At 39.4% G+C, this 144,179-nt stretch overlaps 4 protein-coding genes across 16 annotated transcripts; 2 read left to right on the forward strand and 2 right to left on the reverse strand.

Moving 5' to 3' along the window:
- Positions 1 to 4,369: 4,369 nt before the first annotated feature.
- rgs19 (regulator of G protein signaling 19) lies at positions 4,370 to 76,436 on the forward strand. Of its 13 annotated transcripts, none has more exons than XR_013794853.1 (8): positions 4,370 to 4,535; positions 14,652 to 14,762; positions 65,619 to 65,758; positions 67,928 to 67,999; positions 68,167 to 68,401; positions 71,635 to 72,371; positions 72,560 to 72,674; positions 76,074 to 76,436. XR_013794853.1 is itself a non-coding variant. In XM_079588423.1 (8 exons), exons 4-8 carry the CDS (start codon positions 14,748 to 14,750, stop codon positions 71,821 to 71,823), a joined length of 663 nt encoding a protein of 220 aa, XP_079444549.1. In that variant the 5' UTR covers positions 4,451 to 4,535; positions 11,411 to 11,447; positions 11,776 to 11,923; positions 14,652 to 14,747; the 3' UTR covers positions 71,824 to 76,436. The 13 variants fall into 13 exon arrangements, 8 of the variants coding, with proteins under 8 accessions (XP_079444546.1, XP_079444545.1, XP_079444543.1 ...); XR_013794857.1 differs by adding an exon at positions 11,411 to 11,447 and having other exon boundaries at positions 4,434 to 4,535; positions 72,560 to 76,436; XM_079588423.1 differs by adding exons at positions 11,411 to 11,447; positions 11,776 to 11,923 and having other exon boundaries at positions 4,451 to 4,535; positions 67,916 to 67,999; positions 71,635 to 76,436.
- On the reverse strand, positions 28,403 to 39,203 carry LOC306985980 (uncharacterized protein). The gene is made up of 8 exons (XM_079588812.1): positions 39,166 to 39,203; positions 38,742 to 38,791; positions 38,433 to 38,635; positions 38,125 to 38,221; positions 30,152 to 37,676; positions 29,700 to 29,972; positions 29,506 to 29,609; positions 28,403 to 28,878 (listed from the first exon to the last, which is right to left on the reverse strand). The coding sequence occupies exons 4-5, from the start codon at positions 38,218 to 38,220 to the stop codon at positions 30,567 to 30,569; spliced, it is 7,206 nt and encodes a 2,401-aa protein (XP_079444938.1). The 5' UTR covers position 38,221; positions 38,433 to 38,635; positions 38,742 to 38,791; positions 39,166 to 39,203; the 3' UTR covers positions 28,403 to 28,878; positions 29,506 to 29,609; positions 29,700 to 29,972; positions 30,152 to 30,566.
- Positions 76,437 to 79,583: 3,147 nt separating the features above from the next.
- Positions 79,584 to 90,091, reverse strand: tcea2 (transcription elongation factor A (SII), 2). Its single transcript, XM_079587846.1, has 10 exons — positions 89,833 to 90,091; positions 89,301 to 89,363; positions 87,879 to 87,984; positions 87,530 to 87,623; positions 85,199 to 85,335; positions 83,217 to 83,273; positions 82,533 to 82,687; positions 81,969 to 82,115; positions 81,619 to 81,690; positions 79,584 to 80,225 (listed from the first exon to the last, which is right to left on the reverse strand). The coding sequence occupies exons 1-10, from the start codon at positions 89,899 to 89,901 to the stop codon at positions 80,217 to 80,219; spliced, it is 909 nt and encodes a 302-aa protein (XP_079443972.1). The 5' UTR covers positions 89,902 to 90,091; the 3' UTR covers positions 79,584 to 80,216.
- Positions 90,092 to 123,512: 33,421 nt separating this feature from the next.
- sox18 (SRY-box transcription factor 18) lies at positions 123,513 to 127,253 on the forward strand. The gene is made up of 2 exons (XM_079587845.1): positions 123,513 to 124,177; positions 125,408 to 127,253. The coding sequence occupies exons 1-2, from the start codon at positions 123,784 to 123,786 to the stop codon at positions 126,343 to 126,345; spliced, it is 1,332 nt and encodes a 443-aa protein (XP_079443971.1). The 5' UTR covers positions 123,513 to 123,783; the 3' UTR covers positions 126,346 to 127,253.
- The last annotated feature ends 16,926 nt before the right edge of the window (positions 127,254 to 144,179 follow it).

Raw genomic sequence — 144,179 nt, forward strand, 5'->3', positions numbered from 1 at the left:
GGCCAGGGCGGAAGATCATCAACTATTGCTTGAAGATTGCAATTAGGAGTGGATGTTCTCTCAGGACGTTTATAAGGCATATATGAGGTGGCGCTATCCTCAAACTGAGCAGAATGCCTTGGATCGAGGTGTTGAGGCTGAGGCACTGATCTCAGGGAGAGAGAATTGAAGAGGCTTTGCATATCTCGCCTGAGCTGGTTGTTTTCCTCTTTCATCTCCTGCAAAGCTGACATGACTGCTTCAGAGCTGAGGTTCTGCTGTGCAGATCTAACTGTATTTGGAGTGATGACTGGGGCAGGATGTTGGAAAGCTGCTCCCTCGTTGGAGTGGTCATGGAGTGTGAAAGGAGACGTGCGATGTGGCGGGAGATTCACCAAGAAGTCATCGAGGTAGCGAGGCCGACGGACATCACGTCGTGGGCGAGTGTGATCCATTTTGAGCTGAGGAAACTGAAGATCCGGCTCGAAGGACCATATAAAAAAGGTGTCAGGAAGGAGACCCAAACTTGTGACCTTTGTGAAAGACTATAATTAGGGTTGATACTAAATCTTCAATCTCCCCAGGTTGTCCGGTTAGAACAATAATGATGACGGATATCTACACTCTTATGCCACTCTTTTAATGAAACAGTTTGACAATGATGTGAGTTTGTTCATGGTTTCTAAACAGAACAGACAAAAATGGGTTCATGAATAACATTCATACACAATTGTAACAATAAACAATATATCAAAAGTGCAAAAATATTAACTAACTGGTACATATAATACTGCATTGCATTGTACAGACATAATGATTAAACTGCCTGTTTGGCTGAAAATAATCCACCAATATTTAGTTCTATAACATTTGGCTAAGAAGGGGTTAAATCGCGCGCCACGTCTGACATGCAGAGCGCGCTTTGCTGGTGTCGCGCGATCAGAGTTAAAACCTATGAGGCGCACAGCCAAACACAGTGAAATCGCTCTAAACACTACAGAAACACGATGAAATTGCTCTAAACACTTTCAAAGATATAGGAAGGTGTAAAACTATAATTTAACCTAAATATGGTCTATTATTTAGTTCCAGAAATGCACACATCGATAGGCAAAATAAAGTGTAAGGATTCGAGCATATACTGTATTAATCTAAGCAAGAAAATAGACAACAATATCTACATAGACTCACATTCTCATGGACGCATGAAGCAGAAATGAAGAGATAAAGATATTTTCCCTCAGAAATACCAGATCGGGAATAGAGCGAGTGTCTCCGATGACAGTTACATGCATACTAAGTATAGTTCGGGGTTGCGCGATAATGGAGACTGTCTGATTGGTGGAGAAAAAAAGGGAATGCTGATTGGTCTAACTGTTGCTGAGCACTTATAAAGTGGAAAGTGACACCACAGTAAACTAAATAATAACTTATAATAACACAAACACAAGATAAAGTCAGAACCTTATTAACATTCATATTATAATTAAACTTGGAAGGGCATCTTTAGGAATATGAACTTTTCAAATTAAAATTTCAACATTTCTGTTGCTTTTGTTTTTATGCTCTATTCAGAGACGAAGAGTTGAAGAGATCCTGGAGGATGAGAAGGGCCTGACCATCAACCGCAGATAACTGAAGGCCAAAAATAAAATATTTCCTGAATGCTCTGAGACTGAAAATGCAGACTATATTGTGGCCTTGCATGCCAAATCTGTATTGGACTTTCTAAAAAATCTAGTCAACGAACCTTGGTTTCTGAGCATATAAGATATGAACAGTAAATATGTTTCCATCGTCGTTTATGTGCTTGTTTTCTTATCGGATAAAGAATGTATCTGTCTCAATTGAGCGCGTAAGATTTTTATGCACATTTTTAGAATTTATGCGAATCTTTGTGTTTCCATCCAGAGGTATTTTATGCGATATCCAAAATGTGCATAGGTGGAAACATAGCTAATGTTGCAAATTTCATTAAATATATTATCGTACTACCATAAGCTTAGGGATGTAGCAGATTTTTAAATTCCAAATGACCAATTATTTACCGAAAGTTATTTTAATGTTATAGATGGTAATTGAATAAATGACCAATATTACAATTCTATAATTTATGTAGAAATAAAGTACGTTTTTTTTCATTATTAGTGCTTTAAGTTTTAACTTGAAGTGCTATTTTGTATTATTTATATACTATTACTATTATTGTGTTTATTGATGTTTTTATAGTTTTCATTGTAATTTTAGTTTAAGTTTTAGTAATTGTATTCTTATGTCATTATAATTTTTTTTTATATATATTTAAATTGATCTTTAATTAGATTTTTATTTTAGTTTTAGAAATTTTGGGATACTTAAACTTATTTCAGTTTATTGTTTATAATTTTCCTAAATGATAACAACACTGGATATATGACAGCAAAGGTAATCTAAATGTAAAATATATTGAATGTAATTGTACATTGACTGGTAAACAATATGGTACCGATATAGGAATGTATTTAATTCTGTTCATTTTTAGCAACATTCATTTTTGAGCAATATATAGACTAGGACTGAATGTTGTATAAAAGCCACTGAGCAGCTCTTGCAATAACATGTCTGAACCTCTGATCTTATTGTATCATATTTCATAGTTTCTGCTATATCTCCAAACTGGGTTTTGGAAACCAAAGGGGGATGCCAAAGTGGAGACTGGATGTTCAGTAATTCCATCTCAGCAGATTATTATCGAGAACAAAAACCCATATAGACAAAATGAAAATCTTCAGCTAAAGCACAGAGGTTTTCATGGTAAAAAACAAAAAAAAAGAAGAAGCCCAGACTGACATTACTGGCAAATAGAAGTGAGAGTAAAGAATAGGGCAGCTTGCAATGTCAGCAGTCAAACACAGATTTCTGTCAGCAAGACTTTTTTTGTGTGTGTGTGAAAGATCTGTAAAGCATCAGGGGGTGAATCTGGCAGCGGGGGGTCGGACTCTGAGCGGATGATGAGTCTTGTAAGGTGTGCATGAGGATAGTGTCTGAGTAATAAAACTGCCCTCTAATCACCTTTCAGATTGCTGACGTTGTGGCAGAAAGAGAGCTAATGACCAAGCAAAGTGCTTTAAGTGTGATGCTATTTGAGTCTTCACCCTGAGCAAACATGTTGGTTCTCTGCATCAGAGAGAGGTAAACAAAGTCAGAATTCAACCTTATTATGGCTTAAAGTCATTATGTCAGCATTGTAATTAGAGGGGAGGGAAAGATTGGTCAGTTTCATGTCTCTTAAATTAAAGATGGGGGTGATGAAGATGACAGGAAGCAGATAACACAATTAGCTGAGCTGTTAGCAAGGTGGGGAGAGAAAATAGCCTCAACAACATAGACTATCATTAATTATACCTAAAAGGAATAGCTTTTTAAAGACATTCTTATTGTGCCTAACTAAATGCTCAGCAAAATAGGTGCTTTTAGTATAGGATACGCATTTAATCATGATAAATCAAACTACGGACTTCTTAATGGTGTATGGGGGTTCAGCCCTACAATGAGGCAGAGAGCTTTACTGACACCAAGTGGTCGCCGCATAGGTGTCCCCTCGTAACCCTCATCCACTTCCTAAGCTCACACACTTTAACTGTTGAACAGTGGATTTTTATCAAGAGACACACACTACTTCAGATAATTCACAATACTGACTCTATTAGTAAAAGCACATTGAATCTGGCAATAAAACGAATCTAGATAATTCAAAGCAGTAAAACTTGCATGTTAAGCCCTTTGAGGTGCTTCTATTTGATATTTATTATGAATTTTATTTTATTATCTTCAGGAATCTTGCAGAAATGCTGTTGGGGTATTTTTGTGACTCGTTGTTCTTTTAGTGTTTGGCGCCCCCTGCTGGATATTTACAAGGTTTCTGTGAAGACATGATTATAATCTATGAAATAATGATGATTCAATTAATATAAATGCTATATAATTTAAATCCTCATGTCTGCTTTGAGGTCAATAAACTGTTATATAGCCTACATGTAAAGAAAATCACATATTTAAGTTGGGTAGAAGTTATGTGAATGTTTGGGTTATTCACATAAGAGAGAATACATGAAAGGGAAATGATTGTATAGGTAGGCTATATTAAAGTCAGTTAATGCAAGGCCTAATTATTCTATGACTGAAGTCCCAAACGTTTAGTAGCCTATAACAACCTATAAGTTAGGCTATAACACAAAAAGTGCTTATTAACCATACAGTTTTTTTTTGTGTGTTACTTTAATCAACGCAATGTGTAGGCTACTATTATTAATATTATGGGCAGATCCACTTGAAAAGTTCCGCTGGAAATGACAATTACTGAGGAAGTCCTTCGTCAATCGACTGAGTAGAACTGTCTAAATCAGCGCATGCGCAATTCATCCTCAGCCTGCCTCCGTAAGGGTGTCGATTCTCAAGCTGGAACATTGGAGGAAAAAAAGATACTGTATTTTACACACAAAACAGGCAAAAACAAACGGATGTGCTTCAGAAAACGAAACGGCTACCGCCCTCCAGATCATTTTAATGCCAAAATTGTAAGTATTGTCATCGTTAGCGTTTTTCAATAGCATAAACGTTGAGTTTGCCAGTGGATGGTGGGTTCTTTTCCGTTTCCCCCCCCGAAGAATGAGTCGTCCTCTGTAAACCCCAACCTTCTGTCTCTACGTTTGTTTTTTTGCAGTCTTATGGGCAGGAACTTACTTCTATGGCTGTGTAAACGAAGCTTTCCTAGAAATGGAGCGGTTGAATGTATCCGAGATAGACTATACAGCGCTTATTCGCAGTCGAGGAGGGAATGCCGCTTATTTTCGCGTCCCCCGTTTCGCTTCATCAGAATGGGATAGATATCTGGTTGGAAGGCTAAACTGAGTTGTCATCTGTTGTAAGATGTATTTTGTGAGCCCCATGCAGTATGCTAGTCGTGCGCCGGTGTGTGTGTGTGTCACGGGCATTACGGGTTTGAATTTTCCTCACAAAAACAATATTTGCATAACACATTATGGTTTCACCACAGCCGATGCTTTAAATCTCTACCCGTAAAGCAGTGTGAGCTGATACAATGTTGGTTTGGGGCATTTCAGTTCATCGGAGAGTGAAAGCTAATGCACGGATTATAGCGTTGTATGAAGGGGGATATTTTCAATTCAAACATCTAGGAAGTGGGGGAGGATAAAGCACAGGTTATCATTTGTCACTGACATATTTCTACGTCTGCATTTCTTTCAATTAACCGCATGTTTTACGTAACCAATGAGAATAAACCCCGAATGTTTTTTTGTGCGTGTCTTTTTCGTCTCGAAAGATGTTCTTATCTTTTTCCCTTTCGCTGGCTGTATAGTAAAGCGCGCTCGCGATGCACGCGCGAAACCTTCGGGTGAATGAATTCTGTTTGCGCGTTCTCGTCGCGATCGGGGGGCGGGGCCCGCGGTGTCGCGTGGCGGTACAACGCTTTGAACGCGTTCGCGCGTGTCCCTGCAGAAATGGAGGGGAGACACAGAGCTCGCGCAGCTCTGACGTCAGAAAACAGAATTCCCGAGGTTAAGAGATATTTATGTCCAATCAATGACTGTCTAATACGTGACCTTTTGGTTTCCCTGAGGACGTCAAGCCTGGATTTTTATTTGTTGACCACACCACAGGCATGTCTGTTGCTTGACGAAATTAAATGGGTGAATTCAGGTTGATTGCCCAAACAATCTGTGTTGCATTCATTTCCTATTATTACTGTAAAGCTGCTTTGAAACTATCTGTATTGTAAAAGGCGCTTCATAAATGAGGGTGACTTGACTTTGAACAAATGGTTCCAGTCATCTCAATGGCAAAAAAGTGTCCCAATCAACCTGAATTCACCCTAATCATCATAGTGTATGTAGCCTTCTTAGTTTGTGGTGACAACAACAAGGTCTATATTTAGCGAAAAGAATGACATGCTTTGAAACACCAAGTAAGCTTCCACGTGGGCATGCCAGTCAAAGCTCAGCTGCTTTGATATCTTCAGCATCTCTGCTGTACCAGGAATCAGGTTTAGTGAGCTTACTTCATTTGATCCCTTACATTCACAGAGGACACTGTGTTTGCATTGTCTTTATTGTAATGATGCATTTGGCATTAATTAAACCATATATTACCACAGGAGATAAAGTGATCATGGCCAATCTAGTCAGGGAATAAAGACCTTGAAAACTAGCGAAACCTAATTTAAATCAGCAACCAAGAACTAGGCTAGAGATTATTATTAGTGGTGCTTTAAGGACCCCATTCTTTATTGTGCTGATGTTTCCCATTGAAAAAGCGAGTTTGAGCAAAATAATTATCTCTCTTTGTCTCTGTCTCTCTCTCTTTTTAAAATAGTCAATAGACTTTAGTTATGTCACAGCCATGAACCATGATTTGATATATACTCGGCAGTTGCAGGTGGTATTTGATTGGACAAAAATCTGTAGTGCAGGATGAGTCATTTAGAACTTTTTTTTTGTGTTCGTTATAGCCAGAAGATAAAATTAGAAGTTTCCTCTATAGAATTATATTTTTTTCAACAGAGGAGGCCCCTTCCCCCTTTAATATATAAATGTTTTATAAATATTGAACAAAGTTCAATAAAATTTATCTCAATGTAATTTCAGTAAGTTAATTCAAGGAAGGATTCAATTCAAGCCAGCAACCTCTGGGTTCTTAGTTTTTATACAGTACACGCACAGTCGAGCGCACACTCCCCCCGGACAGCGCGATAAATACGCATAATCTTCACTCTGTTTAATTTGATGTAAGTGTGAACTCGTGAATTACTGGGGGGGGGAAAACGCACGTGTAACCGTTTACAAAAGTACGGCGGTGCGCGTACAGTACGCGCATACTCTTCTGATGACGAAATTCATAAAAACTTAAAGTGAAGTAGGCTATACTTTGGCCTTAAGTCTTTTTTTATGATTCATTAAAGTTGGCCTGAAATAAAAATTCACTCTATTTTCTAAATGCATATTATGTATTTTATTTTGAAAGATAGCCTACATGTTTAATTTTTTGACGTATACAGAACAACTGATGCATTGAACTAAGTCCCCACCCTACATTTGTTCTTTTCCGATAATCTGTTACACTCGAATGCATCTGCAATCTGTTCATAAGTGTAACTTGTTGATGAATCGGACTACTCTGGTCGTGTTTTATGTTTATTGTGTGCACTGTGCAGCCCGAAAAACAACTGAATAGAAAATGCATTTTCCTGACATATTTCTTGAACAGACACGACACGTACACAAAAAACTATGTGAAAAATGCCCGTATTGGCTTTTTTCACTTAAACACAGTTGGTAATGTCTTAAGTGAACATAAACAGAGAAAGAAATGTGTTCGATCCGTGCATTAGCTCTTAAAGTTACAGCAGCCTATAAATACCTGCTGATGTTTATGTCATTCATGTTAATCAACAAAAGACAACTTTAACAATAATTACACTATATTTAATTTATACAGCGAACACTATGTAGTGTTATTTGACATTTAATTATTACATTTCTGTGCCTAAATACTACTGTTAAACCTTACTTTATTTGTAACTTTGTTATATTGTATTTATCTATGCTTGTAATTAGTGTATTTGTTCTTATTTCTTTACTGACTGTTCACTTGTCTTTAATAATGTTTGAACTTTTGCTGAGCCGATCCGTGACACAAAAAAATCCGTAATATGATCGGAACCATGAGTTTTGTGATCCGTTGCACTTCCACTCCCTGAAGACAAACTTTTTTCCCCACTCGTGTGCTGCAGATTTAATTCGTGCATGACATGCAAATATAGGCTAGGCCTATTCACGCTGCAAAGTAGCTACTGCTTAAAATGTATTGACATATTAGAGTGATTAAAGAAATATGAGTGAATAAGAAAAAGCACAGAACGCTATAAGCACAATAAGCGTTGAAAAAGAACGTGATACTCACAGACACACTGACTCAAGCTTTGTTTTTATTTTCACCTAGCAACGCCGACTTACACCTCAGATGTGTAGTTGACACGCTCGTCATTTTTCTTTCTGAAACGATAGGGGGATGTTTGGAATTGGAGATAAAAATCCTCTAAACCAACAGAAAGTAGTGGTGAGAAGTAGTTTGGCGGAATAACGTCAGATCAAATTGTCAAACTTCAAATTTAGTTTTGGATTTTATGTCAAGCATGCTCTGGAAGATTGAAAGGTTGTTTTGGAGGGATGTGGATACTTGTATTGAGGCTGTTTGATAAAAATGTGTGTATTTATTTTTTTATTAACAGAGATAGCCTGTACAGATTAACAATAAAGACATTAGGAATAGAGATATATTATGTAAATATATTCAAGTATATTAGTGCAATATATAGCACAGGTAATATTTCTCTTGTTAACATACCATATGCACAAGAAAAATGGGCGCTTTGTTACTCATCATTTTATGAGACTTCTATTCATATTAATTTTATTTAGTTTGGTCCATAATTTCAAAAACAATAGATAAAACAATATAACTAAATACACTGTAAGAATATATATATATATATATAGGCTATATTGGATTGGTCACATTGCCCACCCCTAAACGAATGGTTATTGATGTGTTTTCAGAAAAGGTTTCAGCCGTTTTATGCTATTTGTGTGGCCTGTGTGACAAAACTTTCAACATCTGTAGCACCAGTGCTATGTTCAAAAAAATGTAACGTACGTACAGCCCTGTATTTTACCACATTCAATTCAAACTGCAGCCATTGAAAGTGACGCAGATAAGTTAACACTGCACTAAACCACCACATATATAGATGGCTTCAAAGTTTATAGACATGGAGTAAAAGCCACTATACTTTTTATGAGATTGTTACGCTGTTCTTTTTCAGAGGGGTAGTTCTCCTGTCACTTTTTTATTTGACAAGAGTATGTAAAGTAGACCATAGGAAATGATGGTCTGACAAGTTTTTGCATTGTTTTTGCATATTTTTGTAAAAAATGACGAGTTCCGTCAGTATGGTTTGCAGATAAGAGATCTTAAACCACATCCTATTGCAACCTCATTCTGTCTGCTGTATAGGCATTATTCAACAACAGTTACTGAATGAACAAAACCAGAGAAAATAGAAAAGCAATGTGACCAGTCACTGGAGCAGAATCCTGAATAAATGATTCCCTTATTCAGGGCCTTCAGGGTTGTGCAGGGTTCATAAGGGGCTAGTCGTTCTCTCTGAAGCACTAATTCAACCAAGCAAACACAGCTCCTTTTAAAACAAAAAGTGTTTCGCCATTGCAAAGGTGGCATTTTTACATTATGAATAGTAAGCTAAATTTAAACACTTTTAAAGTCAGTAGCTTTTGTGAGTTGTTGTTGCTATAGGGGATTGATTCATTAATTGATTCATTCATTAATTGATTCATTCATTCACTCACTCATTATTTTGCAGGTGGTATTAGGGGGCAGGACATTCTCATCCTTGAGAACATTTGAATGGATGGAAATCTAGTGCAGTCATGACCTAAACGTTACTTTTTTTCTTTTTGCATTTCTTTGTGTTAATTTTGAATTCAAATACGATTAAATGTGTTGCTACGTGAACTAGATAAACAGGCAGTAAACACGTCTTTCTATATTCAATACATGACTCTTCTGATGTGTTGAACTTTGTGAATGACGGGCATGCCGAAGTGTTGTAGGTTCAAGTTGCACACTAATCCCCATTGAGCTTTTGGCTTCTATAGGAAGACTGTCTATGTAACATGTAGTTTATTTGAATAAAAGTGTCAGTTAAATGATAAATTAGTTAGGTTTAGTAAAAGTGTTTTATTGGCATTATTGACATGCGGTATGTGGAAAACAGTGATTATATTGTCAATAAAGCTAAAATGGTTGAAAGGGGAAGGATTAGGTTGTTAAATTGTCAGAAAGTTGATGAGGGGACAAATGCTGTCCAGGAAAGGCCAACAATGTTTTTCATGATACTGCTTGTTTTATGATGAAAGAAACACAACGCTGGTGTCATTGCTCGGCAAAACCAAGCCCCGACTTGAACGCCTTGCTTGTCCAAATAATTTCGATATGCATTGTTTTCACATCATATGCTGGAGTAAAACTTGATAAATAGTTTTACAGTATTTCAGTGAGGAGTTGAATCATTCAGGACCCATCCCTGACAAAGTACTTTTGTTCATGGTTTTCAAAGATGAGGTCATGGCATCTTTTGACTCTAGCAAAAAAAAAAAAGATGAATATGCGGCAAAATACAATTGAGTTGTGACAACAAGCATTTTGCTGTATCTAATGATGCATGATTATGTTGCACTTTACTATTTGCATTTAGCATTGTTTATATCCCTGCTGTCCGTAACCCTGTCAGACCCTGAACAGAACAAATTTTGGGGTCACGACCCAACAGTTGAAAGCTGAAGAATTCAAGTGTACGCATAAACAACTTGAGTTCATTGCGCCATTGTTGTTTTGTCCGTTTTCATGTTTTGGTCTGAGGAAAAGTTTGGAGTGCAAGTTCCCAGCATTAGCCTGGTGTCGCTGTAAAAAAATGGAGCCATTTGCCATTTTGGAGCCATATCACTCGTTCTTTCTTGCTTTCTTTCTTTCTTGCTTTCTTTCGCTCTTTCTTTCTTTTGGTCTCTCTCTCTTTCTTTCATCACACTCCACTTTCCTCTTGTCTTCTCTCTCTTTCACAATCACACTCTTCTCTGTCACTTGTCTTATACTTCCTGTTTCTATTTCTCTTTTTACACAAATTTTACATGCCTGTGATTATCACATTCTCCATTCCAATCCATCATGTCTCGCAAACAATTTACTCACCCACCTCATGTCTTTCTAAAACTATATGACTTCATACTGGAAGCTATTTTCCATGCAGCTTTCAAGCTTCAGAAAAAAGGTTAAAAACTTCATAAAAGTGCCATAAAGTGGTTCATACAAATATTGCAAGTTTTCTGAAGTCAAATGATTACTTTTTTTGAAGGACCCTTGTGAAGGAAATAGACTTAACATTTTAAGTCATTATTCAATGTAAAGCTTACTCTGTTCTTCTTAGCGCATTCATGTGAATTGTAACATCTAATTCATGAACCAGCCGTTCATTTTAAACAGATCATTTCATTGAAATCAGTTGGTTTGGTTCACAAAATAAGTCTAAATGATTAATTTACAAATTGACTCAAGTTATCAGCCCTCTGTGGGGGAGATTATAATCTTATCATTATATTTATCTCAAATAATGATCATTTTAGTATGTTACTCTCACAAATCTTTTATGTAGACTTAGATTAATATAAACAACTGTTATGATACTTTAATGGTGCTTTTGTGTTGTTTTTGACAATTGAAAGCTTTCTCCATTCTATGTAACTGCATTGAAAAGAGCAACCAGCATTGTCTTCAAAATATCTTCTTTTATATTCCACAGAGGAACGAAAGTCATACAGGTTTGGAACAACATGCGGGTGAGTAAATGATGACAGAATATTCATTTTGGGTCAAACCGTTCTTTTAACTCTTTGCTATGGAAAACCAGTTTAGTTTGGTCCTTTTTCAAGTGTCCAAATGCCATTTCATGACACATACATCACTAAAACATCACATTGTGTCCGTAGAGAGGCTGGCTAACAGCGTCCACTCCCTCCCTCATTCTTTTAGAGCTTATGTTTTTGCCTTCCATCTCTGTTTTTTTCTTACGCATGTCCTCGCCAATGTCCGCTTTTCTTCCCCAGTCTTCTGTTGAACGTTTCCTCTTTTCATGTGTAGCTCCCCTTCCTCCTCTCTCCTTCACAGAGTTAAAAGGGAAGTAGGAGATTGTGGCCATAGCAGACTCAGCAGTGCCTTTAGTTCCCTGCGTAGTCGCAAACCCCTCTCCGGAAAATCTAGTGGAGGTTAGCTGACAGTCCAGAGATATTATCTTACCCCTAAAACCTGGAGCCATGTAAGTATCAGTCGACCTGATCTATAGTTCTATTAAAAGTTCATAGTTTTAATACGTATATTGAGGGTAGTAAGATTACATTTGTCCTTCTTAGAATGGCATTAACAGCAGTGTTTGTGGAAGTAGTAGTATTAGTGGCGTTAATATTAATTAAATATGGTAAAAGTTTTCATATTTGGTCCTATTTGAGATCCCATGCCAGTTTCTCACTGGGTTATGAACTCATTGACCTTCTTAGCTCACATCTGTGTGTGGCACAGGATCTTGGCAGCTGGCTGAACATCTGGGGCTGATTTTTTTCATGATTTGTGGGTGATTCTTGGCAGATTTTTATTTAACGTCAGACGACAGGTCATAAGTGATATGTGGTGATTTAGTAAAGTTTGATTTTGGTTAAGATCGAGTTCTCAAAAGGTATTAGACTTGTATTTTTAGAATAATATATTTAATTTCATGTCATTTGTGTGATTTTCTGTACAGCATGGATTAGAGGAGTATGCGCCACATTTGATTTAATGTGAATAGGCTGATGTAAATAGTTTAGCCTACAAAACATTGAAAACACATTTTACCAGAGCTTTTCAAATGAATTCAGTGGAAGAGAAACTCCAAGAAACAGACCTGACCTGTGACATTAAGATACAACCTATTGAACAGACTACTTCATTCCCAGGGTTCATATTGGTCCTGGAAATACCAGAGAATTTCAAAAGTGTAATATACAGGCCTGGAAAAGTCATGGAAATGAATGAAATCATAAAAAGGTGATTGAAAGGTCACGGAAATGTCTTTAGTTAATATAATTATGGGGAAATAATGGACATTCTCTGGTCAGAAGATGCAAGAACACTCAGAGCCCTTTTATCCAGTCATGTCAAATTAAGATAGATACATAAGCTAAATAACCGAGACGATGAGATGAACTGTCAGAGGCGGTTGAGGGATGAGGCAAGGACTCAGTCGCAGAGTTTAATGGGCTTTTTAGTAAAAAGAAAACAAACAATCAAAAATGACACCGTATGGGAAACACTGTCCATCAGTAAGGCAATGCTCGATGCAACAGCGCAGATATGATGACAATCTGGCACAAGAAAAAGCAAACGGAGAATAAATAGGGAAGGAAATAAGGAGGGTAAAGAGGGAGAGCAGGTGGGGCAAATATACTGATAATCAGATAACAATGAGGGAGGGGTCAAGACATGCTGCCTTCACCTGCTGTCGGAAATGTCTTACTTCCCACTTCTGAAGCCGTGATTACGTCGCGTTCAGGTACTTTGTTGTTGGAAAGAATAGGATGGAGGACGTCAGGTTGTTTATTCTTGCCTATTTATTGGGGAAATCTAATCTTATTAAAGCCAAAATGCATTGAAGACATTTAATTTTGATCTAAATGTAGCATCCCATTTGTTGACAGCTATAAACATTCATTGACAGGGCCTGAAATTCATTGACAGGAAATTCCCCCCTTAGGTGACTCTTTAGAAATGTGTTATTTTATTTTATTATTATTACATTTATCAGCTAAATGTTTGCTCACTCTGTTTTTTTTTTTTTTTTTTTTTTTTTAAACAAACAGCTTACACATAGCACAAGGAAGCTTGGTTTCAGATATTGAACTGAATTTACAAAAAAGTCAAGAAGTCAAATTGCAAATAGTAGCACAAATAAATACAATAGAATATAAATGACAAGATATACGAGAAGATATAAATGACATAAGTAGTGCTTTAAGTTTTTCAGGTAGGTCTAACAGGCTATTCAGGTACAGAAATGCTAGATACATTTATTAAAGTAATCCAATGTAAAATAACATTGATTAGTCTTCTTCATTGTATAAATTAAATACAGACTAATCCTAACAATTAAAGCTACAAAAGTTTGGGGTCTGTAAGATGTTTTTTTTTTAATGCTTTTATTCAATTAAATGAAAAGTGACAGTAAAACCATTTACAATAGTACAAAAGTTTTCTATTCTTGAATCCTGAAAAATTTATTATGGTTTCCACAGAAATATTAAGCATTACGATTGATTTCACCATTGCTACAGTAAAATGGTTTCTTGAGCAGCAAATCATCATAGAATGATTTCTGAAGGATCATGTGACACTGAAGACTGGAGTAATGATGCTGAAATTTTTGCTTTGCCATCACAGGAATACATTATGTTTAACATATTCATATATTTTTAAACAGTTATTTTAATGCTGTTAAAACTGTTTTACTGTATTTGATCAAATAAATGCACCCTTGGTGAGCCTAAGAGACTTCTCCCAAAAACATTAAACAAATCTTGCCGACCCCAATCTTTTGAACAGTAGTGTACATGTGGAGGTGGTGGGAATGGACATAGGACAAGCCGTTTGAAATGGAATGGAGGGATGGATGTGTCATTTTCTCTGTTAAATCTCATACAATGGTGAATTTGTTTGCAGATGTTTTCATTTGAATCTCTCCCTTAACAATATTATGCAACGTAACGTTTCTGCCACCATATGCTCATTTAAGTAGACGATTAAAATGAACATGCCTGACTAAATTAGCTTCATTCGTAAAACACAAAGTCATAGATTTAATTGTGAGCATTTGCTTGATGTGACTAATATAAAGTCTTTCTCTCTTTTTCTCCCTCACCGTTCTCTCTCCCTATTTGTGTGTGTGTGTTTGTGTCTTACTGTTGCCCTGTGTTCCTGTGCATTCCGGCCTGTGCTATATGTGTTTGCGTGTGAAGGAGAGGTCCGCGGCCTGCGGGGGGATGACATGCATGTGTCCAGGCATTTAACATCATTGAGGATTTTAAGACTAGTAGGCTGCCCTCCGCCAAGCCATGATGGACATTCTGGTAACCGGCCTTTTTCTCTCATTGCTGTTTGTGTTTGGGGTGTTTTTGTGGTGGTTTATTTGCGTGTTAATGGAATGAAGAGTGTTCTGATGTGGTTTGTTCATTTTGGTTTCTTCAAGTGATGTCCTGATAGATACTGATGGATATTGTTTGTTGTGTCCAGGACCAGACGGAAATGGAATTAGAAACTCCATAATTCACAAAGTTCCCTTTTTGTTGAAGGGTTCGGTCACCCAAAATTGAACATTCTGTCACCATTTATTGTCAACATTTACCCATGTGTCGTTCCAAACCATCTGTGGAACAGAAAAGGAGATATTCTGAGAACATGCAATAGAAGTCAATGGTCACCAAAACCATTCTTTTGTGTTCAACAGAAGAAAGAAAGCCTTTCAGGTTTGAAACAACATGAGGACGAGTAAATTATGACACACTTTTCATTTTTACTAATTGAATGATGCCACCAATGAGAGTGAAGTACTTCTAGCTCAGTCTACTGCATTTTACCAAGTTTAAATCCCTTCCAGAGATTTTCCCTCTAAAATCAGTGCAGAAAATGTGGACTCCGTCTGGTCCTGGTTATACCCATATATCATGTTGTTGTGTGTTTTCTTTTCTTCACTGACAATGCTTTTTGTGTTTAATACTTGAGAGAAATATTCTGGTCGTTGCTGGATTTTTTTTTACTTTACAGCATGTGAAGTCTCTCCCGGTCTGCTCTCCTCTCCTTGAGTCTCCTCTTTTCTCCTCACATCTCATCTGTTCTCTTCTGTATTTTTTCCACCTCTTGTCTCCTGTCCTTTCCCTGTTCCACATAAACAAACACATAAAATCATAAAAACCTCCCATAATTTTTTTTTTTTTTTTTAAATGTCCCACCAAGCATTCTTTGGCATTTTGGGGCATCACAATTTGAAGATTTTTTACTACATTTCTGGTGTTTTCAGAAAGGTGCCACCCCTCAAAAGCGTGCACACACACACATACACACACACACACACACACACACACTCTCACGCTTCCGCCCTGGCAAGAAAACAAGAGATCCAGAGATGTTCATTAAGAGACAAAGACTGCAGGGAAGCTAGGAAGACAGCAAGAGAGACAGAAAGGAGAAGTCTGAAGAAGAGGGAGGGAGTGATAAGTCACATGATTCATGGCCAGTCCGCTATGGCATCTGGATAAAGTTAGAGGAAAGCAAGATTTAGATCTAAAAACAGACAAGCAGACAGACATTCATTCTATTTGTGTGTGTGTGTGTGTGTGTGTGTGTGTGTAAGGGAGTTTTCCTCGTCTTTAATAGCACAGAGCAAGCTTACTCATATTCATTTATTTACTCATTTATTTAGTTGCATGTCTTTCTGCAGAGAACCTCCCAACTCCATAGACTAAAGTTTGGCTCATATATTTGAATATAAAGCAAACATTCTCTCTCTCTCTCCCTCCCCCTCTCCTGGGTTAAGTTTCTTGCCCTCAGGAGATCTCTGAGTTTCTCACGCTTGGTGCCAGGTTGGGGGTTCTCTGTGCCTAGTGCTCTCAAGCCTGTTGGTTTTGATACTCCTTTTAGAAAACAAGCGGCTACATCTTTTTTTTTATAAGGGATGGAGGTGGTGCAGCCTATAGTGGATCTGGGCTGGTTTCCAGAAAGCTCAAGGTTTCGGTCCAACAAGGATTGCTTCATGCTGTAGTGATCATGCATGAACGTTGCAGAAACATGGGCTGTCTTTGGAACAGGATGCTAGTGTACTACACACTGCGCAGTATACACAGCATCCACCTTATTTTGCAAAACGCAGGAAGTTAGCTAGTTTCGTGTGATGTGTGAGATTTATGATTAATTTGCTGCTATAGGTAAATAAGTTGAAGAAACGGTAAAACTACAAATTTGTGCTACAAATCAGTACCTGCATGTGTTTTTAATTCTGATAAAGAAATTAAAATGATAACAGATAATAAACAAATAATAAAATGGAATCTATATTAGCAGTAATGTGCATATTAGTGGCTAACCGGTAACCGCTGAAGATACTGTTAAACTTCTTAAATTTGGTTGGATTTTGGAAAGTGAATTGATGTCACCCAATTTGCCCAGTTGATTATTGGGTGCGTTTGCAGTGTGAGTGTTTCTGCTCAGGCTCATGCTGTAACCTCCAAACAAACGTGATAGTTTAGTCATGTGACCGAGTGGAAGAGAAGTTACAAGTGCGGCTCTGTGTTGCTTTAAAGGGCTGTTATGTGTGTTTGCAGTGATTTAAGACCGAAGCGTAGCCAGTTCCTGGTGGGCCGCTGCTCTGCTGCGGTTGCTCTTCAGTAAAACCACTTCCTTTTCTCATTGGTTCTTTGAGGCAGCTCCCTCTTATTTGAAACTCTTACTTTCGTAGACCACTAATGCTTCTTTTGTACACCTCAAGTCCTTGTTTTGTTTTGTTTTTACATGTTAAATGTGGAGCGGTTACAACATTGCCACTGGCTAAATTGAATTCAATTCTCTTCACATGTTGATCCTATATATAAGCACAGTTATAAGACACCCTGAAGCTTCAGGACTAGTAGTTAATGATGACTAGAATCACACAGTGTACTGATGATCATGGGATGGCATGTGAGGAGTTCATGCACTATTAATGGGAAAAGAGGCCAACATGGCCACTGTTTCCCAACTCCCAGCAGGAAGTTGAAACACTGTCAGTCTTGTTCAAAATTGGTGGATCCGGGAAAGGCCCCTTTAGTCTTCCTAACCTAATAAAATAATTTTCTTTATTCAATCGCTAGTTTGGACTGTAACAGTTGCAGTTCACATTTGCCCTGTTATCTCCAGAGGTCGTGACCTTTTGCTCCCCCATAAGCTGCAGGATAGGGGCTGTTGTATTGACTCTCAGAGGAAGCTGCTTAGTGATGCTGGCTGTGACCGCGGGCACGGGATGCTTCTGCTTTCTAATGCCAGCTCTTGATGTGGCACATGTTCGCTCAGAAGTCACTCAATGTTATTAGCAAACACTGGGATGACAGAAACCTCAGCTTCTCGTCATGTAAATTGCGGAATTATTTATTTATTTTTTCTCTCTCAGATCAAATAAAACTATTCTGAAATGCTTATGATATAATACACATTTATAATTTTGCAAAAGATTTCTATTTCAAATAAATGTTGTTCTTATGAACTTTCTATTTATCGAAAAATCCTGAAAAAAAATGTATCACGGTTTCCACAAAAATATTAAGCATTGATAATAATAATAATAATAATAATAATAATAATAATAAATGGAGCATCAGATCAGTATATTAGAATGATTTCTGAAGGATTATGTGACACTGAGGACTGAAAATTCAGCTTTTCCATCACGGGAATAAATTACTTTTTAAAATATATTCAAATAGAAAGCAGTTATTTTAAATTGTAATAATATTTCAGAAAATTACTGTATTTTTGATCAAATGAATGCAGCCTTAGAGAATTCTTTAAAAAACAATAACATTGCTTTCTGAATGTTTGAACATATATTGAATATAATATACGCTAATATAATAAAGTAAATTACACTGTAAAAATGATTTTTCAAAGTTGTAAATATAACAGATTAGGCTATTACATTAACATTATTATAGATATGAGTACATTTGACAAGAAATTGCTATTTCAGTCTTTCTACTATTTCACTTTTAATTCATTGTTACTTGTCGTTTCTGTGTTGTATATTAGTGAAATAAAAGTGAAAAGTGAAAGTGGTTTCAAAGTTAATTCTACACCAATTTTGTTTGTGTGTATTTGCTGAAATGACCACATCTGCATCTTCACGCCGCTGTGTAATAAATAGGATGTGTTCGATGAATAAGCTAACTGAACTCGTTGTTGTGCTGAGATGTGTGCTTGTTGCTGAACAGGGTGCTTGGAGTTGTGCACGGATGTTAGCTTTAGTTGTGGTGTTGTGGACTCATTGTTTGTCAGGACATCTGGTTTGATCTGGTGAGAGGTGAGCGTCTAGAAAGAGGAAGAGGTTGCGGGCGGCTGACTCATTAGATTTCAAGCGCCGTGTGCCACTTACAACATCTGAAGAGTTACAACACTTCCTTTCCTCTCCTGTTCCTTTATCTGTACTCTTTACACTTGAAACTGTTAGCACGGTAAACTGTAAACGTACCGCTGGGTTGTACACTATTTCACACTGCAAATGTGTGGAACGCTTAATGTTTTTATTTGCATATTTATGAGGTCAATCACATTGGCCTGGATGGCACAACTGGACAGCAAAACAAACTAGAACGTACATTTCCAGAAGAAAATGTGAATGGTGCTTGCAGTGGCAAAAAACACGACCCGGTTGCTAGAGTGTGGTACATGATTGCATACGAGCAAACAACCATGTCTGTACGATGTTCTGCTGCTGAGATATGGCTTATTCATGTTGTTCAGGTGGTTGCTAGGGTGTTCTGGGTGGTTGCTAGGGTGTTGCTAGGCGGTTGCTAGGGTGTTCTGGGTGGTTACTATGGTGTTCTGGGTGGTTGCTAGGGTGTTATGGATGGTTGCTATGGTGTTGCTAGGGAGTTCTTAGGTATTTTGGGTGGTTGCTATGGTGTTGCTAGGGAGTTCTACGGTATTTTGGGTGGTTGCTAGGGTGTTATGTGTGGTTCCTAGGGTGTTCTAAGGTGTTTTGGGTGGTTGCTAGGGAGTTCTAAGGTATTTTGGGTGGTTGCTAGGGTGTTGCTAGGGAGTTCTAAGGTATTTTGAGTGGTTGCTATGGTGTTGCTAGGGAGTTCTGAGGTATTTTGGGTGGTTGTTAGGGTGTTATGGGTGGTTGCTAGGGTGTTCTAATGTGTTTTGGGTGGTTGCTAGGGAGTTCTAAGGTATTTTGGGTGGTTGCTAGGGTGTTGCTAGGGAGTTCTAAGGTATTTTCGGTGGTTGCTAGGGTGTTCCGGGTGGTTTCTAGGCAATTGCTAAGGTTTTCTGGGTGGTTGTTAGGGTATTTGGGTGATTGCTAGGACATTTCTAGGCGGTTGCTAGGTTGTTCAGGGCGGTTGCTAAGGTATTTTTGGTGGTTGCTATGGTGTTACTAGGTGGTTGGTAGTTTTCACAGATGGTTACTATGGGGTTAGGGCTAAGGTTAGGCACTCGGCCGCAGAGTATTTAAAATCTCTATTAAACGAATGCATTATAATGAGTGCACGAGGCCTGCGGCCTCGTGCCTAGGAGTGAGTTTTTATAGAGTATTTAAAATCTCTATTAAACGAGTGCATTATAATGAGTGCACGAGGCCTGCGGCCTCGTGCCTATAGCCTATGGTTGCTAGGGTGCTGTAACTGGTTGCTATGGTGTGGCTATGAAGATTTTAGGCCATTACTTATTGGCTGCTGTATAATATAAATCCTCTGAGGGAGAGAGAGGGGGAGACATGCAGGGGTGTCAGGCCCTTTGTGTCTGTGTGTGTGAAAAATGACAGTTGGGATTTGAATTTTTGAAAATTCCGCAATGTTAAGTCAATGGGACTTTTTTGGCCGCTTTTTCGTCCGCTGTGCGAACATCGTACACCCGATCGCTTAGAAAAGATATAGCACACCTCTCCTCAATGAGCCGGTCGATTTGACACCTCACTCAGGGGTCTGTGACAAACGGTGCGGGGCGAGTTTCGCGCCAAACTTTTGTGTGGAATAATAATAAGAAGAACTAGAACGTACATTTCCAGAAGAAAATGTGAATGGTGCTTGCAGTGGCAAAAAACACGACCCGGTTGCTATAGTGTGGTACATGATTGCATACGAGCAAACAACCATGTCTGTACGATGTTCTGCTGCTGAGATATGGCTTATTCATGTTGTTCAGGTGGTGTTCTAGGGTGCTAGGGTGTTCTGGGTGGTTGCTAGGGTGTTGCTAGGCGGTTGCTAGGGTGTTCTGGGTGGTTGCTACGGTGTTCTGGGTGGTTACTAGGGTATTTGGGTGGTTGCTAGGGTGTTATGGGTGGTTGCTATGGTGTTGCTAGGGAGTTCTTAGGTATTTTGGGTGGTTGCTAGGGTGTTGCTAGGGAGTTCTAATGTATTTTGAGTGGTTGCTATGGTGTTGCTAGGGAGTTCTGAGGTATTTTTTGTGGTTGCTAAGGTGTTATGTGTGGTTCCTAGGGTGTTCGAAGGTGTTTTGGGTGGTTGCTATGGTGTTGCTAGGGAGTTCTAAGGTATTTCGGGTGGTTACTATGGTGTTATGGGTGGTTGCTAGGGTGTTCTAAGGTGTTTTGGGTGGTTGCTATGGTGTTGCTAGGGAATTCTAATGTATTTTGGTTGGTTGCTAGGGTGTTGCTAGGGAGTTCTAAGGTATTTTGGGTGGTTGCTAGGGTGTTCCGGGTGGTTTCTAGGCAATTGCTAAGGTTTTCTGGGTGGTTGTTAGGGTATTTGGGTGATTGCTAGGACATTTCTAGGCGGTTGCTAGGGTGTTCAGGGCGGTTGCTAAGGTATTTTTGGTGGTTGCTATGGTGTTACTAGGTGGTTGGTAGTTTTCACAGATGGTTACTATGAGGGCTAAGGTTAGGCACTCGGCCGCAGAGTATTTAAAATCTCTATTAAACGAGTGCATTATAATGACTGTAGCCTATGGTTGCTAGGGTGCTGTAACTGGTTGCTATGGTGTGGCTATGAAAATTTTAGGCCATTCTAGGTGGTTGCTAGGTGGTGGCTAGGCAGTTGCTAGGGTGTTCTGGGTGGTTGCTAGGCGGTTGCTAGGCAGTTGCTAGGGACTTCAGGGTGGTTGCTAGGGCTCCACAGATGGTTACTATGGGGTTAGGGCTAAGGTTAGGCACTCGGCCGCAGAGTATTTAAAATCTCTATTAAACGAGTGCATTATAATGAGTGCACGAGGCCTGCGGCCTCGTGCCTATAGCCTATGGTTGCTAGGGTGCTGTAACTGGTTGCTATGGTGTGGCTATGAAGATTTTAGGCCATTACTTATTGGCTGCTGGATAATATAAATCCTCTGAGGGAGAGAGAGGGGGAGACATGCAGGGGTGTCAGGCCCTTTGTGTCTGTGTGTGTGAAAAATGACAGTTGGGATTTGAATTTCTGAAAATTCCGCAATGTTAAGTCAATGGGACTTTTTTGGCCGCTTTTTCGTCCGCTGTGCGAACATCGTACACCCGATCGCTTAGAAAAGATATAGCACACCTCTCCTTAATTTGCCGGTCGATTTGACACCTCACCCAGGGGTCTGTGACAAACGGTGCGGGGCGAGTTTCGCGCCAAACTTTTGTCCAGAATTATAAAAAGAAGAATAATAAGTATGAGCAATAACACTAATGTTGCTTTGCCTATAGGCAAGCACCATTAACTAGAACGTACATTTCCAGAAGAAAATGTGAATGGTGCTTGCAGTGGCAAAACTCGCCACTCACGACTTGCTAGAGTGTGGTACATAATTGCATATGAGCCAAAAACCATGTCTGTACGATGTTCTGGTGGTGAAATATGGCTTATTCATGTTGTTCAGGTGGTTGCTAGGTCGTTCTGGGTGGTTGCTAGGGTGTTTTGGGTGGTTGCTAGGGTGTTCTGGATGGTTGCTATGGTGTTGCTAGGGAGTTATAAGGTATTTTGGGTGGTTGCTAGGGTGTTGCTAGGGAGTTCTGAGGTATTTTGGGTGGTTGCTATGGTGTTGCTAGGGAGTTCTAAGGTATTTTGGGTTGTTGCTAGGGTGTTATGGGTGGTTCCTAGGGTGTTTTGAGGTGTTTTGGGTGGTTGCTATGGTGTTGCTAGGGTGTTTTAAGGTGTTTTGGGTGGTTGCTAGGGAGTTCTAAGGTATTTTGGGTGGTTGCTATGGTGTTACTAGGTGGTTGGTAGTTTTCACAGATGGTTACTATGGGGTTAGGGCTAAGGTTAGACACTCGGCCGCAGAGTATTTAAAATCTCTATTAAACGAGTGCATTATAATGAGTGCACGAGGCCTGCGGCCTCGTGCCTATGAGTGAGTTTTTATAGAGTATTTAAAATCTCTATTAAACGAGTGTATTATAATGAGTGCACGAGGCCTGCGGCCTCGTGCCTATAGCCTATGGTTGCTAGGGTGCTGTAACTGGTTGCTATGGTGTGGCTATGAAGATTTTAGGCCATTACTTATTGGCTGCTTGATAATATAAATCCTCTGAGGGAGAGAGAGGGGGAGACATGCAGGGGTGTCAGGCCCTTTGTGTCTGTGTGTGTGAAAAATGACAGTTGGGATTTGAATTTCTGAAAATTCCGCAATGTTAAGTCAATGGGACTTTTTTGGCCGCTTTTTCGTCCGCTGTGTGAACATCGTACACCCGATCGCTTAGAAAAGATATAGCACACCTCTCCTCAATGAGCCGGTCGATTTGACACCTCACCCAGGGGTCTGTGACAAACGGTGCGGGGCGAGTTTCGCGCCAAACTTTGTCCAGAATAAAAAGAATAATCAGAAGAATAATAATAAGTATGAGCAATAACACTAATGTTGCTTTGCCTATAGGCAAGCACCATTAACTAGAACGTACATTTCCAGAAGAAAATGTGAATGGTGCTTGCAGTGGCAAAACTCACCACTCGGTTGCTAGAGTGTGGTACATGATTGCATACGAGCCAACAACCATGTCTGTACGATGTTCTGCTGCTGAGATATGGCTTATTCATGTTGTTCGGTTGGTTGCTAGGGTCTTCTGGGTGGTTACTAGGGTGTTCTGGGTGGTTGCTAGGCAGTTGCTAGGGTGTTCTGGGTGGTTGCTAGGCAGTTGCTAGGGTGTTCTGGGTGGTTGCTAGGCGGTTGCTAGGGTGTTCTGGGTGGTTGCTAGGCGGTTGCTAGGGTGTTCTGGGTGGTTGCTATGGTGTTCTGGGTGGTTGCTAGGGTATTTTGGGTGGTTGCTATGGTGTTGCTAGGGAGTTCTTAGGTATTTTGGGTGGTTGCTAGGGAGTTCTAAGGTATTTTGAGTGGTTGCTATGGTGTTGCTAGGGAATTCTGAGGTATTTTGGGTGGTTGTTAGGGATTTCTAGGGTATTTTGGGTGGTTGCTAGGGTGTTATGGGTGGTTGCTATGGTGTTGCTAGGGTGTTATAAGGTATTTTGTGTGGTTGCTAGGGTGTCATGGGTGGTTGCTATGGTGTTGCTAGGGAGTTCTAAGGTATTTTAGGCAGTTTCTAGGGTGTTATGGGTGGTTGCTATGGTGTTGCTAGGGTGTTCTAACACACACAAACTTGCTCACACACACACACACACACAATATGAAGTTATTAAAACCTTTAGTATGGGGTTAGGGTTAAGGTTAGGCATGAGGCCGGTATTTAAAATCTCTATTAAACGAGTGCCTTATAATGAGTGCACGAGGCCTGCGGCCTCGTGCCTATGAGTGAGTTTTTATAGAGTATTTAAAATCTCTATTAAACGAGTGCATTATAATGAGTGCACGAGGCCTGCGGCCTCGTGCCTATAGCTTATGGTTGCTAGGGTGCTGTAACTGGTTGCTATGGTGTGGCTATGAGGATTTTAGGCCATTATTTATTGGCTGCATGATAATATAAATCCTCTGAGGGAGAGAGAGGGGGAGACATGCAGGGGTGTCAGGCCCTTTGTGTCTGTGTGTGTGAAAAATGACAGTTGGGATTTGAATTTCTGAAAATTCCGCAATGTTAAGTCAATGGGACTTTTTTGGCCGCTTTTTCGTCCGCTGTGCGAACATCGTACACCCGATCGCTTAGAAAAGATATAGCACACCTCTCCTCAATGAGCCGGTCGATTTGACACCTCACTCAGGGGTCTGTGACAAACGGTGCGGGGCGAGTTTCGCGCCAAACTTTTGTGTGGAATAATAATAAGAAGAAAAATAAGTATGCAAGAGAACACTAATGTTGCTTTGCCTATAGGCAAGCACCATTAACTAGAACGTACATTTCCAGAAGAAAATGTGAATGGTGCTTGCAGTGGCAAAAAACACGACCCGGTTGCTATAGTGTGGTACATGATTGCATACGAGCAAACAACCATGTCTGTACGATGTTCTGCTGCTGAGATATGGCTTATTCATGTTGTTCAGGTGGTGTTCTAGGGTGCTAGGGTGTTCTGGGTGGTTGCTAGGGTGTTGCTAGGCGGTTGCTAGGGTGTTCTGGGTGGTTGCTACGGTGTTCTGGGTGGTTACTAGGGTATTTGGGTGGTTGCTAGGGTGTTATGGGTGGTTGCTATGGTGTTGCTAGGGAGTTCTTAGGTATTTTGGGTGGTTGCTAGGGTGTTGCTAGGGAGTTCTAATGTATTTTGAGTGGTTGCTATGGTGTTGCTAGGGAGTTCTGAGGTATTTTTTGTGGTTGCTAAGGTGTTATGTGTGGTTCCTAGGGTGTTCGAAGGTGTTTTGGGTGGTTGCTATGGTGTTGCTAGGGAGTTCTAAGGTATTTCGGGTGGTTACTATGGTGTTATGGGTGGTTGCTAGGGTGTTCTAAGGTGTTTTGGGTGGTTGCTATGGTGTTGCTAGGGAATTCTAATGTATTTTGGTTGGTTGCTAGGGTGTTGCTAGGGAGTTCTAAGGTATTTTGGGTGGTTGCTAGGGTGTTCCGGGTGGTTTCTAGGCAATTGCTAAGGTTTTCTGGGTGGTTGTTAGGGTATTTGGGTGATTGCTAGGACATTTCTAGGCGGTTGCTAGGGTGTTCAGGGCGGTTGCTAAGGTATTTTTGGTGGTTGCTATGGTGTTACTAGGTGGTTGGTAGTTTTCACAGATGGTTACTATGAGGGCTAAGGTTAGGCACTCGGCCGCAGAGTATTTAAAATCTCTATTAAACGAGTGCATTATAATGACTGTAGCCTATGGTTGCTAGGGTGCTGTAACTGGTTGCTATGGTGTGGCTATGAAAATTTTAGGCCATTCTAGGTGGTTGCTAGGTGGTGGCTAGGCAGTTGCTAGGGTGTTCTGGGTGGTTGCTAGGCGGTTGCTAGGCAGTTGCTAGGGACTTCAGGGTGGTTGCTAGGGCTCCACAGATGGTTACTATGGGGTTAGGGCTAAGGTTAGGCACTCGGCCGCAGAGTATTTAAAATCTCTATTAAACGAGTGCATTATAATGAGTGCACGAGGCCTGCGGCCTCGTGCCTATAGCCTATGGTTGCTAGGGTGCTGTAACTGGTTGCTATGGTGTGGCTATGAAGATTTTAGGCCATTACTTATTGGCTGCTGGATAATATAAATCCTCTGAGGGAGAGAGAGGGGGAGACATGCAGGGGTGTCAGGCCCTTTGTGTCTGTGTGTGTGAAAAATGACAGTTGGGATTTGAATTTCTGAAAATTCCGCAATGTTAAGTCAATGGGACTTTTTTGGCCGCTTTTTCGTCCGCTGTGCGAACATCGTACACCCGATCGCTTAGAAAAGATATAGCACACCTCTCCTTAATTTGCCGGTCGATTTGACACCTCACCCAGGGGTCTGTGACAAACGGTGCGGGGCGAGTTTCGCGCCAAACTTTTGTCCAGAATTATAAAAAGAAGAATAATAAGTATGAGCAATAACACTAATGTTGCTTTGCCTATAGGCAAGCACCATTAACTAGAACGTACATTTCCAGAAGAAAATGTGAATGGTGCTTGCAGTGGCAAAACTCGCCACTCACGACTTGCTAGAGTGTGGTACATAATTGCATATGAGCCAAAAACCATGTCTGTACGATGTTCTGGTGGTGAAATATGGCTTATTCATGTTGTTCAGGTGGTTGCTAGGTCGTTCTGGGTGGTTGCTAGGGTGTTTTGGGTGGTTGCTAGGGTGTTCTGGATGGTTGCTATGGTGTTGCTAGGGAGTTATAAGGTATTTTGGGTGGTTGCTAGGGTGTTGCTAGGGAGTTCTGAGGTATTTTGGGTGGTTGCTATGGTGTTGCTAGGGAGTTCTAAGGTATTTTGGGTTGTTGCTAGGGTGTTATGGGTGGTTCCTAGGGTGTTTTGAGGTGTTTTGGGTGGTTGCTATGGTGTTGCTAGGGTGTTTTAAGGTGTTTTGGGTGGTTGCTAGGGAGTTCTAAGGTATTTTGGGTGGTTGCTATGGTGTTACTAGGTGGTTGGTAGTTTTCACAGATGGTTACTATGGGGTTAGGGCTAAGGTTAGACACTCGGCCGCAGAGTATTTAAAATCTCTATTAAACGAGTGCATTATAATGAGTGCACGAGGCCTGCGGCCTCGTGCCTATGAGTGAGTTTTTATAGAGTATTTAAAATCTCTATTAAACGAGTGTATTATAATGAGTGCACGAGGCCTGCGGCCTCGTGCCTATAGCCTATGGTTGCTAGGGTGCTGTAACTGGTTGCTATGGTGTGGCTATGAAGATTTTAGGCCATTACTTATTGGCTGCTTGATAATATAAATCCTCTGAGGGAGAGAGAGGGGGAGACATGCAGGGGTGTCAGGCCCTTTGTGTCTGTGTGTGTGAAAAATGACAGTTGGGATTTGAATTTCTGAAAATTCCGCAATGTTAAGTCAATGGGACTTTTTTGGCCGCTTTTTCGTCCGCTGTGTGAACATCGTACACCCGATCGCTTAGAAAAGATATAGCACACCTCTCCTCAATGAGCCGGTCGATTTGACACCTCACCCAGGGGTCTGTGACAAACGGTGCGGGGCGAGTTTCGCGCCAAACTTTGTCCAGAATAAAAAGAATAATCAGAAGAATAATAATAAGTATGAGCAATAACACTAATGTTGCTTTGCCTATAGGCAAGCACCATTAACTAGAATGTACATTTCCAGAAGAAAATGTGAATGGTGCTTGCCGTGGCAAAAAACACCACCCGGTTGCACATGAGTATATTATATTCTTTTTATTGTTTTAAATGGCACAACTCACTCGTTTCTGTGGAGGACCCAGTAGAGTATACATGAGCAGTTACTTTACACTCAGGCACTTAACTCTGACACACGAGATCTGATGGATCGCGGTGCACATTAATACTTCAATGAAAATTAAATATAATTTAACAGTTGTTTTCAATTTCATTTGTAGTTAAAATAAATAAAAAAATAAGTGTATTTTAAAGTTTAGAATTAAGAAATGAGAAAATGTTAGAATACAATACTACACCATCTGGTCATAATTGTCATGAACTTGTTCAGCGATCGCTGGACTCCATTAATGGTCATCAGGTCGCAAAATTTATTTGAATACGAATTGATGATTGTCTAAATATATCAATATTCCTCCAATTATGCACACTTCTGAATTAAAATGCCAATTGGATGCTGTTCAGTGAAGCTGTGTGAAGACACGTCAACAGTTGTGTCTGAATATGAATGCGTGTTATTCTGTTCAAAGCATCAAACATTAATTGACCGTTGATACCCTGTACATGTAGCGGTCTTGATTTTATAAATGTTGAGTATATAAAGCTAATTTAAATGTAAGCTTTTAAATGACCCGACCACTTACCATCTTAAAGAACCATCTGTGAATATACCTGGATCTTCTCTGAAGTTCACAAGAAAATATTCATAATGTGACAATGATGACTAACTTTCAATAACATTCAATAAAGACAAAAACACAGTGTGTGTCAATTAACCAAATGTTTATTTAAAAGATTTTTTTAAATGCCTGTTGTGTCAAATTCCACCCAGCAAATGGATTAGATCAGGGATGGGCCACTTGGGTCCTGGAGGGCCACTGTCCTGCAGAGTTTATCTCCAACCCTAATTAAACACACCTGAAAAAGGCAATCGATGTTTTCAGGATTACTAGATAGATACAGGCAGGTGAGTTATCATCAGGGCTGAAGCTAAACTCTGCAGGACAGTGGCCCTCCAGGACCGGAGTTGCCCATCCCTGGATTAGATCCTAGTGTTGTACTAGTTATTAGATATACTTTGTATTAAAATTATCTTTAAAACATTACCCCTAAGATTATAAAAATATATATTTGTTATTTATTATGTACTAGTTTAGCCTATAGTGCTGAGAATTTTGTTGTGAATACATTTGTAAAAATGCTCTTTATTTGAAGGAGTGGGTAGCTCTGAAAAGAGCCGTTGTTGTCTTTAAAAAGACATTTGGTTTCAACTTTGGAGTTCCACCCGCAGACCGTCTCTCAGGTTTGCTCAGGAGAAGCTGGTTTCAATCTGCGCTCAGGTGAACTCAGTCTCTGGTGTTTCTATGCTGAATGGCACGCATCTGTCTCCCTGGATATCCTGAGGGCAGAGGAGATAAAACATATATGATAATGTTAGTGAATTTATTTGAATTGTTTACTTATTGAGCAGCATAGTTGATGGGTCAGATGTAAGCCTTTAGTTTTTACATCAAATCATACATCTTTGAACAAAACCCATGGTTTTTCCTGCATTTAACTTTTTTAGCATTTATTAATCTTTGTTAGTGATTTTTACATTTACTAATACGGTACATTGTTCAAATCAAAAGTTGTAAGTGTTAACATTAGTAAATGCAGTGAACTAACATGAATAAACATTGAACAGCAGTTTTTAAAATAAATAACTGTCAAAAAGTTCATACTGGAGTGATTAATATCATAAAGCACATAGCAAGTTGTTGTTAGCTAGCTGTTCATTTTATTCAATTGTTAGCTATATGTTAGAAAATTAAGACTATTAGTTAAAACAAACCTTTTGATTCTATTATTTTTATATGCAATATGATCATATAACAAAATTATGAAATCCAGTGGTAAAATCTGCTCTTTTTTTTAAATAAGAGAGCAAGATAGGACAACAGTGTCTGTTGGCCACCAACGAAGACATTTGACGCGGGAAAAACCCTGAAACCATTGTATAATAAAATGCACTGAAATACTACACCTTATCAGTAGTATTGACCTCAGTGTGCTTCTTCCTCTGCTTCTTCCTCTGCTTCTTCATTCTTCAGAGTTGTCCTCAATGCCATAGTTATTTGGACCTGTTCTCTGGGCAATGAAATTAACAAATGAACAATGGGATCACGAATACACCCATACTAATGAAAATTAAAAAACAAACTCAGAAATAAAACTTACGGAAAGAAATTGACACATAATCTGGTATCCAGCTCGTCGTCGTCATTGATGTAGCACACGTGATCTTCTCAGACAATCTCACTTCATTTGGCTGGTTCATGAAAAACATAAAAATCAAAATTAGAGATTCAAATATAACATTTCCATTCAAACGCGGTTATGCAAAGCAGTAGTACACAGCTAAAGCAAAAAAATTTAACACTTAGCTTTAGAAGGTAAATTGCACACTCATATACAGACAGGACTGCTATGGTCTCCCAATTCTTCCTGCAACTTTACAGAAGGGCACATATCAATCATAGAATAGCAGGGGACTGCATATCCCGCACAGATTGTCACAAATTTTGTAGATTGAACATCAATTCAAGTTAAAATGTATGTTATAAGGTCAAAATCAAACATTACAATGGTGTCTTGCTACTTCTCTCTTTCCCTTGTCTTTTATAACTTACTGCCACTGTTGCACTGACTGTCTGTGTCCTCCCTGGAGCTGTCACGCTAGTCCTCTGTCCCTCCTGCTGCTGCTGCTGCTGACGTTGCTCCTTCCTCGTAGCTCAGTGGTATAAACCCTTAAAATGACCTAACCACAATCTCCTAACCACAATCTCTAACGCCACAATCTAACCGCAACACGACCATACGCGCCAACCCGTTTGATGAAGGCTGTCGAAGTCCCGTTGATGTCATGAATCCAGGTCCATTGGCAACGGTTCCGTATGGCATAACAACCCAACCATACGCGCCCAACCGTTTGTATAAGGCCGCGGAAGCCCCACTGTAGTCATTAGTAGCGGATGCAGTGGCAAACGGTTCCGTATGGCATACTAGCTACCGCAACATACAACAATACCGGTCCATCACAAAAACTCATTTACGCAAAATACAGTACACGGGATTGTGATAACTATGATAACTATGCAAGACACCTGACTGAAGGCACAAATCCGGATGAGAGATGTATATATGATCCAGTAGAGTGTTCTTTTTGGTTGTTGCTGTGGTGATCAGTTGCGTGTATCCTTTAGACTGGAACAATTCCAGAACAGTTTTATTCCCTGCGCTGAGGTGATCCTCATTAAAATCTCCACAGATTAGTACTGGATGTTCGTCCACGATGTCCAAATAATCCAGCAGACTCTTCAAGTTTTTCGAGAACTCTTCAAATCCGTAGTGTGGCGGCCTGTACACAGCAGCGATCGTTGCTTTGATCGGGCTATCCACTTTGATGACGACATACTCCAGATCGGTCACATCTTGTATAAACTGCCTAGGCTGAGCAGAAATATGCTCTTTGCAATATATTGCGACTCCACCACCAGCTTTCTGTGCAATTTCTTGGTGTGTCGAGTAGGAGACATGTCTGTTGCGCATAAATGCGTTGTACCCTTCCAGTTGGACGTGGGGTGTCATGAGTGACCCGGTCAGGTGAGTTTCCGTCATGCAAAGAATATCCGACAGAAGCAGTTCGTGATGGCATCGGATATCTTCGATGTGTGATGACAGTCCTTCTGTGTTGTGATGGATTATTTTCAGCGTTTGATCCAAGTTGGTTTCCCTCACCTGCTGTAAAAGCGGCATGATTCCTTCGAATGATGCTCTCGTCATGTTTTCCAACGATGCTGTGACTGTAGCATCGGCATAGATCTTCTTTTCGCTGAAGTCCGTGATGTGTAGTCCACGAAGCGAGGTCGTTCTGCTGAGGGCAACGTAGGCCATTCCCGGCTCGAATATCTTCTTCAGTGAAACCACGGCATTCTCCAACGTCATGCCTTGGACTTTGTGAGCTGTGCAGGCGTAGGCCAACTTGATGGGGAATTGTCGACGAACGGCTCCTTTCCTCAGACTTTCTTCGGATCTCTCGATGTACACACAGTCGTCGTCTTCACCTTGCACCCTTTTGCGGTTTTTCTTCCCTGCATGTGGATTGTCGAGCTGAAGCCCTAGCATGTGTACGGTGTCGATTCCATCTTTTGTCTTATTGACAATACGAGAAATCTTCCCAAAGCACCCATTGCATAGACCGTCCTCGACATCCAAATTCCTAGTCACCATTATGCGTACTCCCAACGCAATTTGTATGGTGTCAGGCAAGTCGTCCTTTTTACCGGTGACGGGCCTCGCTTGTCTCTTCATCCCTCCCGTTCTTGGGTCTTTCCTGTAGTCTTCGGCATCGATGGTAATGATGTCAGTGTGAAGAGCATGGATTGTTTCAGTGTTGTGTCTGTGGACTTCCTTGTTGGTGGCAAATACGTGCAGTGCATCACACGGGCAGTCTTTGGGGTCCTTCACAGCCTGGAGCAACAAAGCTCGATCTTCTTCGGCAAGGTCGTCGGTCTTCTGCTTCACCCGTATGCGGTTTAAAAGTTGGGCAAAAGCCAAGTCTTCTTTCTGACGCATGATCTCGGAGAGAGTAACCATTTGGAAATGGTCTTTCCAGAAATCCAGGACATCCTCTTCGTACACACAGAGGGGTTTGGCTTTACCCAGAGGTGGCAGTTGATAAAAGTCGCCCACGGCGAGGACAGAGATTCCCCCGAAAGGTTTCTTGCTGCCTTTGATCTGCTGACATCTCCAGTTGATGTAGGCAAAAAGATCCTTCGAAATCATGGACACTTCATCGATGATAAGAATCTCCACGTCGCGTAGTTTTGCTCGTAGTTCGTCTAGGGCATTTCCAAGTCCTTGATACGGTGGCTTCAGATTCCTTGGAAGTTTCAAAATGGAATGGAGTGTTTTACCGGAAATGTTGAATGCGGCCGTTCCAGTAAACGCACTCAAGAGCACCGTAGGCACGGAGAGATCCCCTTCCTCCCGTAGTCGAGGCAGTTGTCGCAGAATCTTGGTGGCTTCCGTGTGTATGCACTTGATGACGTGCGATTTGCCACAACCAGCACCACCTGACACGAAGTAGAAAAACTGTTCTGGATTATGACCCCACACACGCTTCTGACACCACTGGCAGACCGTGTAGAATATGGCTGCCTGCGTCTCATTGAGACTTCTGAACAACTTCCTGACAAATTCAACACTCATCTGCGGTGCCTCTATTCGTGGCACGACCCCGTCTCCATGTTCAAGAACCTGGAATTCTGGGATATCATCTTGTACGTCCTCATCATCCGGAATGATGTCTAGTCGTTCGGCGACGCACTCCAAGCGATCCACTTCTACTTCAGGTGCAAAAGCGTTCCATGCGTTCTCAGGCGGTCCTTGCCGTTCCAGCTGATCGAATGCCTTGTCCAACTCGTCACTGTGTTTTTCAAACTTCTCCTTGTTCGCTTGAACTATGGCACAGACAGGAAACAGCAAACCAGGGTGAGAAGGTAGTTCCACAGATGCACCTTTGTAAAACGTCTCGTAGGTTGGAAATCTTGGAGGTTTTAGCTGTTCGTTGGTCCGATGCGGCATATAAAGCTTTAGTAATCTACAGTAAAACTTTTCGGGTTGTTTTTTCTCCGAATAACGTGCAAACCTAATGACTGCAGCCTTCCCAGACGTTCTTTTCTGAAAAAAACCCATGCCGTTGAGCAGCCGGTGAACATTTTTGCCTTCCGTTTGCTGACCATACACGATGCGGCACTCCGAAGCAAAATCTGCCAGGCACATCTTTTCAAAATCACGCGTTTGAGGCCTTGCCCTGTATTTATCGATCATCCCCGACATCCAGACGTCCTCTGAATCTGGATTTTTATTTTGTAGGACACTAAGGGGAAGACTCATCTTTAGCGCGTCATCATCCGTCGGTAGAAACACAACACTTCGTGAACACTTCTTCAACGGTAAGCTGCATGTTCGTGCCACAGACTCCTGAGCGCTAACTTGCCTGTGTTTGGAGTAGGCTTGCATTATCTGCTTCATCTCATCTTCCTCGCTAACGTTCGTCTCGCGCACACTCTTGATTACGTTTTTAAGTAAATCGCCCATTTCATTCTCCGGCTTGGAAATGTACGAAAGCATGTACATAACGCAGCTAAAAGCGTCAAGAACGAACTGAATGTCCATATTGGCGTTCCATGCCCTTAATAAATCAGGATTGTATCCATTCACCCAAGACTCCTTTGGATCACGCTTCAGCAGAATCACGTTGGCATTGGACAATGCTTTGACGTTCTCATTGTAATCCTCGATGGACATCTTACTCTCTGTCAGTAGCTCTGACAAGCTGTCAAAGGAGGCTTGGGGGTCATTCAACAGATCCCACACCGGCTTGAGTTTGGTCCTGGCTTCGCTCATTGCCTTTCGAGCAGCTTCCTGTCTCAACTTCCTTCTGTCCGCTTGCTTTTTCTCGTGCTCTTCTTCAGGACGCTGTGGTTGTGTGGTTTTAGACGCAAACATGCAGCTTCCGGATGGAGAAGTGTCCGTGTCATCCTCTTCTTCAGGACGCTGTGGTCGCGGACGAGTGATCTTGGTGCTAGACACCGGTAGTTTGGGGAACCCAAATCGACACAATACATTTCCCTTCTTACAGGACTTTGAATGGTTCCTGCTGTGAAGCTGGACCTCTGTGACGATCCGGTGAAGCTCAGGATCAGCCGAGGAATCGGGCAACCGGCAGGTTATGTTGCGGTCGATAAAGTTACAAACATCCTCATCAGAGTCCTGTTCAAACTCGGGTGCGTCCTTTATCCAAACAAGAAGATGGATATGTGGGCTTCCTCTAGCTTGGAACTCCACTCGGTAAAAGTAGTCCTCAACTTCACCAATGGGTTGGGCTGGCGACAAAAGCAGATGAGTCATTAGCGCATCCACCCGTTTCTCAAACATACGCATGACAGTGACTGGGTTGCTTCGGAGGATTTCACACTTCGTCGTCCAGTCAAGCTCGGAAAAGTCGACGTGTTCACCTTGTTGGGCCTTGATTGCGGTTATTACTTCAGGCCATCTCATTTCGGCTGCGCTGAACGTGCAAAAAAACGTAGGGGCTCCTAACTGTCTTATCATAGCCTGTAGATCTCGCAAAGTTTTCTCCCAATACGATGGAGTGCCTCTCAGTGGTTGCATGAACCGTGTGGCGTCTCTGTTGTGTAGCAATCTTTCAACCTCCCGGTTGTCTTGAAGCAGTCTGTTGGAAATTCTCCGGCCATCTCTTGTAATAGGTTTGCCTTTTCGCAACTGGATAGACATGCTGTTTCTAGCCAGGTGCGTTTCCGTTACAAACTGTGCAAAGAAAAGATAACTCTGATCTTTTGCAAAACGCGTGTCCACGCTGAACAATCTCGCGTTGAAATACATACTGGGAGATATTGAAATTTGTCTTTCCTCGTCAATGGAATTCTGTCCAGTGGGGAATTGAACAGGGAACGCCATGGCTTCCAGCTTTGGGATTTTGAAAAATCCAACAGGCTTATGTCCTTGTGCAGGTGCGATACTAAATATTCCCTCACCGTACGACAAGATCTCCTGTCCGATGTCGGGCGGCTGCATGCACGTGTCTAATGTGAGGCCGGGTCGAAGCTCATCCTTTTCCTCAACGCTAACTTGTTGCTCATCCTGCTCAGCAACATCGACTTGTTGCTTCCCAGAGACATCAACTTCTTCGTCTAGGTGACTTTCAGTGACATCAGCTTCCTCGTCTAGGTGACTTTCAGAGACATCAGCTTCCTCGTCTAGGGGACTTTCAAATACAGCAGTTTCTCTTATGGAGATATCCCTGTATTCTGAATGCATTACTTTCAGCTTTGATAAAGCTGCAAGCACGTTATGCATATTCACAGTCTGGAACTGCTGGTATCCTTTAAACTTAACGTGTCTCTTCAGCTTCACCTGCAGCAGCTGGGCCTCACTTCTTGGTCTTGGCAGAGAGTTGACAGTCTTCTCCATCTCAGAGGGCACACACACGACGGCACCACGTACTGCTCTCTGCTGTCCTTTGGGTAATGAAACTATTTTTGCAAATGGTAAAATTTTTGCAATGAGTTGACGCTCAAGGACATTTAATTCATCCAATTCCGCAGGGATTGGTGGCAACTCCAGTTTGTTAGCTGCTGCAATTGAAGACATCTGTCCTCTCTTAAGATGGTTGTCACAAGTGTGGCAAATCCATTCCTGTCTTCTCTCTTCCGGTACTACGCAGGAACCTGAGCAGGCACTATCACAAGCGTGAACATACTTCCCGGTTAGGCAAGACGCTGCAACATGAACGTTTTTGTCATATCTCGTTCTATTACAGACCTTGACTTGATTAGGAAACAGGGCTCTGTGGCAGACTGTGCAGACATGTGTAGGGCCATGCTGAATCTTACACCGGAATGCATGTATGGCACTTTCCATCACTTTGTTAACCAAAGGCTGGGGTGTTTCCTGGCTGGAACGGATGTAAGGTCTATATTTCCTTTTTATCCTGAGTGCGCATTGCAATCGATGAAAAACACGATATGTAGCATCGGCAGCACATTTCTGGGTCTTGTGCAGGGTACATCGCAGGATGTGATGTGCTCTGAACTCTGGGTCGCCTGCATATCTCTTTACCATGTAGGCTTTCATTTTCCTCTGGAATAGAGTATCGGTGCTGTACCTCCTAACCATATTGTCTTTCATCTTCTTCTGGAAGAGAGCATCTGTGCTGTATCTCTTCTTATTATACTCTTTCATCTTCTTCTGGAAGAGAGCATCTGTGCTGTATCTCTTCTTATTATACTCTTTCATCTTCTTCTGGAAGAAAGCATCTGTGCTGTATCTCTTCTTCATGTAGTCTTTCATCTTTTTCTGGAAGAGAGCGTCTGTGCTGTATTTCTTCTTCATGTAGTCTTTCATCTTCTTCTGGAAGAGAGAGTCTGTGCTGTATTTCTTCTTCATGTAGTCTTTCATCTTCTTCTGGAAGAGAGCATCTGTGCTGTATCTCTTCTTCATGTAATCTTTCATCTTCTTCTGGAAGAGAGTATCTGTCCGGTATCTCCTCTGTATATAGTCTTTCTTTTTGTTTCTGAAAAGAGGATCCTGATGATACTTTTGCTTAATGACTTCTTTTTTCTTTGTTTGGAATTGCAAACAGCTGACATACTTCTCTTTGTCATAATCCCTTTTTGCATTTCTAGATGCAGTTGTGCCCTCAAGTTTTCCACGTTGTTTTGAAAATGTTAATGTTTTACGCATTTCTTTTCTTCTCCTGTGCTTATTTGCTTTATATATCACATCTGGGTTTTTAGCTCCTGAGCCAACCAGATTTACATTGGCTCCAACATTTGTTATTGGTTCTGGTAGAGCTGAAATAATTTGTGATACCTGTTCACAGACAGATGTTGAAGGCATCTGGACAGACTGTTGCTCTGTTTCAAAAGATACAGGCATGAATTCATAGCTGGTCTCATCACCACGATCCTGGAAGATCTGTAGAAGTATGTCTGTCATGTCACTCAGGTGGGTGAAAGTCAACATGACAGCAGTTCCATGGCCAGTAGGATGGGGCAAGCCTGCAGCAGTCCTCGAGTGAGAATCAAAGTATCCGTACCGTCCAGATCCGTCTCTGAACACAGCAATACACTCAGGAGCAACAATGAGCAAAGCATGCCTGACATCTGTGGAGAGACACTGCAGTCTTTCAGTGAGTGGAATGCACCACTCTTCAGTGCCAGGGATCCCTGTGGCTCTGAGGTATCCGATCATCACTCCTGACTTCAGCACATTGTGTGTCCGGTTAAATGATGCAACACTCAACGGTATTTCCTCCATCGTCAGAAGGTTGCGATTAAACTGTCTTTCAGCAATAAGCTGCAATTTAATGCTGACATATAACGCATCTCCCTCCTCTAGAATTCTATCAAGGTCAGGCATCTTGAACGCAATCCCTTCACTCTGGTTGGCCAAAAATGTCAACGCTACACAGGTGCACTGATGATTTCTTGAGAAACTGTCATACCTATAATCACCCTGACAATGAGATGCCTGCACAGACACAACCCTGGGTGCAATATCACCACCTTCTGCATGCATTCTACCCGAAAACTGAGCTACAGCTGCACTGGTGCTTGCCTGTTCAACCTGTAAATAATCATTCATGAAATTAGGCTGCTGGTCAAAATTAGTGCTCTATGTTAAATTTTAAATCACAATTCATAGTGTTTGACATAAAGACATTTTTGAAAAGTTATAAAGAAACTAAAAAAAGGCAAAAAATGTGTTTGTAAATTATGATACACTTATTAGCTCAATGTTTTTTGAGCATCAAATCCGCATATATTCATATTAGAATGATTTCTAATGAGCTGAGAGACAGCTGATGCGAGCTTGACTAAAGTGACCAGCTAGAACTAACGCTAGGCTGGATTTAATCATAAGGTGTAAATTGCAATCAAGGTTGTTCTTTTTTTTTTTTTTTTACAAATCAAGCACTCAAATTTAATCGACGAATCATAACAGTCCTAGTCCCAAACATTAAGGTGCCCTGAAATTAGCATGTTGAAATCCAAGACACAGATATCAATAGTACCCGGTTATTCCTGGAGGCTCTGGTCTGTTCATCCTCAAGGTCCTCCTTTCGCCGACGCACTTGTTGAGCCTGAGATCTCTTTCCTTTCCGCGGCATCCTTTAAAATATGAAGAGATAAAAAGAATAATTGTTGACAAATTTATCTAACTAGGTAACTTCTAAAAGTAGAGATTTTACTTTCAATACTCAAAACATCAAAATTAACCATGAATTTATTTTTAATCCTCAAAAGTAATGCATAATAAAATACACTTATTTGTTAGTCAAATTCATTTTGACAGGACATTCTCCCTTTGATAGGCACATACTTTGAAACGTCTCCCGATGTAACTGCTGTTGAGCCTGAAAAGATAACAACTGTAGTACTCTCAGGAAGAAAAAACAAAACAGTTAAACAACAATGAAAGAGACACTGTGTAAACTTGTAAAATAATTTATTTTTTTTTTTTTTGTGGGGAGCGGGGGTGAGAAATTAAATGCTCTCTGCAGAAAACGCCAAAATACAAGGAACCTGTAAAGACACAGAACAGAAAGACGTATTAGAGCACAGGGACTACAATTATGGTGATGTGATGAAAATGTCATAGTACAGCTTAAGAAACCATATTAATACTAACCAAGGAGAAAAGTGCAGCAGAAGATGCAGGTTGTGCTCTGATCAGTCAGTCTGAAAAAAATAACAATAACAACAATGAAAAATGACTAAACTCGAGTTAACTATCCATAACTTATTCAATATTAATTATATATTTATCTCAAGAATCTTTTTTTATCTCAAGAAGAGTCTTTTTCTTGAAGTACATTCTTTTCAAGAAGCAAAGTTATGTCAAATATGCGTCCTAAAACCTCTGATGGACTGGCCATCCAAAGTGGTTTGGAGAATGGATGGGTAATTAATAGTTTCTTGCATAAACAAAACAGTTTTTATTTTAATAGCTTTTTTTTTATCCTGATAATTTTTTAACTATAACTATTTTCTAATCAAGAAGCCAAATCTGAAGCATTTTGTATTTGTGGCCATGTCTGTAATTAAACCTTTACCTTTAAAATGCAGTAAGGATTCGTGAAAACAGTATTCTGAAACAGAGAAACAAGAGTGTCATAAAATTCAACACCACACTAACAACCCATGTAACTTGAACTTTCATTGCAAATAATGCTAACACTGGGGGAAAAAGCTGAAAATTTTCACCTCACTCCACTGTAATTTTCTACAAAAATCTACACATTGTCATAAATAACCTGAAAATACTTTAGTTTATTAAGGTTAAATCTTGCTAACCACTCTTAAAATAAATGGGGAAAGTACTTACTTTAGGAGGTGTTCTGAGTAATTTATTTGTATGTAACACTTTATAATATGGTTTGATTTGTTAACATTAGTTAATGTATAACAAACCATGAGCAACACATGTGTTACTGTATTTATTCACCTTTCTTAACATTAGTTAATAAATATACAGCTGTTCATTGTTTGTTCATGTTATTTCACAGTGCATAACTAATGTTAACAAATACAACTTTTGATTTCAATAATGTAGCTATATAAATGGTGAAATTAATATTAACAAAGATTTATAAATGCTGTAGAAGTGCAGTTTATTAATAGTTAATGTTAACTAATGAAGTTAGAAGTTAAACTAGTGTTTAATAAATATAACCTTATTGTAAAGTGTTATCGATTGGTTTCAGACGTCTCGTGAATTTAGTTCAAAGTGAATCGGTTCAAAGGAGTCATAGTTCGCGAATCGGACGTGTAACGTTACTATCCCAGTAGTTAGGACATCGCATAAGATTGTGTCAACACAGAAAACATTTCATCACTGGGTAAGTTAGTTTTTTCTCGTTTATTTAAAGTGTAGTTTATGTCAGCTGAATGTGCGGAACGCTTTTCAGAGAAGATAAGGCTAATTGTTTTTCAGCACAATTCACACCCAGCGATAATTCAGGAAAAAAATCGTGAAACTTTGTTGTTCCGAACTTTTACCATCGTGTCATTTGAATTTGATTAATTGAGCGAGGGAGAGACAGATTTGCAGTGCTTTAAAGACGGTGAGGGCGCGCGCGCGCGGTTCGAGCTGGGGCGCGCTCTCTCTCTCTGCTCGTTCTTTCAGTGCGCGCCTTGTCAAAAGCGCAGCAGTAATCTATCACTCACCGATCAAATCAAGCTTTGGTTGATTTGCTTTGGAGGCAGCCAAAACATTTTTCAATGCAGGATAAACCCTGAAAAAAAGCAGTCTACTCTGTGCAAAATTGTTTTCTTAAACATTATATTTGCACTTTGTGGTTTATGATTAGAAAATTGTGTCAGTGAGCGTGCACTGAAATCTGCTATCAACGGATTTCTTCACCGGTGACTAATCTAACCGCCTTCGATTGGATGTTGCATTTTTAAACTCAGCAGAAACGCGTCTGATTGGCTGTACTGCTCAACGCTGCCTTTGATTGACGTGAAGCGACCTGCATCAACGACACTTTATTCTAACATCCATCCATATGCATGAATGTAAAATAAATCAAACACACAAAATATAATTTTACGTTTTCACACAAAGATATAAGTGTGGCTAGCCTGTAAGCCTTACTTTTCATACATTACCATCTTTACAGAGAAAAGGGTAGCTTCAGTGTAAACACAACTGATATAAACTAACGTTACACCTCATACTAATACCAATAACATTGCCTACATTATATTAGCACTTTATTGTTTATGATAACTGTCAGTGTGCGCGCACTGGAATCCGTTCTCACCGGAGACTATAACTTTGATTGGGCGTTAAATGTTTTACCTCAGCAGAAACGTTAAAATAAGCGCCAAAATGAATACACTCCTCACACAGCGAGTAACGTTAACGTTAAGCTATAGCTACACAAACATCAAAAACCAAAGGACGCAATACAGCCATCAAACACACATATCATTTTACGTTTTTACACAAAGACGCTGTAACGTCAGACATTATCATACATTACAATTTTGACAGAGAAAAAAAAAAGTTCTAGTGTTAGCAAAAACGATAAAAACCACATCTCATATTGTAATACAGATAATATTGCCTATATTTAATTAAAAAAAAAAGAGCTGCGTTTGACATTACAAGGCTTTATAAAACAGCATATTTGACAACAACCATCTGAACTCACCTCAAGAGAATAATGCGGGAAGTTTGCAGTTCTCCTCCGGTGAAGTCGATCTCTCAGCCAATCAGCAGCGAGCTTTGATTGTACGACCAATAGAATCACACCTTCTAGTGATGAGTCGGTCATGAACGATTCGTTCATCGTGAACAAATCTTTAATATGACTCGGAAGCGAATTGTCTCGAAGCTGTGTCCGAAACCGCTTACTCCTTCACTCATTCACTAACCCCCATAGCACTATATGTAATGAAGTGAGTGAATTCGGACGCTGACGTGCGTCGGAGAGATTAAGCTGTTGCAGGCTTCATCACACATAGTGATTTAACTACTTTATATCCACTTCTCTGCTGGCCCTGTCAAAATCAAAAATATTTGTTTTCATAATTAAATTAAAGTGTGTCTAAATTCAATTACTGTCTATTTCAGCATATTACGATTATATTTCCATAAATAATGGTTATTTTGTTTTGAGGCTGAGCATTTTCACGTGAATAAATGCATAGATCCGAGAAGTTTTGACTGTGTACTACAATGGTCTAGAGTCAGAACTTTTGACAAGCCTGTCTGAGGTTCTAGGTTCTAATCTTTTTTTTTTTTTTTTACTCATCCAAACCGAATATGCTCATCAGTGGTTGTGTATCAAGCAGGGACATACCGTGTGCATTTCGTTTTGTGATTTCACCGGAAGCTCAGCACAGATGCACAAGAGGTTGATGTGATGTTCGTTACCACGACAACCGCCTGCGCGTCCATGCACGTGCTTCTTGTGTATCCTTCTGTTAGCAAATTAAAATATCATGCATCTCAAGCTATAATTTAATACTGAGCAACAGTGGGTAGTATGTATGTAATGCTCTTGTCAATCATCAGTAATGGAGCAAACATATATGAGAAGCTGTGTTTTATCCCTGCTAATAAACTATTTTATACCCTTGCACAAAAATATATTTGGGAAGGAAGCTCCGCCCAACCTGGCAAAACGAATGCTGGTTACCCTAGTTACTGTTTCATTCCTATGGATAAAATAAGATATCTAAATAATTTTAATTAAAAAAAAAATTGTTTTTATGTGCCACAGATAAAGTTTTTTTAAGGAATAAAAGAAAAATCACTGAAACTACAAGTAATTTTGTAATTAAAGTAATTCATGTTGTTACACGTTTATACCGAACAGCATGTTTGGACTATCAACTAGTCTTTGAATATCATCTCATAAACTGTATGAGTCAAAAAAAGCCGAACTCCATGTTTCTACAATTTTCTACAATTTTCTGGAGCTGATATATGGCTTGTATATGTTTTATGGTTGCTAGGGGGCCCTAAGTGGTTGCCAGGGCGTGGCTATGAAATTATTAAAATATTTAGTAACGAGTGCCTTTAGTATGGCACGAGGCCTGCAGCCTCGTGCCTATGACCTATCACAGCCGTGCTGATATCATTTAACATTTAGTTAGTCATTGTGGGTGGTTGCTAGGGTGCTCTTAGTGTATATCTGCATCTCCTGGGGTTAGGGTTAAGGTTAGGCACGAGGCCGTAGGTGCCTACAAGTGAGTTTTGCTAGGCGGTTGCTAGGCGGTTGCTAGAGTGTTCTGGGTGGTTGCTAGGCGGTTGCTAGGTGGTTGCTAGGGTGTTCTGGGTGGTTGCTAGGCGTTTGCTAGGCAGTTGCTAGGGTGTTCTGGGTGGTTGCTAGGGTGTTCTGGGTGGTTGCTAGGCAGTTGCTAGGGTGTTCTGGGTGGTTGCTACAGATGGTTACTATGGGGTTAGGGCTAAGGTTAGGCACGAGGCCGCCTACGAGTGAGTTTTTATAGAGTATTTAAAATCTCTATTAAACGAGTGCATTATAATGAGTGCACGAGGCCTGCGGCCTCGTGCCTATAGCTTATGGTTGCTAGGGTGTTCTGGGTGGTTGCTAGGGCACCACAGATGGTTACAATGGGGTTAGGGCTAAGGTTAGGCACGAGTGAGTTTTTATAGAGTATTTAAAATCTCTATTAAACGAGTGCATTATAATGAGTGCACGAGGCCTGCGGCCTCGTGCCTATAGCTTATGGTTGCTAGGGTGTTCTGGGTGGTTGCTAGGGCACCACAGATGGTTACTATGGGGTTAGGGCTAAGGTTAGGCACGAGGCCGCCTACGAGTGAGTTTTTATAGAGTATTTAAAATCTCTATTAAACGAGTGCATTATAATGAATGCACGAGGCCTGCGGCCTCGTGCCTATAGCCTATGGTTGCTAGGGTGCTGTACTGGTTGCTATGGTGTGGCTATGAAGATTTTAGGCCATTACTTATTGGCTGCTGGATAATATAAATCCTCTGAGGGAGAGAGAGGGGGAGACATGCAGGGGTGTCAGGCCCTTTGTGTCTGTGTGTGTGAAAAATGACAGTTGGGATTTGAATTTCTGAAAATTCCGCAATGTTAAGTCAATGGGACTTTTTTGGCCGCTTTTTCGTCCGCTGTGCAAACATCGTACACCCGATCGCTTAGAAAAGATATAGCACACCTCTCCTCAATGAGCCGGTCGTTTTGACACCTCACTCAGGGGTCTGTGACAAACGGTGCGGGGCGAGTTACGCGCCGAACTTTGTGTGGAAGAATAATAATAATAAACTAGAACGTACATTTCCAGAAGAAAATGTGAATGGTGCTTGCAGTGGCAAAACTCGCCACTCGCGACTTGCTAGAGTGTGGTACATAATTGCATACGAGCCAACAACCATGTCTGTACGATGTTCTGCTGCTGAGATATGGCTTATTCATGTTGTTCGGGTGGTTGCTAGGGTGTTTTGGGTGGTTGCTAGGCGGTTGCTAGGGTCTTATGGGTGGTTGCTAGGGTGTTGCTAGGCAGTTGCTAGGGTGTTCTGGATGGTTGCTAGGCGGTTGCTAGGGTGTTCAGGTGGTTGCTAGGGTGTTCTGGGTGGTTGCTAGGGTGTTGCTAGGCGGTTGCTAGGGTGTTCTGGGTGGTTGCTATGGTGTTGCTAGGGAGTTCTAAGGTATTTTGGGTGGTTGCTAGGGTGTTATGGGTGGTTCCTATGGAGTTCTAAGGTATTTTGGGTGGTTGCTATGGTGTTGGTAGGGTGTTCTGGGTGGTTCCTAGGGTGTTTTAAGGTGTTTTGGGTATTTGCTATGGTGTTGCTAGGGAGTTCTAAGGTATTTTGGGTGGTTGCTAGGGTGTTGCTAGGGAGTTCTAAGGTATTTTGAGTGGTTGTGTTATTAAACGAGTGCATTATAATGAGTGCACGAGGCCGCCTATGGTTGCTAGGGTGCTGTAACTGGTTGCTATGGTGTTACTAGGTGGTTGGTAGTTTTCACAGATGGTTACTATGGGGTTAGGGCTAAGGTTAGGCACTCGGCCGATTTAAAATCTCTATTAAACGAGTGCATTATAATGAGTGCACGAGGCCTATGGCCTCGTGCCTATAGCCTATGGTTGCTAGGGTGCTGTAACTGGTTGCTATGGTGTGGCTATGAAGATTTTAGGCCATTACTTATTGGCTGCTTGATAATATAAATCCTCTGAGGGAGAGAGAGGGGTGCTAGGGTGTTCTGGGTGGTTGCTAGGATGTTGCTAGGCAGTTGCTAGGGTGTTCTGGGTGGTTGCTAGGGCACCACAGATGGTTACTATGGGGTTAGGGCTAAGGTTAGGCACGAGGCCGTACGAGTGAGTTTTTATAGAGTATTTAAAATCTCTATTAAACGAGTGCATTATAATGAGTGCACGAGGCCTGCGGCCTCGTGCCTATAGCTTATGGTTGCTAGGGTGTTCTGGGTGGTTGCTAGGGCACCACAGATGGTTACTATGGGGTTAGGGCTAAGGTTAGGCACGAGGCCTGCGGCCTCATGCCTACGAGTGAGTTTTTATAGAGTATTTAAAATCTCTATTAAACGAGTGCATTATAATGAGTGCACGAGGCCTGCGGCCTCGTGCCTATAGCTTATGGTTGCTAGGGTGCTGTAACTGGTTGCTATGGTGTGGCTATAAAGATTTTAGGCCATTACTTATTGGCTGCTGGATAATATAAATCCTCTGAGGGAGAGAGAGGGGGAGACATGCAGGGGTGTCAGGCCCTTTGTGTCTGTGTGTGTGAAAAATGACAGTTGGGATTTGAATTTCTGAAAATTCCGCAATGTTAAGTCAATGGGACTTTTTTGGCCGCTTTTTCGTCCGCTGTGCGAACATCGTACACCCGATCGCTTAGAAAAGATATAGCACACCTCTCCTCAATGAGCCGGTCGATTTGACACCTCACCCAGGGGTCTGTGACAAACCGTGCGGGGCGAGTTTCGCGCCGAACTTTTGTGTGGAAGAATAATAATTATTATAAGTATGGAGGAGAACACTAATGTTGCTTTGCCTATAGGCAAGCACCATTAACTAGAACGTACATTTCCAGAAGAAAATGTGAATGGTGCTTGCAGTGGCAAAACTCGACACTCGGTTGCTAGAGTGTGGTACATGATTGCATACGAGCCAACAACCATGTCTGTACGATGTTCTGCTGCTGAGATATGGCTTATTCGTGTTGTTCGGTTGGTTGCTAGGGTGTTCTGGGTGGTTGCTAGGCGGTTGCTAGGGTGTTCTGTGTGGTTACTAGGTGGTTGCTAGGGTGTTCTGGGTGGTTGCTAGGCGGTTACTAGGCAGTTGCTAGGGTGTTCTGGGTGGTTGCTAGGCGGTTGCTAGGGTGTTATGGGCGTTCCTAGGCGGTTGCTAGGGTATTCTGGGTGGTTGCTAGGGCGTTGCTAGGCAGTTGCTAGGGTATTCTGGGTCGTTGCTATGGTGTTACTAGGTGTTTGGTAGTTGTCACAGACGGTTACTATGGAGTTTGTAGCATTTTATTGGCATGATTTAGCACTTAGCTAATCAATATTAGCATGTAGCTATTCACTGCTAGCATGTGTAGCATGTAGCAAGTCCTGTTTGCTAGCATGAGTCAAAAGAGCCAACCCCCATCTCTATACGATGTTCTGATGCAGAGATATACGCCTTGCAAAACGGTTGCTAGGGTAATCTGTTTGGTTGCTAGGGAGTGGCTTGGCAGCTGCCAATCATGAAGCTCCAAAGTCAGTGTGAATGTATAAACCAACCCCCATCTCTATACGATGTTTTGATGCAGAGATATAGGTCTTGCAAAATGGTTGCTAGGGTACTCTATTTTGTTGCTAGGGAGTGGCTTGGCAGCTGTCAATAATGAAACTCCAAAGGCTGCTTGTCAGTATGAATGATATAAACCAACTGCCACGTCTCTGTGACATTCAGAATGGAAGATATCCCTCTTTGGATTTTGGTTGCTAAGGTGCTCGACAATGGTTGCTAGGGAGGGGCTAGGATGTGTTGAGGTGATTGAGGATTGGCTGTTTGCTGCCCCGAGTCAAACGAGCCCACCCTCATGTTTCTATGACACTTATCTCCTGAGATATCCCTTTGATGTCTTTCAATAGAAGTCTATGGAGCTTGTTGCTAAGTTGCTCTAAATGGTTGCTAGGGCGTGGCTTGAAAGCTTCACAATGATCCTGAGAGACGGATTGGTCGTCTGAGTAAAATGAGCCCGCCCCCTTGTCTCTATGACACTGTGATCCAGAGTTATATTCAATACAAATGCGGTTTCTATGGTGTAGGACAGCCCATTTCATGGGCTGTCCTACACCATAGTATGTGAATGGGGCAACTTTGGGCCAGGCCTGCCAACCAGGGGTGCAACTTTTACCCCATTGTGTGGTATTTTGTTACAGAGCCTACCAGCCTCTTCAAATGTGATCCAGAGTTATATTCAATACAAATGCGGTTTCTATGGTGTAGGACAGCCCATTTCATGGGCTGTCCTACACCATAGTACTTCATTGGGGCAACTTTGGGCCCCTCCTGCCCCCCAGGGGTGCAACTTTTACCCCATTGTGTGGTATGTTCTTACAGAGCCTGCCAGTCTCTTTAAATGTGCCAAATTACACGTTTCTGCGACATCCTTGCTCTGAGCTATGAGTCTGTGAATTTTGGTTGCTAAGGGGCTCAACAATGGTTGCTAGGGAGGGGCTAGGAAGTGTTGAGGCTATTCAGGATTGGCTGTTTTCTGCCCCGAGTCAAACGAGCCCACCCTCGTGTTTCTATGACACTTCTATCCAGAGATTGCTAGGCAGTTGCTAGGGTGTTCTGGGTGGTTGCTAGGGCACCACAGATGGTTACTATGGGCTTAGGGCTAAGGTTAGGCACTCGGCCTGCGGCCTCGTGCCTATGAGTGAGTTTTTATAGAGTATTTAAAATCTCTATTAAACGAGTGCATTATAATGAGTGCACGAGGCCTGCGGCCTCGTGCCTATAGCCTATGGTTGCTAGGGTGCTGTAACTGGTTGCTATGGTGTGGCTATGAAGATTTTAGGCCATTACTTATTGGCTGCTGGATAATATAAATCCTCTGAGGGAGAGAGAGGGGGAGACATGCAGGGGTGTCAGGCCCTTTGTGTCTGTGTGTGTGAAAAATGACAGTTGGGATTTGAATTTCTGAAAATTCCGCAATGTTAAGTCAATGGGACTTTTTGGGCCGCTTTTTCGTCCGCTGTGCGAACATCGTACACCCGATCGCTTAGAAAAGATATAGCACACCTCTCCTCAATGAGCCGGTCGTTTTGACACCTCACTCAGGGGTCTGTGACAAACGGTGCGGGGCGAGTTACGCGCCGAACTTTTGTGTGGAAGAATAATAAGTATGCAAGATAACACTAATGTTGCTTTGCCTATAGGCAAGCACCATTAACTAGAACGTACATTTCCAGAAGAAAATGTGAATGGTGCTTGCAGTGGCAAAAAACACGACCCGGTTGCTAGGGTGTTCTTGGAGTTTGCTATGAAGATGCTAGGGTGTATTGGGTGGTTGCTAGGCGGTTGCTAGGTGGTTGCTAGGGTGTTCTGGGTGGTTGCAAGGCGGTTGCTAGGTGGTTGCTAGGGTGTTCTGGCTGGTTGCTAGGCGGTTGCTATGGTGTTCTGGGTGGTTGCTAGGCGGTTGCTAGGGTGTTCTTGGTAGTTGCTAGGTGGTTGCTAGGGTGTTCTGGGTGGTTGCTAGGCGGTTGCTAGGGTGTTCTGGGTGGTTGTTAGGCGGTTGCTAGGGTGTTCTGGGTGGTTGCTAGGCGGTTGCTAGGGTGTTCTGGGTGGTTGCTAGGCGGTTGCTAGGGTGTTCTGGGTGGTTGCTAGGCGGTTGCTAGGGTATTCTGGGTAGTTGCTATGGTGTTACTAGGTGGTTGGTAGTTGTCACAGATGGTTACTATGGAGTTTGTAGCATTTTATTGGCATGATTTAGCACTTAGCTAATCAAAATTAGCATGTAGCTATTCACTGCTAGCATGTGTAGCATGTAGCAAGTCCTGTTTGCTAGCATGAGTCAAAAGAGCCAACCCCCATCTCTATCCGATGTTCTGATGCAGAGATATACGTCTTGCAAAACGGTTGCTAGGGTAATCTGTTTGGTTGCTAGGGAGTGGCTTGGCAGCTGCCAATCATGAAGCTCCAAAGTCAGTGTGAATGTATAAACCAACCCCCATCTCTATACGATGTTTTGATGCAGAGATATAGGTCTTGCAAAATGGTTGCTAGGGTACTCTCTTTTGTTGCTAGGGAGTGGCTTGGCAGCTGCCAATCATGAAACTCCAAAGGCTGCTTGTCAGTATGAATGATATAAACCAACTCCAACGTCTCTGTGACATTCAGAATGGAAGATATCCCTCTTTGGATTTTGGTTGCTAAGGTGCTCGACAATGGTTGCTAGGGAGGGGCTAGGATGTGTTGAGGTGATTGGGGATTGGCTGTTTGCTTCCCCGAGTCAAACGAGCCCACCCTCATGTTTCTATGACACCTATATCCTGAGATATCCCTTTGATGTCTTTCAATGGAAGTCTATGGAGCTTGTTGCTAAGGAGCTCTAAATGGTTGCTAGGGCGTGGCTTGAAAGCTTCACAATGATCCTGAGAGACTGATTGGTCGTCTGAGTAAAATGCGCCCGCCCCCTTGTCTCTATGACACTGTGATCCAGAGTTATGTTCAATAAAAATGCGGTTTCTATGGTGTAGGACAGCCCATTTCATGGGCTGTCCTACACCATAGTACGTGAATGGGGCAACTTTGGGCCGGTCCTGCCCCCCAGGGGTGCAACTTTTACCCCATTGTGTGGTATGTTGTTACAGAGCCTACCAGCCTCTTCAAATGTGATCCAGAGTTATGTTCAATAGAATATCGCTTACTATGGTGTAGGATCACCATAGTACGTGAATGGGGCAACTTTGGGCCGGTCCTGCCCCCCAGGGGTGCAACTTTTACCCCATTGTGTGGTATGTTGTTACAGAGCCTACCAGCCTCTTCAAATGTGATCCAGAGTTATGTTCAATAGAATATCGCTTACTATGGTGTAGGACAGCCCATTTCATGGGCTGTCCTACACCATAGTACTTCATAGGGGCAACTTTGGGCCCCTCCTGCCCCCCAGGGGTGCAACTTTTACGCCATTGTTTGGTATGTTCTTACAGAGCCTATCAGCCTCTTCAAATGTGCCAAATTACACGTTTCTGCGACATCCTTGCTCTGAGCTATGAGTCTGTGAATTTTGGTTGCTAAGGTGCTCGACAATGGTTGCTAGGGAGGGGCTAGGAAGTGTTGATGTGATTCATGATTGGCTGTTTGCTGCCCCGAGTCAAACGAGACCACCCTCATGTTTCTATGACTCTTCTATCCAGAGATATCCATTTGATCTCTTTCAATGGAAGTCTATGGAACTTGTTGCTAAGGTGCTCTAAATGGTTGCTAGGGGCGTGGCCTGATAGCTTCACAATGATCCGGAGAGACTGATTGGTCGTCTGAGTAAAATGAGCCCGTCCCCTTGTCTCTATGACACTGTGATCCAGAGTTATGTTCAATACAAAATCGCTTACTCTCTCTCTCTCTCCATTTCATGGGACGTCCTACACCATGTTAAGTCAATAGGAAAAGTTTGGGCCGCTCCTGCCCCCCAGGGGTGCAACTTTTACCCCATTGTGAGGTATGTTCTTACAGAGCCTGCCAACCTCTCCAAATGTGGTAAATTTCATATTTCTACGAAATCCCAACTCTGAGCTATGACTCGTCAAAGTTTGACGTAATGTTAAGTCTATGCGTTTTTTCGTCGACTTTTTCGCCCCTGGGGCAAACACCGCACCCCCGATCGCTTATAAAAGTCATAGCACACCATTCCCGAATAGGCCGCACGATTTGACACCTCATTCAGGGGTCTGTGACAAAAGCTGCGGGAGGAGTAGCGCGTCAAAAAAGCGGCGGAATAAAAAGAATAAAAAGAACTAGAACGTACATTTCCAGAAGAAAATGTGAATGGTGCTTGCAGTGGCAAAAAACACGACCCGGTTGCTAGGGTGTTCTGGGTGGTTGCTAGGCGGTTGCTAGGGTGTTTTGGGTGGTTGCTAGGTGGTTGCTAGGGTGTTCTGGGTGGTTGCTAGGCGGTTGCTAGGTGGTTGCTAGGCGGTTGCTAGGGTGTTCTGGGTGGTTGCTAGGCGGTTGCTAGGGTGTTCTGGGTGGTTGCTAGGCGGTTGCTAGGGTGTTCTGGGTGGTTGCTAGGTGGTTGCTAGGGTGTTCTGGGTGGTTGCTAGGCGGTTGCTAGGTGGTTGCTAGGCGGTTGCTAGGGTGTTCTGTGTGGTTGTTAGGCGGTTGCTAGGGTGTTCTGGGTGGTTGCTAGGCGGTTGCTAGGGTGTTCTGGGTGGTTGCTAGGCGGTTGCTAGGGTGTTCTGGGTGGTTGCTAGGCGGTTGCTAGGGTGTTCTGGGTGGTTGCTAGGCGGTTGCTAGGCGGTTGCTAGGGTGTTCTGGGTGGTTGCTAGGCGGTTGCTAGGCGGTTGCCAGGGTGTTCTGGATGGTTGCTAGGCGGTTGCTAGGTGGTTGCTAGGCGGTTGCTAGGGTGTTCTGGGTGGTTGCTAGGCAGTTGCTATGGTATTCTGGGTAGTTGCTATGGTGTTACTAGGTGGTTGGAAGTTGTCACAGATGGTTACTATGGTGTTTGTAGCATTTTATTGGCATGATTTAGCACTTAGCTAATCAATATTAGCATGTAGCTATTCACTGCTAGCATGTGTAGCATGTAGCAAGTCCTGTTTGCTAGCATGAGTCAAAAGAGCCAACCCCCATCTCTATACGATGTTCAGATGCAGAGATATACGTCTTGCAAAACGGTTGCTAGGGTAATCTGTTTGGTTGCTAGGGAGTGGCTTGGCAGCTGCCAATCATGAAGCTCTGAAGTCAGAGTGAATGTATACACCAACCCCCATCTCTATACGATGTTTTGATGCAGAGATATAGGTCTTGCAAAATGGTTGCTAGGGTACTCTGTTTTGTTGCTAGGGAGTGGCTTGGCAGCTGCCAATCATGAAACTCCAAAGGCTGCTTGTCAGTATGAATGATATAAACCAACTCCCATGCCTCTGTGACATTCAGAATGGAAGATATCCCTGTCTGGATTTTGGTTGCTAAGGTACTCGACAATGGTTGCTAGGGAGGGGCTAGGAAGTGTTGATGTGATTCATGATTGGCTGTTTGCTGCCCTGAGTCAAACGAGCCCACCCTCATGTTTCTATGACTCTTCTATCCAGAGAAATCCATTTGATCTCTTTCAATGGAAGTCTATGGAGCTTGTTGCTAAGGAGCTCTAAATGGTTGCTAGGGCGTGGCTTGAAAGCTTCACAATGATCCTGAGAGACTGATTGGTCGTCTGAGTAAAATGAGCCCGCCCCCTTGTCTCTATGACACTGTGATCCAGAGTTATGTTCAATACAAATGCGGTTTCTATGGTGTAGGACAGCCCATTTCATGGGCTGTCCTACACCATAGTACGTGAATGGGGCAACTTTGGGCCGGTCCTGCCCCCCAGGGGTGCAACTTTTACCCCATTGTGTGGTATGTTGTTACAGAGCCTACCAGCCTCTTCATATGTGATCCAGTGTTATGTTCAATACAAATGCGGTTTCTATGGTGTAGGACAGCCCATTTCATGGGCTGTCCTACACCATAGTACTTCATTGGGGCAACTTTGGGCCCCTCCTGCCCCCCAGGGGTGCAACTTTTACCCCATTGTGTGGTATGTTCTTACAGAGCCTATCAGCCTCTTCAAATGTGCCAAATTACACGTTTCTGCGACATCCTTGCTCTGAGCTATGAGTCTGTGAATTTTGGTTGCTAAGCTGCTCGACAATGGTTGCTAGGGAGGGGCTAGGACGTGTTGAGGTGATTCATGATTGGCTGTTTGCTGCCCCGAGTCAAACGAGCCCACCCTCATGTTTCTATGACTCTTCTATCCAAAGATATCCCTTTGATCTCTTTCAATGGAAGTCTATGGAACTTGTTGCTAAGGTGCTCTAAATGGTTGCTAGGGGCGTGGCCTGATAGCTTCACAATGATCATGAGAGACTGATTGGTCGTCTGAGTAAAATGAGCCCGCCCCCTTGTCTCTATGACACAGTGAACCAGAGTTATGTTCAATACAAAATCGCTTACTCTCTCTCTCTCTCTCCATTTCATGGGACGTCCTACACCATGTTAAGTCAATAGGAAAAGTTTGGGCCGCTCCTGCCCCCCAGGGGTGCAACTTTTACCCCATTGTGAGGTATGTTCTTACAGAGCCTGCCAGCCTCTCCAAATGTGGTAAATTTCACATTTCTACGAAATCCCAACTCTGAGCTATGACTCGTCAAAGTTTGACGTAATGTTAAGTCTATGCGTTTTTTCGTCGACTTTTTCGCCCCTGGTGCGACCACCGCACCCCCGATCGCTTATAAACGTCATAGCACACCATTCCCGAATAGGCCGCACGATTTGACACCTCATTCATGGGTCTGTGACAAAAACTGCGGGAGGAGTAGCGCGTCAAAAAAGCGGCGGAATAAAAAGAAGTAAAAGAAGAATAATAAGTATGAGCAATAACAATAATGATGCCTTGCTAAAGCAAGCACCATTAATAATAAGTATGAGCAATAACACTAATGTTGCTTTGCCTATAGGCAAGCACCATTAAAAAAAAAATAATAAGTATGAGCAATAACACTAATGTTGCTTTGCCTATAGGCAAGCACCATTAAAAATAAGTATGCAAGATAACACTAATGTTGCTTTGCCTATAGGCAAGCACCATTAATTACAAAGAGCCCAAAATATTTATTATAATAATATGTATTAATTTATTCATATTGAAATAAGTATTTAATAGTTTAATCCATGGTCAAGTGCAATGTACAAAGCCTTAGGGTGCTCATGATCGTTTTCATACTTGAGGTCTTCGTTTCCCGTGTGACTGTACGAAATGAGCCGAAATTTACAGTGGGATCTCCTTACATGGACATCAAACTACAACTCCTGACAGTATTAAAAATATCTATGGCCAAATAAACTATTAGTGTTATAATACTATGAGGCTGTTATTTCACACAAGGTTTTCGGCTTTTCCAGGGTGAGTTGATGATTTAAGAGAGAATGTTAATGCACTCTTAGCTCACAAATCTTTATGCTGGCGTAGGTTAGTGTGTGTGAAGATCTGAAAACTCGTTCTCTTTGTTTCACTGGGAGCTTGAGTTTCAGAGCCTGTTAGAACAAGACTAGAGTTAGCAAATGCTCTTCTCTTCTGTGACATTTTCTGCAGTGTGTTTTGTGGTGTGTAGAAGTCTGTGACCAATTTGACTTTGTCAGAACCTAGTTTGGCTCTCAGGTCTCCACAGGGTGGTGTCGGGACACTGAGCTGCTCTGTCTCGCTTCTTTTGTGGGCATTAAACATTGTACAACTGCTGGACAGAACGTATAGGCTTTAGGCTCTTACCAATCATAGACTGATATTGGCTTGATTAATTACAAGGCACATATTTTGCTTTATTTTTACATTTAGTTTGTTTTGACAATTTTTGTCTTGTTCTGTCTTGTGGTGTGTTTTGTCTTGTCTTGTGTGTTTTTTATTTTGTCTTGTCTTCTGGGGTTTTTTGTGTGTGTGTGTGTGTGGTGTTTTGTGTTTTATTTCTTGTCTTGTGTGGTTTTGTGTCTTATCTTGTGGTGTTTTTTTATTTTGTCTTGTGTTCTGTTGTTTTTTGTTTTGTCTTGTGTTTTGTGTTTTTTTGTCTTGTCTTGTTTTTTTTGTCATATGTTTTGTTGTGTTGTTTTTTTGTCTTGTTTTCTTTGTCTTGTCTTGTGTTGTTTTTTGTCTTATGTTTTTTTTTCTTTCTTATTTTGTTGTTGGTTTTTGTCTTGTCTTGCCTTGTGTTGTTTTTTGTCTTGTGTTGTTGTGTTTTGTCTTGTCTTGTCTTTCGTTTAGTTTTTTTGTCTTGTGTTTTGGTTTGTCTTGTGTTGTTTTTTGTTTTCTGTTTTGTCTTGTTTTGTGTTGTTGTGTTTTTGTCTTGTCTTTTCTTGTCTTGTTTTGTCTCGTCTTATCTTGTTTTGTTTTGTTTTGTCTTGTGCTGTGTTCTTTTGTTGTCTTTTGTCTTGTTTTGTTTGGTTGGAGCTTTGAGTACTCATTCTGCCTGACATTGGTTTCATGAGCATTAAACATTGCTGGACAGAAGTTATTTTTAAACTTATTCATACTATTAATATGTTTGTTCTAATATGTTTGTGGGCAATTTTTATTTTATTTTTGGTGAATTTCCTCTCCATTAAAGAACATAGACTAAGAGGAAATTCCTCGTGACATTGATTTCAATTAATTCCGAAGTTAGGGCTTAGCATTTTGCACCAGTGGAATAGCTGTCCGACGTTTGCCCTCGTGCCTTTAACCTTTGTCCTCCTTTGTACTGGACACCAAATTCCCCCCTAAGGTGCGGCAGGGATGACTCACACCATAAGGGCAGGCACCGCTTTTAAGAGTACCACTTTTATGTCAAAGTGAAATTCCATTCTTAAATATCGGAGTGTGTTTGTTTTCACTTGTTTTGTATGTAAACTACACGTCTCTGCCTGTCTGTGAAATCACACCAGCATTGCGCATTTTAGTGCAAACTGCTGAGCATCATTCATTCAAAAACTCATCAAGCAATAGTGCACACTTTTTAAGCAGCCTTGGTCCAGGACGTCCTGTATATTTCCCATTAATTTTCTACATATGCATTTGAAAAAGTTGTAAGCCTTAAACCATAGATGCCGTACCAATTGAGATGAACTGGAATTCTAACAGAATATTCTCTCAAGATAGATGTATAAGAACTCCTTGTGACTCAATTGCTTAATTTGCAATCCTAGGGCTTTAAAATGTTGAATATGTGACTAAATATAAATACGTGCAACAATAACTTAAGTCATTATAAAATCAAGAATGACAATTCTTATTTAAAAATATATATATTTCAGTGTTTATTATAAATGATTTATCATTATTATTATTTTTAAATGTATTTGTCCTCATTATCTTTAATCAACACATTTAACTTCCCCTCCACCTTACAACGAGACACAATGCAAACAAATTAGTTTTATGAACTGGTTCCTCTTAATGAATCTGTCCAAAAGACTAAAAAGAGCAACATCATTAAATCAGACTCAACGCCAGCGGTTCAGTCAAAGCCATTACAGACATTCTTAATTATGGCTCATGTCTGGTTGTTCATATGACAATATGTAATTAACGAAAAAACATTTGAAACATTGAATCGACTGCATAAAAAAAAAAAAAAAACGTTCCGTTCAGTTATGGGAGCGTGATCCCAACTTTCTGTTTTGCTGTTGTGTAATCATGTGCACCTACTGTATGTGTTTTAGAGCCTGTTTTTAGGCTTGAATTTCCTGCAGTGCCTGGCGTTATTTGAACAAGCCTCTCTCTCTCTGACTCGATCCTCTAGCGGTGATCTGTGTTTGATATTATGAGGGAATAATCACACAGATTAATTCTCAAATGAACTCTTAATTGCTTTAAGCCGCCGGGCATGAACAGCAGAGCTTTATTCAGCCCTTCAGCACCAGAGCAACGCCACCCAGAGAGACACGTCCCAGCATGCCTCCATTTCGGTTCTCACTCTCAGAGTTTCACCCTCTGCCATGTGCTTCACAAGGGCCCTGGTGGCACTGGAGCTCCCAGGGGCCTCTCTCACTTTTACACCGTATCCTGTCTCTCGCTCACACATTTAGCCTCTTCTCTAGCTCTCATCTGCAGAAATACATTTTTACTGGGCTGCAATGTCAAGTATTGGCCTTGGGATCGTAGTTGATCCGTATGGACCATGCACCACGGGTCGGAACGCTAGTGATTCACCAATTCATTACAAAGTTTTATCATAGAGTGAAAGTTTTTTTTATTTACACGTGTTTGCTGTCAGTTTAAACATTTAAATGATTTTAAACCATTAGAGTTTAAGAAGAGGCGAAAGAGAACTCAATTCGTAACTTGCACGCAAACACTGAATCTGCTCTCTTCCGCGCACACACACACACACACACACACACACACACATAATTAAGTCAAAAATATTCATCTCGGCGAGAATGCTTGTAAACACAGTCACTTGTGACACATTCACATATGCCTGCTGCCGTCTGTCTCATTAATGTTAATCAAACAACAAAATACAAAGAGAAAATCACTTTTGTTGCTGTAAGAAAGATTCATTATATTTCATTAATACTGTGAAGACAATGCAGTGCTATTTTACATTTGATTATTCAGTTTCTGTACCTGAATATTGTTAGACTTACCTGAGAAACATAAAGGCCTATTTATTTAATTTGTATGTTTGTTCTATTGTATTTATCTATGCTTGTAATTTGTTAATTATTTTCTATGTGATTCACTCCCCTACAAAATTACCCCAATTATCCTAGAATTATTAATTCTTTACAAATAGAGCTATTCAATTCATCTGGTGAATTTTTTTTTATACACCACAGAAAAACAAATTATCGCAACGTCAGCTTTTTTCAATATCGTGCAGCCCTAGTTACTAGTGTCCATGATGAAGAAAAAAGAAACATCTTTAAAATTGAATGTTTTTATAAGGTTTTGAAAAACTGTTTGATTAAAAAAGTTTCAATCTAATGACTCTAGAAATGTAATGTGGTGTGACCATCAAGTAAATTTAACTTACACCTTGAATACACACATTTTGATAATTATTTCCAAAAATGTCAAATATATTTCAAGCTTTTTTTAATGAATATCATGAAAATTATTTCAAATATATAATTAGGTTTTTGGCGAGTTTCACCACATTTTATAACAAACTTATGTTGTTTTTGATTTTCTATTGTTCAAACTAATACTAATACATATAACACTTTAAGAGACTTGTTGACCTCAACACACAGTCCTAAGGCTCTGCAGGGCTCCTCTCGATGGCATGTTTTATGATTTTGTTATACATGTTTTACTGAATTTTGGTTGGATCACATGACTGAATACATTTGTCCCCATGTGCTTGTTCATTTATTAAAATGCTTTAGCACAACCACAGACAAGATTTGGCATCCAGTAACCCAGGAGGAATATTTTTTGCTAAATTTTTGTCATGTCTGCATTGGGATTTGTATCTCAAGAGACACCCAGAAGAACGTGGCTTACGTTCTTCTCTCACATCTACTCGCTGTCTTTCTTGCGTTGTATATTGCTCCCTCTCACTGTGGGTCAAATGGGATGGTATGTGGGGTTGCCAAGACTTGACCAAATCCCTCCTAACAGGATTGGAGGGAGGGTTAACAAGATTAGAACGGACTGAGCTTCCACTTTGTCTCAGCTCTGGACGCACACACACATTTGCCTCTTCACATTTTGCAGAATCATATAGTAGACCCTAAAGCATGTTATGGTTAACATGCCGTTCATTCTGCGGTGCTTAACACTGTTGTGTATATGTGTTATATCTCTGTGTAATCTTTCAAGCCTTTAAAAAAAAAAAAAGAAGAAGAAAAGAAAAAAGACGCAGACTAAACAAAAACACAAATGTTCACAGGACCTCATTTGAGACTGTCATTGTGCAATGCTAAAAAAAGCAAACATGAGAGGCGTTTAATACAGACAGAATCTCCGGAGGGAAGTACAACACCGCGTGCTGTGAGAATGTAGGGACGGGGGAGGATTTATACGTTGTTTGCTTTCGACAGTATTTGTGAAGTGTGGAGTGTGTTGTCAAAATTTCTGGCCACCATTGACCCCAGTGCAGAAAATAGCTCGCCAGAAAAGAAAAACAAAGCTTGAGAGGGGAGGGTGAATGGGGGTGTGCCAATAGCTAAAAATACCTCAAGCGGCTGCAACCATCTTTACAGTGGAGAGAATTTCACGCACGAGGGGGAATGAGGAGAGAAGTTGTGAAAACTTTGTGGAAAATAAAATGAAAGTCAGGAAAGTAAAACCGTGAGGGAGTAGGTGTTGAGGGGACGTCTCCTCCTGCCTCTTTTACAGCCTGTCAAAGGCTGAGGGAACAGAAAACACAAGATCTAGTTCATTGTAGCCGCCTGGTAACTTGTTTTGCTTGGTGGACTAATACAGATAACATATTTAACTAATATCTTAAATGGGCATTACATATTTTTTTTTGTTTATGTTTCTTTTGAGGATACATGGAATACTGGTACCAAATTAGTCGATATTAGTCAGAATTTCTATTCACGGGTGCATTTGTGATTGATTTATTAAATGAAAGTCTCTCATATTGGACAGTTGCATCTCAACATGGTGGATATCATGAGGGGACAACCTGCCTCAAAAGGCTCCTTACTCAAGGTAGACATTTGCTGCCATTTTGGGTATGAAGTTCTACTTCGCTGTCACCCTCATGCACACTTCCTCTTGCTGCTTTAACTTGGGTTTCCTCATTACTGTGAACAGTTTTTCCTCACTCCCAGGCTGGCACTCAATCTTGTAGAGACACTCAGGGGTTTGTTGTTGGTTTTGCCAGAGGCTGTGGAAGTTTCTGAAACTGTGGAGCGGTTGTGTGTATGGAAGTTTTGATTTTAAAACGCTCTCCATGCATGTGAATATGACCGTGCTCTCTGAAGTTGTCATTAAACAACACAAAAGCCTTTTGTTTTAATGCTGTGTGGTTCTCTTTCTCAACACACACATGTACAGTATGTTTGTGTGTCTCGTCTTTTGTGATGGCATTAGAGATGTTCGGTATGCAGCGGGATAGGGCCTCTCTATTTAGGACAGCTGGCCCAAATGTAATTGGGAAAGAATTATGGCTTAGGCCTTTTAGTGAATTAAAAATAACCTCTGAATTGAGAAGGTCATATGGGGGAGGAGAGGAGAGTTTAAACACACCACCCCACTCTCTGATCCACTTTAAAGGAATGTTCCAGGTTCAATACTGGTTCATGCTGTCGATTACCACAGAAAATCATTGACTTGTCTCTCAATTAGTAAAAACTGAGAAATCACATTTATTGTAATGCACTCTTGTGCCATTTCCAGTCAAACTTTGCCAAGTACTGAAACATGTGAGAATATATATATATATATATATATATATATATTATTTTTATTTTTTTTCATACATTTAGGATGCAAACAGGTAGCTATGAAATTATTCTGACAAAGAAGTCATCCGTTTTAATGGGATATAAAGTATTAGAAAACAACAAAAATAATCACATTAAAACTTTGTACATGATCATCAACAGTTCCATGGTTTGTATTGCTTTCAATATTTTAATTTTTGATTTCCAAATATGTTTTAATATCAAATATGTTTAAAGTTTAAATTGTTCAAATATGAAAATGTTTTTTTTTTTTTTTTTTATTCCAATTGACTTAATGAATTTAATAAAATAATTTATATAATTACATATAATTAAAAATCAAATCCAATATAAAGACTGGATTCATCAAGAAACATCTAAAAATGACAATTCTACAATTCTGTTTTTTTTTTATCTCAAAACAAATGTATAGGAAATTTCCAAAATAAAGGACTAATGGTCTCTCGGGCATTTTTTTACAAAAAAAAATATTCTTGCTTGCTTGCGTGAAGGCCAAGTATGGTAACCCATACTCAGAATTTGTCCTCTGCATTTAACACATCCAAGTCACACACACTTTAGGACTAGTGAGTAATGAACACACACATTGCAAACCGTGGCCACAACTGCCCCCATTTTTTTCTTCTTGCAATCAAACCATACATTTTCCCCGCAGACTTCTGGTAAACTCAATACATCAGTTGAGATATGGTGCTCATTTTCATGACTTTCAAAAAAAAAAAGTTACCTGATGTGCAGTATATGTACATCCACCTTGTTAGTCGACAGATTAAACTAATGAGTGTAAAAAGTGTGTTTTTATGAGTTTATAAGTTCAGAGTATACAGTTCATAGTCACAGTACACAGTTCTTATACAGTAATGGAAGAAGCACCGTTAGGCTATAACAGGCACAATACCGGTATATACAATATGCGTCACATGACTAAACGTGTCATCGTTATCAAATACCTCCATTTTCACAGTCCACACTAGTTTTACTTTTATCCACTTTGGAGAGTTTTTTTTTTTTTTAAGCTTTGTTTTCGTTAATAAAAAATGCTGTCTCAGTGTGGACGGAAGGCCAAAACAGAGAGAAAAAGATAAGTTTTCAAACGAAAACGCATTAGTGTGGACAAGGCCTTAAACTGCGGTTGGTTTATACCTTTGTTTATTTGGGTTTTTCTAATCTGGTCTCTGTGTGTGCTTGTGGTGGCAGGAATCGAACTAATTCCATATCGTGTGATGTATCACAATGGCCTAACACTCTTCTTCTCTCCCCTGTGTCTTAGCCTCTTTTAAAGGTGGATTGAGAGGGGAACATAGGTGGGTAGAGTAGTAGCCACAAATTTTACTTAAGTACAAGTAAAACTACTTCTGAAAAATAACTACTCAAGTAACAGTAAAACATATAGGCTAATGTTAATAATTGCTTGAATAAGCGTAACAAAGTATCCAATGATAAAACTACTCAAATAGCAAGTTGCTAGTTACTTTGGATCTGAATAAAATTAAGGACATTTCTTGTAAATTAATAATAATGTAATAATGTAAATTATGTAAAATCTTGGTTCACATGAAGCAGAATATCCCAGTCCTCTCATGACTGTTGGGTACAATAACACAGAAGCTGTCATTTTCCATGCAAAATCACACACCTAAAAATTTTTCCCAACAGTTGACTGTCTTTATTCTCACAAAATGTTCTCAATACAAACTTGTCAGCATCTGCATTTAAACAGGGCAACAAAAGAACAGACTTTGGAACAGAAAAGAACAGAAGATAAAGTATGTGGAGAGAGAGAAAAAATATACACTTCAGTCTTGATTTTTTAGCTGTGAGCAGGAGTCCTGCATGACTAAAAAGATCATGCCCGGGTGTGTGTCCCCATCATCTTGGGGGCCAACTGGGGTCTTCTTTACGCCTGATCCAAAAGCCACTGACTGCAGCATTCTGCAGTATTTGCTGTTTCTTTGATGGTCTGGTGCAGGGCTTGGCCGTGGATTGCCAGCTCTTTGCGCAGCCTGATGGTCGATGTTGCCACAAAGCCCCTGCAGCGGACCAATGCTTTCCATCCTTTTTTCTGAGCATCCGCTGCCCTCTCCGCATACCGAAACCTCTTCCTCTCATTTGCTTCCTCAGTAGTCTCCTCCCAGGGTACTGTCAATTCAATTAAATGTACTGTGTGCAGAGTCCTGAACCACAATACCAGGTCTGGTCTTTACTGACAATTTACTGAGTTGTTTGCCCACATCAGCCAACATTTTCCAGTCTCGTGCTCCTTCGAGATGTACAGACCTGGTCATTAAAGGAAGCCTTCCCAGTACCTTCTGCTCTTCCCGAATGAGTGGCACTGCCTGGATTGTGCTTAGTGTTCTGAAAGAAAACAACAACAACAACAAAACCGTTTGAATTGACAACATTAGAAGTTTTACCAGCTCGCGAGATGCTGTGTTATCCAAGAGGTTCTGAATTTTTGTAAGCAGTGTATCTGCAGCAATCAGCTCTAGTTCCTCCATGACATTTCCAAAACGTTTCAGGATTCCTTCTTTTAGGGTCTTAAGGAGGGGTTGACAGACTTTTTACAGGTTGACTCCAGCCTCTTCAGCTTGTCCAGCAGTTAGTAAAGAGTTGGCAGCAGGGACAGATGATTCCCCTTGGAGTATTTGAGGGCCATTGCAACAGGCTTCATTACAGCAGTGTGTGTACTCAGCCACAAATCCCATTTCAGCTGGATTCAGCCTGCACAAAAAAACACAAATAGCTAATAATAATATTGTAGTTTAGCTGTGTATTAATAGAGTTCACACACACACAGACACTATAAACATATCTTTAAAATGCTAACATGTCTTGCGACTTACATTTTTGTATCTTTAATGCTGTGCATACATTTCAGATTGCTTGTTCTCCTTGTGAGTTCCAGTGGGTCTGAGATTGGGATGCAGGAACTGAAATTTGCACTCAGGGTTCAAATGCCAAGGCTGACTGTCACGATTGTGGTCTTCTATTTTGATATTCTGTTCTGCTTCCTTAGTTCCTGTTGTCTTGCTCCGTTTAGTTCCCGGTTTCCTTGGTTACTGATTATCTCCTCGTTTGTTTCTGTGGTTATGAATAATTATCACCTGGTAGTCAATATGCTCGTCTTGTATTTAAACCTCCTGTTATGTTCAGTCCCTTGTCGGATCTCGTATGTATTTATTGCTTTGCAATTTCTCCTGCGTTTCCCTGTGTGTTCCCAATGTCCTTTTAGGCAAGTCGTGCCACTCTGCCGCCATCTTGGCAACGCCTCTGGGCAGTTATTTTGAACTAACAAGACCAGGCTCCTATCTAAATGAATGGGCAGAGAGTCAGAACTGCACTTTCACTGGTCACCGGGACATAAAAACTGCATGTAAAGAAACAGCAGTAAAATATGATAAAAGTTTGATGACTTTGCCCCAAAATAAGGTTTAAAACGCCTCTTTCCCCACAGGTTATACTTTACTACGCATGCGCAAGGGTTCACGACACCAACTTCATTTACGTCTCTATCCAGAATGCCGGTGTTGTGTCGGAAAGGGAAAGCTATGTAGGAAAGCTGGCTAACTAGCTACGCCGTACCTTGATAACACAACATATTTTGTGTCTTTTACTTAGAATGTAAGGTAACATATTTGTGGTCGATATAAAATGCTTTAACTACCTTGGTAGTCCGGTGACTTCGCGTTGTTATCACCCTCTTCCATGTGGATTCCATCTGATCTTGCACACCACAACTCGCTGTCGCCAAATCGTCTCCGCTGTCGCAAAACCTCAACTGTGCGCATGCGTCAGTGGAACCAGACGATAGGCTTAAATGTTTCCCGGCTTGACTGTTAAAAGCAGATGATTGGCTTTCCAGCGGGAGGGGCGGGACATGTTTATACAACCGCCATCTTTGCCGTTATATAGTTGTATTGAGGATTGAGGAAGTTGCATGTCTTTTATATAAATTGTCTCTGGTGTTCCTGAGTGTTATAAAGTTTAAATAAAGAGAATATTCGCAGTTCCTACTCCGTCTCGTTGTGCGTGCTGCAGACCAGACCGTTACTCTGACCTGCTGGTTTTTACTACACAGTGCACTGCATTTTGCAAATGCTGACCGTGTCAGTCTCTAGTACGTATCGTTTCCATCCTCTGCTGCTGTGGCTTCAACAGTACTAATACGATTGAGAAGATGGCATGCACACTTCTGATGTTCTGATGGGAAGTTGGTATCCCAGGACTATGTCCTCATTCAAAATAGTGAACACATCTTGGTACTCCACCTCCAATTCACTTTCATCTGTATCTTTATCTTCAAGCATGGAGTCTTCCTCCACACGATCTCTCTTTAGATGTTTTGTCCTCCAAGTAACTGCACTGCCTGGCTGACCAGCATTCTGCTGTAGTAAAGACATAATCAACATAATTTAATTTCTTGACGAGTGCACTTTTCATATTTTCGAATGCCTCCTGTATTTTGTGGCGTAATGTTTTCCTTGTCATGACTGTGCACTGAGGTTGCAAGGTTTCCATAACCTTTTTAAAATAAAGATAATTCCATGACATAAAATGGCTGGTTGCCTTCGGAAACAAAATTGACCAACAGCTTGTCAACTTCTGCCTGCGGAAAAGGCACGCATTATGGTTGTTGTTTTCTTTGAGAAATTCATCAAACGGTTCATCAAACGCAGCTGATCCTCGCTTTCCGGACTCTATAAGATCTGTATACACCTTTAACTTCTTTGAGTGAATTCTATGATGAAATAATAAGTTGCAATTGATTACAAATACAGTTTTTCTCCATCACTTTGGCACATTTTTCGAAACAGTCTTAACATTTTCTAAACTGTAAGTGCAATTGTCACAACTGTTTACTGGAACATCAAAACTCCATAGCATGTCTGCAAAATGTCGTAACTCAAAACATTTAATTCATGCTTCATAACAAAGTTATTGTGTTAGTAAATTGACACTGAAATAAAAGGTTTTTGTCATCGTGTGAGTCACAAAATGTTTCAAAATGTTTTCACCATGGAAATATTTGTTACAAATTTCATGTTTTTTTTTCTACTGTTTTTGTTGACATTAAAAGGTCAGTTGTGTCTGTGAATCACACTGAGCATTTTAAATACAGATCCAGACAGTTAATTAAAAGTTAGCTGTAGTACACAAAAAGAACATTTGTACTTATACAGTAGGTTTATTTTTGCATGCTAATCATACATGGTAATCGTATTGAGTCGTGAGACCAGTGACGATTCACACCCCTACTATAATAGGCATCGCCATGACTCATGACACTTACCGCCATGGGTTTTCTTAAGTTGGAGCTGTAATTCTTTCTTGTACGCAGAGATAAGTTGTTTTGGTGCACACAGCTGGCATTGCATTATATACCTGCTTGGCTTGAAAAGATCGATTGATTGAATGTGCCTCCATCGATTCTCTTCTTTCCCCTCCTCGGCCATATCCTCCAGAACTGAGCCCGCTCAAAAGTGAGCAGTTGATACGTACGCATTCAGAACATGCAGCGCAGCCTGTACATAATATAAACTATTAAAACTATACATTCATTATTATTTAACATTAATGGGAGGGAAATCAGTGAATGTAGCAAAGTAAAAGTACATTTCTGTAATTAAAAATTAACTGAGAAGTATGGCCAGTAAAACCAACTCTTACAAATACATTAAGAGATTTTTTTTTTTTAAGTAAATGTAACAAAGTAAATATAGTGTTTTATACTCACCTCTGTTTGTTAGAGGATTATGATTATGTGGGGTTGTTTAGATGGACCGATTATGACCTTTATGACCACATGCATGATCATTTCCAAACTCAAGTCATCCAATGTAGAGGGTTTCCTTCCTGTGTGTGTGTTTCTGCACAGGGTTTGGTATTTACTCTAATATGTCTCAGTACACAGGCCCTGTCCCGGCAGACCGCGAGTCTCCGATGACGCGGAGCGAGACGTCCCCCAGCCGTGCCCAGCATCCCTCCCCCACACAGAAACCCAACACCTGCTGCTTCTGCTGGTGCTGCTGCTGTAGCTGCTCATGGTACGACCCACTCTCCACATGGTACATTCCACTCATCAGCGCTGCTAGTCTTACATTCCACGTCCATTCCTTCACGGAGATTATATCCACCTTCATATGGAGTGCTGCAGTCAGGATGTAATAGTGTAGGCCAACTGGAAGTTAGCATCACCCTGCTTCCCTCAACATAAACCCAATCGGATTTTTTCATTGGCTTTTGGATTATTGCAGAAAACAAGCTACATTTTTTTACATATTTTGTTCACCGTCTTCAGAAATGAACACAGTGTCTATTAATTTTTGAATCGCCAGAAGGAAAAAAAGCTAAACATAGGCTATAAACAAACTACACCTAGTAGCCTTAGTAACACCTTAACCACATTACTTTGGTGTTACCACCATTAAGCTTACTAGTATAATAATATCATAGTCTACTTCTCACAATACAATCAAATCCCTGTGAAAAATCAATCCTGTGTTATTTCCGGCCTAATATTCAGTTACACAATAATGCCACATTAAGTTGAATTTGTTATGAAGCTCTTCCTCCTACTGTCATATCAAGAAGACCTCTCATCACCACATTCAGTTATTTTTATATATGTGTGTGAATGAGATGTGATATATATTTCAGCATGATAAATTATTTGTGTTTGTGAGTGCAGGTGAATACATGCTGATCATATACCGGTAGTCTCTCTCTCTCTCTCTCTCTCTCTCTCTCTCTCTCTCTCTCTCTGTGTGTGTGTGTGTGTGTGTGTGTGTGTGTGTGTGTGTGTGTGTGTGTGTGTGTGTGTGTGTGTGTGTGTGTGTGTGTGTGTGTGTGTGTGTGTGTGTGTGTGTGTGTGTGTGTGTGTGTGTGTGTGTGTGTGTGTGTGTGTACGCACCTCTGGATGAGTGAAATTCAAGTGCAATAATGTCAGTCGGAAGAATAAATGTGGTTAAGAACACTCTCGTTACACCAGAAGCCCTGGAGGAAATGGAAGCCACATTCACTCCCACACATCTCTCACACACTTATTCACTCGCACTCATTCTTCAAGCACACCAGCTGCACATAGCCGTTAGTAGAGATAGTTAAGGTCCTAACTCTGGTGTCCTCTTAATGACAGAGCTTCTTTAGAGCTGCTTCTGGAGATACTTCAGAAACAGATTATTTTTAGTGATTCAAAAGTTGATTCAAGAGTGGTCTAACCGATTGCCAAATGAATGACTCGTATGAACTGGTTCTATTTAGTGTTTCAAAGCCATACAGTGCAGTCTGACGATTGCCGAACAAATGACTTTTATGTTCCAGTCCAGTTCCAGGTGATTCAGTGATTCAAAACCATAGTGGAACCAGTGTGGTCCAATCGATTCATTAACCAATGACTCTAATGAACCAGTTATTTTTAGAGATTCAAAAGAATACAGTCTGACTAGTGTAGTCCAACTGATTCTCGAATCTGAATTACTCAAATGAACCAGTGATTTTTAGTGACTCAAAATACAGCATAACCGGTGAAGTCCAAACAATTACAAAATGAATGACTCTTATGAACTGGTTCTTTTTAGTGATTTAAAGCCATACAACCAGTGTAGTCCAACCGATTACCAAATGAATGACTCTTATGAACCTTTTTTTTTTTTTTTGTGATCCAAAACCGGATCCGAGTCCAGTGTATTCAAACTGATTCCCAAACTAGTGACATTAATTAACCTGCTTTTTTTTTCAGTGTTTCATATCTGCAATTCAAAACCATAAACCATGACCAGTGTTGTCCTAAACAAATGACTCTCGTGAACAGGTTATTTTTAGTGATTTGTACTCCAACTCATTTCTGAAATGACTTTTACTAAGCAGTTATATTTAGTGATTCAAAACAATCGTAGTCTTACTTGTTCCTGAACAATTTACTCTTATGAACCAGTTCTTTTTAGTCATTTAAATCAGACAATGTAATTACCGGTAGTGTAATCCGAACGATTCTCCAAACAAATAACTTTTTAGTGATTCAAAGCCATATGGTGTGACTAGAGAAGCATGAGACAAAGTTCATAATCCTCAAGGCTCACATGAATTTACCTGAACATGAAGTTGAAGAGCCTTGCATGTTGAATGTGAGTGTGTTGTATGCGTGTAGGTTGTGTTGTTTAGGCACTGCTGTTATTTCTCAATGCCGTTTTACCACCTTCTAGTCTCACTGTTAGGAGTGAAGATGACAGGCGCGGGCGGAGGAAAGCCCAGGAGACAAAGCTGGAGCCCTTTCCATGTGAAACTTGGTAAGAACACATACTCACACAGTTATACATTGCCATACACACATACAATCCCATATACTTTTTTTTATCATGAGGGTTGAGCTCTTTCTCTTAAACAAGTCAATATGGATTAGTATGTTTATTAGGGATGTGAATGTACCCAATGTCTGTCTCTGTCTGTCTCTCAGCCCCAAACCGACGATAGAGGAGATTAAACTGTGGGCACAGTCTTTCGATAAGCTGATGAAGAACCCGGCGGGGCGGAACAAGTTCCGTGAGTTCCTGCGGACGGAGTACAGCGAGGAGAACATGCTCTTCTGGCTGGCCTGCGAAGACCTGAAGAAGGAGATCAACAAGAGTGACATCGAGGAGAAGACGCGTTTGATCTACGAAGACTACATCTCGATCCTCTCGCCCAAAGAGGTACACACACACACACACACACACACACACACACACACACACACACACACACACACACACACACACACACACACACACTCTAGTTTAAAGGTTCAGAGTAAACTTCTCTGCTGTCTTTATAGCAGAAATGTTATCCTGTAAGCAGATCTGTGAGAGGGTGCATAATCTGAAATCATTGTGTTCTTTTAAGCCTCTTATTTGTGTACTTTTGATAAACATGTAAAAAAAGATCCACATACAATCAAAATCATTGTCGCACAAACAGCCCCTGAAACACACAACGCCATTTTGAAGATGAGTGAAGTCTGCTCATCACACATGATAATGAAAAGGACAAAACTCTCACATCCATTAGATATGCTGTCGATGTACATGTGTTATCAGGACAGGCTGTAAAGGTAAAACCTAAATGTGAAAAGTAAATGTGTGTGGACTGGAGTTTGTGGAAAAATGTTAATCTTACAGGACTAAAATATATAAAAATATTTGAAGTTCTATAAATCTGATAAACCCCTTTAAGGAAATCCAGGAATGTACTTATTTAGAGAAAATCATAAATAAAGCAAGTTTAAATTTTAAGTTTTTGTATTATTATTCTAAAAATGTATGAAGTTTTCTGTTGGTTTGGTTTAAGGTTTGTCTAAAGTAATTCCAATTAAAATATATTTATATCAGAATCGACAACAGAGGACTTAAATGCTGTTGTCTTTGGTGAGGTGAGTCTAAGGAATATATATAGAGCAGTGGTTATTTAGGGCCCACTTCAAAAGAGGCCGCAGGATGAACTCATTTAAAGGTGCTGTATGTCATTTTTTTTGACTGTCCTAAAGCACAACAATAGGTTTGCAGAGATTTAGGAAACATGTCAAGTTCACATACTTGTTTCTCCAAAAACCAACGTACAGCCAGTTATTCCACTTTGAAATGTTCCGTGTCGAAATGTCAGTTTTTGTTTTGGTCTGTGCGATCCCGCCCACTTCCAATTTACCCAGAAGTATTTCGGCACACGGAAAACACAGCGTATTGTAGCCACGGAAGCCAGCAAATTAACTGGGTCAGAGATCGAAGATTCTACCAAAGCCTCAGCATCCATCAGCAAAGCTGTATGACCAGAGGCATATTAAAACGCGGATAAATCAACTCATAAACTTACAGTGTGAGGCTCGTCGCCTTCCATTGTAGAATTAAGCTTGTTCCTGTTTGGAAACCAACGTGAGCGTCGAGTCTGAGCAGGAGGGGGCGGGGGAAACAACTTTAGAATTTGGACTGAAGTACCATTTCAACCACTAGCTGTCAATATTACACACTGCACCTTTAAATTAAATAAAACATAAATATTGTATATATATATATATGCATCCTTTCTAATCAGCCACCGAAGACTATGTCCATAAAAAGTCCAGTTTGCAGTAACTGCAATGGAAAGATTGGTGGCTGTTCTTTATCACCTCTGTCTTGTCTCTTTGTGGAATGCAGATTTCAGCCTCTGTGCAGGTCTGTGATTGGCTGCGTTCTGACCAATGAGAAGCAACTAGCGACTTATCTTAAAGTAAACTTATTTGGAAGCTTGACTTGAACTTCACACCGCTAAATGTTGAAAAAGTAAACGTTTAAGAGATCATGTGTGACAAAGAAACGAGGCGTGAAGGAATTCTGCCAGATGCATGATTGAAGCCTAATGTTTTATAAGGCTCATTTCCTGAGATACAGGCGTCTAGCACCATAGCGGCGGTCAATCCTGCTTTCTATTATGAGCTGTTTATGTTTTGCCTCCTGTCGGTGTGAGGCGGCGGGGTGTGCATGAATTGCGTTCTCGGTGCGCACGTGTGCTGCTGGTTTGCGTTATAGTTAACTGTGTTGACATGTTAAATGTGACTTTTTGTCTTTTTCATCATCGGAGTCAGAACTCACACACTCAAACTCCGCCACTTTCTAGAGGCAGCTGAGTAAGTAAATTAAGGAGCAAAGGTTGAGCAAAGGAAGCTATAAATTGATCCCTGCTGGACGCTCTACTGTAAAGTGGTTATATAAATAGGCCGTAGAGTGCAAGAGTGAGTGAGGGAGTTCGGATGGATGAGCTTTGTTTTGCCCTGAACTCCTAGTTCCAGTAGAGTGTACGAGGTCTTGAGTGTCTAGGATGAGAATGAAAGGAATCATTAAATAGAGTCGTGGAAGAAAGTAAACTAGAGCGGTCGGTGTAGTAATAGACTAACGATTGTTGGATTAATGGACTAACGGTGATGATTTAAAATATATTCAAGACATTTTGAGGTAGACTAATGTTTAAAAGTTTAGGGCCGGTAAGACTTTTTAATGTATTTGAAAGAAGTCTCTTATGATTTATTAATTTGATGTGAAATATTATTACAATTTAAAAGAACTGTTTTCTGTTTTAATATATTTTAAAATGTAATTTATCTCTGTGATGCAAAGCTGAATTTTCAGCATCATTCCTCCAGTCTTCAGTGTCACATGATCTTTCAGAAATCATTCTAATATTATGTTTTGATGCTCAAGAAACATTTCTTAATATTGATGTTGAAAACAGTTGAGCTGCTTCATATTTTTGTGGAAACCGCGATACGTTTGTTTCAGGAATCTTTGATGAATAAAAATTTCAAAAGAACAACATTTATTTAAAATATAAATCGTTTGTAAAATTATAAAAGTATTTACTGTCAATCAATTTAATTAATTCAATTGACCCCAAACTTTTGAATGGGTTGTTTTTTGACATTTTGTGAAGACTGATGTGTTATTATTTCAGTGAGAAACCATTATACTACTTTTATGGGTTATCTTGGTTAACATTATTATTTGCATATTTATGGAGTTAATAAGACAAGTAGAACGCAACCTGTATTTCTATTAAATGATTTTACAAATACGTATGCAGTGATCATGAATGACAGGAAAAGTAATCAAAATTTACTGGTCAAAAAAGGGTGGTTTGATGTCACCTTTCAGCATTTTTTTTATTTATTTTTTATTCAACTAAACATGTAAATGTTTCTTGTGACTGTACAAAGTGCATTACTATTTAATGAGGTAGTTTAGTTTCTGATTGGTTTACTGTATTCTTGCATACGAAATTTCATAACTCAGGTTAAAAAGCCCCTTTCAAAAGTCTGAAACGTTGTTTAACACGGGCTTAAAAAGACATTTACCATTTTTTTAATTTTTTTTAAAGCATTGTATTTTAATATTCACAACACTGTCTTTCTGTCTTGAAGGTGAGTCTGGACTCTCGCGTGAGGGAAGTGATCAACAGGAGGTTACAGGATCCCACCCCTCACATATTTGAGGACGCACAGCTGCAGATCTACACCCTCATGCACAGAGACTCCTACCCACGATTCCTCAACTCCTCCGTCTACAGATCACTGGTGCAGGGGGGGTCGCGCTCCTCATCTGAGTCATAGACCCCCGACCCCCACCTCTTTCTCATTCTCTCCATCCCATTTCTCTCCATCTCGCTCATTGCACAACCACTCGAGGAGAAAGTACTCCTTCTTTCGTGTCATCGCGGTTGGATTATCGTTTTTCTTTTTTTTTTTTGCTCAGTCCATGTTCCTCTCTCATTTTTGAGGGAATCCCACATTTCTTCTGAACCTGCACAGACTGAAACTGGAAGACACAGGGTTGAAAATGCAGTTTTCATTTTTCCAATCCTCTTTCTCCTCCCCTCGTTCCAGCATCAACTACTGATTTTCATAGCAATCTTATTTTTTTTCAAGCAAACATGCTTCACTACTTGTATCTCCTGACGTTTCTAGTTGAAGAGAGCTGAGAGGGCCTCTGCAATAACATACACTGGAGTGGCCTGACCAATCTGCTCCTCTCTCTCTTCACCCTGACCTGTCCACTGTCTCTGTGCTCTGATTGGCTCTTTGAGGCGAGGGGGTCTAGAGGTGATTGGTGGCATCGTAAAAGAGAGGGACAGCACTTTTTCCAGGTGCTAAACAAATAGGTACAAAAATATCCACACACACTGTTTCGAAAGCAAATCAATTTCCAGGCCCAGGCGGAATCTCTGGAACTTTCCAGAGGGAAAATCTGTGGAATTAATTGAAATATGATTTTTTTTAAAGTGTACTAAACTCATACTGTACTAAACATTATCAACTTAAATTGTTTAATTTTTCTGTTTTATTACAGATTTCGTTTGGGCCTGTTTATTTCAAACAACAGATAACAACAACTTAACAACAACATAGGAGAGAGAGGAGGAACACCATTTTTAGAGATATTAAATAAAACAAACATGACAGAGGTGAGAGAATGCCATGGTCTTAATTAGACTGGTCACTCACATTTTAAAAAGAGTTTTTTAATGTTATTTATTTTGTTAAACTGTGACCTGATTTGATTTTCTTGTACAAAAATGAAAGAAAACCTGGAACATATACGCCATACCGAGCAAACTGTTAGTGGCGAGTGCTCAATCGCGCTGTTTCTCTGTGTTCAAGAGAGTGTTTGTATGGTGTGAAAATCACAAGTCTCTTTGGCGCCTCCTGAAGAGCAGTTTCGGGTACTGCAGCTCTGCAAGCTGATTCGCTTCAGTTCTGCGGAGCCGTTTCTCAATGTTCCTGCCTTTTCTTCAGTCGGAAAGGCAAAAGCAGATACTCTTAGTCAACATAAAATATAAAATAACTTTTAGTAGTCAGCGCACATTATTCCACAGAAAATTGTTTGTCTTGGTAAATGCAAAAACTTGTTCTGCCTCTAAAACTACTTTCTAAAATCCCCAATTCCCCAATTATTTAATCCCCAATTCATGTCATTGTAATAAAAGTTAATAAATAATATAATTAGTTAATAAAATAATAGCGAATAACTGAAATTATTTTAATATCTTGCTTTTTGCATTATCAAGTCATCACAGTGTTTTTTCTGTCCGTTTTTCACACAATGTACATTTTAAGGAGAATATCTCTTATGTGTCAGAACAAGAAAAAGTATTTTATAGTATTGTACAGAAACCTTTAAAAAAAGAAGCCATTAGCTGCTGTAAAATCCTCTGGATCCCTCATTGATTTCACCGGTCCAGTACACTTCATTTATTCACGTTTAATGCTCAGTGTTGCATCTGCACTTGTGCTTAAACTCATTTCTTTTACAGATGCCTTCAACAGCCTCTGAACCCACTTGATATTAAAGGATAGATCACCCAAAAATTAAAGTTCTGTCATCATTTACTCACCCTCATGTCGTCCCAAACCCGTAATGCTTTTTATTACCTTTTGAAGCGTCAACGTGTCAGTTGCGTAGCTGTCAATGGAGAGACAGAACGCTCTCAGATTTCATCAACAAGATCTTCATTTGTGTTCCGAAGATGAACGAGACTCTTAAGGGTTTGGGACGACATGAGGCTGAGTAATCAAGGACAGAATTACATTTTTTGGGTGATCTATCTCTTTAAGAAAATAGTAGGAATATCGGAGAGTAACCGGTTTGATTAATGTTAACACTGTGAGCTGTGATACCACTCCAAACGTATGCATCACTAAATATTTCATAATGTGAATATGAAACCAACCAGTACTGTGCGAGTGGGTCCACAATAATAGAGTTTTGTTATAGAGTTGGTCTTTTTATATCAGCACTGATCTGAAAATCTGGTGTTTCGTATTTCCCCTGAACGTTCTCCTTCCTTAAGTAGTTCTTTTTGGTTTGAGCAAATAAGTCTTAATATCAGATCATTCATTTCACATTGAAATGAGGTAAATCATCCACATCCGCCTGGTACTTTCAGGATTTGGTTCTTTGTAAATATATACGTGCAGAAAATAAATGTATATTGAATTAAGGACTCTAGTGGTGAGATTAAGAGTCATGTGTAAATTTGGAGGAACTTCATGTACTGTAGTACCAAAAAAACTAACAAAAAAACAAATGACTGATGCCTTTTATTTCTTCCATCAGTTGTGCATGAAGATGTACATTTTGGAATATGTGTGTAAAATATGTGTGTATATGGTTATATATGAACATATATTTAGTATTGCTCTTATTGTCCGACATGATGTGACCAGTCTAACTTAAGCCAGATAGAGAGAGTGTGTGTGTGTGTGTGTGTGTGTGTGTGTGTGTGTGTGTGTGTGTGTGTGTGTGTGTGTGTGTGTGTGTGTGTGTGTGTGTGTGTGTGGTAAAAGTTAAGTGAACTTAAGACAATAGGAGAGAGATGTCAATGTCATTGCGGCCTTTGACAGCGAACACTCACTTACACAGGGATATTCACAGTTCCACAAAGCTCTTTAAAGACACGCTCAATGAGGGAAGCTTGTTGGTGGACCTCTTCAAATTTCACATCACTTGCACTTTGCGTTCACACTGAAAGCGATTTAGAGGTCACTTTACTGTACTGCATCAGCTGATCAAATGAGCACCACTGTTCACTCCTGGTTGTCACGGTTCATTTTTGCATAATGTTAAACTGTCACTCACGTCAACTCAAATTGCCAAGTCACATTGAAAGTTAATTCAGATTGCATTGCAAATCGCTGTCAGTGCGAACGCTTTGTAACCAATCCGATGCAACAGATTTAAACGTTCCCAAAACCGATAAAGCTGATCTTTTTCATGTCATGGCTAATATTAAAATTCTATAATATTTTGTTTAATAATTTATTTGAGCTATTTGCATCTATTTTTATTTTTATTTTTTTTTAAATCATTTTCAAAATGAATTTATTCAGATCGCTTAGAATCTGCATTACGAAACCAATTACATTTATTCCATTAAAAATATGAACCTGGTTAACATATGGCTAGCTGTGGAACAAGCAATATTAAATTAGTTCAAATCTATCAGATTGAAACAAACTGGATTTATTGATGATAAATGTGTAAACCTGGTTATTGTGCATTTAAATCACATTCACTATTATTACCATTAGATGTCTTACCGGTTTAATTTATGACATCACATTTTACATGCAATTAATGCAAATTCAGGCCTAAATATCGTTTTGTCTGTATACGTAAAAATAGGGGAAACGAGCATCACAGAATAAATATAAATTCTCTAATATCTGGCAATAACCAATATGGTTCCAATATTTCATCAATGAATGCATCTCTGCATGGAGTGTTTGAATCTGTTGTATCGCTCTCTAGCAATTGTCCTCGTGCTCTTTCGACAGCTGCACAGAACAGACAGACTTTCACACACTTGTATTTGATTGGAGACAGAGACCGTGACCTAGAGCTGCTTATGTTTACATCAATTTCTTTAAGGTGCCAAAATGAATCTAGCCTTCTAACAGTCTCAAACTAAGGACATTTGTGCGGAGGAATGAGTCTGCCAATAACCGATGCGTTTGTTTCCATCATCTGCATTACGCCATCATCAAACGGTCACTTTGTTACAATATGTTTTGTTTTTTTTGTTGTCACCTCACACGCTAGCCTCAAGGTCTTGGCATCTCATTGGCCTTCCCTCACTCTTTCTCACGTTCACTCTGTGAGGTTTTCTCTTTGGCGTGTATTCTCACGAGATTTGCAGTGCCATGACATACAGCAGTGAAATCTCTCCCTGACTCATGGACTTCTATGGACACTTATTTATTGACATTATCATTATATTTTGTATTAAAATAAATCAAGTTATGTTTTAAAGAGTATGTTTATGGATTTCTGGACCAATTTTTTGTTTGTTTGTTTCCCAAAGTCTGTGACCATTACTGTGTAACCTCCTCCTCGCCCTTGGGTGCCGTAGCAGGACGTCCTCTTCAGGTTGTGGTTGGGGCTGAATTGAGGTCCTTTTTTATCCCAGGCCAGCTCATTGCCGGAAATGATTTAATCAAGGACCCGTCTGTAATATTCCATAACTTTTGACTTGGTTGCAGATTTTTTTTTTTTTTTTATATGTTTTTTAAAAAGAGGATATGACTATAGTGATAATAATAAATATGTTTGTGTTAATATTCATTTACAGCTTGCCAAGAGATTTAATTTTACTGCAGCCTCCAGAAGGGCTTTTCAAACTGTACTGAACCCTTAACTGCTTAAAGTCAATACAAATCTAAACTGACTATTTCTTTTTTTTCTTTCTTTCAGACTATTGCAGTATTCATTATAAATGGATCAGTGTGCGTCATTATTTATTTATTTTTTAATGCACGTGCCCTCATAATCTTAAATCAAAATAACTCCCCCTTAACTCTTCTCTGATGATGCGTTTACTGGTGTGAGGGCGGGACAACCTGTCACTCACATGACATCACAGCAATAGCAAAACCACAATGATCCAATCAAAATCAAGTCCAAATTATACATATATTCACTAACCTAGTCAAGTATACGATTAGGGAGAAATATGGAAAAGAATAACATTAACAGAATCACTTGTGCTTCATTTTAAATGTGAAAAGACTATATAAAAGTATTATGATCTACTGTATCCCTCTAGCCTAAATAATTATGTCTACTTAACTTGACCCCCTTCTGCACATCTGGTTTTACTTTAAGGAAGTTGACTGGGATGTTTGTGGATTTTTTTTGTATAGCATTAAGAGCTCTAGACTGTCTTCCTCGCGTTTCTATCAGTTATACATGTCACATGTCTCATTGTTGTGTTGACTTTATCCTTTCAACTCAGTCTGGGCTAACCGTGACCGCGTATCGAAATCAGTGTGAAATGCCAAGTTAGTATCCTTAAATGCTCAGGGATTTTATCTAGCTTTATCGTTCTCGTTGCCATCGCTGAGAGCATGTATGGAAATATGTAATATTGCCAAAACAAACACGGATATCAGTCAGGCGGCTCTACACACTCCGCTTCTGCCGTGTAAGTGACCGCTGACTGAAACGGCGAATGTGCTTCTTCCACATATCAGCACTGTTCAAACATCTGTGTCGCATAAAGTTTGAATGTATTTAGTAGGGGGGGAACAAATGGCTAAAAATGCGAGACGGAAATACCAACACAGATACATTTTTCCCTCCCCCTTCAAGTTCCACAAACATTCCTGGAGTTGAACATGAGGCTCAGTTCACGCTGCCATTCAACATGAATCTGACGGTGATACAGAGTGACCCGTCATCTGGACAGAGATGAGTAGCCTAACTCTTCAGGAAACACTCATTAAAATAGATAAAGTTAGGCTACATGATAAAAGGTGCTAACAGAAACAGACCCTTTACAGACCAATACATGAGAAACTCGAGCTGTGTAGCCTACTTGAAGTTGACACGAAATAAATTGGAAATATATTATTGTATTATAAATTATTGTAAATTATATAAATTATTGTAAATGATTCATCCATGAGTTTCTTTTTCTTGTTTAAAAAATGCCCCTATTATGCTATTTAAAAAAGTTCCTCATTTTGTTTTGGAGGTCTCCTAGCCTACAGGTTTACATGAATCAAAAGTAAAAAAAATCAATTTAATTTTCTCATAATATACATCGAAGCATCACCTCATTTCTCTCAGTATGAAAACTGTTCAAAGAGAGAGCTTCCTCTGCTCTGATTGGTCAGATGACCTAGTCTGTTGTGATTGAAAGGAGGATTGTAACATGTAGACTATATTACAATCCTCCTTTCTTCTTCACCTGAGGCTGGGTCCTACAGACTATACATTCATGGTTTACTCCCTTGAAAGGCCTGGAAACTTCCTCCGAACGCTGCGCATTTTAAATAACCCAGCCATTCATTTGAAATCAGCAGATCTAAATGCTTGCTTAGTGACCCTTTAATTCCCCCATGACTGGGGGCTATTTTGTCCCTCGAACGCCCCTCTGTTGAGACATTTGCTTGGGAGATTCCCACCCTTTTCTCCAACCCATCACACATTCAAAGCGTTGTTTTCTTAATGATCTGGCAGGTCCTAAACCCATACATGCTGTTATTTAGGAGCACCTTCCATGATCCCTTCAATTCAAAACCAGATCTGACAGCATTTATTTTTGGTCAACATAATTAAGAAATGTTGTGACAGCTCTTAGCAAATTACTGCTCGGGCAAAGGCCAGATATATTTCACCAGCTGAGTCTTATCCAAGTCACAAAGGGTCAGTTCTATTCTCAGATTTAATTTAAGATACGAGGACACTGCTGAGAAGTTCCCAAAATATAGGACCGGTTTCATGTGCAAGTCCTCGGGATCAAAGACATCAAACACTGGATTAAAACATCATATTCTTGTTAATACATCACGCATATGATGTCAGTGGAACACAGTTGTTGAGTGTTTGCTCTGAGTACTGTCTGACTGCTCCCTCTAGTGGACAACATCTGAAGCACAATAAAGTCAGCTAAACATAGAATACCTTAGAATTCATTTACTCACCTCCATGTTTTTTAAATGTGACCGTTTGATAAATGTTTTCCCCAGTGGAAAACATTCCATAGTGTCTTCTATACAATGATATAGTCAATGCAGATGAGGGCAATTGAGCTTTAAAATGTGACCCATGCAACTCATATACCGGTACCAGTGATACCACAATGTAAGTGGTTTATCAATTCATCAACATCAAACATCATTGGTTCCAATTTCCATTGATGTCAAACCTGTTGTGATGTGTCTTAGCACCATATTTGAAAACCGTTGCCACCCTACCGTTCAAAAGATTGGGGTCAGTAAGGAGTTTTATATATTTAAGATTAGGTCTGTTAAACGATTGATTGCATACATAATAAATGTGTGTACGGTGTAGAATTCTTTTATATATTTAAAATACACACACATGCTTGTATATATTTAAGAAATATTTGCATACATATTGTATATAGATTTATATATCATTTATATTATATATAAATTATACATATTTTATATATAAATAACATATTTTTCTTAAATATATAATTGAACGTGTGTATTTATATATACAAAATAATTATACACAGTACACACACATTTATTATGTAAACACAAACTTTTATTTTGGATGTGATTAATTATTTTTACAGCCCCATTTAAGATACATTATATATATATATATATGCGCTATACATTTACATATGCTACAAAAAAATCCATTTAGAATATTTTTTTCTTTTAACTTTATATTCATGATATGAATATATGATTTCCACAAAACTGTTTTCAACACTGGTATTTTTCATATTATTTTCAGAGTAATGGCTACTGAAAATTTAGGGGGGGGGGTCCATACAGGTGGGTCTGGAGGGACGAAGTAAACAACAACAAAAAACACTCAATCCACAAAATATTTCTAGTCAAATTTACTGAGGCAAAACAGTCAAATTATTCATATAATACATATGAACCTTCAATCATGTACCACATTCTGTTTTTCTCTTTGTCTGGCTGTCAACAAGAAGCAAACTACCGCCTACATTAAGACTCAAATATTAACCGTAATCCTTTAAGACTTCCTAAACTCTGGAAAAGCAACCAACCTTTTAAGATTTGGTTAAATAAATCATCTGCTAAGTGCATAAACTGCATATACATATGAAAAGCACACGTTCAAAACAAACAAACAAACAAACAAATTGAATGAATGGGTACAAATTCGTTCAGCGATCACTTGGCACTCTGAGCAAAAAGGCACAAGCGCTATATCAAAAGGCAAAGCAAGAATGAACAAGCCAGCTGACTTACTGAGTCTAAATTATCGGCAGTGCGTGAAAGGCAATATTACACCAGTAAAAAATAATAAAAAATAATACAGAGCAGGTTTTTGAAATAGCAACACTCATATATTACAAAGCTATGAAAATGAATGTATCAAAAAAAGACATCAGATTTTTTTTTTCTCAAAAGAAAAAAAAAAACAGTTCCTTTCACTATGAATTCAGGTCATCTCTTCATATGAAGAATCCTGCTCACTTTAGTCTCTAGCAAAACTATGAAAAGAGAAAACAGAAGACAATAAATACAGTATTCAAAACATGTTTCCCCCTCGCCCGTGGAAATGAAGAATAATAACTAGTGGAATATATTGAAAAACATTTACCTGCTAAACAAAATAGCAGAACTGCAAGATATGCAAGAACTTTTTCCAGATACGTTGAATATATGTTATGTATACAGCGGGGCTAGTAATCACTTTGTATATTTCTTAGGGTACGATTACACGACAAATATGTACTGAAAAGGGAAAAGTTTTTCCTTTTCTTTTTTTTCTCGTACAGACGACAACGCTGTCAAAACGTGCCTCGTTTACACGGATCTGCTGCCAGGCCAGTGGGTGGCGATGTCACGTTGTAAAGAAACGACTATAGACGTAATGTGCATGATGTCAATGTTTTTACAAATTTGCTAAATTTTGCAAGTCAGCTTGAGATACTTTCCATCTAAACTGGTTATATCTCTTAAGTAGCCTAGTAGTGAATACTTTATGAGCAGTAGGATAATATTCATCTGCAGAGAAGAAGCACAACCAAAACAATGTTCTTCCGCAAAATGCATGCACTTTTGTTTTTAAACCGCTAGAAGGCCAAAAGTTACAGTTGTACCTTTAAAAAAAAAGTCAACAAACACACACACACCTTGACATCCTAACAAAAAGATGATTTACCAGTGTGGTTGTTAAATGTTTTGTGACAACATGCCCCAAGGGGAGTTTGCCATTTCGCTTTTATGAAAAAAGTAACATTATTTTAAAGAAAAAACTAATAATAAAAATGTAAAAAGTAACAAGAAAAGATATAAACTCATTGTTTTGGCCTTATTATTTATTTATAAAAAATATTATTTAGGACATTTGTAATGGAAAAAATTAATGTTATGAGAACACAGTTCAGTTAATATAGTTTAATATCATTATATAGTTTATTTTAATGTAAGCCAGTGAGGTTTTATTGTGTAGCAAAAAATATAAATAAAATATTGACGTATTTAAATAGGTGATTGACACTGACGTCTGCTAGGGAACACCAGCATGTGTGTAATTTTCCTTCTGATCTTATAGTTACTGAAAAATAACTAACTAACCCCACTGTCCTTTCTATATTTTATCTTGTTCCATTGTCATTGTTTTAAATATAAACCTATAATTTCCTTATAGCCAATTTATGCAGTCAGTAATGCTGGTAAACTTTGAATGAAGTACCGCTGTAAAACCTTAAATTACAGTGAATAAATACTGCCACCGTGTGGCGACATTGTAATGTTAAGACAAAACGCACGTGTTCATCAGTCGCGTAATGGATTTGACAGTTTTTAGGTCTTCAGTAACCCAGATTACTCAAGTCAACCGGTGGCTTTTGCCCTGCAAGGCGTGTAGGAGATTCTTACCTTCCACCGGTTTCCACACTCGTTGCACAGCACGAAGGTGGTCATGGGTTCATCCGCACTGCGTGTCTGGACCTGCGGGGAGAGACTGTGCGTTACATTCCTGCTCGTTTCACGCTTCAATGCAGCTTTAGCCCACTTGCAAACTTCCTTTCAGACACGCAAGCGGGTCAAAGCACAGAAATGTGGGGCTTTTTGTGTTTCAGAAACTTGATCCGCCCCCATTTTCTTTTTAAAAGCGTGGCTTAAGTGTACAAATACTTGTGTAAGCTACTCTGTCACGCTCAGATTGAGAGCTGTTGTTTTTTTATAATGATGGCAAGTATAAACGCTTCTGGTTGCTCACAGCATACCTGAGTGTAAGTACAGTTCTTGCCCCTGCATTTTCCACAGATGAACATGTCAGTCTCCGTGCCGCCCACTTTGGAGAGCTGATGCTCTCGAATGGACTCCTTGGTCAGCGCTTTCCTGATCTCTTTCAGCTCTGCGCTTGCCATCTCCTGCCAAACACACAATTCACACAAACACGCTTCACATCCTGCAGAGAAGCCGCAGTTTGCTAGACCTTAAACAGCAGATAGTCTTTTCTTTCCTATTGTGACTTATGTTGGAGTGAAACGGGCCATCGAATCTAGGACAGGCCTTGATTTTATCGATTAGGAATTGATTGTATTGTTGTGGTTTGCTATTGTTGTGATGTCATTTGAGTGACAGGTTTCCCCGCCCTCACACCAGTAAACATGTCATCAGAGAAAAGAAGAAGTGATACTGCAAGAGGGAGGGGAACTTATAATATATTTAAAAAATAAAAAATATGCACTGAATGAATACTGCAATATTCCATAAAACGCTAAGAATTGTCATTTTAATCTCATGGTGACTAACACTTCTCAAGCCAAAACCAGATCCAGACGTACCTCTGCGGTCATACTGGCGATGCGGTCTGGCGAGATGTTGCCACACAAGACGTTCCGGCGTAAGTCTGGGTTTTTCTGGTCCTTGAGGTTGGAAATGCGACTCCTCAGTCTGGTCTTGTACTTTATGTCAGTGGATTTGAACTCCTGGTAGATACGTGTGCCATGAAGTCCAAGTCAAGGAAGCACAAAGTCACTGTTTTACTTTCTCCTCTCAAGGGGAAGCAAGCCATTTTTCATACATTTCAAATATTCACAGTTTAATATGCAGAGACTACTGCAAGTAAACCATTTGTTGGCGGCTTTCAATGGAAAGTGTAAACACTGTGGCGCTATCAAAACATTGTTTAGGGTCATAGGTCAAGGTTTGGCTGATTATCACGACCCCTGCTGGTAGATGTTGAAACTACACAATTTGCAGGCAAAATGCATCTTTGTCTATTCAGTTTTTGTGAATTCAAAATAAAAGTTTGGGGTCAGTAAGTTTTTAAAAAGTGACAGTAAAAACATTTACATTGCATCAAAGACTTCAATTTCAGCTTTATATTTATCAAAAATGTATCATGGTTTCACAAAATATATATTTAAATAAAAAAATAAAAAATCTTTTTTTTTTAAAATTGTACAAATATTTCTGTTTAATGTTTAAACCGTTTTACCAACTAACTGTGGTAATGAGAAGGATATAATCTTCAATCTGTGCTGCCAGGTGTTCACAGTCCGCTCCGATTGTCTTGTGATCACCTGAGAAATATATACAAAGAATAACTTCCTTAAATGTAAAACCATTTTATGCTTAACATGGCTCTATTGACCTATGGCTACGCCACGCCCCCAAACACGATGAGCCAATCACAGTGCGCATAGCTAACCCAATACACTCGGACATTCTCTGCTTCCACGTCCATTGAAATGCATTGCAGTTAGTCAGTTTTCATTCGTTTTATGTTTTTTCTTGTCATTTTAAGTTTAAAATGGTCAAACGGTGTGCATGGGGTACATGCAACTCCGACACTAGGTATCCCGAGAGGCTGGGCGACGGTGTGTATTCTTTCCCAAGCCACATCTCAGCCGTGATAAGTGTCTGCTCTGGATTAAGTTATGCGGTAGACCACAACAGCAACTAAACGTGGATAAATTAAACAAGGATGTCTACATCTGTTCTGAGGAAAGTCAACAACGTATTTGAACGTTATCTTTAACATCTCTAACGTAACGTCCTAGGCTAATGTTAGCCTAACATTAGAAAACGTTAACGTTAGCTTCTAGCTGCGTTGTACATCATGTCACTTAGCTTCATTAACATATCTGTAAATAACCGAGATAACAAATGTTAGCAATGTTGTGCTGAATGATTCATGTGAATACTGTAGCACCAAACTAACGGAGAGTTAACGTTAGGCTACTCTTGGTAAAGATGGTAAAAACGCTTGTCCTGGAAACATATGCAACTTAGACCTGTACATATTTAATTTGATCATGAACCATCAATTACATATTGAAGCACAAACTTTCTTCCAACACAACTGGGGAACTTTGTGGGGGGGGTTGTGTTTTCTTTTGCGGTTTATCACGTTTACACTGACCTGTAAATTTTTGCCTGGAGCTGAAGCTTTTCATCGACCTTCTCAACAATAAAATTATTAATATAACCCTCCAATGCATAGTTAAGGCCTTTTTGGTGACTTCGAGATGATATATAATCTTTCTGTCTCCAAAAATCATCAATTGCCTCCTGTGAAATGTCTCCTACTGTGACAGCTGCCATAGCGAATGTTGACTGTTTGTCCGAGTGAGTGGAGGGGGCGTGGCTTAGCCATAGGTCAATTATGCTATTTTAATTGTTTCTAATTTAGTTTTCTCCTATGGTTTCCTACAGATGGCTCAGTCTGTTGTGATTGGTCTACCGCTTGCAGTGCGTGTCAGAAAAGAAACACCTATTATCAGAATTTCAGCGGCTTCCTCAGCGCTTGATACAAACTGTTAAGGTGGTGCTGGTTTTTCCATATTAATTCCAACGCGAATCCTCATCCTGTTGAAAACAGCGTCTTCTTGGCATGTCGACAACACAAACCAAACTCTTACAGGTCTAATTTACAACTACACTGTTTGAGGGCGGTTCAAAGTAGACGTCGTTTGCGGGCAGCCAATGAAAACCATAGGCTTGCATTATGCTAATTAGCTACATTGTTACGTAGGTGTGTAACAGGAAGTGAGACTGGAATTGCTGCTGACTCGTTTCACCAGTTCAGAATCGATTCTTTATTTTAGGAGACAATAACTTTATTCGTCGTGCACTTTGATATTTTAAACTTTTAAAATCTTTCACATTCACCAACAGCAATATTACACACTGCATAAAAGGTAATATTCAAAAAAACATAATAATCCTGGCTTAATATAGGTTATATCAGTAAAACCAGGACTTAATAGAATACAATTACATATATTATATATAACTTATAAATACATTTATAGTAATTCATCCACATAGTAAGACATAATGAGTCATTTTATGCTATAAACCATTTTGTAACGTCAAAACCAATATTTATGACAACCTTTCAAATAAATTTATGTGAACATGTTTATTTGATTTCACAAAAAAATATTTATATTTCTAAATATTAAAATGAACAGTTACTTGGCTTAATTAGTTCATGGCTTACCGTCAGTCTGTAGGGCCGCCACCAGCAGCTCTCTGCATTTAGTGCGCACACTGTCCGTCGTGACGGGTGCAGGAGGGAATGAGGTGAATTTTGGGGAGAGTGGGGTGGTGGGAGTTTTTGGCGTCTCTTGTTTGTTACTAGTCAACAAGAAGAAACAACATTTCACTGTTTTGTCAAACTCATTTTTTTGTACTTTATTTATTTGCCACAATTACTGTAATAGGTTAAGAAGTTACATTAAAGAATAAATGTTAAATGTTTCCTATTTTTTTTTTATAGTTAATGCATTTTAGTAAATGTAAATTAAAGTGTGATATGTACAGTCAAACCAAAATTTATTCAGACACCTTCAACATTTCTCACATTATCACAGTTTATTCCCTATAGTTTAGAAAATGGTAATAATATATGACAAGAACTCAGAGTTATCAAGTCAGTTGATATTTCACTGGTTTTGGTCATCCTTCTGTTAGACTGTTAGACTCGCACATGAATTTGGTTGAATAGCTGTCAGCTGTTAAATTTAAGTTCACAATTAGATAAAACCAATTTAGGTCAACCAATTACCAAGAAATGCTTCATTTTGTTCAGTCTGTGGTGTAAAAATGTCGCATCAGCAATTAAAGAAAAAACAAGTACCGGTAAGCAAAACATGTTCAGGTCAAAGAGTCTGAATAATTTTTGGTCCCAAATTTTTATACATTTCACTGGTAGTCCACTGTATGAAGAATTTTTGGGTATAATATGTCACAGTTTACTTTATTTAGGTATTCTCACTTACATACATGACCTATAGTGTCCAGCACCCATTAGTAAAAAAATATCAAAAATGATATCTGGTGTCTGAATAATTTTTGGTTTGACTGTATATATCGGCCATCAAAAAAATCCAGATCCAATCAACCACTAGTGACAAATAGCTTGAAGATCACGATCTTAAACAATCTTTTTTTTTTATGAAACATGCACAGATTCATTGTATGGAAGATTGTTTCCGCCACAGAATAAAAACATTTTAAAAGATCATTTGGACTTTTTCTCTCACAATAATATAAACTCGCAATCCTGACTCTCGCAGCTGCAAGTTTATATCTCGCAAATCTTACTTTTTCCTCGCAATTACGAGATTATATTCTGCAATTCCGACTTATTTTCTTGCGATTGCAAGTTTATATCCCGCAATTCTGACGTCTTTTCTTGCAATTACTAGTTTATATCCCACAATTATGACTTTTTTCCTCGAAATTACGAGCTTATATCCCATTTAAACGCCATTATATCCCATTTATATTAAATTTAAACTTTAAATCCTGCAATTCAGAATTTTTCCTGCAATGTTGACTTCTTTTCGTCACAATTACGAGTTTATATCCCGCAATTCTGACTTTTTTCCCTTGCAATTGACCGTTCGCAAAGACCCGCCCCCCTTAGTTACAAGCTACGCCGCTCTCACTCCACACCATATTCTCACGCAGTGAAAAACACATTGCGGAGCAGAGAGGACACTGACAACACACCGACAGACCAGGTTACATTTCGGTTACTTTTGATAAGTCTCACCTTTCAAATTTGGTCATTTTTTAAAAGAAATTTAAACAATAAATACCGTTTTGTGGCTCTTTCATGTGTTTGACAGATCACTGTAGAGCATCATTTAAAGCTGCTCGTGAACCGATCATCTCTTCCTTCTAGTTCATTTAGCATCAAATAAACATGAATGAACATAAGGAATGTTGTTTTAACCGCGGAAAGGCGTCAGTACACTCAAATAACAGTTCAAATCCTCCCATGTTAATCTACTAACACTCCTGACTGCTTTGTCGGACAAAATGGCGGATGGCGAAGTATGATTGGTCAGATCACCTGTCAATCAAGCTCCCTGCGAAGGGTCAATTACAAGTTTATATCCCACAATTCGGACTTTTCCTCACAATTACAAGTGTATATCCCGCAGTTCTGACTTTTCTCCTTGCAATTACGAGTTTATACCCTGCAATTCTGACTTTTTTCCCTCACAATTACGAGTGTATATCCAACAATTCTGAATTTGTCTCACAATTGTGAGATATAACCTCGCAATTGCGAGTTATGAAGTCCAATTCTGAGGGAAAAAGTCAGCTCATATAAATGACACTTACTTACAGTTGCAAGTTTATATCTCACATTTCTGATTTTATAAATCACCCAATTGTGAGGGGGAGAAGTCAAAATTGTGGGATAAAAAGTGGCAATTACCTTTTTTATTTTTTCATTCAGAGGTGAAAACAAGCTTCCATAGAATTGTTCACAATAAGATCTATAATATGCATTTACAAAATAGATCCCACACACCTGGAGTCACTGGATCCAGGACAGTCTTTAGAAGACGAGGACTGGAGAGGAGATCCACCTTTTTTCTTCTCCTCTGATTTAGCCTCAGAACCATCTACACGAAAGAAGATTCACAATCCAGCTTTAACTTTAGACAAACTCATTGCATTTACTATCACCAAGTTAACTTGTGCAACATCCTTAAGATAATACGAGCAAGAAAGCAAACAGACAGCAGCCTTGTGCCACCACTTTTTAAAATGGAAATCTTCAGTCTCCTTCTCAATCATGTTCATTCACTCTGAAAGAAGGGAAACGCTTGTCTAAAGGGTATTTTTAAGCTGTCTGGGTGTGAATGGAGATGCAGTACCCAGCAGTTTCTTCCAGGTCTTGATGAGTGATTTGGCCAGTGTCTGCACCTCCTCTTCCGAGCTCTGCTTCCGCACTGCATTCACTGACATCCCGATCCGTGTCGACTGCACCGTGGGCCACATTGAAACAATGGGAAGATCGTATTTGTTATAATAAATTTAACAGTGGACTATCACAAAGTCCAATTTGTGATATATTGAAACTTGATACATTTTGTTATAAATGACCATCCAGTAGCCAATTACTAAGCTTTGACTAACTGGTCACTCTTCTGCTATAAAATGCTCAAAAGAGAGGGGATCGTAAGTAAATAAAAGAATGAGCAAATGTCTGTTTTTGACCAACATTGAGTATTAGGCATGATATCCTTTACAATTCTAATCACATTACATCAGGCATTGATCTGAAAAGGCCCGGTCACTCAAAGAGCGATAATTATTAACATTATATTTATAATTCAAAAAAAATACATAATTCTAAATATAAATTAATAGCAGAGTAATAACAGAGGAATTATATTGTTGGAATCACTTTCAAAACTATTTTTTTTCCAGCTGATGAACAATAAAAACTCTGACAGCCAATCCGAGTCCATCCTGCTTTTAAGAGCTTGAGCATTTAAAGCGCCAGGCGGCGTAAACTGCAGCGCGTGCAATACAGAAAGCTAATATAGTTATCATTATAGTTCACTTTACAGTTATCATTCTTGGTGTGAAGGGGCCTTAAGAAAGCAGTGTATTCATTTTTCTTCTGCATGTAGCTCCTCTATTGTGTTTGAAATTCTCCTCAGGTCTGTTTTTCTGTACATTAACTCCACTCATACATACTGACTGAATCCATATACTACATAACACTACAGTAAATTAACTCGTATAACATGCATATAAAGTAGAACAAAATATTGAATACCACATTTGAAAAACACATTGGTATGTTCTATCTAAAACACAGTGGCTCTGTTCCGAATGAAATACTAGCATACTGCAGTATGTACTGTGTATACGGTCTAATATTTTCTTAACATTTTTATTTGTATTTATATATATATATATATATATATAGCATTTTTAAAAATCCTGAATTTTTTACCAATTAAATCAAATGAGGAAAAAAATGAAGGGATTGATTGATCACAATATAAATGCAAGGTCGAGCACATTGCATTGTGGTACCATGCAATATACTGTATACTGAATTTTTTTGGCAAATCTAATTTATCCAGATATTCTATGCATGCATATATCAATGTTGCATACTACATAGATTGCATACTACACACTACTGAAATAGTACAAGCAGTAAAATAGCCAAAAAGAACAAAAGCATGGGATTCCCTGACTGGAAGAGAAAGAGATGATTATGTGATCCAACACAGCACATGCTCTGCCCACAAATGCGGTCTCCAGTCCAGCTGAGATACCTGTAGGGTCTCCAAAGACATCTTCATGTTCTTCAGCTCCCGAAGCAGGTCAATAGCACCATCCTGAAGATAAAAACACATCGAGGAGAAAAGACAGTTACACAACAACTTCTCAAATGCATTAGTAAACACTGGCTTTTTCAACTACAGGCTGGGTCATAGAAAAACACAGCTAGTCTGCACATAAATACTGTGTTTTGGGGACATAACTGGGACTGACTGGTGTGAAGTGTTGGATAACTGAGTCTTTTGTTTGCGCTGGAGAAATTTGGAGAACAACCAGCTGCCAGCTCATCACAGTATACACAAACGCTTCAAACATGAGAGTATAAACGCCAAATGTGTGATTGTGCATGAAGATTGACCAATACGAGCCCGGTGGTTGACTGGATGAGGATGAAACAGGTGATAATCACACTAGATCTCGTGCTTGTTTATGAAGACAAACTGAAACGAGCGCGTGGATGAAATCAATAGTTCTTCCCTATCCGTTTTTTCCGATGCTAGGAATAAAGAAATATGTCACACTTACAGTGTTTTTCTTGTGCACCATTTTGTCCAGCTTCTTGGCGATGCGCTCCACTTCTTGGTCCTTCGCCATGTTTACAGGTTTAGGGCTGTTTGATGGCGCCCGATGGACGTGCCTCCATTTATGTGTGAAAATGCGCCCGTCTCTCTGTATGTGTGTGTGTCTCTTTTAGTGGCAGTATGAGAGGAATCCACTGCCGAGTCCGCTCTCGACTGTTGTTTAGCGATGACCGATTCGCGAGCGAATTGTTCTTTTGAATCGAATCTTTTCAAACGAACATGTTCATAAAATTGGTGTGAACGACTCGTTTACGAATCAGACTGAATGTGGTTCTCGAGTCAACTACATACCGACTCACAGGAAACCAAGAACCGCGTCTTTTTCAAGCATGTTTAATTCGTAAATGAGCCAAGACGAGAGGAGGGAAATGATAGCAAGAACATTTGAAGGACAAATGAGGCGAAAGGTACGTCATTTTATTGTTAAAATAGTATTTAATTTAAATGTTTAGGAGTTAACTAAATGGCAGGTTTATTTACATACGTATAATTAATTGATGTGTTCTAGTTAGGTTTGTTGCAGTCATTATACATTCATTACAACACATTTGATAGAAATTTGATAGACTGTTATACAGAGCATTATGTGAATACGGTTTTATCATTTTCAAAATTCTATGATTCAAAAATCACTGAATCTTTTTTGGAACTGGTTGTTTCAATTCGCTGTTCGAAAGAACCGATTCACGGAAACGAGATGGACGGCCATCTCTTCTGTTGTGAAGCAGGGCGTTATGGGAAGTGAAGTCTATATGACCCAGCTCACCAACAAAGCAGTGAATCAAACAACTTGTTAAATAAATAAATAAATAAATACAAACATACATACATACAAACATACATACATACATACATGCATACATTTCTGAACAAACATTTTTAATAATTCTGATATTTTGTTTTGACATGTTTTATAAAAAAAAATATGAATGTTTAATTTTGTTAATAGAGTCAATACTCAAAAGTTTTGTTTTAAGTGTTTTTTGTTTTTGTTTTTTTACAAGTTTAATTTAAGTTATATTTAAGATAAATCGGGAATGTAACCTTATCATGACAATAGTTGGTTTAACATTTAATTTTACAGTTCACGTATTGACACTGACAGTTACAGTAAAATAGCATATTAAGCCTAGTCTCGACATCATGATAAGGAATGATCATAATGAAAAAATGTGTTCACTCATACTACAAAATAAGAACATATTTTGGCCTACTGTGTGTTGCTTGAACAGGTTTTAGTTTAGACTGGATCAGTAGAGGGCGTCATTGTAACAAAAGTGCTCAAGTATTTTGACATCTAAACCACAATTCAAAATGCATTAATTTCATAACAGCAAAATGTTAAACCAAGTGACATTTACTTTAACCATACATTGTCTTAACGTAAATTTTGAGTTGTGTTTGGTAAAGAACATGACTTGTATTAACCATTCAACCTTTTAGAATGTTACATATATATATATATAATCTGGCTCAAACATATTGTTTTCTACAATGGAGCTCGATGTTTAAAAGTTGTTGGGTTTTTTTTGTATTTTGTATTTTGTTGTCTAATGAAAGGACATTATTGATCAAAAGAGTATCGTATATGTTTCAGAAAAATTATCTGAGATACACTGAATATTTAACAGCATGTTTGATTCACAGTAAAGTGTCAAAGTTCCATTCATGTTTGGAAGGTACATTTAAGGAGAGGAGTAAGTTTGTGATTAGACACATAATGTAGTTGTGTCAAAAATGATTTATTAATTAAATAAAGATAATATCAGAGGTGGGAGCAAGGTTGGAGGATCAAGGTAAGAGGTTCAATTCACAAGTAAATCTCAAGTCACAGTGCTAAGTCAAGTCAGTGATTCACCTCAAGCAAGTCAAGTCAAATTCTTCTATAAGAATCAAGTCAAGTTACAATACCAAGTTTATATTGGCCTCAGAAATGATTAAATTCCTTTATTAAATGTTTATACCATAATAATAATTTATTAGAATACATGTATTGTTATATTATATTCTTATTACTATAATAAAGATTGTAAGAAACATTTTGAAAACAGTTGAGGGTAAATTCACAAGTGTGATGCATTAATTGTATTTGTTTTATAGTAAATGTCATAGGTTTAACTTTATTTATGAATTGATGAAATATCACCTATACAGGGATTTCATAACCGTGGTTTGTTTGTTTGTTTAAAAATCTTACAAATGAATGAGATGCCCCACACACCAGCATGGGGCAAAAGGCACAACGTATTTACACAAATTTAGTTAAAATAATATGTTTTAATAATGACTAAGTTAATACTTGTTCAAAACAATCACTTTAGCAGTTTGTATTTTTGGTTTAATTTGATTTTTTTTTTTTTTTTAAGAATTTGTGTTCAATAAATACTGTCACCATAAATACTGTCATTAAATATGTTCATTTTAAAAATACAGAAACAAAAAGTAAAAATTCTGTGAACATAGAATGAGATCCCACAATAATTTATATATACAGTAATAGGCTAGCTTTAAAGTAGTAACAAATAAATCATTTTATTATATGATATAATATTTTTTAAATAATATGGTTTCGTTATAAATATGGTGATTATCTATAGGTGGAAGCTATATATAGATTACATATTATATATATCTTCTATATATATAACCAACTAATATTTACCATCTGAATCTAACCGTGTCATAATCAAATGGAAAAATCAGCCATTGTTTATTATCATGTTAATTATAATAAATTGTTAATAATTTAGCCCCAACAGCAGGGGCGCTTTATACCCCAAATACAGTACTTTTATATATTCTTCTGTTATTGAAAACTGTTTACCTTGAACAAAATAACGTGTTGCTTGATTGCCGCGGAGACGCCAAACTCTTGCTGTGGTTTGCTTAGAACTATTTTAGAAAAATTATCTCCTCGCCCTCATGTTGTTCCAAATTAAGTTTTTTGATGGAATCTGAGAGATTTCTGTCCCTCCATTGACAGCTTTGTAACTACCACTTTGATGCTTCAAAAAGTTAATAAAGAGATAGTAAAACTAATCCATATGAATCGAGCGGTTTAGTCCAAATTTTCTAAAGACTCTCGATCTCTTTATATGTTGAACAGATTGTGTTCACATTTAAAACACTGATCAGCCAACATAACAAAACATAAGCTCAGCCGCTTGACGCGCAAGAACAAACCTCATTGGTTCTTACAGAAGCTCAAACGTGGTCCGTAACACAAGAATGAACCTCACTGGTTCTTGCTGAAGCTCAAACTTGCTGCGTAACACGAGAATGAACCTCATTGGTTCTTGCAGAAGACCAACCATGCTGCGTTACACGATAATTAACCTAATTGGCTCTCGCAGAAGACCAAACGTGCTGCGTAACACGAGAATTTACCTCATTGGTTCCTTTAGAAGCTCAAAACGTGCTGCGTAACACAAGAATAAACCTCATTGGTTCTTGCTGAAGCTCAAACGTGCTGCGTAACACAAGAATAAACCTCATTGGTTCTTGCTGAAGCTCAAACGTGCTGCGTAACACGAGAATGAATCTCATTGGTTCTTGCTGAAGCTCAAACGTGCTGCGTAACACGAGAATGAACCTCATTGGTTCTTGCAGAAAACCAAACGTGTTGCGTAATACGAGAATAAACCTCATTGGTTCTGCTGAAGCTCAAACGTGCTGCGTAACACGAGAAGGAACCTCATTGGTTCTGCAGAAGCTCAAACGTGCTGCGTAACACGAGAATGAACCTCATTGGTTCTGGTGAAGCTCAAACGTCTTGCGTAACACGAGAATGAACCTCATTGGTTCTTGCAGAAGACCAAACGTGCTGCGTAACACGAGAATGAACCTCATTGGTTCTGGTGAAGCTCAAACGTGCTGCATAACACGAGAATGAACCTCATTGGTTGTTGCAGAAGACCAAACGTGCTGCGTAACACGAGAATGAACCTCATTGGTTGTTGCAGAAGTCCAAACGTGCTGCGTAACACGAGAATTAACCTCATTGGTTCTTGCAGAAGACCAAACGTGCTGCGTAACACGAGAATTAAACCTCATTGGTTGTTGCAGAAGACCAAACCTTCTGCGTAACACTAGAATGAACCTCATTGGTTCTTGCAGAAGACCAAAGGTGCTGCGTAACACGAGAATTAAACCTCATTGGTTGTTGCAGAAGACCAAACGTTCTGCGTAACACTAGAATGAACCTCTTTGGTTGTTGCAGAAGACCAAACGTGCTGCGTAACACGAGAATGAACCTCATTGGTTCTTGCAGAAGACCAAACGTGCTGCGTAACACGAGAATGAACCTCATTGGTTGTTGCAGAAGACCAAACGTGCTGCGTAACACGAGAATGAACCTCATTGGTTCTTGCAGAAGACCAAACGTGCTGCGTAACACGAGAATGAACCTCATTGGTTCTTGCAGAAGACCAAACGTGCTGCGTAACACGAGAATGAACCTCATTGGTTCTTGCAGAAGACCAAACGTGCTGCGTAACACGAGAATGAACCTCATTGGTTGTTGCAGAAGACCAAACGTGCTGCGTTACACGAGAATGAACCTCATTGGTTCTTGCAGAAGCTCAAAAGTGCAGCGTAACACGAGAATGAACCTCATTGGTTCTTGCAGAAGACCAAACGTGCTGCGTAACATGAAAATGAACCTCATTGGTTCTTGCAGAAGACCAAACGTGCTGCGTAACATGAAAATGAACCTCATTGGTTGTTGCGGAAGCTCAAACGTGCTGCGTAACACGAGAATGAACCTCATTGGTCCTTGCTGAAGCTCAAACGTGTTGCGTAATACGAGAATAAACCTCATTGGTTCTGCAGAAGCTCAAACGTGCTGCGTAACACGAGAATGAACCTCATTGGTTCTTGCAGAAGCTCAAACGTGCTGCGTAACACGAGAATGAACCTCATTGGTTCTGGTGAAGCTCAAACGTCTTGCGTAACACGAGAATGAACCTCATTGGTTCTTGCAGAAGACCAAACGTGCTGCGTAACACGAGAATGAACCTCATTGGTTCTGGTGAAGCTCAAACGTGCTGCATAACACGAGAATGAACCTCATTGGTTGTTGCAGAAGACCAAACGTGCTGCGTAACACGAGAATGAACCTCATTGGTTGTTGCAGAAGTCCAAACGTGCTGCGTAACACGAGAATTAACCTCATTGGTTCTTGCAGAAGACCAAACGTGCTGCGTAACACGAGAATTAAACCTCATTGGTTGTTGCAGAAGACCAAACGTTCTGCGTAACACTAGAATGAACCTCAGTGGTTCTTGCAGAAGACCAAAGGTGCTGCGTAACACGAGAATTAAACCTCATTGGTTGTTGCAGAAGACCAAACGTGCTGCGTAACACTAGAATGAACCTCATTGGTTCTTGCAGAAGACCAAAGGTGCTGCGTAACACGAGAATGAACCTCATTGGTTGTTGCAGAAGACCAAACGTGCTGCGTAACACGAGAATGAACCTCATTGGTTGTTGCAGAAGTCCAAACGTGCTGCGTAACACGAGAATTAACCTCATTGGTTCTTGCAGAAGACCAAACGTGCTGCGTAACACAAGAATTAAACCTCATTGGTTCCTTTAGAAGCTCAAACGTGCTGCGTAACACGAGAATTAAACCTCATTGGTTGTTGCAGAAGACCAAACGTTCTGCGTAACACTAGAATGAACCTCATTGGTTCTTGCAGAAGACCAAAGGTGCTGCGTAACACGAGAATTAAACCTCATTGGTTGTTGCAGAAGACCAAACGTGCTGCGTAACACAATAATGAACCTCATTGGTTCTTGCTGAAGCTCAAACGTGCTGCATAACACGAGAATGAACCTCATTGGTTGTTGCAGAAGACCAAACGTGCTGCGTAACACGAGAATGAACCTCATTGGTTGTTGCAGAAGTCCAAACGTGCTGCGTAACACGAGAATTAACCTCATTGGTTCTTGCAGAAGACCAAACGTGCTGCGTAACACGAGAATTAAACCTCATTGGTTGTTGCAGAAGACCAAACGTTCTGCGTAACACTAGAATGAACCTCATTGGTTCTTGCAGAAGACCAAAGGTGCTGCGTAACACGAGAATTAAACCTCATTGGTTGTTGCAGAAGACCAAACGTTCTGCGTAACACTAGAATGAACCTCTTTGGTTGTTGCAGAAGACCAAACGTGCTGCGTAACACGAGAATGAACCTCATTGGTTCTTGCAGAAGACCAAACGTGCTGCGTAACACGAGAATGAACCTCATTGGTTCTTGCAGAAGACCAAACGTGCTGCGTAACACGAGAATGAACCTCATTGGTTGTTGCAGAAGACCAAACGTGCTGCGTTACACGAGAATGAACCTCATTGGTTCTTGCAGAAGACCAAAGGTGCTGCGTAACACGAGAATTAACCTCATTGGTTCTTGCAGAAGACCAAACGTGCTGCGTAACACGAGAATGAACCTCATTGGTTGTTGCAGAAGACCAAAGGTGCTGCGTAACACGAGAATTAACCTCATTGGTTCTTGCAGAAGACCAAACGTGCTGCGTAACGCGAGAATGAACCTCATTGGTTGTTGCAGAAGACCAAAGGTGCTGCGTAACACGAGAATGAACCTCATTGGTTCTTGCAGAAGACCAAAGGTGCTGCGTAACACGAGAATTAACCTCATTGGTTCTTGCAGAAGACCAAACGTGCTGCGTAACGCGAGAATGAACCTCATTGGTTCTTGCAGAAGACCAAAGGTGCTGCGTAACACGAGAATTAACCTCATTGGTTCTTGCAGAAGACCAAACGTGCTGCGTAACGCGAGAATGAACCCCATTGGTTCTTGCGGAAGACCAAACGTGCTGCGTAACACTAGAATGAACCTCATTGGTTCTTGCAGAAGACCAAACGTGCTGCGTAACACGAGAATGAACCTCATTGGTTCTTGCAGAAGACCAAACGTGCTGCGTAACAGGAGAATTAACCTCATTGGTTCTTGCAGAAGACCAAACGTGCTGCGTAACAGGAGAATTAACCTCATTGGTTCTTGCAGAAGTCCAAACGTGCTGCTTAACACAAGAATTAACCTCATTGGTTCTTGCAGAAGACCAAACGTGCTGCGTAACACGAGAATGAACCTCATTGGTTCTTGCCGAAGCTCAAACGTGCTGCGTAACACGAGAATGAACCTCATTGGTTCTTGTAGAAGCTCAAACGTGCTGCGTAACACGAGAATGAACCTCATTGGTTCTTGTAGAAGCTCAAACGTGCTGCGTAACACGAGAATGAACCTCATTGGTTCTTGTAGAAGCTCAAACGTGCTGCGTAACACGAGAATGAACCTCATTGGTTCTTGCAGAAGTCCAAACGTGCTGCGTAACACGAGAATGAACCTCATTGGTTTTCGCACGTCAAGCGAACATGCTTGAGCTTCCATTTACCACAACTGATGTGTCTCTTCAGAAATTTTGGACTAAACCGCTCAATTCATATAGATTAGTTTTCGACCTCTTTATCAACTTTTTGAAGCATCAACGTGGTAGTTACGTAGCTATCAATGGAGGGACAGAAAGCTCTCAGATTTCATCGAAAAGATCTTCATTTAAGTTCCGAAGATGAACGAAAGTCTTACGGGTTTGAAACGACATGAGGGTGAGTAAATGATGAAAGAATTTTCATTTTTGGATGATCTATCCCTTTAAAAGTGCCACACGAGTTTAGTCATGTGACTCAAGCCCTGGAAAATATTACATTCACATGTTGTTCTGACTGTTGAGCAGCATCTGTTGGTTTTTAAATCAGATCGATACAGATTTTAACATGTCACGTGACACAGAAGGCAATATGTTGTGATACGCTGAATCAGAGCTCTGAGTGTTAATGCGCCACAGTTATGTGCACATACTGGGGTTAAAACCTCATATGAGTGAAGGTGACAGCATGGCATGTTCTCCAGCTGAGGAAACCCCACCTCAGCAATGAGGGAATGTGTTCAGAGGAGGGGGGGAAGTCCCCGAAACAGCCAGCTCAGGCCTCAGTCACTCGGGCAGGAAACCCGGTCTTCATCACCCTGCTGAGGTCATCTCTGATTATAACTGGACCGGGATAAGGCAGCTCGATCGGCTCGCTAGAACATGCCCTGTTCCTGCCATACATTCCCTTTTTAGAGGGTTACAGGCGGTGCCATTCTTACTTTGGACTTTTGTGTGGTTTAGAAGCGTGCTGATTGATTGAGGTGTGTGTTTATTTCACTCGGCTTATCAGTGTGAGGCTGTCGCTGACCATTAATCTGTCATTACGAGACATGGGGTCAAACTAATCTTAAATGGAGAAATTACAGATTGTCATGTTTAAAAAAAAAAATCTTCATAACATTTCACAACAGTTTTGACTTAAGGACATCAATGAACAACACATTTTTAACCCTATAGAATGCGTGAACTTAAGAAAACATATGCATAAAGGGGGTCAAAATGAGTATTGGGAAAAAGATAAATAAATAAATAGGTGTCATATTAATTAATTAAAACAATGTATGATACTCAAATGTTTTAATAAAAAATGGAATAAAAATAATTGTACCTTTTTAAAAATAAATCGGAAGAATATTTTTTAACAATTGACTGAATTTTTGTCTTGATTATGATAATATCAGAATATCGGTTATGGTGATGACATTTAGATTTTTCAGGTATCAAATATCAAATAACATTGATATGGTTTTGTTGTTCTAAGCATATGCATACAGTATAAGGATAAAAAATATATCATAAGGACATACTTGTGCCTATACTTTATAATATACAATGTTGTAATCTTCCAAATAAGATTAAATGGTTATATAATAATAAAGCATATGTACGATTAATAGCCAATGTGTTCCATTGAACTGCTATGTATATAATGTGCAGTATTTAAAAGCTCCTCCTAAGAATCCCTGTTCCCAAGTTTCAATGTACATTTGTTTAGCTCTGCTTGTGTGTGTGTGTGTGTGTGTGTGTGTGTGTGTGTGTGTGTGTGTGTGTGTGTGTGTGTGTGTGTGTGTGTGTGTGTGTGTGTGTGTGTGTGTGTGTGTGTGTGTGTGTGTGTGTGTGTGTGTGTGTGTGTGTGTGTGTGTGTGTGTATGAGTGGGAGAAAGAGAGCGCGAGAGAGTGACATCTCATGCAGGCGATATCATGTGTGCTGAGTTTAAACAGATCACTCTGTCAATAAGCACTTTCAAATTGAAATCAGATGCTGACCACTTCTAGCCCCAAACGTACATCCTCTTTACAATCACAGAGGAAGTGTAACATAGAGGGACTGCGACCCGTCCAGTGCAGTCAAAAAGCCCATCTATAATTGCAAACAGTTTTAGGAAAGAAACCCAGGGCTTGGAATATCATCATATGTGCTGTGCCGTTACTGTAAGCGCATTGGTATGTGTTTATTACGGGCGAATGATGCATGACCGTCCTGGCACCGGCGGACGTAGACAAATATCTCGGGCACAAACAAAAGCAAATGGTGAATGTTAGATGCATCATATCTGTTTGACCTAAATGAAAGCTAATTGTGCTTATTTAGCTCACTGCCGTGTTTCTCCTTCTCCGCGTGGCCTTTTTTTGTGCTGTTGTTGCTGAACCGTGTTCTCATATTACCTTTGTAACAAATGTATCTTTCACTGGCCGTCCTCAATATGATAACAAACTCCAGTCGATGCCATATTTAATGTCTAGAGTCATTTGTCATGGTGTTTTTCACTCTCAGGCAGCGAGATACCGTAAAACATGTGAGCCTGGTCGAAGCGAATGATGAGTTACATAAAAACTCCGGGAGAAGGGGACTGAACATCATCCAAGATCTTATTAGAGACAAAGAAGCATTCTCCTCTTCTCTGTCAAGGGTCCTCTCCGTCTGAAAGGAAAGTGCATGTTCTTGATTTTTAACACATGTATCAGAACACATAAAACAGTGTCTGTAGGACTGCAGGAACGGCCCCAGGCTTGCTCTTGATGTGCTGGGAAAGAGAGTTTAGGCCAGCGGTGATCTGCAGAGCCCACATATTACAGTTCTGCTCTGATCATTTTCATCCTGAAATACACAGCTACAAAAAGTGATTCTGCAGGACGAGAGCCTCAAACAAACATTGATGGTATTTGCTTTCTCGACAGCCAAAATAATTTGATTATGCAATTATGCATTAAATTAATTAAAAATATATAGTTTTTGTACGTTGTATGTTGTTCTTTGGAACTTTCTATACTTCAGAGATCCCTGAAAAATTGTTATCGTTTCCACAAAAAATATTAAGCAGCACAGCTGTTTTCACCATTAATAATAATGAAAAATGCTTCTTGAGCATCAAATCAGTGAATGTATGATTTCTGAAGGATCATGTGACACTGAAGACTGGAATAATGATGCTGAAAATTCTGCTTTGACATCACAGGATTAATTTAAATTTCATAATATATTCAAATTAAATTAGAAATTGTAATAATATTTCACAATGTTTCTGTTTTTACTGTATTTTGATTAAATAAGTGATAAATAAATATATACCGGCCTCAAACCTTTTAATGGTGTGCATAATGTCAAGCTTCAATGTACAAAATTACAGTAGTTCGCAATATTACAACCTAAACAACAATCCTTCTCTTTACCTCAAACCTCATTGGGTGTTGCACGTCATGTGAATAAATGCACACATTTCATATTGAGGCATTCATTTCAACCCTGGTGAGGCGTATCGATTAATTTTATTATACCTTTATCAGTGTTATTGTAGTATTATTCATATACTATTATATATTTATATTTTTTTATTTGCTTTTATTTTTGTTCATTTCAGTTTTCATTTTTAAGTGTTAGTAACTGCATAATGTGCTTTTGCAATTTTTGTTTTATTATATTTATATTATGTATAGCTTTATTTAATTTTTTTATTTCAGTATTAGTTTTCATCATTTTAATACTTCTGCTTACACTTTCCATTTCAGTTAGCTGCCAAGGCAACATTTGTCATTTTCAATAAAAAAATAAATAAAAAAATCAGCTTTATTTACAGAAAATGATTTTTTTTTTTTTTTTTTTTTTTTTTTTTTACTACTTTTTATGTTTTTTTATGGACCTTGAACGTTTTTGGGTCCAATTGACTTCCATAATATGGACAAAGACAAAAACCACTGAAACATTATTCAAAATATATTTTGTCTTTCAAAGAAGAAGGAAAGTTGTATAGCTTTGGAACAAAAGGGAGATATGATGAAAGAATTTCACTTTTGGGTAAACGAAACATTTAAATGGTTGGAGATGCATTTATCGAGTGGTCCATTCTTATTAGCCCAAGTAAAAAGTGCCCACCCCGAGTGAAGTTTAATACGAAGAGTTAGGGGTTTGTTCAGATCACTACCCGTAAGTGTGAGCAATAGTAACCGTGAAGCTTCCCTTAGTAAGCACCGATTGGGATGCCTAATGACATCACCGTTTTCCTTTTGGACTCGCGACAGTCATTTCGCCTTCAACAGGAAGTACAATAATGCAGCCACACAATAAGTCATTAAACATCACCCCCACATGCACACACACACATCAGCAATCACAATTGCCCCGGCACACTAACCTTCTGTTTTCCTGCTGCCATCCAACCTGACATGTGTAGCCTATATATAAAGAATCTCCACACATTTTACATCATTCTTGACTTTTCATAAACTCTCTCCCAAAACATCAAACCTAAATCGCAGTAAAAGTAACACAACAAGTACATTGTAACAATTATTTTAGCAATCCAGTGACAAAACCACCCTCATCCTCTCAGTTTAATCTTTCCCCTCCTCTCTACGGCCCCCATTCTTCTTGTTTTGCCCCGTTGGGTCTTGCCCCGGGTCTTTAATGGGTCTTGCCCCGAGACCCATTAAAGGACTTTCTCTCTCAAGCAGAAACGCTCGACAGCAACTTCTCGCGTCAGTCTCAAGACGCCATCCTCAGCTCACCCACCCATTCCAGCAGCGAAATGAAGACGTCCCGCCACCCCTCATCTGATCCCCCCTCCCCTCCCCTCCGCCCAGCCTTGACCCGCTGCGTCAGGGGAACGTCAGCTTCCCCTTGGCCTGTCTCAGCAGGGTTTCTGTGCTGCTGTGCTGCAGGGCGCTGTGTGGGAAGCCCTCAGCCCTCTCACTCTCACACGCACCTCACGGCTCTTCCTATTCAACACTTCCTCCTGCTGCCGGCCTGCCATCGCGCCGCTCACACATGGCTTTTTTGTTTTGTTCTGTTTTCTTTTTTCATCTCTCCCTCTCTCCTTCTCTCTCCTCTGGGATCGGCAGAAGAATAGGGGGACAGTAAACCTGAGGTGTGCGCATTTCCTCTGCTGAGGCGCTGGTGAAATTAGGACTCCAGTTCTGTCAGCATCTCTGTCACTCTTGCTGTTCCCCTTCCTTCATCATCTTCCTCCTTTAAAGGGATAGTTCACTCAAAAGTGCGTTAAAAGGTCTTTCCGAACTTTCTTGCGTCTGTGGACCAAAAAAGAATACATTTTGAAAAATGTGCTGATCTCTCTTTTACATGCAATTGTAATAATCGTGACCTGAAGGTTTCAAGCTTCAAAGAGGACTTGCATTGAATGTTAAAATTTAATTAACAGTAATTATATCAATCATATTTGCATACTTTATTGTTGATTCTTGTTTGCAACCAGTTATGGGGGGTAACGCATTATAGTAATGTGAGTTATATGTAATCAGATTACTTTGTTTAAGTAACTAGTAAAGTAACTCACTACTTTTACATTATTTTACAGTTACTTTTTCAAATAAGTAATGCAAGTTACTTTGTTTTCCCATTTATTGACTGACAGCTCTCCTGTCGTGTTGAGAGAAATCGGGAGTGAGATGCAGAGATGTTGTGTGCGCTGATTCGGATTCAGATGAAAACAGATTCAGTATTTTCAAAAAATGAATAAAAAAGTGAAATGCAAACCTGCAATAATTAAATATGTTAAATAACGTGAATACTGTATACTTTATATATTTAATCTCACTTTATTAACCAATCTCTTTGCTGCTGACCTTCTATGATCAAATTCAACCATGTTAATAAGCAAAAATGACTTTGATAAATATATGATTAGAAGATACTGAATTATATTTTGATTACAACTTTAAAGAGTAAATTGCACCATGGCATGAAAATTGTGCTTGTAATTATCTCATGATTTATTTTGTAGTTAATGTGATTAATCTTGCATGTTGAAATTGCAGAAATTGTTTTATTATCGTCATATTAAAAATGTAATGTAGTGTGAAATTTAGAAATGGCTGAAAAGTCATTGTTTTTATAAAAACAAATGTACAGATATAATAAAATATTTATACATATGAATCTCAAAATGTAGTGCAACATTTCAAAATGGCTGATAATTCTTTTTAACAATAATATATTTTATAAAACAAATTTCTAAATATAAATAAAATATGTTTGCTTTTAATGTGTAGTGCATTCAGTTTCAATGCCAATTAATTAAATGTAAAAACATTAGTAGCATTCATTAACATAATTAACTATTAACACTCTCAAAGGATTTGATCTTGTTTTCTTAGATGTATTATAACTGTTGTGATTGTTTACAAGAACATACAGTACTATGACTGTAAGCTGCGTAATCCATTATACACACTGGCTTCGTATAAAAAGTGTTACCAAATCCACTAATGTTCCTCTAAAAGACCAGTTCATATTCTGTATCAATTGTGTATTTGGTGCCATGACACGTTCAGCTCTTCAAAAGGTCACAGGGAAGATAAACCCATAATCCATCTCTTTATAAATTGTTTTCATATTGCTTATGATCCACTTCCAGCCCCATGCTGTTTTATTTTTATTTAACTGAAGGCACTAATTCTTTGCATTCATCTCCACCCACTGCTGATCATCACCATAGAGATTCATCCATCAGCCTTTCTGGATCCGCAGTGAACAGATCTGCTCGCAGGAATCTCGGCGTATGGGAACTCTCAGCACTGTGTGAAATATTTAGGATGATGTATCTCGTGAGCTCACTGCACTTTGATTCAGTCAGACTTGTGTGTGTAACGGACAGATGCGCCAGTGAGCGGGGGACGTGTGGCCGTTATATTTTTCAGCATGCCTGCACACATTGTTTCAGGTCTTGTGGCATGTCACTGTGGTATTGTTTTTGAATGGCCTGTGTGTGTGTGTGTGTGTGTGTGTGTGTGTGTGTGTGTGTGTGTGTGTGTGTGTGTGTGTGTGTGTGTGTGTGTGTGTGTGTGTGTGTGTGTGTGTGTGTGTGTGTGTGTGTGTGTGTGTGTGTGTGTGTGCGCGTGCGTGCGTGCGTGTGTGTGTGTGTGTGCGTGTGTCTGTGTGCACAGCTGGATGGCAGCCATGCTCCTAATTGGTTCTGACTATGCTTAATTGCATATTTGTGTGTTTATGCTGTGTTGTGTCAAGGTCATATGTACCTGGTTCTGTCTATGTACATATGAATTCTTATGGTGCATGCAGGCAGGGTGACAATAAAAAGTCATGCAACTATTTAATTTAAATTTTGTTTAAAAAATTTTTTATTTCAACAAGCATAGTTGCATTCTAACTTGCACTGCACTGGGGTATAAAGAAATATTAGTTTGAACATTTTTAATTTTTTTAATAATAATACAAAAAAATCATACACCGACATGACAAATTTTTAACAATGGTTCTTTTAAGAAAATGTGTTTGTTCTTCTCTAATTATTTAAAGTGGTGGTTGATTCTGATTTCACTTTTCTAACTTTAGTTAGCAGGGCTCTCAAGTAGGGCTGGGCGATAAAACGATAACGATAATTATCGCGATATATATTTTTTCTCGATAAAACGATATCAAGAGTTCGATAAATGTTCGATAATGTTTTTGCGCCAAAAGCGGAACGAATCTCATTTGAACCGCGCGCGCCACACGGACCGTTTATCCGCTCGGCTCAAAGTCCAAACGGCAGCGCAGCGCGAGTTCACTAGAGCAGACGCGTTTACTCTGATCGGTCTCAGTCACGATCCAGTGAGAAGCGCTTGAATTCAGTGAAGAACACAAATGTCTCAGTGATTTAAACCAGTTTAAAGGCAGATGAGACCGCGCTGACGAACAGGAGAAGCACTGTGCGCAACGATACAGTCAGAAGCTTCTCCGTATACACATCCCCATCATTTACCACGGATTTACCGTTACTGTAACGTTAGCCTAGTAATATTAACTGCACCATGAAATGTGCGTGGGATATATATATATATATATATATATATATATATATATATATATATATATATATATATATATTGAATTGTATAATATTATTAATGTAGATAATGTATTAAAGGACTAATGGAATATAATTACAGTTTTTAATAATGTATTTAGGCTACTGGGTTTCATAAATGCCATAGAAACCATAAAGATACATTTTATCTGTGGTTATCATGATCTAAATGCATGATGCTGGATGACCAATGGTTAATTTAAATAAAACTAAAGAATATTACATTTTACCAAATAAAAATAATGTTGTTACTGTTTTTTTAACAGATGTTACTGTTTTTGTTAATGAACATAAATTGCATATAGTTAAATCTGCATCCTAACTCAAGCTAATACTACTGAAATAAAGATATTTATTTTGTTAAGGAAAAATGACAAATGTTTGAATGTTCTACCTCGGATTTGTGTTTGTCATGATATGTTCTGATGTTCTGTTTAAAAACACAACGCTCTGGTTTCTACAGCTTTCACTTAGGAGTAAAAATCTGTCTTTAAACTTGAAATAAATAAAGATTTGACATTTTATCGATAATTATCGATATCGACTGATATAAAAAAATATATCGTGATATTTTTTTTTGGCCATATCTCCCAGCCCTACTCTCAAGTGTCACGCATTGAGCGTGACAGTCACTCATTTCAGTCTTTTGTCACGCACTCCCGCCACACATTGTATTTCTCACGCGGAAAAACTTTATAATATATTTAATATGCCGCAGCGCCTAAAACTTCTCTGGCCGCACCGCTGTCACTATGGAACCGGCAGGAAACAAGCGCGTCGCCGCGACGCGTCACCCCTGGAGTTGTTGAGCCCATAGACATGTATAAAGGCTAGATGGCTTACCGGCGCTGAGAGCCAATGGGACCCGACGACGTCACACGGCGGCCATTTTAGGACAGGTCCGCTCGTCCAGTTATAACATTAAAGTCTATTGTGCATGTAGTGCTGAAATAACTATATCTTGCTCAATTTTCAACCGATTTTCAAACGGCTTGGTGTGTCATAAACGTCAGGGATGCGGCTATTTAACTGCATACTGCATACATTCAAAACGTGAAGCTACAATTTAAACATCGGCATCAGCACAAATCATAGCCACGTTAATAAGGTTTGTAATAAACCAAACCGTTTGTAAATCCGTCAAGAATTCAGCAAGTTACGAGCATTTGTCACTCACCTTCCGTCCACAGCAGCAGGGAGCATAGACAGTATATAAACTGGACACAGCGACCCCATAGGTTTCAACGGAGAGAAATGAAGTCAATTAGAAGCACTCACTTCCTGATCGCAAGGCGAACTGCGCAGACTCAAACTGAGCTTGACGACGTAGATGTGACGTGAGCAACCTGTAGGTCTTCTAGTAGCTGTGCCGAGAGAAATCTGAATCATTCCCTTCCGAATCTCGCAGAGACGGAGAGCGTGGGTATTAGCTGTACATGAGCTAGCAACAGGAGCAACTTTATCACTCTCTATGGGCTTCTCCCTTGACTTTATGCCTCCACGTCCTCCTGATTGCTTGCGAGCTTCTCTGCCTGTCCATACGGTAATTTTTCGACTTGTGCGACAGAGTCGCGCGGGTATGACGCAATCGTTAGCCTATTTTTACAAAAACTGCTTCTACGGGGCCATAACGTAAGATACAAGGTAATGGAGCCTTTTATACATTTTCGTGTTTCTTTAGAAATAAACAATGGACAAACGGTGTCTTTAAACGCCTCAGATGTAAAGTTATTCGCTGTCAAAGTGACGCCAAAATGAATGGGAGTCAATGGAATGCTAACAGCAGGTGGGGGTCCGCTAGCCAATGGCGGCGCCCAGGTCGGCTTCAATATTTTTCGGAACACTGCCCCCCTGGCAGGGAGCAGCAGCGCAGTCACCTGACCTAAGATGGCCGCCAAGTTGACGACACAGCTGACTCCGCCTTGAGCCATCTAGCCTTTATACATGTCTATGGTTGAGCCTGCCACTTAACAGCCAATCAAAAAAAAGAAAGGGGCTACAAAATAGCCAATCAGAAAATAGTACTATTGTATCTGGGTAAGATTTAACGTAACAACCAATGGGGAAAAAAGGAATTGTTCACGTGATCTTCCGAAAGTTTCGTTCACCCACAGAGGAAAACACTGGATCTCCTCATGATCTCCTGTTTTAATGTTACAACAAATTCACAACTTGTTTGACACAAACAATGACAACTTGACTGCTGTTAGAAAATGTTTCCCAGATAATTACCATCAGTTTTTCATGAGTTACTGTAACTTAGCCAACAGTTTTACAGCCTGTTTACTGACAACACCTGCTCAGAACAAGTAGTCTATCACACGATGACTGACATTGTTACATTATAAACATCTCTCTCTCTCCAAATAGGCTTAATAATTTTATTAGCACTAAATAAATTAAAGTGTATTGTATAGTCGATGTTATAAGTCACTTTTAAAATCATGTCATATTTTATAATATCCATGGCCATGCATTAATCATTGCATCTGTCTTTCAAATATGTCAGGTAAAAAGCATACTTTGTATTTGGTTGAATTGTCAGTGCCATGTGTCAAATATTATCTTCTGCAAGTCTGAGCATTAATAATAACAACAAAAACACTAATAATATTATTATTAATGAAACACCAATAATAATAACACTAATATAAAAACAATAATAAACACAAAAACACTAATAATAATATTATTAATGATAATAATTAATAATTATTATCAACATCAATGCCCCCCCCCCCCCCCCCCATGTGTCACTCTAGCTTGTCTTCAAAACTTGAGAGTCCTGAGTTAGTGTGTAATGTTGCTGCATAAACAACATCTGCAAAGTTAAGGCGCTCAAAGTTCAAAGGGAGATATTTACTTTTAAAGAAATAGCTTTTTACGGACTACAACAAACAGCTGGTAGGGACTACACAACATTACTCCCGGTTAGTGACATCACCAACCCAATTAACATAAAACCCGACCCCTGAACACGATTTATAGATTATCAAGACACAATATGCTAATCAATGACTAGAAGATAACTACACATGAGCTACATAAATTCATCAACTAACCCTTCAGAAATGTTCTGTTGCTTCTACATGTTGTCACTTCTTCTTGAGTCTCTCCATCATTGTCTGATTTCAGTTTGAACATAAAAGGCTAAAAGTTTGTTAACATTTTCAGTGCATGTGTGTCTGTGTGAGTCCAAGCTGTTGTAGCTCCGCCCCCTGTGTCAGGAGCAGCAGCTCATTTGCATTTAAAGGGACACACACAAAACGGTGTGTTTTTGCTCACCTTCAAAAAGTGTACATTTTAACATGCTATATAAAAATATCTGTGGGGTATTTTGAGCTAAAACTTCCCATACACACTCTGGGGACATCAGAAACTTATTTAACTTCTTGTGAAAAGGGCATACCACCTCTTTAATATGCAAGAGGACTCTGATTTAAACATGTATTTCAAAGATTGTGGTTGGTACAGTTGTTTTTTTAAAGAAGTGACTTGTATTCTGCAAGAATGCATTAAAATGATCAAAAGTGACAGTAAAGACTTTTAAATTGTTACAGAGAATTGTATTTCTCAAATTTTCTTTCTATTCAGTAGAATCTTAAAAAAAATATATTGTTGGTTTCGACAAAACAATTAAGCAGCACAACTGTTTTCAACATAAATAATTATAATAAATAATAATATATAATAATAACACTGAAGAATGGAGTAGGCTAATGATACGTGGCCGAGAGGTGCAAAACAATTTACAATTTAGAAAACAAAATAACAATTCAGAAAACACAACGACAATTCATACAAAGCGGAAAAGGTATGTATATTTTGAGAATGGAATACTTATCGCTGATTGGACGAGACACTTGTCAATCAAGCCAGAACCGGAATCAAGCGATACTGGAAGTACCGAGGGTAGAAAGATCAGTGATGTTATTAAAGTAGCTCTGTAGAAAAGCGATTCGTTTTTGAACGTGTGAATATGTGTTGTCCTTACTGTGGATTAAAATATGGCGTTCTTCCAAATTTCTGCAATTCATGTGGAAAGAATCTTGAGGTTTTAAAAGAGACACCATGTCACCAGCATGTCAACAATCACGGCATGATTGAATGTCCTTCTTTAAAGTAACGTTTAATGTGTTCCATTCCATTTTCACATTTAGCAAAACAAAGTTGATCACAAATTTCTTATGTGGTGACGTCACATAGGCGACATGTAGTCTTTCTCGTTATGTCTTTTCCACAACTGCTAGCCGACGAATCATACCATATACTGTCAAACTTGTAACATGAAAGATTATATAAAAAATTTACAGACAACATATGTTCACATTCATGGCACAATTCAAACGGGACCAGAAAATAATTATTTTCTCCCATTCACTTGCATTGACGCTTTTTCAACTTTGAGGTCCAGCGGGGTTTTACGGAGGGGGCGGGACTTACCAGCTCTATGCTGAAAATTAACTTTTGAATCACAGGAATAAATTACAGTTAAGTGCTATAGACCTTATGTAGCCCCACCCCTTTACGCTCGTTGTCTTTTGACTTCCGGTCTGTATTTTCACAGCGATCTTGCGCATTTATGAACGGCTCGTTTTAAAATCTTTCAGGTCTACTGACATTTGTTAAGACATCTGCTTCAAACATTACAATCCTCATGATAACTTTCGTTAACTTTACATTAAGTAAATCCACTTTAAAAGCTAGTTACTTCTGGACAGCGATCCCATTGAAATACACAGAGTGACCGCAAAACGGGAGTTCAAAGACAATATTCTAAAGATGGCTGCGCCCTTGTTTCTCTGGCGCATAGGGTCTATAAATATAAAAATGTATATATTATAAATTATAAAATTAAATGTTTTACTGTATTTTAAAAAATAAAATAATTAACAATTTTACCAACCCCAAAATGTTTAATGGTAATACAATAATATAGTGTGTGTGTGCGTTCGCACAAGTTTGTTTTGTATACTGCTTGATTTTGATTGGTCAGTTGTGGCACTGAGCAGTAAAACATTTTCTATATAGATTTTCGTTTTATACATTACTATTTAGTGATGACAAACTTATGGAAGCTTGTTTCCGCCATGGAATAAAACAATTAAAAAGTTAATTTGCCACTTTTTATCTTGCAAATGAGAATTCACATCTCACAATTCTTACTTTTTTTCTTAGAATTGAGTGATATAAAGTCGTAATTGTGAGTTATAAAGTCTGAATTGCGGCTTTATATCTTTTGCGACTTTATCAATCGCGAGTTTATATCACAATTCTGAATTAAACTCGCAATTGTGAGATAAAAAGTTACTCTTTTTTCTATTCCGTGGAGGAAACAAGCTTCCATACAAACTTGATAGTTTGTCTATGCCATTATATTGGTGCTCTATTACAGCTCTCTTATCACTTTGTGGTTTAAAATAAACAATAATACATATACAAAAATGACAAATAAAATAAATACAAATATTTTTTGGAAGTAGGCTAACTCAAAATCCACACAAAAAAATCTGTTTGATTAGACGTGACACTTCTGCATTGCAGTTGCTGTTAATTGTAAAGTAAAAATCTGCACTTATTGTCCAGGAAAACAAATGTTATCCCCTTCCACCCTTTCTCTTTCCATCCCTCTTTCTCTCTCACACACATTCACAGCCATACCAGTGTCAGCACAATTCCCAGAAACACCCCCATTCCTCCACCACCCTGTCAGGCCCTAGAGCGCCTCGCTCTCCAGAGAACAAGCATGCCAGGCGCCAGCTCAGCGCACACACACACACACGCGCGCACACAGAGGCCATGCCCATGGTCAAATGGCCTCTCTGAACATGCCACATGCACATATACAGCCTCTGTGTCTTCTCTTGTCTGTGGTGACCATGTGCGTTTTGTTTGTGAGTGTAACAGTAGTTCTACTACGCGAGTGTGTTTTCCCCTGCTGCGCTGGACTGCTGACTCAGCAGCGTGTGGTGTCTCTGTGCTTTCATGGACGCACAGGCCTGTGTGTGTGTGTGTGTGTGTGTGGCCTCTTTGCACTTTATTTGCCCTGAGGTCTCGCGTTCAAACAAACCACCCATTGCCCGGCACAGCAAAGTCCTTAAACAGTGCTTGACCGGTAGTTTTATGTGTGTGATGGTACCCTATCTATATTTAAAACCTAATTTCATGAGCGTGTGTCAGTGTGTTAACACTGCTCCATGACAGCATGAGTGTTATTTGTGCCAGTTAAAGTCTATATTTAAAACTAATTGTTGGGGAGACGCTTTGTTTACCCCCTCTGGAGCCATGTGGCTTGTCCGTTACCAAACCAAATTTATTTGCACCAAGTATAAACACACACATGCTTAAAATATGCTCATATCTATATATATACCGGTATGTAGAGTATGTCGACACATTTAGAAAATTACTTAAAGTTAAGCCATCCTATATAGTTTCTTGAACATTCTTGCGTCATTTGTTAACTTTAGTCAGTTTTAGTTTTTAATAATGTTTTATTGGTTGTCACACAACCAAAGCAATCGAGTGATCTACGTTTCAGAATGAATGACTCTGTGAATCAGTTTTGTTCAAAGAATCAGCTGAACTGTTCTGAATCATCATCAACGTTGGCAGTTTGAGATTTGAATCAAATTGTTTGTGAATAACAAAGTAACTTTAGTCTGTTTGTCACATAAAGCGACCAAGTGATTTCTGATTTGGAATGAATGACTCTTTTGAATTAGTTCTGTTCAAATAATCAGCTGAAAAGTTGTCAGTTTGAATTTTGAATCTTTTTATTTGATTTGATTGAATAACAACTTAATTAGTAGTCTTTGTCACACAAAGCAATGAACTGATGTCCGATTTGGAATGAGCACCTCTTTCGAATCAGTTATGTTCAAGGAATCTGAACTGAATCATTAAACCGATAGGTTTTAGTTTTTTATTTATATTTTTTTTATTGAATAACAACAAAATTTTAATCTCTTTGTCACAGCAAGCCATCAAATGATCTCTGATTTGGAATGAATGATTCTTTTGAATTAGTTATATTCAAAGAATTAGCTTGTTCAGAATCATCAAAATTGTAGTTTGAGTTCTGAATCAAATTTTTTTTTAATAACTCAATTTTAGTCTTTCAGTCACACAAAGCAATGAACTGATCTCCGACTCTTTTGAATCAGTTCTGTTTAAATAATTGACTGTACTGGTCTGAATCATCAGTTGTCAGTTTAACTTTTGAATAAAATTTTCTGTTAATTTTGGTCTAATTATCTTCAGCAGACTTTAAATATATGAATTGTATGGGCGACTATTATGATTATTTCATAATTTAGGAGCTTAACAGCCTCAGGCCTCTTTCATAATATTAAAATGAAGGGCCATGAAAATTCGTCCAAAATTCACTTTTGTGCTCCATCGGAGAAGATTTGAAACAACACAAGGGTGAGTAAATGATGACTGAATATTCATTGCTGTGTGAGTTATTCCTTTAATGCACAGACAACAAACATTATCTCATAAGACGAAGGAGTTTGCAGGGAACCAATCCTCAGCAACATTCATCACTCATATCCACACACTCCCGAGTCAAGCTGAGAAATCCCCTCCCTCACGTATTTAACATTTTCCAAATAGCTGTGCAAACCACAGAATAGTTCCCCTCGTTTTGTGGCAAACATAAACATCGGAGACTCTCTCCCCTCGAAGATGGCCGCCCCATCACACAAACAGTTTCCAGCGGCCAACTGCAACTCTACTTTCTCATTTTGGGGGACTGACAATTATATATCATGGACACCGCATCGTCTAACAAAGTATTATCTAGAAGTCTCGGAGTCTAGTATGTCTCACTTCAGTATGTAATATCATTAAGTCTAGAAACTTAAATCAAAGCTCACCCTTCCCAAAGATAAACAGCACTCAAAATAACACCAACAGAAAAAGCCACAGTCGTCTGAGTGAAAACTGACCCGCGATGCAAAGTCCTATATCTCTGTCTGCAAGGCAGCTCTGACTATCGCATCTCAAAAGACAAAGGAAGTCAAATGTTTCACACATACTGAGTGATATGACGGGACAATGTACAAAATATATAACTGTTTTGTGAAACTAGTTGTATATTTTCTTTGCAGTATTGGGGAATTTGCCTTTTAATAATAACATGTTAAAGTATTGTGTCACTCAGACCAAAAGTAGCTTATTGCGTTTAAGTTGTTACATTTGTTGTTTTTACATATGGGATAGTAACAAGCTAACAAGTGCTTTAAGTCAAATTAATGACCAAAGAGATGCATACAAAATAATATGACTTTGAAAATGAATATGATTTTTTTTTTGTCTAAATTATTTGTTTGTTTGTTTCGTTCCATTAGAATGAAAAAAGGATTCGATTATTTTGAGTATTTAGTGTTTATCACTAAATGATGTATAAAGAAAGGTTTGAAAAGAAATAGGTAACAGTGTAAATAAAGTAACACATAACCTTAAAGTCGGCATGAAATCAAAATTGCCCCTATTTACTTTGTTAGCGGATATTACTAGTCTTGTGGTGAACAATTAATCCGTGCAAGTTAATACACGGGAAAAAATTGTTTGCCGAAGTTATCTTTAATCAAAGTTTGAAAAGTTACTTCCGGGTCTGGAATGGTTCTTTTTTCTGATGACGTAGGCTTGACAAATTGGGTTGGTTAATCTCTTAACCACTCCCCTCAAACCGTTACTCTGCTATGGGCGAGAGATGGAGAGGAGGAGCGCTAAAGTAAAACCCTGCCCTCTGTTCAATATTCCCTTTCACTCAGAAATGCGTCACAACACTTCAGAAAAGAGTCGTTTGGAACTTCCGGTTCACGCGGACTTTAATCTGATTTAGTATTTTACATTATAAAACTTTTTTGTAACATCTGTTCACTTTTTTTGCTGTTGTAATTGATTAGACATAATTTGAGTAACGTATATAAAAGTGGGTTACACTGTATTTTAAGGTGTCTGTGTTACAGTAATTATACATCGAAGTATTGAGTAATAAGTAAATACATGTAGTTACAATTGAGCTAGTTGCATGTCATTATGCATAATTTATAGTTATTACTACAGTAACTACACTGTAAAAAATGTGGCTGCGATTAGTTAAAATTTGTTGAGATAACTTAAATATCCAACTTAACCAAACTAAACTAAAATTAACTAAACTTAATATTTTAAGTCAAGCTTGAACACATACTTTTTAAAGTTGAAACAATGTTGGATTCTAAGTTGTGCTAAATAATCGCAGCAATTTTTTTTACAGTGTACATGTAATAACAAGGACACTGTGTAATAAAGTGTACATGTGTAGCATGTGCCCTCATAAAATAAAGTGTGGTAACATTTAATTTGAAGGTGTCTGTGTTACAGTGTTATAAGTATTGAGTAAAAACAATTAACTATATATTACTTGAACTACACAGAGGGTCATATGGATGGTTTAGGGTTAGTTGCATGTAATTATGCATCATTTATAATTATTACTACAGTAACTATATGTGTATCAAGCGCACTGTAATATAAAGTGTTACCATAAAGTGTTAATAAAATGTATCTAGATGTTTAAAACGAGGTTTAACACATTACCTGTAACTCTCTTTTCTAGTTTTAGTGCTGGTTTTAGGTAACACTTTATTTTACAGTGTCATTGTTACACTCTAAAAAATGCTGGGTTGTCTCAACCCAATTTTGGGTAAAATATGGACAAACCCAGCCGTTGGGTTAAATAAATAAAAAAAATTGTTTACTAATCAAACATTTTTAATCCAACATTTGGGTTTGTCCATATTTTACCCAAAATTGGGTTGAAACAACCCAGCATTTTTTAGAGTGTACATGTTTTACATGTAGTTACTGTAGTAACAACTAAAAACCATGCATAATTACATGCAATTAACCATTATTACCTTTATCCTAACCCTTACCCTATTACATTTACATGTAGTTCATTGTTATTACTCAGTACTAAAATATATAATATAATATATAATATATAAATTAAAAGAAACGGTTTCACTTTACACTTTTTAAAGGTGTAATAATACAGTAGTAATATTAATCAACAACACAATTTACTGTTATTACTATGGTAAGTACCACATGTAACAAGGACACTGTCAAATAAAGTGTTACCAAATAAAGTGTAACCCCAATTTAATATGTAACATGCTCACTGTAAAGTGTTACCAAAAAAATCTGGGCTCATAACAGAAGTCAAGAACAGTGGCAAAGTGCAACAAATCTCTGTTCCCTTCTCTCCTATGCGTTTGGGTGAGCCCTCCTCTGACCTGCGGGTCATGCCTGACCACGCAAACTCTTTTGCTGATAGAAGGTCAGCTGACGTCCTGTCGTGCACCGTTTTTGTTGCAATCTGTGATCGCTGCGCTCAGGAGTTTGGGCCAAGTCCCTGTGTGTCCAGCGCTGATAGCATTGACCTAAGAAATCACCACATCTGATTTACGCTCCCACAGTGGAATTACAAAAGCAGGCTGGTTATCTGCACACCAGCTCGTCTCATTGAATTAAACAAGCCTCCCTCGCTTTTTTGCCCTCCCGAGCATATAGATGGAAAAGAGAGATTGGTTCCGGAAATATACAAGAGTCTGAGTTTAAGAGTTTACAGCATGAAATGAGAAACGAAAGACAGAAAAGCACAGCAGACAAAACAGTCCCAGATCTATTTGTTGTGCAGCGCAGGAATACGTGAAACTTTGCAAGATTCCTCCCAAAGCCTGCGTCTTATCGTGAGGCTGCATCATAAATCGTGCCACCCTCTGCGTATATCCAAAAATCAATGTATTGTTCGTATTTCAGCCATTACTATAGCAGACTGAGATAAACACTAAAAAATATCGGGAGAATTAACCTTCCAGGGTTGAGCGCCAGTTCATTAAACGCTTGAACTCAGTTTTTACTGTGGCCTATATGTGCCAGACTTGTTTTAATTGTAATAGTAATAATTGCTTTGAAATAATGATTGATAGGTTTAATGTTGAAGTGTCACATGAGGTGAACAGCTGTCAAGTGTTTAAAGGTGTGGTTCACATTCTTAGTGTATATATAACAGTATTATGATACTAATTGCGAGTTTGTGGTTAACAAGATGTGGTTAACATAAAAACCCTCAAACCTCTGATTTCAAGACAAGGCGGAATGTGTGAAATAGTGGCGTATCGCAACAGGACTTATAGAGTCAATTTAAATAGCCAAAAAATCTCTGTAAAAAAATGTTTTGACAGGAAACCTAAAAAAAAATCCAGTTAGAAATATTATTTGACATAGCATTATGTTACACCTACAAAAGTATTTTTTAAGATCAGGTATGGTAACAAAAATGCATGGTGCCATGTTTTACAGTTTTTATAGCTTTTGCTTTTTTTGTACATATTAAAATACCATTCATTACTTAGACACAAATATTAGAATATTAGACACAAATATAATAAATAATTCCCTAAAATAACAATAATAATACATTAAAAGTAAGTAAATAAAATGTCAATATGAATTTTCTGCATTTTACGTTTTATATTGTTACATTGTGATATTTGTAGAATGTTCACAAAATATAGTATATGCTTAATAAAAATATTATTGCCGGCTATATCACTATAACAAAAAATGGTAGGATCACAGTTTACTAAGATGAAAAGTCACATGAGCCTTACCAATCAAGTGATTTCATAACATTTTAATTCATGTTTGAATTAAACGAACTCTGACGCGGTTTGAATGAAATATGATTGCAACACGGACCACAGACATGTAAACGAACCAAAAAACAGGACATGGTGTCACAAGATGGGACCCTAAAAAAACAAGATGGGACCTCTTTGTTTGTGCGTGTTGGTGTGACGGAGGGATTTCTGCTGCTGTTTTGACTCCTTTACGCATCTTAAAAGCTCTTCACGAGTTCCCAGCTGAGCAAAATACCATCATATGTAGGCTTCGCACAAACAACGAACGCATTTAGCCCAGCACACAACATTGTTCCGTTTCTAAATATGTGTCATAAAAGCCCACCAATCAGGCTGTGAACATATCCCTATGATTTAGGTTCGGTAATAAAAATGCCAATTGAACGCTAAGCGGACTACCATTTTTTTTTCTTTTGGTCCAGACCAAACAAACCAAACAAACCGAGCTACAAGTGTGAACGTACGCTTAGGGCCCTATCTTTCACCCAGCGCAAATGACTTTAGATGCCGACATTCCTACCCGACGCACAGCGGACATTTCCCTCCAGGAGGAGGCGTGTTCTGGCGCAAACGTTTCCTGGTGCTATTTTGCAGTTTCAGAAAGCAATTCCGCCACTGACCAGGAAAAACCTAGTCTAAACTCAGTGGCGCGTTATTCAGATGCTATTTTAAGGCGCATGCTTACCCATAATGTGTGTACACAATGCGCATACACTTTGCTTTTCTCATCTACACAGACGCAGCCGTTCATATTTTTGCAAAACGTACATAATTACAAGGAAAAATATTACCACACGAGGGAAATCATTGTGGTGTCCATGAAGAAGTGCAAAAATAGGCATAAATCTAGCTTACACATTTACCCAAATTATTCAGGCTAATTGTAATGGCGGATCAAACCTGTTTGATCAATAGTGGAAAGACACATCGGTATATAAAGACACCTGACAAAGTGGGTTGTCCGTCAAGAACCAGGAAACACATTTCTGAAGACCGCGAAATCACCTTTACCATCATGTAGGCTAAGTTGCGTGTGCCTGGCAAATCTGCCATAATAATAGCAATCCGCCATGGAACAAGCGTGTCTGCGCTTAAAGGGAATGTGAGAAGACGCTCTGATTGGTTTATTGCACGTTACACCCAAACCACACCTATGAGTAATGTAGCTGCTTCAGACCAACCCATTTTAGATTTGCGTTGAGATCTAAAGATCCAAGATCCGCCCACAAAGTCACTTGCGGTTCGCATTATTTTTATACTTGCATTTCAGATCGTTAAAATAGGGCCATTAGACTCATTTACAACACAGGTTTTAGTTTTCCTATTGTGCTTCCCTTTTGCGTTCCTTCGTCCACCAGGTCGACCTGATAGTAGCTGTAGACTAAATTCCTCACCCTTATAACGACTCTTATAGTTTGTCATTTAGCCCGGTTTGAACCCACAGTTCACGGTTTCTAATCACACTCACACATCTATGGTTTTGCCTCCCAAAGCCGTTTTCATCCTCTCTGTCTCTGTGACACAGCCACAGCGCTGAATACACTGCACTTCCGTCTGCCTGTTCCCGCACCGCAACTGCACTGTCAGCGAGTGGATATTCTTAGACACAAACCCGGGCGCTAATCAGCCTCACTAGCCTAGCATTGTTTATCTGTGTGAGATGACTTTGATTCCTCATTCTGTTCCTTTAGAGAAAAAAAAAAAGATTTATTTAAATAAATAGCTCTGACTTCCTTTGTCTCAAGCCAAGTCACTATCATAACATGACCGGTCAGAGGGCCAGAGGAAGGTAACGGGGAGATGGAGCGCGGCTGCAGGCTGCAGATAGAAGAGGTGTACCCTGGGAAAGTGACCTACGCTCTGACACACCTCAAAACTCTGCAAGACACTCATTTATGATTATTAAACATAAGGGAAATAGATAGAGAGACTTACAGGCAAGGCTTAATTTAGTCACTTCCTAACCGAGGGCTCCAGCAGTCTTCAGATTATTCAGATGGGATCATCAGACAGGAATGTGGAAGACAGACTGAGAGAGAGAGAAAAAAATGTGATGTGATGTCTGTCTGTGGCAACATTAAAAATAGTTCAACTTTGGAAATAAAATTGACATTCTTAAAGACCCCATTCAATAAAAATGTTGTAGCTTTTTAATCAGTTTATTGAGGCCATCTGCACTTGAATATTCACAAAAGCTTAAAAAAAGTCACTTTAGTGTCACAAAAACAATGCAAATCTATAGATGACTCATATTGCACAACACAGATTTTTGTCCAATCAGATGCTCTATAGAATAAGAAAGCCCCGCCCCTAAAGCCCCCTGCTACAGACTAGCAAAAATAAAATAAAATACCAGATTTTTTTAGGTCTGAGATTTTTTTTTTAAGATTTTGAAGTCTATTAATGCTTAATGCAAATTTTATTTGATAAAAAATACAGTAATATTGTTATATTACAGTTTATATTATTGTTATAAAAATACAGTAATATTATTATTATAATATACAAATATTATATTATATTCTGTATTTCAATGTTAAAATGTAATTTATTCCTGTGAGTGCACATCATTACTATGACACATCCTTTTAGTGTCACATGATCCTTCAGAAATCATTCTATGCTGATTTGATGCTCAAAAAAAAAATCTTATTATCATCAATGTTAAAAACAGTTGTGCTGCTTAATTTTTACACTTTTTTTAAGGATTCTTTGATTAAAAGATAAAAGATTAAAAAGATGAAAAGATTATTTTGGATAAAGTCCAAAATATTTGTTTGTTGGATTACAGAAGTAAAATGGATTGTGAAGGATTATTTTTTTATATTTTGCCTTTTTTTGTCTGTTCTCAAACTTCCGGTAATGGTAGTAAACAGTCTAGATTTGCAAGACGCAAATATACTTACAAAATATAAACCAGTTTTCATCAATGTTATAATGCTAAATGCCAGCTAAATTAATAAATGTAAGTCATAAAGAGTAGAGTGGAGCAAACGTTAATGAAAATCTGCATTGTGTGTGGATGTGTTGTTGTATGGATATCAATTGTTTCAGTGTGTGTGAGAATATTGTTCGCATGGGGGATTCCCAAACAGAGCTGCTTCCATCCAGCAGCACTAACTTCCCTTCATCAAGCGGTAGAAAATAGTGCAAGGATATTTCATAAAACCTTTGCCACACACACACACACACACACACACGCACACACACACACACACACACACACACACACACACACACACACACACACACACACACACACACACACACACACACACACACTCATTTGGACCTACTTCAACGTATTCATCATTAATCAAAGCACACACTCATTAACAGAGTCTTTGTTCATCAAATGCCTGTATTTGTGTGTGTGTGTGTGTGTGTGTGTGTGTGTGTGTGTGTGTGTGTGTGTGTGTGTGTGTGTGTGTGTGTGTGTATGTGTGTGTGTGTGTGTGTGTGTTGTGGCATTGTGTCTGTGTTTGTCCTCCCCGTGTACAGTAAATAGAGAAATAAAAGATGAGAGAGTGTTGTGAAGTTCTCCTCCTCTAGCCGCTCAGTCTGGAGTCTTGGCCAAATTTCCGCTGTGGTGTAGGTGTGGTGCCCGTCTCTCTCGCTCTTTCACAGAGACAGCGGCAGACAGCGCTGATGTGGGAGTGCTGTCGCCCTCGGCGGGCACGAGTCCAGCGTTCTGCCACGCCAAACCGGGCACCTCCAGAAGAGGACCCCAGGGGTCGGGCGGGTCAAAGGTCAGCTGTCCTTTCTTTCCCCCAGCATTCCCTCTCTTTCTCTCCCGCGGTATCTCTCGATCTTATCAGGTCCCGTCACGACGGCCCGCAGGAACATCCCTGACTTCCTGTTTCTGGAGGTGGTGGGGCGGCAGGAGGTGGACTGGAGGAATGGTGGGACGGCCGCACACACATTTACTGTGAGAATGTCCAGGGGGGAATGGCGGAGCAGACAGCCAGGCGAAGACCACTGTCACGTAGCCAACTTTCACCATCTAAGAGAGGGAGAGACCTTCCCGTCCACACAGCCCACACAGCATTTGCCGGTAAATCACTGACGCAGCAGAAGCATGTATGTGTCAGTGTGTATTTATTTGCATTTAAGTTATATCACAAACATGCCATGCCAGATCTAATGGGCAGTTTGTCTTTCAAAGCTGTTAAACCTTTTTTTTTTAGGTTAGGTTTTCCAGCTGCCTTTTTAGTTAGTTAACATACCAAAGAAATATAACACAATAGGCAGTGTGATACAGTTGATTTTAACAAGACCAAAGGGTGTTTTAAGCACAATACTAAGACATTCCCCTTAACCATGGTAAAATTACTATATTTTTTTATCATAATAAAAAAGTGTATTTTAGTGTATTTGAGCAACACCCCCCCCCCCCCCCATAAAAAAATTAAAAGAACAATTCTAAGTGTGTTTGTTATAACATCTAAATTAACAAAATGTTTTTGTTCGATATATTAATCAAAAAGACTTAAGTGGCCGTTTACACAGAACATGTTTTTGCATTCCACTGTGCAGCTTTTCCATAGTTTTTCCATCTAAACATACGCTAGACGGACGTGTTTGACCTTTTGCGCTATAAAAAATATGTAGACCTTACTATTTTTTTTTTCATTTCTTTGCTCCGTATCTCATGTTTTTAAACGCAAAATCGTGCTCTCTGTGAATGGCCCCTTACGTCCCCTGACTGCATTAATGCACACCGATGACAGTAATTTTAGGCTCAGATCAAGTAGAAAAAAGTTCTAAAGGTAACTGCACATTAGCAGCTGCACGTTTCCCTTTTTACACCCATCACCCTCTCGGCATAATAGCTCTCTCATCTTCCCGAAGGCAAATGCCAGGGCCATTATATTTCAGAAAATGATGACAAGTCCTCATAGATAAAACAATAAAAAGCCTCGTGTGGCCTTTTGTGGCCTGTTCCTAAGCTGCCTACTGTACTAATGGAGCTGAATCCACTTCACATACACATAAAACTCCATTTCCCTCTCAGTGCGGTTCTGTGCGGCCTGAACTCTCCTGCCTCACCTTGCATTTATTCATAGAGTCGAGAATATTGATGAAGTGCTCAATGGGGGGAGAAATTGGCTGCATGCAGCCGTCTAAGACTGGATGAATTGCATAGGTGTGGAGACAAGAAACCAAAGGACTAATTTGTGGTTTTCACATGGACGTTTGAGAACGTTTAAATGTGGTTACTTCACATTCTCATGAGATAAATCAAAAGCAATCTTTACATTTCTTACACATGCATTTCGTTTTAAACACATGCACGTCGTTTCTTTCACCACCGGTTTGTGTGTGGAACCATGTGTAACGTTAAGAGTGAAGGTCTTTAACTTTCACATCCTCTTGAGTTAGATGAGGTTAAGTGATTGTGTTCAACTGTTGTTGACCGTGACCCTTCTCAAAGAAGAGAGGCAGGACAACATCCCATCTCGTTAAGAGGTCGGCCGTCCCGACCCAACCAACGTCCAGTGTTTCTTCTATTTTTATAATATCAGGAGTGATGGAGATTGGTCTACTCTCTTTCACATCATTGGCAAACATAAACTATTTTTATATTCTAATTTTTACTCGCATGAAGTTAATGAAGCTCATTGTGAAGTGTGAAGTTCATTGTAATCGCAGCTGTTTAATGCCTGCATTTTTTTCACTAACAGCTGTGCAATAAATGCCACAGTCACCCAGAGCAAAGCAGTGATTTCATCTCTATAGACTATAATAATGTTTAGATGAGAAATAAAAAATACTTACATGTTTGCATACAAACCCTCAGTTCCTCAGTATATATATTTAAAATCATATATAAAGTGTATATATATATATATATATATATATATATATATATATATATATACAGAGCTGTTACACTGCTCATATAAATAAGCTACACTGTAAGAAAATGTTGTAGCTCATTATAAAATGTATGCTTCTTAACTATCCGATTTAACTTAAGTCATGTATATTATATAATGTGACTAAATTAACTGGACTATATTGGGTTACACCAATGTAAGTGATTTTTAAGGGTCACATATGGAAGAACAAATTTTTCTAGGGTAAAAACTATTTTTAAATAAATTATGGGTTGACCACAAATATTTAGCTGTGAAAACTGTCTATAAATCACTTTAAGTATAGTTATTTCAATGCTACCAAGAAACCAGAGATCAGGCTTTGCTTCATATTCAGGGCAAAGGTTGAACGCATCCAAAATGGTTTCTAATCCAACATTAGTATGTGTGCGTGTGTTGGGTTTGTGTGTTTTCTCCACTTTGTGTTAACTGGCATATCTTTACATTCACGCTCATTGTTACAAGTTGTTAACACTCAAGTGCACAGCTTTCTTTGCGGTCCAGCCCCCCCCCCCCCCCCCCCCCCCCCCCAGTACAAACAGGGTTTGTGTGTGTGCGCAAGTGTGTTATGATTTAGTGTATGTGCCCTATATGAGTGTGTGTACAGCAGGCCTAAAACAATGGCCCTCTCAGATTACATCTCTCTGTCTGTGGAGGCTGTAAAGGGGGGCAGGAGAACTCCCACTGGCTAACCCTCCCGCCTCTTCTGTCCGGGCCAACGCTCTGATTGGCTCAGGCCACGTATATATTTACAGCATGGGTTCACCAAAACTCACTACAACTTTCAAACTCAGCACAAGAACTATATACCGTCTGGAGGGCAGGAGTATCAAAACACTAACATCTGTGGGGATTTTATACTTCTGAAACATCCAAAACAAAGCCTTTTCTAACTTTTCCTTTTTTTCTCGCTTGTTTTACGATTCGTTTCATTTGTGTTAGTGGTCAGTCTTTATTTAAAGTAACTTAAAGTAGCATAAAGGCGTCCTGCTGTTTCTTCTATCCAAAGACAACAGCTTGCTTTAACCGTGGTGGTCTTGCTGGAATGAATATATCTGAGTCTAGTTGCTGTCAAGAGGCCAGTTCTCAGCCCAGCCAGGTTGTGGAGCGCGGGACATGGGGTGCCTCCTCCAGCACTCCGGGCCCTGACCGGGGACATGGTTTTGACCGCAGCCGGACCACAGAGCTGGCGCCGGTGCCCGGCTCTGGAACGCGGACGGGGTCCCGGATCGGAGGGTCCGCAGCAGAGGCCAGGACGGGAAGCCCGGACTCAACCCGCCCTGGAGCTCTGACCTTGGGCTCCGGTGAGGGGAAATCAGCGGGGGAGTCGAGGATCAGGAGGCCGATGAATGCCTTCATGGTGTGGGCAAAAGATGAGCGCAAACGTCTGGCCGTCCAGAACCCGGACCTGCATAACGCCGTGCTCAGTAAGATGCTGGGTAAGACATTCGCTGTGCATCATGGGGGTTATGCTGGGGTCATACACGGAGCATATTTGAAAAGGGGTATTTCAAAGTCAGGTTAAGAGTTAAAAAAACTTTTAATTAATTGTCTGAGTTGCCTAATTATTACAAATAACAAGTAATAAAATATTAAAATATACAAATTGATATAAAAAATACTTTATTTTAAGGTGTATGTTGTAATTACACATTGAAGTACTGAGTAATATTAAATAACAACATGTATTTCCTTTAGGGTTTGGTTTAGGGTTAGTTGCATGTAATTATGCATAATTTACTGTTATTACTACAGTAAGTACATGTAACATATGTAATACAGTGTTACCTGTTAGGTTAACATGAGGTTAATAGAGTAATAATTTTTGGTCTTGGTCTTAAAATACAAGTAAATATGATCACATTATCACTTAAATCTTTAGAAAAGGTCCATAAAATGAAGGTCATTGTGAATATTTTAATTAAAAAATGATTATTTTTGTATTTATTGTTAAAATTATACTTAAATTATACCCAATTTGCATCCTGATACTTCTACAATCAAGCTGTTTCGTTGTGTAATCTAACTCCAAGCTAAATGTTACAATCATGCAACGTACTTTTATTCAGTTTATTACTATAAAACTGAACTGAGTATGCGGCTCAAATTATAGATGAGAAAACAAGCCTTGGGCACACATGAAGAAGTCATTTAAAAAGTTTGGGAATATTGCACAATATTTGTATTTGGCTGTTTCTCGGGGAGACGTTTTGATGTCCTTATTTTTTGAAATATAACAGGGCTGCGGGAGACACACAAGCTGCCGATTGTCTGCAGCCATTGACCCATTAATAACTCAAATACTACAACCCAACCCTGTGTGCCCAGCACCAGTTACATGTAATGATTCGCTCATGTCACACACGCTTGTCAGCCTGTGTTATGTACGTCTATTTTCGCCAAAAACAAACATTGCTGCAAATGTAATCATCGTGACAGCACTTTTAAAAAGTTGTGCATGATTATATTTGTGTATTGATTCCAGAGAGCTTAATGAAATACTTTTTATAAATAACCAAATGACTCAATAACCTCGAACTTGTTTGTTTCTGTATTAAATTAGAACAATTTAGATACTACTGTAGTGTTTAAATTCACATTTATAAACCACTGAATCAAAAATTAGCATGGCTCCTGAAGCACTAACACTGATTGGATGATGTTTTTAGGTCAGTCCTGGAAGGCTCTGAGCACACTAGACAAGCGTCCGTTTGTGGAGGAAGCTGAACGGCTCCGCTTGCAACACCTCCAGGATCACCCCAACTACAAATACCGTCCTCGCCGCAAGAAACAGCCCAAGAAGATGAAACGGGTGGAACCAGGTCTGCTCCTCCAAGGCCTGGGCCACGGAGGCCCGGGACCCGGAGACGCCTACTCGCCGCACCGCCATGCCCATCATCTGCTACCTCCTCTGGGACACTTCCGAGACCTCCACCACTCTGGAGCCCCAGAGCTGGAGAGTTACGGCCTGCCGACGCCAGAGATGTCCCCTCTAGACGTGTTGGAGGAGGGAGGCGGAGATTCTGTGTTTTTCCCCCCTCACATGCAGGAAGATGTGGGTCTGACTTCATGGATAAACTACCACCAGCATCCAAACCATCAGACTGGTCACCACCCTCACCACAACTCCCATAACCTCCAGCATTCCCACCCACACCTCAACCAGAAGTCTCCGCTGGCCTGCCTCCCACTGCAGGAGAAATGCCTGGTGGTCGAGTCCACGAACCCTAACAGTCTCTACCCCAACATGAGCCTCCCAGAATCCTCCAAGGCTCCTCACACTCCCACACCTACAGGCTATTACGGTCAGATATACGGGAGCAGTCAGCCCCAACCCGCCTTCACCTCTCATTTGGGGCAGCTGTCTCCTCCGCCCGAGACCTCGGCTGTGGCTCAGGTCGCTCCGCCCTCTCTGGACGCTGTGGACCAGCTGGGACCCTCGGCTGAATTCTGGGGCGAAGTGGACAGGATTGAGTTTGACCAATACCTGAGCGCGAGCAGGACTCGATTGAGCAGGAACGCCCCTTGCGAGGAGAGCAGTGCTTTGATATCAGCCCTGTCCGACGCCAGCAGCGCCGTCTACTACAGCGCATGCATTACGGGATAAAACTGCCAACTCCACGCAGACCTGAAGTCTGGTGCACATACGAGTCTCAGATCTTTCGAATTATTCGAGTTACCTTCTTCAGGGAATCATCTTGCCCCGTTTCACGAATCACTGGAGGTTACTGAACTCTATACATGTCAAGGATGGTTCTCACAATATAGACTTCACTAAATTGCATTTCACAGTATGACTAGTCATTTCTGGTCTTGATAACCTGTACTTTCTGAGACTGTGGTCGAATTGAACCGATAATTTTGCTGACTCCATCCAGCTACTGTATGCTTACGGTCTCAAATGAGGGTACTGGGACGTGGAAGTCAAGAATGTGAATATTTTTTTGCTATATATACATATGTCTTTCTATTTGCTTTTTATATTATTTCTATTTTTATAGACATTTTATATAAGGTTGAATGAAAATACGTTTTGCACTGGGTATGTGAAAACCACTCGAGACTCTTTTATACTGCACTTAATATCTTTCAAATACACTTTTCCATGACATCTGAAGCATTTCGATCTATTGGCGACTAATTTATCGTGCATTCTTCCCTTTTGTGTGGCTGAATATGTTTGAATTGGGACATGTGGACATGACATTTTGTAATCCTCTTAGCACTTGAGGAACATGCTGAGTTGGTAATAACTCTCCCCCTTTTGGTAATAATTATCTTCAAATAAAAAGAGTTTGCAATAAAAAATGTCTCAGAGCTATTAAATCAAAGCAATTAAATTGAAAACACACAATTGTATATAGTATTTAACTTACACACTTTCCCACACCACAGAGTGCATGTGCTTTTCTAGACAGTTTTCTTCTTAAAAACAGTTTTTAATTAAAGAAATTGTATTACACGTGAAAATGTATCAATGCATTTTTTTGCTAAATAAAGTTGTCACTAAACGTTGGGTGCTTGTCAAAATCATTACACATGCATTAGGTGCATATTTGCCTGATTTATGTAAAATGGTGATGTGGCTGCAATTGTTGTTGCCTTTTGAGAGAAACAGAGAGCGAGAGCATGCAGGGCCGCAATGTTTAAGTTGTAATCCAGTCTCGTCTCTCTGATTCCCTCCTCCAAGATTTTTGATCAGCCACAAAATGAGTTTGGCTCTTTAAGCTATTTTTTCCCCCTAAAACCACGGACAAAAAGAAAACATTTTCGACTGAGGAGAACAAAACCGAAACTGTCTTCTCTTATGTCTTCATACAAAAAAAAGGGCAGCTCTGAGATTAATGAAATGCTCCCTCATGTTGATTCATTCAATACTTGAGAACAAAAAGATTGACATAAGAGTGTTTTTCAAGAGGGAAATTACTCTTTCCAAAGCATTTACATTTCAGCCAGGATGCCTAGTGTGTGTGTGTGTGTGTGTGTGTGTGTGTGTGTGTGTGTGTGTGTGTGTGTTCTTTACATCAAATGATACATTTCATGTGTTCTTTTCCCCCATATCATGCTGACTATATTCGGATGTCTGTTGAATGACACACCACAGATTCTCTTGCCAAGACGTTAAGTGGTCTCAGTTAGGTCCAGGTCAGCTGTGGTGCGGTAAAGTTTCATCCCGCCAATTAATTAGCCATAAAATTAGCAGGAATGTCAAAACAGAGGAAGATCCTGGGGAAACTGGGGATGTTGGGATAGCAGGAATCTGTGTGTTGGAGAATATCTCCCTGTGTGTGCAGCAGGGGGAAGGATGTTAAAGGGAAGAGGAGCTTTTTTTTCACCCCTGACCGGCTCCCTAAATGGAAAGAACAACACTGACCGATCATGCAGGTCCAGTAATTCTGAAGTCCGATGTGCAGGTCAGCAAAACGACATGTATTTTGAGCTACGCTCTATTTTGTGTGTGACAGCAGACCAAAAAAAAATAAAAATGCTACTCTTGTGGTCGTCAATGGAACTGCGCCTTATCTTTCACAGTTTATGGGTTATTGACCATCTGTGGCTTTGTGAAGGCAATGCCCCCCTGGTGAATTTTTATTTATTTATTTATTTATTTGAAAACAATTCACATTAATCTGATTGTAAAGCTTTTGACTTTTTTTGAAAGGATAAATAAGCAAAACTCAACTCTGCAGGCTTCAGCAATCTCAAGTTTAAAACAATGTTTCAACTTAAGCTAACAGACCTCTTAAGTCTTTGTATCTCATAATCAGTGAACTGACCAGTGTTTGTTTTCTAAGATTTGGGGCCTAAAAATAAAGAGGTTCAAAGCATTCTCAATGCCTTTGAACATTTTTGCTACGTTTCTGCTCACACTGTTTCTACACCTGCATAGTTCTGATAATAGCAGAGCTCCAGACAGAAAAATTAGGATGTGTTCATGTTGTGTTGATTGTGGTTACAACACCCAAATAAAGTTCTCTTACGATTCAACCTTAAAACTGGACATAATACGTTCAACAATAATATTTTATGTAAAATAATAGATTTTTTTATAGTATATCTAATTTATTATAGAATAGGCTTTCCTTTATAAATTCATTCAACAAAACTTGTATCAAATATATGTTGAAATTTTTATTAAATAGACTGATGTAAATCTCACAAATCTAAAATATACTATATATCACATTAACGGTTCCCCATATTTTAAATATGACCGTGAAATGACTCTGACTGGTCGGCTTTACAGAGATTAAACCACATATGGTACTCACAAAGCTTATACCCAACTATATTTTTAATTATTTGAATGTTTATTTTTTTGTCACACTGTGAGTCAGTCTGAAGCCCTATGGTAATATTAAGAATATAAAGGCTTATTGAGGAGACGCATACTATTTATTTTTTTCTATTAAAGGGTTAGTTCAATAATCTGAAAGCTGTCTCACTCCTCCATAGGCTTCTATTGTAAATGAAATTTGCCAGCCCAAAAAGACATCGTTAAAATACCATAAGTTAATCAAGCGATGAGAATAGTTTTTGTGCGCAAAAAATAAATAAAAAAATAACGACTTTACGTCAGAACGTAGGCTCACTATTGGCCTGCATCACACGCATCACACACATGACCAGCGTCGGCCAATAGTGTGCCTACGTTCTGACGTACAACCCAGAAGCGCTGCGCTGTTACACTACGTTAACTCACTCAGAGGCCCACACTGAAGAAAATTAATAGTTAAATAAAGTCGTTATTTTTGTTTGTTCTTTGCGCATAAAAAGGATTCTCGTCGCTTGATAAACTTGTGGTTGAGCCACTGTAGTCACTTGGACTATTTTAACGATGTTTTTACTAACTTTCTGGGCCGGCAAGTTTCAATTACAATAGAAGCCTATGGAGGAGTGAGACAGCTCTCATATTTAATCACAAATATATTAATTTGTTTTCCGAAGATGAACGAAAGTCTTACGGGGTTGGAACAACATGAGGGTGAGTAATTACTGACATAATTTTTATTTATGGGTGAACTATCCCTTTAAGCCTATGGTTGTCTTTTTTATATACATTTTTAAGTGATTAGATGTATAGTTATGGCTTGGTAAATGATAAAAAATAATTGTAATAATGCCGTAGACTTACATTGAAGAGGAACCTAAATCCAATGTATCTCTTTTTTCCCCCCTATAAAATTACCTCAGAGCATGCAGACGTCATGCAATGTGTTCATCTGTTCGGAGGCATATGTCTGATTTTTGGGAACGCAATGGTGTGAGACAGTTCGAGGAGGCAATTACTCCAAATCATTTTAATGACACACTTTGGCTCAGGCATTTCAGAATGACTAAAACAGCATTTTATATTGTGTGCAATGAGATGAGGTGAGGTTCTGTTTAGTCCACATGATCTGCTGAGGCAAAGTTGCAGGGGTTTTACATTGGGCATCGAAGAATTAGTTTAGTAAATGTGTTTCTGTCATGGTTTATGCGCATGTCTTCATATCGGATAATAGCGACAATTATCCACCTCATCTCATACGTTTTTTAGGTTAGACTTTATTTCGATAGTCCTCTATAAACATTCCAACCCGATCTCTCGGCAATTCGAATATACGAGGTGGCTATAATTCGTACAAATTCATACGACCTCAATCATACGAATTCGGAGGATTTTTGCAAAATCGTACATATTTTATGAGTTGCCCAATTCGTATGAATTCGTACGAATGACCTAGCCCTGACCCGACCCTAAACCTACTCATCACGGGTTTAGACAAAGCGTACACATTCATACGAGTGAGGTCATACGAATTCGTACGAATTAGCGACCTTTTACCCATTTACATCATTCATTTGCAACTACTGTACATGCCAACCAACTCTCAGAGTATTAGACTGTTGACATGTAGTTGCAAAGCCACTTACAGTCAGTAGAATGTCGGTTGGGGAACATCAAAATAAAGTGTTAGCAGATATCAAGCAGACAGTATAATGACTGTAGTTGACATGTGGTTGGTAGAATGTATAAAGTGGACTGAAAATAAACTGTTACCGGTTTTATGCACATTTTAGTATTTTATGCTAATTTCTATCCAGCATTTTTTAAATGCAATATCCCATCATTTAAAACAAAATATTGCATAACAATGACAGAAGTTTTGCAAGTACTACCACTCACATTTCCCTCATATTATGCAAAAAAATCCAGTTGCACACTATTAGACTTATATTCCTGTAGTGTGTCTCTGTGTCTCTGTGTCTCTGTGTGTGTCTTATGCATTTGCACACGTGGGAGTGTTAGTGATTTCATGTGTTAGTAAGGCGAAAGATCTTGACCTGTGTAAGTGTTTTATTATTGCAGCTGAAGTGTGTGTGTGTGTGTGTGTTTTCCTCGCACACTTGCTTCAGCTTTTCCATCAAGCCAAACAACGGACTCTCCCCAAAACCCCGTCCAGCAAACCTACCGCATGATGTCATCTGTATATTTTCTGTTTCTTTCCTCCCTTCTTCTTCTTATCAGGAAGTGTGGCCCCCTACTATACCCTTACTCTTCCCCTCTTGGACAGGAAGTTGCTCTGCCTTCCCTTCCTGTGTAAGCAGCAGGACGTGGCGCATATGTGTGCGCGAACAAACATGCGTGTACCAGTAAATGCGTAAAGGAACCACGTATCTATTACGGGACTGGCCCTGTTTACACCTGGTAGATGCATGATGTAATATGCATTATATATGTATATGTGTATATATATATATATATATATATATATAAACATATACAGTTAAACCAAAAATTATTCAGGCACCAGATAATACAAATATCTTTTTATATTTCTTTACTAGTGGGTGCAGGACACTAAAAGTAAACTGTGACTTATTATACCCAAAAAGTATTAATACAGTGGACTACCAGTACAATTTATAAACATTTGGGACCAAAAATTATTCAGACACCTGACCATGTTTTGCTTACTTTTTTTTTATTGCTGATGCGACCTTTTTACACCACAGACTGAATAAAATGAAGCATTTCTTGGTTATTGGTTGACCTAAATTGGTATTATCTAATTGTGTACTTAAATTTAACAGCTAACAGCTATTCAACCAAATTTATTCGTGAGACAGTCTAACAGAAGGATGGCCAAAACCAGGGAAATATCAACTGACTTGATAACTCTAAGTTCTTGTCATATATAATGAGCTGCCTTTGTTACTCTGGCAGAAAGGATAACAGTATATAGTGAGATGGAGGCGGGTTTAGCGTAGTGCTGTGGGGGCTACTGGCCTAGCCGCCCGGCACGCTGTAAGCCCTGACCCGACAGTGGAAACGGGGATGGGGTCACTGACAGGCCAGTCTAGAGCTCAGAGGTTGCAAGGAAGAGCCCAATGTTACAGTCAAAATCATATATTAGCTTCTGCTACTTTTCTACAACAATATCTGAAACATCTTGAGATCATTAGAAGGATATATTTGACATTTTAGCACTGATAGTACTTGAAATGTCGCATTGATTTACTGCAACTTGATCCCCGTGAGTAGGTGGCTTTTTTAATAGAATATTATTCCAGAGACAGCGCTAGAAAACACAAAACTGCTGGTCGCTGGTTCCTGACTTCCTGTGTCCAATCTTTATTGTTAAACTGGAGCGTAAGTCTCCGCTGACTTTTTCTTTCCTGAACTGTCGGCATAATTTACGAGCGTGGCTGTGCACAGTCCTGGTGGTTTGGTGGCCTTGGGTTTGTGTGACCAGTGGGTTGCGGGTTCAAACCCAGGGCAGGACGGTAACTGTGACCCAACCAAATGGACACATGCCACTCCACTCTGAGCTTCAAACACAGGTTGCGATAGTTCCAGTTAGAACAACCTGCTAAGACCTCTATGCATTGGCTGTATGGGTGGTTACAGAGATTTCAGCCTTTCTGATGCTTTAACACATTTGTATTTTTTAGTTCCACCTCCAGTGCATTTGAAATATGTGCAATAAACAGGACTGTGCATTTTTTACAGTTGTAGTTCTACAATTTATTGCAATTAAATGATGTCTGTATACTGAGACTTCACAGTAGGTCCAGGAAATTACTGTAATGTAGCAGAGCTACGCTGTAGAATTACAGTAATTATCTGTCTGCATTACAGTAATCCTGACTGTATGTACACAGTGTTTAGGTTCTCAGCAAGTTCCCAGCATTTTTTTAATTCGCTGATTTATTGTGCTGCCCCCTAGTTTTTTAATTAATTCCCTCATTTTAGATAAATTATGGCCAAGTTTTATTCATTATTTCCCTTGTTTTTATTTAGTTAAATTGTGTCCACGGGGGAACACATTAATACATTGTGGGAATCGTTTTTTATCATGTGCTTGGCTTTGTTTAACACAGTTATTCCAGTAGGTGGCCACAATTGACTGTTGTAATGAGTAAGTCATTGAATCATTCATTCAACCGATGACTGCTCAAAAAGCAAAAAATAATCATTCTGGAATGAAACAAGTCATTGAATAATTGATTTAACCTTTTTATTTTTTTAAACATTGAATCATTCCGGAACGAAACATCGCTACTGTGTGTGTTTTTTTTTACTCAGAGCAGAGGCAGAAATGAACTTGCCCAGAAAATACACTTATTTGTTCATAAAAGATTATAGCATTGATATTGTGTTCAATATTGCAACATATATAGCCTACAGTAGGTGCAAGTCTACATATGTAAAGTTGTAATTAAATAATAATGATATCATTAAATCACAGAATATTGTAAGATTTTAACATTTTTGGCAATTGTTTACAGTGTGCTCTAATTGTTAAAGTATAGCAGTCGATTGTGTTATTTCAAGACAAGCGCACTTGTGAGGGGCCATTTTCTCCATGGCTTTCTGCAGTTTCCATGACAGTGCCATAATTGACAGTGCAGCGTCTGTGAGACGGGCTGCTGACCCGGAGTGACGCCTTGCTAAAGATCGGGGAGCGAGCCAGCAGACTAAAACAGCCCTCATAAACGCTTCGTTCTTTTTTTGGGGGTTGTTTTGGGTGTTTTTGATGTTTTTCTGTTTCGAGGTTATTTTTTCCCTTCACACAATTCCCCTTCTCAGGTTTCCATTTTCTCTTTTACAAACATATCATTGTGAGTCTCCGTCTCTGCAGAGTCAAACAGGACTTGGCCCTGAGAGTGAGCGAGTGTGTGTGTGTGTGCTCTCACCCACACACTCATCACATACTACTAAAGGGCTAGTCACTGCCCTGGCCCGGAGGTTATGAGTGCAATGTCTCCACTTGGTCTTTGACAGGGTAATTTTAATTGTTGACTCTCTCAGACACAGTCAATCACACACACACACACACACACACACACACACACACACACACACACACACACACACACACACACACACACACACACACACACACACACACACACACACACACACACACACACACACACACACACACACACACACACACACACACACACACACACACACACACACACACACACACACACACACACACACACACACACACACACACACACACACACACACACACACACACACACACACACACACACACACACACACACACACACCCCTTTCCCAGGACCCACAGTCTCTTAACCCGCTGGTGCCATGCGGCCGTTGTGTAACATCCACCCAGGCTCTGTATGTTATTTTATTCCTTTCTCATCCTGCCTGTTATTTGCCATCCATATAATTATAAAAAACAACTCTATGCTCTTGATGAGGGATGTTTTTTTCAAGACTCTCTGATGTAAAGACACTACCACTTACTCACTGATTTATCCTCACTGTGTTAAATGGCTGTTTCCGTAGCAATGTGACAGGGCTCTGCAAACTGAGGACAAAACTCTTTTTTGTTTGCATTAAGTGGTTTTCTCTGGGAGAGAAGAAGACAGTGTGGGGCGTGGCCAAGAGCCAAAGTGTGGGGGGAGGGTGGGGGCTAAATGAGGGTAGACAACAGAGAAAGAAAGAAAGAAAGAAAGAAAGAAAGAAAGAAAGAAAGAAAGAAAGAAAGAAAGAAAGAAAGAAAGAAAGAAATAAATAAAGAAAGAAAGAAAGAAAGAAAGAAAGAAAGAAAGAAAGAAAGAAAAAAAAGTCAAACTACAATGAAATAGTCACAAAAAAACATAAAAAGAAAGAAAGAAAGAAACAATCAAACAACAAAAGAAAGAAAGAAAGAAAGAAACAATCAAACAACAAAAGAAAGAAAGAAAGAAAGAAACAATCAAACAAACAAACAAACAATCAAACAACAAAACAAAGACTCAAAGAAAGAAAGAAACTAACGATCAAACAAACAATAACAAAACAAAGACTCAAAGAAAGAAAGAAACAAGCATATAAATTAAACCAAAACAAGCTAAAAAAGAAACAGTCAAACAAAACAAACAAACAAGAAAGAAAGAAATAAGAAAGAAAGAAACTAACAATCAAACTAACAACTAAACAAAGACTCAAAGACATTAAGGATCAAGCAAAGAAATTCAACCAAAACAATATTAAAAAATAAAGAAACAAACAAACAAACAAACAAGAATGAATGAAAGAAAGAAAATAAAACAGACTCAGAGACCGACAAAAAAAAATCAAAGAAATTAAAACAAAAACAAACTAAAAAGAAAAAGAAGCAGTCACACAAAAAGAACGAAATGTACAAAAATGTAAACACTCAATAAATAAACAATCAAAGAAAATATTAGAATTTTCAGGAAAAGCTGTTTTAGCTTTCGTCTTTTTGCTCACTGAATATCTGCACACAACACAACACAACACACACACAACACACACACAACACACACACACACACACACACACACACACACACACACACACACACACACACACACACACACACACACACACACACACACACACACACACACACACACACTTAGCTTCAAGCTGCATGGCACTATAAAACCTTCCCTCTTGTTGCTTTCCAAATCTATTTTCTGATTTTTTATTTTCACATGAAAAGTTTGTCAGCATATTCCACTTATTTATTCTTAATTTACCCCCAAAAATGTCTGGAAAGTTCCGCCCAAAATTGAATAAGACAGGAAAACAAGATGAGGAAAGATGTTGTTCATGTGTCGCTTGTGAGTCTCTGAAGCGAACCACCCACTCCAGCGCTATTCGGCACATCAAAAAGAGCTTAAGTTTCTGATGGAAAGCCAAACATTTCCTATTCCTTTTTTATGGTCTCTCTCGTCTTCTGCAGCTCTCTCTGTGACCAGCATGGGAGGAAGCATGAAGCTACACTGCAGTGATCCTGTTCCCAAGATGTTTGAATTTACAGACACATTTACATATTCAGTTAGATGTTCAACTTCCTGTTATACTGAGTATCAGAATGTTCTTTAAAACAGCTATCTTGCTTATGTGATATTGCTTAAATGTCAAAAATATAAGACACTGAGTTGTAAATACAAATAAAGGTGAAATTATTCAGCTTTGAAATGTGCACATTGTCACCTGTAAAAAATGTGTGTGTGTTCATTCGTATAGCAGATGACTCTGTTTCCTCTCCTTTGTTATTCCAGTTTCTTCCTGTTTCAAACACTTTCATTTCACAATCAACAACAGATTTAAAGAGAGGGAGTGAGATCAAAATATTTGTCAACGGGTTATCTGAAAAACACTTGATAGACATTAGAAAGCCACTATATGGTGGCTATAGTGCCGACGTATGATGTTAAGAAAAGGCATTCGCTGCTGGTTTACTGTTTGCACTCAGCACAACATTTCCTATTTCTCAGTCTGTTCCATTTTCCCCCCCAGTTGGAGGATGTTTTTTCCTTTTCCTGGTCACGTATTACTCAACATCACTGCTACCTCAAGGAGGTATTTCCCATTACTCTGTTAACTCAAATGTTCATCATTAGCATTGAACAGTGCACTGTTAAACCTCTGGCCAAAACATGGACTGCATCTGAAAATGCACAGGCCTACTAAAAGTATGTAAAAAGAGTATTATGTCTGAATTCACAGTACAAATGACCTACTTCTGAAGTGCGGATCTGATGGATATACTATACCATGAGGCCACGGGTGAGGTGAATGGCAGTGCAGAGACACAACTGTTGCCGTAAGTCACATGACAATGACAGCGTGGTCGTGGGGAATATAGTATGTCCGAATTACATTCATACTACACAGATTCATACTATATACTGTAGAATGTACTTTTTTAATGTTAGTAACTACTTATTCAAAAGAAGTAGCTACCTAGAGAGTATGCAATTTCTGCCGACATTTGTAAAGCGTAAAAAAGGGATTTAAACAGTACACGTGTTCAAAAAAAGATTTTAAAGCGCTACAGTCTGACGCACAATGTTTTTACATGTACACTAGGGTCAGATGTGTGCGTGACGTAAATACAAGGTTCTCTCGTGAAACTCTAGATGGCGCAGGCTGATTGGTTCTTAACTCAATCTATTTGCAATCAAATAGTCCTCTAGGGCACATCTGATTGGTTCCTGCTATATCAGTAGCCAATGACCTCGCTGCTCAATCTTTATATAGTCCATCAGCTTTTGCTGTAGCAGTTTGCAGCACGCTTTCTGCGACCCTCCATCTTCCCCAGCTCCACCTGTATACTGTAGATCTGCTACGAGTAATTCATGTATGCTATATTGTACAGCAGCAACATGTCTTAGTTGCTCACTGGAGTGTGTCATTTATGTATTTGCAGTAGTAAGTCCCGTACTTACTCTGCAGCAGCAGCGTTGAAGATTTATTTTGCCAAGACCAAATATATCAAGATTGTCGTATCCATTACCATGCCAAACACTCCACATATATGCGTCTGATTGGCCATTGGGGCTCAGTGGTTCATGTAGGTTGTCTACAAACCGGAAGGTTGGCGGTTCAATCCGTGGTTCCACCTGACCAAGTGTCGAGGTGTCCATGAGCAAGACACCTAACCCCAGCTGCTCCCGACGAGCTGGATGGCGTCTTGCATGGCTGACACCGCCGTCTGTGATTGAATGGGTGAATGTGAGGCAATATGTAAAGCGCTTTGGTGGCCATTGGGTCTGTGAAAGCGCTATATAAAATGCAGTCCATTGTGTTGACGCGCTCCACATATTTGTCTCTGATTGGCCATTGTGTTTATGTGCTCCATATATTTGTCTCTGATTGGCCATTGTGTTCATGTGCTCCATATATATGTCTCTGATTGGCCATTGTGTTCATGCGCTCCACATAGGCCTATATGTCTCCGATTGGCCATTGTGTTTACGCGCTCCACATACAGTATATGTATCTGATTGGTCATTGTGTTGACGCGTTCCACATATATGTCTGTGATTGGCTACAATGGTCAACGCTTCAAAAACATGTTGTCTTTGTTGAAAAACATGCTCGTCTTCATCGAGCGCTTACACAGATACACACAGGAGCGTTTGAAAGACATCGTCTATCAGCCTGCTTTTAAACGCTCCCGTGTGTATCTATGTAAGCGATCGGTAAAGAGCGTCAGATATGTCATTGTTGATCATTGTAGCCAATAATAGACATATATGTTGAGCGCATCAACACAATGGCCAATCCAACGCTATCTCACGTCCAATTCGTACGAATTTGTACGAGTGATTAAAAGGTGGCTAATTCGTACGAATTTGTACGACCTCACTCGTACGAATTTGTACGATTTGTCTAAACCCACGTGATGGGTAGGTTTAGGGGCGGGGTCAGGGGTAGGTCATTCGTATGAATTCATACGATTTTGGCAAATCGTAAAATATGTACGATTTAGCAAAAAACTTACAAATTCGTACGATTGAGGTCGTATGAATTGGTACGAATTAGCCACCTCGTAAAATTCGTACGAATTGCCGTGAGATCGGGTTGGCCAATCAGAGGTGTTTAAGAATCCGTTCGATAGTTTTCAAAATACTAGACGGAGATGTTGGTATTGTCACATTTTTAAATTTCAGTACTGACTTTGTACCGAAGTCGGTACTTTTTGACAACTCTAGTACCTCTAATTTTTTGCAATAATAGTTTGTCCACATGGTGGCAACACTGCACACTAGCGGTGTGTGAAGCAAAACATCGAAGTCAATTTCAAACCAAACAGCTTTCTGTTGGTCAATGTGATTCATATGACCATTGCACATGAGTGAAATTCGTGTGTAATGTGTGGCAAACTGTGTATGGTAACTTCAAGCGCAACTCCTGAATGCATTGATTACTTTTGAAATGACTGTATTTGACCGAGCAACAGTAAATGTGACCGCACTTTAAGTGTTTGCGTCAAATTTTGAAAGCATGTTCCTTGTGAGCCTGATGATGACTGGCCTTTCCTTATATAGCTCTACACTAAATATAGGCCTACATTTGGCATTTGATAGGTGTCATGTACTGTACCTGGTAGGCTATACATACTGTGTTCTATATTTAGTTGCAGCTGTGAAATGCGATGTTAGTGGGTGAACATAAGGGAATATTCTAGTATAGTGTTATTGGTACAGTTGCTGTGCTGGATCTCTGGGTGTTTACTGACCTGAAGAAAAAGCCTTGACAACACAGCATCTATGAATGATTCAGACGTCAATAAAACCCTATAGACCCATCGCTATTATTCTCACATACCTCCCAGTGGAGTATGTATGTGTGTGTGTGTGTGTGAGGTTACCGAGGTTCTTTTGTTGGTCCTCAGAGACAGCTACGAGTTTGTAGGAAAAACAGGAAACAGTGCTCATGGTGATGCAAAGAAACAGAAGCTTAGGAAGACGGAGAGAGAGAGACAAACAGCTGAGGGAGAAAAAGGAGTGTGTAGAGCTCAAATCACTCGTGCAATCACATACAGTACTGTCATTAAAGGCACATCAAAAATCATTAAAAAAATATTGGGGGTTTTGCGTCAAATATGGACGAACCCAACCATTGGTTTAAATTGATAACATTTTAAACCCAATCGTGTGGTTTGTCCATATTTGACCAAAACATGCATTGAAACAACCCAGCATTTTTTAAGTACTTAAAACATATATTATTATTATTTTAAAGAGACAGTTCACCCTAAAAATTTAAATTCGGTCACTACTAACCCTCATGTCATGACTTACACATTTTAGTTTAGGACTTGTCATAGTCATAACGATCTGCATGATGGATCCTCTCTACGATATCATTTCCTATTTTATGTTTTATTTTTAAGGGTCCAAGCACCAAAGGTGTCCGGGCGTCAGAGACTGTTAGTAATAGAGATCTCAAACTGGGTGGGATAGTTCCAAATCCATTACTTATGGATTGCATTTAGACCGTTATCAAAACTTACATAGCCGTAAAATTCCAACAGTTAAGTGTTAAAAGTACACTCCAAAAAATGCTGGGTTATTTTAACCCAATTTTGGGTCAAATATGGACAAACCCAGCCATTGGGTTAAATTTCTAAATTGCATTTTTTATCCAACGTTTGGGTTTGTCCATATTTGACCCAAAATTGGGTTAAAACAACCCAGCATTTTTTAGAGTGTAAAATTCTAAATCATAAAGAACTTGATTCACTTGTTTAGGTTTGTTTGATTAGGATTGGAGCAAAAATGTAACAGTTATTTCCTCTCAAATCCTTCAGTGCCCAAACTAACTTTAGCGGGAAAATAACATTATTCAAGAACTGCTATAAAGCCAAAACAATCTGTTACCTTAAATTATACGTTTATCTCTGTAAAGCTCCTTTGAAACAATCTACATTGTTAAAAGCGCTATATAAATGAAGATGACTTGACTTGCCCTCAAATCAGTTAATAATTTGCCCCCTATGACATTCTGAGGAAGCATTTCATAAATGTATGATTGAGTAATGATAATGATTTCAATTGGAATGTCAGATGAATGTTATAATGCTAATATTGCCACATGTCTGATAGTTTCATCAGTGTGAATGGTTGAATAACTTCAAATGTAAAACATTCATGTATGTAAAGGTATTTGTAGAACTATGTTACACGTACAGTATATATCCAGAATTTTATGTAATTTGCACAACAACAAAAAAAAGTGATCACCAACATGCTTTAGGAATGTACAAAGAGGGAGAGAGCAACTTAATCATTTGAGTTAACATTTTTGTACATTGATTTGTTGCGCAAAACTGATTTGCTGCGATTAATTAAAAATGAATTTTAATTCAGAAATCAAAAGCATGCTCATCATAGAAGAGGTGAATTTAATATATATGTGAATAAATATAGATCCAGACAATACCTAACCCAAATAAATAAATGAATCAACTCAAACATATAAATGAATGGGTTTTTTTTTTTTTTTTTTTATAGAATATGTTTGGTTATTCTTTTATTCGTGTGCATTTAATATAAATTAAATAAATAACATTATATAACAAAACAGATGAATAAAAATGCTTAGGTATATGAAGACAGAAGATGTTTTCCATGTCTCATGTTCTCAGTGGCTGTGAGCATGCAGGGCTTGTTTGGAGACACCGACGGTCATGGGTAATGTGGACAGTGAGGTCAGGAAGGTTTGGTCTCTGTGGTGTTGAATGTGTTTCTGATGGCCGAATATGAAGTGAGGACAGCCACATCAGCCCAGTGGCACGTCCTCAGTGGTGCACCAGAACCTCTTTATATCTGACTCTATCTTTCTCTCGTCCTCCCTCTGAAGGAAGCTCTGTGGCGTGGCGTGTTGCAAGCGGGAGCCCGTAAGAGCAGCCGCGCTGACCTGTTGACCACAGTCCCGGAGCTCTGTGCTATCTCATTCACACTGATTATACCTCACACTGCCATTAGAACAGCTGCCGGACGGCTGACCGCTTGGACGGATACTTGTTTGTGTGTGTTCTATTGATTCCACATACACACTGCAGCAAAATTTGCTTGACACTCCACTTAATGTGCTTAATCCAGTTCTGTACATATACTACCAGGGCCGGATTAACCTCTTAGTGTGACATAGGCCCTTTCTGCACAACAGAGACAATGTTTTATGTAGTAAATGTATAGCTAATTTATATAGTGTTTGTGTTACAGATATAACATTTGAGTGATAATAATAGAATTATTAAAAACATATTATTCCTTCTTATAATTGGCACGTGCCTGCTAAATCTGGTCCTGTATGCTACTATCACTCTAAAGTCTGAGGTCAGTTTGATTTTAAATATTGGTAATTGGTACGAGTAATTGGTAATTGTGTATAGTCAGGGGTAGGTCATTGGTACGAACAAATTGGGCAACTCGTAAAATATGTGCGATTTAGCAAAAATTGTACGACGTCGTACGAGTGAAGTCGTATGAATTCGTACAAATTAGCCACCTCGTAAAATTTGTATGAATCGCCGTGAGATGGAAGCAAAAATCGTACGAGTGAAGTCGTATGATTTCGTACAAATTAGCCACCTCGTAAAATTCGCCGTGAGATGGGAGGTTCTTGCAAGTGACTATTCAACGCTATCTCACGACCAATTCGTACGAATTTGTACGAGTGATTAAAAGGTGGCTAATTTGTACGAAATTTTTACGACCTCACTCGTACGAATTTGTACGATTTGTCTAAACCCACGTGATGGGTAGATGGGTGAATTCATATGATTTTGGCAACTCGTAAAATATGTACGATTTAGCAAAAAACTTACAAATTCGTACGAGTGAGGTCGTATGAATTGGTACGAATTAGCCACCTCGTAAAATGCGTACGAATTGTCGTGAGATCGGGTTGGACTATCACAGGGAAGGTGTTGATTTTTATGATTTTAGCTTGCAACTTGTTGCTTCCTGTATTAAACGGAAATTTATTCGTACAGCAGGTGTTTTAGTCTTTTTATCTCTTTTTCACACACACACAATCCTTTGTCTAAACAGACACACACAAGCCTTTCCTGAGGGTCTGCTGACAGGATGTTCTCCCTAGACCCAGCAACAAACTTTACGGGAAAACACACACACTGACACACACACACGCGCACGCACGCACACACACACACACACACACACACACACACACACACACACACACACACACACACACACACACACACACACACACACACTAAAGGGACCACAAGCATCTGGGGTGGCCTGCACAATCTTAAAACTCTTGTTCACAACAGCTGCTTGTTGTTTTACCGTACAATTATTGATGCTTATTGATTCATATCGTTCCAGCCGCAGTCTTACACCTGTTAGACACATCTTTTTTGATCTCACGGTGCCTGTGTGTGCATTTTCACAATGGAGCACATCTATATTTGTTATTATGTCTAGACAGTGTTATCACAGCTCCTCATCTCAACAGAAAGGAAGAAGTGTGCAGAGACTATACTCATTACTTTTGTGTACATGTGTGTGAGAGAGGATTAATTGAGACTATAATGCAAGCAAGGATTTGTTGCGTCTTTGCATAAACTATCATGTGTAGTAGCCACTGCTAAAATTCACAGGGCCTCAAAGAAATCCAAGTAAAAATATCTAAACGTACTTAAAACAAAATAAATGTTAAAGCAAAATTGTGTGAGCAAATGAATTTACTCATTTATTTTCAGAAAAAGTTTGAGTCTTTCTTAAGTAATTCACTTCCGATTCAAAATTTGGGTTCGGTAAGATTGTTGAACTCTTTTCTAATGCTCAACAAGACTGAATTTGTTTTATATTAAAATACAGTAAAAATAGCACTATTATGAAATAAAAAAGTTTTCTATTGTAATATATTTTAAAATGTAATTTATTCCTGTGATTTCAATTTTTACTTTTAATTTTCAGCATCATTACTCCAGTCTTCAGTGTCACATGATCCTTCAGAAATCATAATGTACTGATTATATATTTATATGCTTACTATTTTTGTGGAAAATATGATACTTTTTTTTAGGATTTTATGATGAAAAGAAAGTTCGAAAGAACAGCATTTATTGTACAATAGAAATTATTTTGTAACATAATGTATAGTATTTAATTTATCCAACTGACCCTGAAACGGTATCATGTTTTAAAGGATTTTTTTTTTTTAAACAAGACAAAAATACAGAAAATTATTTTTGAAATACTATACCAATGGGTCAAGCATTATCGCATGGCCCAGGACAACATATTATAGCCCAGTCTATCTCTAATCATATCCACTGCTGACATGCTGTGGAGTTTTCATTTAACATCACATCCCTTTTCTGAAGCCAAATTCGATTGAAATATACACCGAGACATGAATAAAGAGGTTTGATGTTGAAAGGATACTTTGAAAAGTGAGATCAGGAAAGGCTGGATAAAGATGTGATTTTGAGAGAGGACCGTGATGCACTGCTCTCCCCAGCAGAGGGAGTTCTGGGCCATATGGTGACTGTGAGTGTGGCATATGGGCAATAGTGGACGTTTCATCACCAGTCCAGATTCATTATAGTTGGACTGTATCACACAACTTCTGCACATTCTTCTTTTCTTTTTTTTCTTTTTTTTTCACACTCTCAATTATTTTTT

Source organism: Phoxinus phoxinus (genome assembly GCF_949152265.1).
Source record: "Phoxinus phoxinus genome assembly, chromosome: 18".
Lineage (NCBI taxonomy): Eukaryota > Metazoa > Chordata > Actinopteri > Cypriniformes > Leuciscidae > Phoxinus > Phoxinus phoxinus.

Excerpts from the sequence above, each read along its gene's own strand:
- rgs19 (XM_079588417.1), top strand. The coding sequence starts at position 4,479 with ATGTGCTTCAGAAAACGAAACGGCTACCGCCCTCCAGATCATTTTAAT. Across the intron at positions 4,536-65,618 it reads ATCATTTTAATGCCAAAATT|TACACAGGCCCTGTCCCGGC; the intron begins GTAAGTATTGTC and ends AATATGTCTCAG. Across the intron at positions 65,759-67,915 it reads TGCTGCTGTAGCTGCTCATG|TCTCACTGTTAGGAGTGAAG; the intron begins GTACGACCCACT and ends ACCACCTTCTAG.
- LOC306985980 (XM_079588812.1), bottom strand. The coding sequence starts at position 38,220 with ATGCCGCGGAAAGGAAAGAGATCTCAGGCTCAACAAGTGCGTCGGCGA. Across the intron at positions 37,677-38,124 it reads GAGCCTCCAGGAATAACCGG|GTTGAACAGGCAAGCACCAG; the intron begins GTACTATTGATA and ends GATTATTTACAG.
- tcea2 (XM_079587846.1), bottom strand. The coding sequence starts at position 89,901 with ATGGCGAAGGACCAAGAAGTGGAGCGCATCGCCAAGAAGCTGGACAAA. Across the intron at positions 89,364-89,832 it reads TGGTGCACAAGAAAAACACT|GATGGTGCTATTGACCTGCT; the intron begins GTAAGTGTGACA and ends TTTTATCTTCAG. Across the intron at positions 82,116-82,532 it reads TCGCCAGTATGACCGCAGAG|GAGATGGCAAGCGCAGAGCT; the intron begins GTACGTCTGGAT and ends TGTGTTTGGCAG.
- sox18 (XM_079587845.1), top strand. The coding sequence starts at position 123,784 with ATGAATATATCTGAGTCTAGTTGCTGTCAAGAGGCCAGTTCTCAGCCC. Across the intron at positions 124,178-125,407 it reads CGTGCTCAGTAAGATGCTGG|GTCAGTCCTGGAAGGCTCTG; the intron begins GTAAGACATTCG and ends TGATGTTTTTAG.